This window comes from Gracilinanus agilis, chromosome 1, assembly GCF_016433145.1.
Source record: "Gracilinanus agilis isolate LMUSP501 chromosome 1, AgileGrace, whole genome shotgun sequence".
NCBI classification, from domain to species: Eukaryota; Metazoa; Chordata; class Mammalia; order Didelphimorphia; family Didelphidae; genus Gracilinanus; species Gracilinanus agilis.
Genome location: NC_058130.1, coordinates 219,917,080 through 220,056,347, shown reverse-complemented (window position 1 = coordinate 220,056,347; position 139,268 = coordinate 219,917,080). Strand labels below are relative to the sequence as shown.

Here is a 139,268-nt window from a genome sequence, read left to right as displayed (position 1 = left end):
CTTCCTTCCTTGCTTCCTTGCTTCCTTCCTTCCTTCCTTCCTTCCTTCCTTCCTTCCTTCCTTCCTTCCTTCCTTGCTTCCTTGCTTCCTTCCTTCCTTCCTTCCTTCCTTCCTTCCTTCCTTCCTTCCTTCCTTCCTTGCTTCCTTGCTTCCTTCCTTCCTTCCTTCCTTCCTTCCTTCCTTCCTTCCTTCCTTCCTTCCTTGCTTCCTTGCTTCCTTCCTTCCTTCCTTCCTTCCTTCCTTCCTTCCTTCCTTCCTTCCTTCCTTGCTTCCTTGCTTCCTTCCTTCCTTCCTTCCTTCCTTCCTTCCTTCCTTCCTTCCTTCCTTCCTTGCTTCCTTGCTTCCTTCCTTCCTTCCTTCTTTCCTTCTTTCCTTCCTTCCTGGCATTATGCTAGATTCTGAGATTAAAATAATACAGTCCTTATCCTCAAGGAGTTTATAAAAGATAAAGTATATGTAAAACTAAATATAAGATAGTCCCAACCTCTCTCCTTAGCTGCAGTTCCATATTTCCAGTTGTCTGCTGAATGTTTCCATTTAGATAGGTTATATTAAAAATATATTAAACATCTATAGACAGCCCCCATCCTTAAGGATCTTTCAATTTAATAGTATGCAAAAAGGAACAAAAAGTATAAGGAACAAAATACAAAAAGAACAGTATACAAAAGGAAGCTATAAAGTGAGGTAGGGCAAATGACAGTATTTGGAAGGGATATAGTGATGATGGTGGAATTGAAACCAAGCAAAGCAGCTGGTGACATATGAAGGATTTTTTAGTCCTCTATAAAGGAAAGGTATGGAAGTTTGTTTGTTTTTTTAATTGCTCTCTAGACTCCTAATCATAGGAGCAGAAGCATCAAAGAATACTGATGAAGTGTGAACCCCAAAGCTCAAGCAATCTTCATGATGAATTATGAACTTGTTCTGTCTCTCTGTCTCACTGTCTCTTTCTCTGTCTGTCTCTCTCTCTCTCTCTCTTAGTGGTATAGATCTCTCTCTGTCATATCAAGTACAGACTTGTTCTTCTCTCTTAAAATTTTCTAAATTTTTCATTTATTTTATTTGCCTTAGTATCATTTTTGAGCATATCATTCCTATTATTAGACTCCAGTCTAACAGTATATAATTTTTGTATTGGTAATCCTCAGTGCCTAGCACAGTGCCTTACAGTTTGCTGAACTGTTGAAGTGAAAAAGGAAAGATCCAGACAAAATGCTATGAGAAATTTTTTCATCTAGAGAATCAGGGAAGGCTTCATGGTATAGTATGTGGCATCTAAGTTGGATTGTTAAGGGACAAGAGGCTCTCTGTAAGTAGAAATATGAAGAGATCTGTTTCAGGCATAGAGAATGGCTTTGGAATACAAGAAGGCAAGATGAGAGCTAGACTGGAGGGACATGAATGACTGGAGGAATTTTGTTTTTTATTTGATAGATATTGGGGAACCACATTGGAAGTTTTTGAGCAAAGGGTAAAATGATTATGTATTCATATTAGAAGAATGAAGATTCTGAAGGCAGAGAGGTAAGTTAGGAAGCTCTTTCAAGATTTCAGACAAGAGATAATAAAGACTTGAACTTGGGTGACAGTAATATGAATGAAAAGTCAGAAATGAATTGAAAACACATTAAGGAAATGGGATAGAAAGGACTTCATAATTTATTGACTAATGAGGTGAGCAAATAAGAAGAGTAAAAAAATAATTCTAATGTTTTGAGCCTGGCTGACTGAAGATAGTAGCTGTCAATAAACATAAGAAAATTAAAGCAAAGGGCAAGTTATGGGAGGAATCAGACAATGAGGGTCTAGAGTAACAGAAAGAGAAGATGGATAAGGAAGAGAGTGAGAAATGTTAAGAAGAATGAAAATATGTAAGGAATAAAAATTTAGGTATTATAGATATATATTAAAATATGTGGCCGCCAGGAATCAATAATTTAGGTTGATTCCGTAATTAAATCAGACCCAAGTCAGCATCGGGTTGAAGAGTTTATTTACAATCGGTAGGTAAAAGTAGGAATAAAGAGAAAAGTAGAGGCTAGTCCTGTCTGGACTGAGAGAGAAGAAGGTTATAAAGCTTAATAATGAAGCTGTAAGCCACAGGGCCCAACAGCCAGATAGGCAGAGTTAGAATTGGCCCAGCTAGGCCAAGGAAGTCAGCCTAACTTACCCACGTGACAATATAGAGCGTAATCTGTCTGTGGTCTCAGGAGATGCTTCTTCTTCCAGTTCAAGATGGCAACTGCCCCCACAGGAAGTTCACTAACTTACTTAAAGAGATAGTGTCTTTCATCACTTCCTGTGGTCCACCTCTAGTTCAAATGGACAAATGGCAGTTTCTACATTGATTTGGACTGCCCAAAGGGCAGTCCCTTATTCTTGATTTGTTACTTATTGTCACGTGTGGGTAACTCGTCTCCCCTCCCCACTAAGGGAGGTGAGAGTGACATCATTAGCACGCCTGGGTTGAGTAGATTTTTGACTATTAATGGGATCGAGCTAATTCTATTTACACAAATAGGATTAATTAACACTGGCCATATTCTGTTGGATTATGTTTAAAAATTGTTTTTCATTGTTTTTGTTCATAAGTAATTTCTATGTCTGCTATTTTCTTTTCTCATTTTAATTTTAAGCTCTTATTTAATCAGAGAAACAGTAACTATTAGAAAAAAATCTTGATACACTTCACTGAGTTTCCTATTCCCATTTCCTGTAGATATTAATTGTTGATTTTTTACTTTGAAACCAGTTGCTCATGGCAATTTATTTGTACAGAAAGACTTATTACTCTATGATATTAGCATGACTTTTTGGTAAAGCTATGCTTCAAATAGAAAATTTAGAATGAAAAAATTTGTTGACATTATCACATGTAGGACATTCCAAAATATGGAACTGTAGCTCAAGGACCTGAGTGTGAATATACTAAAAATTTTTCTTAGGGTTACCTCGTATATGGATATTGAAAAAATAAAATATGTGAGTGGCTAAATAAATATTAGTGGGTTGGTAGTATAATGATTAAAAGAAATTAAATGATTTCTAGGTTCTTGATAGTCCTTGGGCCAGTAACTTAAAATCCTATAGATCTAGGAAAGGATTCAGGGAGAGACTGACAAGATAACAGTAAAAGGGTTTATTATAAACTGGGCAGGTAAAGGGAAGGGAATGGAATGATCTGACTGGGGTATAACTAGATTCCTCCCACCAAGGTCCAACATATTTCTACTTTGATCTCTATGTAAATTTATCCAGCTACCTATACTTTATCCTATCCAGAATCCCCCCCTTTGATAGTATTTAAGAGTAAGGGAAAAGCTTTAAGGTAAACAGGTCCACTGGGTTTGTAAGGAGATCTCATGGCTGTTGTCCTTCAGGGTCTGTGAGGAATCCAGTAGGGTCTCAGCAACATACATCCGAAGGGGAAGGGGAGTAAGGTTCTTGACTACACAGTCCACCTGTGTGTCTCACCAAAACTCAATCTCTTCCTGGCCAGTGAAAGCTTTATGGATGATCTACTCAGACAGGTATCCAGAGAGAGAGAGCCAGTACCTCCAGAGTATAAGTAAGTCCAGGGACTAACTGACACCAGAGTCACTGACCCCGGAGTTCTGGAATTTTCTCTCTCTCTCTGACTGTCACTTCCACTTTCCCTGATTTCCCTACAATAATATAGTAAAAAATTTAAATTTAACAATGAAAAATGAATGAGATAGCTCATGTGAATTGGATTCAGGCACTCATATTTGATTTAGGGTTATAAAATATCAACTTTCTTCTCTTGTCTAACAGATGATTATAACAGTTTGCTTGTGGGAGCACCTTGGAGCTCCAATTGAGCCCTGGAGAACTATTTGTTTATCTTCTTGGTCATATCCAACTCTTCATAACGCTATCTGGGGTTTTGGAAAAGATAATGAAGTGGTTTGCCATTTCCTTGACCAGCTCACTTTACAGATGATGAAACTAAGGCAAACAGGGTTAAGTAACTTGCCCAGGATTACATAGCTAATAAGTGTCTGAGCCAGGTTTCAACTTCAGGTCTTCTATCCACTGCACTACCTAGATGCTTTTGGAGGACAATTGTTGTCTATATAATCATACTATTGACCTTGTTTTAGTGTGTGTTGTTAATTCATGACTAACTTTCTTAATCATTTGAGTGCCATACTTTGAAAGTTGTTTTGTTGGTGGGGACAGTCAAGATGGCAGAGTAAGAGTTAGTATTTTTGCCTAGCTTTCCTAACACACTTCTATAATAGCCTACAAAACATTGTAAACAATTATCGATGAGAAAGCCAAGAAAAAAGTCACAGTGAGTCATTTTTCCAGCCCATAGTATCTTAGGAAGACAGAGAGATCTGTGGACCCTTAAGTGAGGGGTAGCTAGGAGCAAAGTGTAGTAATGGTAATGACGGCAGCAGCAGGAAAGGATCAAAAACCAGGAACAAGAATATATGCCATCTGGTAGCTGTATTACCTGTTATCTCATTCCATGTCAAAGATGCAGAATTCAAACACAAATGGGATCCTAGTTGAATACTGAATAAAAACAGTTTCTAGAAACATAGCTGTGTGGCTCTGAGCCCAAGAGTAGAGTGGTAATTAAAATTTTTAAACCCTATCTTTCTGTCCTAGTATCAATTCTAAGAGAAGAGCAGTAAGGGCTAGACAATTGGGGTTAAATTACTTGCCCAAGCTTACATAGAAAGTCTCTGAGGCTAAATTTGAACCCAAGTCCTCCTGACCCCATGCCTGGTGCTCTATCTACTGTGCTGTCTAGCTGTCCTTTGTGATTCAGTTCTAACCTTTAGTGAAGCACATAAGCCCTCAAGTGGACAAGGAACTTTCAACACCCAGGAATGGAAAGGGAAATGAGACAGAGTACCAGGATAGGAAGCCTGTGGCTTCAGAAAAAGCCCCTAGAGGATCCCTGCACTAGAGCTAGGAGCAAGAACAGGTGCCATAGGGCTCACAATGGGCTAACAGTGATGAGTCTAGCAACATTCTACTTACTATAACTCAACTATACACAAATGAACAGATGCAAACGTGGGCCAGGAATTTGTAGAGCTCGAAGCAGGAGGGCAGTGAACAGGCCTCTTCTTGGATCACACTATTTTAAAAGCACTGAAAACTTGCAGGTCCCCAGACTGATCTATAAAAGCACCAGAAGCTCAGATTAGATATCCTCTAAAGAAATGAGCAGAGCCCACACTAACATAAATTCTAAAGTCAAGAAGTAAGCTGAAAAAACAAGCAAACAAAAAATTTGACCATAAAGAGCTCAAGACAGACATAGCAAGAAGATAATAATTTAAAAGCATCTGTAAGCAAAGACTAAAAGGAAAAAATGCAGATTGGATACAAGTCCAGCAATAATTTCTAGAATCAAATCAAGAGTTAAAGAAAAAGATTTTTAAGATCAAAAGAGCACAAAGATTTTTAAAAACCAAATAAGAGTAGTAGAGGAAAAAAGAGGGAAAGTAATGAGAGCTAAAAAAGGAGGCTATGCAAAGGGAATTTGTTATTTGACAAAAGGAGTATAAAACCTTACTGAAGAAATGACTCCTTAAAAATGAGAATTTTCCAAATGAAAGCTATTGATTCCATGAGACATCAAGAAATAATAAAAGACTGAAAAAATAGAAGAAAATATAAAATATCTGAAGACAAATGGCCTGGAAAATAGACTGAGAAATTATAAATTGGAAGGGTGCCCTTCAATTGGGGAATAGCTGAACAAGTTGTGGTATATGATTATGATGAAATACCATTGTGCTATAAGAAATGTTAATTAAGCAGAATGCTTTCAGAAAAACCTGGAAAGACATATGAACTGATGAAAAGTGAAATGATCAGAATCAGAATTTAGTATACAATGAGAGCAATATTATAAGATGATCAATTGTGAATGACTTGGCTGTTCTCAACAATACAGGGTTCTCAGACAATTACAAAGGAAAATTGCCCAGTTATCTAAGAACCAGAGGGAGAAGTAGAAATTGAAGGAATCCCCTGGCCACTTTCTGAAAGAAATTCCAAAATGAAAACTCCCAGGAATATTGTAACCAAAATCCAAAATTCCTAAGTCAAGAAGAAAATATTATAAACAATGAAAAATAAAGATTTCAAGTGCCATGGAACCATAGTCAAAATTACACAAGATTTAGCAGCTACCAAATAAGGAAAGGAGGACTTGGAAGATATTTGGGAGACAAATTACAACTGAGAATAACCAATCCTACAAAATTTAATATAATCCTTCAGAAGAAAAATGGATATTTAATGAAATATCAGACTTTCAAGTATTCCTAATGAAAAGTGTAGAATTGAATAAAAAAGTTGACATTTACATAGAGGACTCAAGAGAAGCATAAAACAGGAGAAATAATAAGGGACAAGGTTATACTGTTTACATTATTGTATGTGGAGATGATACATATAATCCCTCTATTTTATTATCATCAGGCAGTCTAATTCAAAAGCCTGAGTATTTGGATGACCTTGAAAGAAGAATGGAAGGGTGGGGAAGAAAAATGCATTGGGAGAGGGGGGGAATTGAGAAGAGTAGGGAAAGTTATCTCACATAAATGAAGTATATACATAAAAGAGTTTATACAGTGGGTCAGCAGGCAGAGTGGATAACACTGAACTTCACTTTTACATGAATTGTTTCAAGGAGGGAAGAATATACAGATATACACACACAGTAGTTGAGTTCAGAAATTCACCTTACCCAAAGAGAAGTAGGAGGTAAAGGAGTTAAGAGAAGGGTGAGGAGAACATATGGACTGGTAGGCCTGGAGTCAAGAAGATCCAAGTTCAAATCCAGCTTCAGATATTTACTAGCTGTGTGACCTCAGGCAAATAATATAATCCTGTTTGCCTCAGTTTCCTCATCTGCAAAAGGATCTGCAGAAGAAAATGGCAAACTGCTCCATTATCTTTGCCAAGAAAACTCCACTATTAGGTGATTTCCTAAGATGATCAAGGAAAATGGAAGAGAACAATATGTTTTAAAATATTCATAGTAGTTATCTTTTAATTGATGGCAAAGAATTGGAAATTGAAGGGATGTCCATCAATTGAGGAATTGCCACAAGTTTTGGTATATGATTGTGATGGAATACTACTGAGCCTTAAGAAATGACAGATTAATTTTTGAAAAACATGGAAAGACCTACATGAAATTATAGAGTGAAACAAGTTGAAACAAATAGAATCATTGTATACAGCAAAGAATGACTTGTATATATGTCTACTTCCAGAGACAGAACCAGTGAATAAAAATATTAGACATAATTTTGTATATACATGTATCTTTGCCAAATGATGCCTTCTCTAATGGGGGGGAAGAGAGGGAGTTAACTGGGCATTTATTTTCATTTATTTATTTTATTTATTTTTAAATTTTAATAACAAATTTCTACATAAGTTTTCCAAAGTTATATGATCTATAGTATTTTTCTCCTTTTTTTCTCTCCCTACCTCCTGGAGCTGACAAGCAATTCTAACCATGTATTTAAATATAGCAAACAGATTACTTTTTTTAAAGAATAGGTTAAATTATATCATGTGTCAATAATCAACAGTTTTTTAAACCTTTTAAATTGAGTGAGAATCCCAGCTCCCCCACTGACTATCTGTGTAACCTTGGGCAAACTATTTAACTTCTCTGGCCTCATTTTCCACCACTGTAAAATGAGCAAGCTGGACTAAATAGCCTTCCAATTTCATCTTCGTCTATTTTGCTGTGAGTATAATAAAAGCAACAGGTACATAAAAACAAACAAAACAAAAAAACAGAAAACCAGATACAGAACATTCCCCTTGAAGACTTTGGGAATTCCCTTTCCCACAAATACACACATTTGTGGGAAGATTGCTCAAATTTATAAATCAGTGGTCATGAGGCACACAAAGAATACATGTGTAGCTGATGGAACTCAGAATTCCTAGTATTTCAGGGCCTCAGTGTCCTTTTTGGTCTGTGAAGCCCTCCTGAAGTTTCCCCTGAGTTTTCCCCATCTTTTCTCGATGTGTTGTTCAGCTGGATGTCTAGAGTCTGTTCCTTCCTACAACATGGATCTCAGTTACCAGGGCTAGCTCACTCTTGAGTCTGTAGGCTTCTTTTCTCCTAGAGATTCCAATCCTCAAAACTGTCTCTGGCCTAGAACGACTGCATCTCTGTTTCAGAGGCTGGCTAGAGTGTGTCTCTGCTCCCTCAACTATGTTTAGAACTTTCTTGAACTGATTTTCCAAATGGCATATAAGTTATCTCTTTGGGGGCAAATGGCAAGACTATTATATCTCACAGCTGATGCTGTGGGTAGAAGAGAGAAAAATCTTCTCCCTTGTCTTCCAAGAGGTAAAGAACTTCATTCTTCTCTGACTACCAGCTCCTGCTTCCACTGTCTCCAATTCTGGAACTGTATTGACTATCTCCTGAGCTGATCTGTCTAAAGCCCTGAAAGGGCATTGCCAATTCTTGCTTATCTAATAAGCTTGCTCCTTTTAACTCTTATCAGAGGGAGATGATCATACTTTATAAATACTTTGTTACCATATTAACACCTTCTAATTATATCCTGTCACTGTATCAGCTGAACTGGGGAATCAAATCCCCTCTCTTTACTATGATTTTATAGTTTTCAATTCTTAAAATGGTTTTACTTCTCTGCTATTGATGACCTACAATAATTAGGAGTAATTCAGGCATAGCAAAGCCAGAATTATTACCTCATGTACTTTATATGACAAAAAGGTGTGTCCTTTTCTGAGATTGCTTTTTTTTTTTTTTTAATCCTTACCTTCCATCTTGGAGCCAATACTGTGTATTGGCTCCAAGGCAGAAGAGTGGTAAGGGTAGGCAATGGGGGTCAAGTGACTTGCCCAGGGTCACACAGCTGGGAAGTGTCTGAGGCCAGATTTGAACCTAGGACCTCCCGTCTCTAGGCTTGGCTCTTAATCCACTGAGCTACCTAGCTGCCCTCTTGAGATTGCTTTTTAAAATTTGCTAAGGATGGAGATTGTCTTGGAATGACAGTAATATTTGGCTCAACAATTCCTCATTTTCCTGACTCAATTCATTTGGGAAAATTTTTCCTTAGGAGGAGATAGCATTTGAAAAGAGGGAAAGATTTCAGCAGACAGAGTTGGTGGAGAGTAATTTGGCAAGAGAGGTAGTGTTAATCTAGATGCAGGTTTAGGAGAGGTTGAGAGGAGAATGATAGATGGTGAGTAGTCCAACTTGGTTAGCACATTTTACATTTATATAGTACTCTAAAGTTTGCAAAGCACGGTCTTCACGACTCTAAGAGATCACTAATATAGATATAGTTCCCATTTTGCAGATAAAAAAGCTCAGATTTGGGATATTAAATAACTTGCCCATGTTTACATAGTTAATAAGTATCTGAGTTAAGATTCAAATTCAAGTCTCCTGTCTGAGTCAAGCATTATCATTGTACCACCAAGGGTAATTTTGGAAGATAAGAACACCAATCAGTAAACATTTATTAAGCACCTACCAGGGGCCAGGCACTGTGCCAAGCCCTGGGATATAAAAAGAAACTAAAGAATCACTGTCCTCAAGGATCTTAAAATCTAATGGAAACAACATGCAAATAAATATAGAGAGCGCAAGCCATGTGAAGGATAAATAGGAAATAATTAACAGGGAGAAGGCATTGGAATTGAGAGGTTAGGTATATAGAAGGTGGGGTTTTAGTTGGGATTTAAATGAAATCAGGGAGGTCATTAATAAAAACAGAGGAGGGAAATGTTCCAGCCATGGGGACAGCTATAGAAAATGCCCAGAGCTGAGAGATGGAAGTATTTTTTTCATGGAGCAGTTAAGAGACCAGTGTCACTAGACTGAAGAATATATATTGTGGAGTAAGGTGAAAGAAAACTGGAAAAAGCAGGAGGAGGCTAGGTTAGAAAGGACTTTTGAATGCCACATGCAGCATTTTGTTTTGGCTCCTAGAGGCAATAGGAAGACACTGGAATTTATTGACTATGGGGTAACAGGATCATATTTGTATTTTAGGAACACTTTAGTAACTAATGGAGAGAAACTAGAGGCACACAGACCCACCAGTGCAGTAATGGAGGCCTGAGGTTATGAGGGCCTGCATGATGAATGTGGCAGTGTAAAAGGAGAGGAGGTATGCCAGAAGTATTGTGGAGATGAAACCAACAAGCTTTGGCAAGTTTGGATACAGGAGTGGGAATAGTGAGAGATAGTGAAGAATCTAGAATGATTGCTAGATTATAAGCCTAAGGGCTTGGGAAGATGTTGTTGCCCTCTATAATAATAGGGAAAGTAGGAGGCAGAGAGGGTGTGAGGCAGTGTAGAAGATAATGAATTCCATTTTGGGCATATTGAATTTAAGATGTCTACTGGACATTCCAGTTCATAATGTCTGAAAGGCAGTTGGAGATGTGGGTTAAAGGTCAGAGGAGAATTTTGGGCAGGATAAGTAGATACAAGAATCATGGGCATAGAGAGAGTAATTAAATCCATGGAAGCCGAAGAGGGCCCAGGACAGAACCTTGAGGGACACATGCAGTTAGAGCCATGCTCTGGACCCCAATCCAATTCCAGATGAGGGCGGGGGCCTCCCCCAACGTCAACCAACTTCACAGTGGGTAGTCTGGCTCCAAGATGGAGGCAGCCAGACCAAGCTGTGAAGCTTGTGGTATATGACAGTGATGGTATACTATTGTACTATAAGGAATGATGAACAGCTTGATTTCTATATGAACTGGAAAGACTTCCACAAAGTGATACAGAGTGAAAGGAGCAGAACCAGGAGAACATTATACACAGAAAGTGAAACATTGTAGAACAATCAAATGTAATAGACTCTGCTATTAACAGCATTGTAGTGATCAAGAATAATCCCATGGAATTTATGAAAAAAAAATACTATCCACGTCTAGAAAAAGAACTATTGGTGTAGAAATTCAAAAGAAAAACACATGATTTATCACTCAGTTATATGGCTTTATGATTTGGGGTTGTGGTTTTTAAAAGATTATTACCAATATGAATAATACAGAAATAGATTTTGAGTAATAAGATGTGAATAAAACAGTGGAGTTGATTGTCAGCTCCAAGAGTGGTGAGGGAAAGAACATGAATCATGTAACCATGGAAAAATATTCTTAAAAAATAAAAACACTTCAAAAGATACAGAAATCCAAACCCAGCAACAAGACAGAGTCACAGGACTCTCCTGCTGAACACAACTTGAAAGGTAGGCAGAAAGAGTTGATTTCCACAATAAAAGGGAGAGACCCAACACCTCTACCCCACCTACAGCAGTGAGACCTACAATAGGATTTAGGCTGACTGTGGGATTCCAGAATGAAGGCTACAGCCATGACAGTGTACCTCGGTACCACCATGAGAAGTTCAGTGCTGTGATGGTGGCTGGCAGGGAGGAACTGGGGAGGGGGGCCAATTGGTTGGACACTCTCAGCCTCTGCTGGCGAATATTTGACCTCAGGGAAGATTAGCTCAGCAGGTCAGCTCAACTGGTCTAATCTAGTATATCAGCAGAGAGAGAAGACCTAAGATTCCCTTCAGGGCAGAGCAGCTCAAACACCTAGGTCCAGTAAATAGAGGCGTTTGTGTACAGTCTACAAGGAGGGACAAAAATATGAGTAAACAACAGAAGAAAAAGAAAGAAGTTGTGATTGAAAACTTCTATGGGGATAAAGAACAAAGAACAGAACCAACAGAGAAGGACGGGCTCCAAAGAACATCAAGCAAAAGCTCAGAAAATCCAGAAAACTGGACTCAGGGCTCTGGAAAAGCTCAAAAAAGATTTCAAAAATCAAATAAGACAGTTTGAAGAAAATTTGGAAAAGGAGAACAACAGCTTACAAAGCAAAATAGGTCATCTGGAAATAGAGGCACATGAATTAAAACAAGAAAATGGTGTTTTAAAAGCCAGAATTGACCAACTGGAAAAATGAGGCAGAAAAATTAGATGAAAAGAATGACTTGAAAAGAATAATAGGTCAAAAGGAAAAGGAGGATCAAAAGGTCATGGAAGAAATTAAGTCTTTAAAAATTAGAATTGGACAATTAGAAACTAATAACTTCATGAGACATCAAGAAACTATAAAACAAAATCAAAAGAATGAATAAATAGAAGAAAATTTATGAAATATCTTATTGAAAAAACAACTGACATGGAAAATAGATCCAGGAGAGACAATTTAAGAATTAGTGGACTACATGAAAGTCATGACCAAAAAAAAAAAAAAAGCCTAGACATCATACTAAAGGAAATTATCAAAGAAAACTCTTCTGATATCCTTGAACAAGAGGGTAAAATAGAGATTGAAAGAATCCACAGATCACCTCTTGCATGAAATCCCCCCCAAAAAACTCCCAGGAATGCTTTAGCTAAGTTTAAAGAGTTTCCAGGTCAAAGGAGAAAATACTAGAAGCAGCTAGAAAGAAACAATGCAGATATCATGGCTCCAGTCAGGATCCCATAGGACTTAGCAGCCTTCACATTGAAGGACTGGAAGGCTTGGAATATGATATTCCAGAAGACAAGGGAACTGGGTTTACAACCAAGAATCAACTACCTAGCAAAACTGACTGTACTCTTTCAGGGGGAAGTATGGTCATCTAATAAAATAGAAGATTTCCAAGCATTCCTGAAGAAAAGACCAGACTTAAATAGAAAATTTGAGGCCCAAATACAAAATCCAAGAGAAGCATAAAAAGGTAAATAAAAGAAAAAAATTTAAGGGCTTCAAGAAGGTCCAATGGCTTAGATTCCTATATGGAAAGATATCTATAACTCTTAAAAATTATCATTATAATTACAAAACACTCTCCACACAAATAACTCTTAAAAATTATCATTATAATTACAAAACACTCCCCACACAAATAAAACTAGATCTAAACAATTGGAAAAACATTAGTTACTCATGGGTAGGACAAGCTAATATAATAAATATGACAACCTTACCTACATTAATTTACTTACTCAGTGCCATACTTCTTGAACTATTAAAAATTATTTTAGACAATGAGAAAAAACAATAAAATTCCTCTGGAAGAACAACAGATCAAGAATATCAAGAGAACTAATGAAAAAAATGCAAAGGATGGTGGCCTGGCAGTACCAGATCTTAAATTGTACAATAAAATTCCTCTGGAAGAACAACAGATCAAGAATATCAAGAGAACTAATGAAAAAAAATGCAAAGGATGGTGGCCTAGCAGTACCAGATCTTAAATTGTACTATAAAGCAGTAATTATTAAGACAATGTGGTACTGGCTAAGAGATAGAAGGGTGGATCAAAGGAATAGGCTACAGGTAAATAGCCTCAGCAATCTTGTGTTTGATAAACCCAAAGATCCCAGCTTTTGAGACAAGAACCCAGTATTTGACAAAAACTGCTGGGAGAATTGGAAAACTGTTTGGGAAAAATTAGAACAACATCTCACCCCCTATACCAAGATAAATTCAAAATGGGTAAATGATTTAAATATAAAGAGGGAAATTATAAATAAATTAGGTGAACATAGAGAATAGTATAGCTGTCAGATCTATAGGAAAGGAAAGAACTTAAGACTAAACAGGAGATAGAGAACATAACAAGATGTAAAATGAATAATTTTGATTATATTAAATTTTTTTGTACAAACAAAACTCATGTAACTAAAATTAGAAGGAAAGCAACAAACTGGGGAAAACTTTTGTAACAAAATACTCTGACAAAGGTCTAATTTCTCAAATATACAAGGAACTAAATCAAATTTATAAGAAATCAAATCATTCCCCAGTTAACAAATGATCAAGGGATATGAATAGGCAGTTTTCAAATTGATAAATCAAAACTATCAATAATTACATGAAGAAATGTTCTAAATCCCTTTTGATTAGAGAAATGCAAATCAAAACAATTTGGAGGTACCACCATTTATACTTAGCAGAGTGGCCAATATGATAGGAAAGGAAAATAATAAATGTTGGAGGAGATGTAGCAAAGTTGGGACATTTATGCATTGCTGGTGGAGTTGTGAATCCAACCATTCTGGGAAGATCATTTGGAATTATGCCCAAAGGGCTTTAAAAGGATGCATGCTCTTTGAACCAGCAATACCACTACTGGTTTATATCCCAAAGAGATAAAAAACAAAACTGGGCAATAACCTGTTTGGACAAAAATATTTATAGCCATACTCTTTGTGGTAGCAAAAAATTGGAAAATGAGAGGGTGTCCCTCAATTGGAGAATGGCTGAACAAATTATAGAAAATGATGGTGATATGCTAAAAGGAGTGATGAATTGATGGATTGCTATAAGAACTGGAAAGACCTACATGAACTGATGCACAGTGAAATAAGCAGAACCTGGAGAACATTGTACATAGTGTGATACAAAAGATGCAAGAGAGAGGTTTTTGCTTTTGCAGGGGACCAACAGAAAATTTCTGGCAGTTGAGCCTTAGAATTCTGAGAGAAAGTTCAGTTGGTCCCTGAAGCTTGAACAGAGTGGAAGGATCAACCAGAGCTCTATTTTGGCTTTCGGTTTGCTTTGGCCTGTGCCTTGTCTTTGGACAGTTTGTACTTAGCTAATTTCTCTGGACCTCTCCCTGACCTTCTCCATATTATTTCCCTATTTTTCCCTGCCTGTTTTCCCGGAGCACTGGGAGGCAAGGTGGCTTTTGGGTTTTTAGTGAAAAGACTTTGTGGGTTTAGTTTTCCCCAATAGGCAAGTAGGACATCCTTGAATTCAAACTATTCCTTTAGTATATCCCCTACCTTAAAAGCATCCGAATCTTCCCAGGCTGAGAGCACAGGTTCTCTCTCAGTCTAACCCATTCCTGTGACCCTCCCCCGTTTTGAGTTTCTCCCTAGCAGTTGTCAGAAACCCCAATTCCCTCTCTCCTTCCAGACCAACCCTTAAACATTAATAAAGCCCTTGGTTACCTAATCAAACCCTCTGGAGAATCTTTGTGATGAAGAAATTAGGCAAGGGTGAAGGGGAAGGAATAATTCTATTTTATTTCCTGAGGGAAACTGGAGGCATCCATCTTGGGAGGAAGTAGTTGCCCAACGCTTCCTCCTGAAATCCCTTCAATTTCACTGACAGGGAGGAGCCTTGTGATTCCTCCTTTGAGGACTTGAGAAATTGACAAGAAAGCCCTCAAGTCAGATTCAAACCACTTCTGTCTGGCCCTATTCCTTGTGTCTGTAAAAGTACCTTTCCTGCCTGGAAGGGTTCAGCCTATTACCTCAATATCTTCTGTCTCTAGCCTGGGTGTCTAGTCTATGTTAGCTGCCTCTCCTGAATACCTCACCTGTACTCTTATCATCCAAAAACCGCCTTGTCCATTCCTCCCTAAACTCAGCCATCCCTTTCATTCCCCTCCTATCATCTCAATCACCTTTACCCCTCCTTCACTCAGCAAGGGAAGGAGATCACCCCCTAACTTTAATGCACCCCTTTTATCCATAACAATAGTAATTGAAACATTGTGGGATGATCAAATGTAATTGACTTTGCTACTAATAGCAGTGCAATGATCCAGGACATTTCTGTGGAACTTATGAGAAAGAATGTTATTCACATCTAGAGAAAAAACTGCGGTTATAGAAATCCAGAAGAAAACATATGATTTATCACTTGTTTATATGGGCATGTGATTTTGGGGTTTTGATTTTAAAGGACTTAAAGGACTGCTCTTTTACAAAAATGAATAATCCCTCTCCCTCCCACCCCCACCCCTGAGGGATGGCTGCAGCCTTTGGGTGGTCATGGTCACAGGCTTGTTTTCACGCACCTCGGACCTCAGCTCTTGTTTTTTCCCCAGCTGCTCTTCTGACATCTTCCTCTAGCAGTGGCCGCCGCTGTTCCTGCTAGTTATAGAATGGCTGTTCCATCTTGAAATCAATACTATGTATTGGTTCCAAGGCAGAAGAGTGGTACATGCTAGGCAATAGGGGTTAAGTGACTTGCCTAGGGTCACACTGCTAGCGAGTGTCTGAGGCTAGATTTTAACCTAGGACCTCCCATCTCTAGGTCTGACTCTCAATCCACTGAGCCACCCAGCTGCCCCAAAAATTTTTAAAAAGAAAAAAAGAAATTCATTTGGATTAGCAACCTATTTAATATTTCTTTTTCATCTTTTTCTGTTGAATTGACAGTGAATGAAAAAGAAAATATAATTGACATATCAATGGATTTTGAGCTGCAGACATCATTCAGAAATTATGGGCTTATACATTTTTGACTAAAATTTAAAAATGAATTTCCATCTTTCAGTTAGAGAGCTTCTAAAATTCTCCTGTCATTTCCCACCACATATTTGTGTGATCAAGCATTTTTATTTATACTTTACTTCTTTTAATTAAAAAAAAAGAAAGAAATGGAACCAGGTATTAGACTACATTCATCTGGATTGAGCCAATATTGCAGACCTTTGCTCAAATAAAAAAAAATTCAACATAGAAATCAATAGAATATGTCGTTATTATATGTTAAAGATCTTCCAAGTTGTAAATTACATATCATTATAGTTACCAGAAGCACTTAATGAATAAATATAAAAGAACATTATGAGTAGAATATTGTTATCCTTGAGTTTCACAACACATTTTGTTTATTATTGTTGAAAATGGTTTATAAAACAAAAAAATTAGAAAATCATTACCATAAGTCTGATTGTTTCAAGTATGGTGACTCCCTGTGATTTCAAGGATCAAATATAAACTGCTGATATTTAAAGTTCTTCACAACTTGGCCCCTTTTTAACTTTCAGGTCTACTTATATATTATTCTCCTCCATGCACTATGTGGTACAGTGATATATGAGATGAAGAGCTGTAAAATATGGGACAGCTAGTTGACATAGTAGAAGAGTGCCAGCACTGGAGTCAGGAAGACTCATCTTTGTGAGTTTAAATTCAGCCTGAGACACTTACCAGCTGTGTGACCTTGAACAAGTCACTTAACCCTGTTTGCCTCAGTTTCTCATGTGTAGAATGAGCTGGAGAAGGAATTGGCAAACCACTCAAGTGTCTTTGCCAAGAAAACCCCAAATGGGGTCATGAAGAGTTGGACAAGACTAAACAACAACAGCAAACAGTAAAACATAATATAAATGCAGAAAATGGAGAAAACCAGTTGAAGTAAGAGAAACAATTTCTGAAGTACAATAATAAGAGTAGACTGGAGAAGTCAAGAGGGGTATCTCATATTATCCACCTTGGTTCTCAGTTATGTCCAAAACACTTTCTTCCTTTCTCCACAAGAAACTTGGAATTATCCCCTCAGTTCTGACAGGTGGGCAAGACATCATGTCTTGCCCAGGCCTTCATCTCGATTTTTACCTCTCAGCCCTAGTGCTTTCATCTCCCCTTACTCCATCGTCCATCCCCTCATTCTCAAAAGTTTTTACACTCTTACTGTGTATGAAACATTGAACTAAGTCCTAGAGATAAAAACAGAAAATTAAAACAGTCCCTGCTTTCAAAAAACTCACATTCTAACTGGAGAAGACAATTCACAAAGGAGAGTTCATAGTTAATGGAAGGGCCAGGTATTTCATGGGCATGAAAAGTAGCAAAGCCGATGGCAAGGACCCAAGGATCTTGGGGAGTAACAGCAAGGTAGATAATCTTATTCCCAGAGGTAGTGAGGCCAAAGGTTATGCTGAAGTGAGGCTTTGATATTTATCCAACAGAGATAGGAGTGTGGGAAATCAGCATCCAGCTAACTGGGCATCATCTGCCTGGTGGCAACTAGATGATTGGATACAAAGGATTAATTGGTTAAAAGTAAGGCCTGGATCTCCATATCAGGTTGTGATCAGTGGAAATAGTTTGCCCTAAGTCATGGATAGAAGTGAATTTGTTCTTTTTGTCCCTAGAGTGTAATAATATATTAATAATTCTTTATTAATAATAAGTATAATAAGTAGGATTTGTAGAGAAGAAGATTTTTGTTTTATATAAGAAAAAGAAAAAAACCTGAGCAATCAGAACCATTCAAAAGTAGAATGGGTTGGCATGTCCATTTTCATTTAGGATAATTCTTATTTGGGTACCTTTTAAAGTCCATAGTCTCTAAATTTCCTTCCAATTCTGAGATTCTTGGGTATATTTGCTGACAAATCATATTAAATTTTTCTAGACATTAAAAAGTAGATGAGAAATTATGGGTTAGTGTCACCTCTAACATGGTTTTCTAATGTGTATTTTTGTTCTGGTCCAGATATTTTCTCCATCTTTGTTTTTCTTTAGTACTATTTCCATTTCTTTTTATTCAGTCTAGCTGAAAGCAGCCAAGCACTTTGAGGGAAAGAAAGGTAGCAGTGTGTTAGATGGGTTAAACCAGGGCTACCTCCTCCTCACTTTGTGCTGAAAGTTGGTGTGTAGTTTGTAATTTTGGTCTGTTGATTTCAGCTGTGTCCTAGATGATTTTCTGATGTGAAGATTTCCAGAAATATATTTGACATGAGAAATAGAAGGGAAAAAAAATCTTAGTTGCCCTTGCAACCCCTATCTTCTCTAAAGTATTGTGATCACTAATTTGTAAACAGTTTTTGAAACTAAGGGATTGAAATTTTTACTTATGTTTATGATTCTTTTGTATTTAGTGCCTGATGACCTCTCAATAGAAGAGAGAGAAGAACTTTTAAACATTCGTCGAAGGAAAAAAGAACTTATTGATGATATAGAGGTAATTTAATCTTTAAGTTCCTAATTATAAAATCTAGTAATCTTCATTAATGTGTAAAATGTTTGTCTAATGTTTACCCATTATAAATATGCAAAAAGACATGGGAGCAAGTTGCAAAAACATAGAGCCCATATAATTTCAGTGTACAGTTCAGTTTAGTTTAAAAACATCATATTTGGCAATATTGTAAAGAAACTATTGATGACTTAGCAGTGTAAAAGCAGGGTATAAGGAAAGAAATTCTTCTCAGAATGTTGCATGCTGGGAGGATAATCAGCAGCATTGGAAGAAGCAAAGGATTGTGGGAGAGATTCCTGGAGGAGGGGCTTTTGAATTGAGGAGCTCAAGGTGGAAGGGAAGGAGAGGAGCTTTCTTGTGACCATTCAAGAGCCAAACCTGAGGGTTTCCTGGACTCGTGTTATTTCCAAAAGCCTATTAATCCTATCAGCAGCCATTGACATCAATGTGATTGAGATCACTTGATCCTTAGGGAGTCTGACTCAAACTTGAGAGGGGACTCCAAACTTTCAATCCTCACCTTGTCTTACAAAGGGCTTAAAATACCTTAAATATTTTATAATTTAGATAATAGGATAGAAATCAGATAGAAGGGGAAGGGAAGGTGAACCTTTGGGTAGGAGCCAGGGCCTTGGGGCTAGAATCATTAGGAACCTTGTTCCCTCTACCCATCTTCTTCAACTACCTTGATTAACCCATAATAAAATACTTAGCAATCAGATAAAAGTATCCAAGTTTAATTCACAGATGAAGAGGGGAAGAGGGTCTGTGAGCAGTTGCTTAAATGAGATCACAATTGAGCTAGACACCTTGTGGAGTCAACAAGAGGGGGGTGGAGTGGAGGCTTTAGTTCACCCAGGGCCTGTGCCAGTCCGGCCAGGATCTCTACCCACCTCATCAATTAGTATAGTCTTCCCAATGTCCTTCAACACCGACTCCTGCTTCCAACCTGTCAACATTTCAGAGAAATTCCCTCAGTTTGTCAAGTATTAGTGGTGCTTTGAGGGAAGGGTTGATAGATTCAAATTCACTGGCCCATCACTCTTTACCACCTCACCTCTTAAAGACAGATACACCAATAAATTAATACCTTAGGAAACTCATCACCAAAACTAACCAACAAAAATCCCTCCACCAAAGGCATATATAAATTGATGGTAACAAAAGTCTGCCTAGAGGTAGAGTAATCAAAATGTAATTAGACCGGGGCAGCTAGGGAGCTCTGTGGATAGTACAGTAGATCTGGAGTTAGAAGGACTTGGGTTGTTTGGCCTCAGATGTTTCCTAACTGTGTATGACCTGGACAAGTCACTTAACCCTGATTGCCTAGCCCTTGCCACTCTTCTGTTTTATAATTGATTCTAAGACAGAAGGTAAGGGTTTTTTTTAAATGTAATTAGGTTTTCAGGAGAACAATTTATATAGTAAGAACAATATTTTTGCAAAGACAAACAGCTTAAAAGACATAATAACTTTAAGTAATTCAGTGACCAACTGTGATTGCATGATTCCAATTATGACTGATGAAGAGCTATGATAGTTATCTTCTGATGGAGATAGGAGAGATGAATTCAAGTTGCAGCATGAAACTTACATTTTTGGAAATTTGCAGTGTGGAAATTATCCACATTTGTTAAAAGGGTTTTTTTCCTTTTTTTAAACTTGGGAGGTAAGATGATGAAGAAAATGTATTAATTTAAAATATTTTAAATTGGGTTTTGATTATGCAAATGTTTATATTATTATGGGTATTGAGAAGAGATAAGAGACCTTAAGATAAATACTTTGAAATAGTTACTCCTTGAGGGTTGGAAGTCCTAAAATAAGAGATATGGAATCCAAAGTATTACTGTATGGTCTGAAAATCTATGATAAAATAAAATAGCACTTATTTTAAAGAATATGGGTCAAAAAGCATTAGAAAGAATCAGTTTGGTTCATGTAAACCGTGTCTCATGGGGAATTTAAAAGCAAGGAAAAATGTTTGATCTCCTTTGGGCAATGTGCCAGAAAAAAATATCCTTTAGGAGAATTCTTTGGGTGGAATCTCAGGAACCTACAGAGTCAGGAAATACAGAAATTTTAAGGACTGGGTTTTTTCCATGACTATTAGAACTATGAGAAAAAAACTCTTAATTTGTACTGGCTATGGAAAATGTGAAAACAAGATGAATATAAGAGCTTTATATGTGAACTTGTGCAAGTTGAAAGTAACTAATAAGACTATACAGATAGATAAAAGAGAACCATGTCAGTATAGTTTATAATCAGACATCCAAACACTATGTAGTTCTTAGTCCATACTGTACTACAAAAGATGCCAGGTATGAAGGATACCACAGGAAAAGTACAAGGAAGGGCCATGATAAAGTGATACCAAGGGCACAGACACTGGAGAAATCTTGACCAATCAATGGTATTAGTAGAGCAGTCTCAAGCTGGGAATTCCTCTGTTGATGAGCTTTCCTAAGTCAAGTTTTTTCACACTCACTGATCCAGAGAGAAGTCAAAAAGAAACATTATCACTCCTTTCAGAAACCTTTTTGTTCTATATGCCAAGGTAAATCTCAATAGGTTATTCATTCATTAGAGCAGGGGTCAGCAACCTTTTTGGCCGTGAGAGCCATAAATGCCACATTTTTAAAAATGTAATTTCGTGAGAGCCGTACAGTGTTCACAGTGTGCACTCCTGTAACAGTGCGCACTCCTGTAACAGTGTCTGAAAAAAAATTGACTTTATGGCTCCTGCAGAAAGAGCCATATCTGGCCCTCAAAAGAGCCAGATATGGCTCGAGAGCCATACATTGCTGACCCCTGCATTAGAGCATCAAGTATACTCTCAAACAAATAAAAAGCCCCACATTTTACTCTAAGATTTCCATTCTAGGTACTGGTTTTCTTGGCACACAAAGAATCAGAAGCCATAAAAACTGTCTTAATTATGTATAAAAATTGAAATCACATAAGTTGTTTTTCTCATGTTCTTATTTCTCTATTTGTCTATCTGTCTGTCTATCTGTCTGTCTGTCTGTCTCCTTCCTCCTCCTTTCTCTTAGTGAAGAGTCCATTATTTCCATTTCAGGCTTAGCTAAATATTACAGATCAGTTCTAAAATAAACCATTTTACTAGTTCCCACTTTATTTCTTGGTCTTGTGCAAAATGATAGAAATTACCTGAAATTTCATCAATGAAATGGCATGATGGCTGACCTTAGAGACTTTGACCTTCACTTTCTCTCTTATTCTTTCCAAAAACATAGTTGGAAATAAAAGAGTAGAGCAATAACCACATCAAAACAAAGTATTTTAGAATTGGAAGGAACCTTTGAAATATGGTAAACATGCTTAAGTAGCATAAATACCTTAAATAAAGATTTTAATTCCCTCCTTTTGTTGATTTCATCTTTTTATACCCATGACAATCTTCTACAGAGTCTCTTAGTGTATTTTCTCTCCAAATATAGACATTTTTTGACATGTATTAATGAGCCACCAATGAGTCACCACTAATAAACTACTTTAAATGATATCCAATTTTTGGAAAGAAATTTCATCTGGGTTGTGGTGGGACTGGGAATGTTTTTCCTATATTAGAATTATTCTCATAATTCTGTTTTGTTAGAAACTTCAAGGAAATTTGTATCTAGACTGTTCAAATTATTCTGGGCCTGTAAGGGTTAATTCTTCTTTCCCATTAATTCTTTTCCTCTTTTTGGCAGAGGCTAAAATTTGAAATTGCAGAAGTGATGACAGAGATCGATAACCTAACATGTGTTGAGGAGAGGTAAGCTACTTGTGTGCACACATGTAATTTATTCAATTCCCATATAATTCAGCTTAGGAGATGAAGAAAGCCTTTGTAGTTTAATTTAATATTTTTTCTTCTTCCCTCAATACCACCCTTTCTTGTGCTTTCTGGAATATTCAGGGAATCCTTTTATCATGTTGTTCATTATACTGTATTTTTTTTAGTTCACTGTTCATTTCTGTATGTTCAGAACTAAATCAGTTAGGTATTTCAGGATCAACTAACTTTGGTGAGAGTGTGTCTTGTTAAGAAATATGAGATCATGTTTTTTTTCTTTTAACATCATTAAAATTTCCTGTGAAAGTAAACTGAAATTGTCAAATATTAGGAGCAATCCAAAATAGCAAAAATGTCCATTTACAAAGGATCAAATGAAGTATGTTTTTCTTGAGGACATACACTTCTCCCTAAATATAATTATTTTGATATATAAAACATCTTATAAGTTTTTATAATAATGATGAATATACAAACAAGATCTAAACTTACTCTTCTGTGTAAGAACATCTGGTAATAATTTTAAAAAATTATTTCAAATAAATAGCAAAACTACCCAGAGGAATAAGCAGATAGCTATGGGAAGAAAGAAATTCAACATGGATCCTAAAAAGGTAAGAGCATCATTTTGAATTCTTTGGAATCCATATATTTTCTTTCTTTTTTAATAAAGAGTGAGGAGCCAATCAGCATCATTTTTTTAACCCTTATCTTTTGCCTTGGAACCTAGTTCCAAGGCAGAAGGGTGGTAAGGGCTAGGCAGTGGACCGAGTGACTTGCCCAGGGTCACACAGCTAGAATGTGTCTGAGGCCAGATTTGAACTTAGGACCTCCTGTCTCTAGGCTTGGCTCACCAATCAGCATCTTAAAAAATACCAAGAATTTCTATAGAATTAGAATAAATGGTATAGGTTATATGGAAATGAAAGAAAATGCCATAAAAATTTCTCCAAAACTCTAATAATAAAAGACAGATTAAAGCATCTTTGAGCTTAAAAGAGTGCTAGTGTTAAAGAAACTTAGCTCTTACCCCAACCTTACCAAAGTCTCTTAATTTCTCTGGACTTGAGTCTTCATGTATTTAAATAAGGAATTTGGATCAGGGTCTCTGTTAGTTCTAATTCTGTAATCCTGTGTATGACCTATCAAATTGCAAAGATGATAGAAGATATAATCTGAGTTGGAGGAGCTAAAAACTATAATATTGGTGAAGCTGTGAATTGGTCCAGCTGTTTAGGGCAACATTTTGAAATTATATGAGAAAAGTTAACTCACTATTCATCCCTTTTGTTCCAAATATCCCAAGGAAGTCAGTGAAAGAAAGACTCCAAAATATTTATGGCAACATTTATTGTGGCAGTTAAAAAAGGGAAACAAAATAGGTGTCCACTAATTGGAGAATTCAAGCTAAAAAAATTTTGAAATATAAATTTAATGGAAAATTACTATATTGTAATAAAAGACTAAAGAGGAATTCAGAGAAACAGGGGATACTTGTATAAATTGGCACAAAGTAAATAGAACCATGGGAAATATGTATACCACTGCAATAATGTAATTGAAAGTAACACAAAAATACTTGAAAATTCAGATTATGTCAGTCATGAAATGCTATGACCATTCTTCATTCAAGAGAACCAAGAATGAAATATACTCCCTTTGTCTCTGTAGATGCTTTTGGCTTCAACTGTGAAACAAAAACTATTAGATACTACATTGTTTGGTTTTGATTGTTTTTCTTTGTAATAAAAAGGCAGGAGAAAAAGTGGTATAAAAACAAAACGCATTATTAATAAAAACATTTTTTGAGAAGATAAAGGAAACTTTGATCAAAAAGTCTTGTTCAATCTGGAGAATTTAGTCCCTGGATTGCTGAATGAAAAGATTCCAGGTGATGAGTTCAGAGAATGAAATCCACTTATGCTTAAGATCCACCAATTGATGACACACTTTATGGATTTATACCATGTTTCCTTCCCATTTTTAGTAAGCATAGGTTTAAATGTACTGAACTAGGTAAATTTTCTTTTTACCAGATTAAAAAACTCAAAACATTTGCATAAAAAAAATCTTATTTCAAACTCTTCCTCTCCCTCTACTCCCATTCCAAATATCACTATTTTTTAAATCAGAAACAAAGACCCAGAGACAAAAAATGACTTACTCTAAGGTTGTACAGTTAGTAAATGATTGGATGAGGACTCAAGCTAGGATATCTGAGTACAGTTCTTTCCCCACTGGTACCAGTGGTCTGATCTAAAGAAACCCTTCCTTTTGTCAAGGCTAATATTTGGTTGCTATGATTGCCATAGGAATTCAGTAGCATAGTAATGTCTGTCAAGTGTTCTGATTTGTTTACTTCTTTAAAGTTGGGATTTGTTTATGACCTTTACTTTGATGCTGAGAAGAAAACTAATAATGCTCAAGTGGTACCAGGCTTTGTAGATAGATATTTTAATTATTTTCATACTGTTATATGCCTTTTCATATTTGACAGATATTTATTTGTTTATTTGTTTGTTTGTTTATTTTAAACCCTTACCTTCAATACTATATATTGGCTCCAAGGCAGAAGAATGGTAAGGGCTAGGCAATGGGGGTTAAGTGACTTGCCCAGGGTCACACAGCTGGGAAGTGTCTGAGGCCAGATTTGAACCTAGGAGACCTCCCATCTCTAGGCCTGGCTCTCAATCCACTGAGCTACCCAGCTGCCCCCTTGACAGATATTTATAAAGATGTTTATTTTATATTTCTGACCTTTTTCCTTTTAGTGTATCTGAATGAATCAGTTTCATTGTCCTCTATTTTGATGTTAATCTGTGATCATTATTACATACATCAAACCGACATAAGGCAGAAGTCTGAAGATAATTTTTATATAGCTAAAAAATGATGTGATGCACTTGTATTAGATTCCCAAAATTTAGTTTCTGCTTTGGTGCTATATGAATCTTTACTTTCAGTATGTTAATTTAATCATAGCCATCTGTGATCTATTTTACATTTAGGAATAATATCTGATTTCTTTTGTTTTTTTACTCTTTTTTTTTAAATTCCAAACCTTTGAAAAATAATGATTTGTAAGTAATAGAGGTTAAATCCTTACCCACTTTGGTCCCTAGGGAAGAAATTTTATTTGTTAGCATCTCTCTAGTTAGAACAACTATCTGAGTTTAAAATAAGTAGTAATACTTATACTGAGTTTAAAATAAGTAGTAATACTGAGTAGTATTTCTTGGAATTTATATTGTTTACATTTGAAAACTCTGTATTGTCTTGTATAAGAACCCATCTAAAAGGTTTTGACTCACAGTTGCTTGTAATGAAATAAATAATGTTCTTCTTCTGTACTATCTCCTAGCTTGGAACTGCTCCTCTTCACCCAAAGCACAATTAAAATACCAACTGTTTTATGTTCTGGGTTTTATAAATGTAAATTAAGTAATTGATCAATATTAGCTTCTATTAGAATAATATTCAAAATATTTTCCTTAAAAAGACATAAAATTATTCATTAATTTTTAAACATACAAAAATTTTTGAGTTCCAAATTCTCTCCATTCCTGTCACCTTTCCCCCATCCACTGAGAAGGCAAGCAATCCGATATCAGTTATACATGTGAAATCATGCAAAACATATTTCTATTTTAGCTATATGGCAGGAAAGAAAAATAAAGAAAAGTGAAAGATTATTCTTTAGTTTGCACTCAGAGTTCAGCAGTTCTATCTTTGGTGGTGAATACCATTTTTCATTATGAACCCTTTTTGGAATTGTCTGATATTCTTTTTTTGATTGGCGTAGCTAAATCTTTCACAGTTGATCATCATTACAGTATTGCTGTTACTGTGTACAATGATCTTCAAGTCCTACTCACTTCAATTTGCATCAGCTCATATATGTTGTGCCAGTTTTTCTGAAACCATCCCCCTCATCATTTTTATAGCACAATTAGTGCTCCATCACAATAAGATGCCATGTCTTGTTCAGCCATTCCCAAGTGAACATCCCCTCAATTTCCAATTCTTTGCCACCACAAAAAGAACTACTATAAGTATTTTATACATATGGGTTATTTTCCTTTTTCTTTCATCTCTTTGGGATACAGTACTAGTAATGATATTGCTGGGTAAAAGGTTATTATAGTCTTTTGGGCATAGTTCCAAATTGTTCTCCAGAATGATAGGACCAGTTCACAACTTTACCAGTTGTTCATTGGTATACCTATTTTCCTTCAACCCCTCTAGCATTTGTCATTTCTGATAAGTGTTGTTTTAATTTGCATTTCTCTAAATGTAATTTAGAGTATTTTTATATGACTATAGATAGCTTTGATTTCTTCTGAAAACTGCCAGTTCATATCCTTTGATCATTTATCAATTGGTGAATGGCTCTTATTTTTATAAATTTAACTCAATTCCTTACATATTTGAGAGGTGAGGTCTTTATCAGAGAAACTTGCTGCAAAATTTTTTGATATTACTTCGGTGTCTCTGGTGCTTTTTAACAAAACTTAATTTCACTGATTATCTCTTTTAATTAAGTTTATTTTTTGCTTTGTCTAAGATCATGGTTGCTATCACTGGCTTTTTTACTTTATCTGAAGCATAATTAAATTTTGCTCCATTTCCTTATTTTTAGCCCTATAAGTGTATCTTTCTGTTTCATATGTCTCTTTTAAACAACATATTGTTGGATTTTAGTTCCTAATCCATTATACTCTTTGCTTCCATTTTATGAATTAGTTCATCTCATTCATATTCATGCTGTATATTTCCCTCTATTCCATTTGCTTCCATTTATCCTTCTCTCTTTTTATCCTGTTCCTCCTCAAAAATCTGTTTAACTTCTGACAACTGCCTCCCATAATCCCTTCCTTTTATTGTACCCTCCCTCATATCCCCTCCCCCCACCCCACCTCCCATTTCCCTGTTGGGTGAGATAGATTTCTGTACTCAGTTGAGTTTAGACACATTATAAACTCAGATAGACTGAATATAAACTCCACTTTTATATGAGAAAATTTTCCTCATTCTACCTCTTCCTTTCCTCTTTTCCCAGTGCATCCCTATTTTTTACTCCATTGTTTTTAAGTTTTATTAATTTTTAAATAGTTTTCTAAAGTTACATGATTCATTTTCTCTCCTTTCTTTCTTCCCTCCCCACTCCCAGAGTAGACAAGCAATTCCACTGGGTTATACCTGTGCTATCACTTGATACCTATTTCCATATTATTCATTTTTATAATAGAGTAACATTTTAAAAACCAAAACCTCAAATCATATCCCCATATAAACAAGTGATAAATCATTTGTTTTCCTTCTGTGTTTCTATTCCCACAGATCTTTTTCTCAATGTCCATAGCATTCTTTCTCATGAATCCCCCAGGATTGTCCTGGATCATTGCATTGCTATTAGGAGCAAAGTAGATTATATTTGATCATTCCACAATGTTTCCATTTCTGTATACAATGTTCTCCTGGTTCTGCTCATTTTACTCCACATCAGTTTGTGGAGGTCTTTCCAGTTCATATAGAAATCAAGCAGTTTATCATTCCTTGCAGCACAATAGCATTCCGTCACTATCTTATGCCACAATGTGTTCAGCCATTTTCTAATTTTTTGCCACCACAAAGAGTGTAGTTATGAATATTTTTGTACAAACATTTTTCATTATTATCTCTTTGAGGTACAAACCTAGTAGCAGTATTGCTGAATCAAAGGGCATGTAATATTTTAAAGCCCTTTGGGCCTAATTCCAATTTGCCTTCCAGAATGATTGGATCAATTCACAACTCCACCAACAATGTATCAGTGTCCCAATTTTTCCACAACCCCTCCAACATTTATTATTTTCCTTTACTGTCATATTGGCCAATCTGCTAGGTGTGAGGAGGTACCTCAGAGTTGTTTTGATTTGAATTTCTCTTATCAGGAGGAATTTAGGACACTTTCATGTGATTATCGATAGTTTTGATTTCTTCATCTGAAAACTGCCTTTTTGTATCCCTTGACCATTTGTCAATTGGGGAATAATTTGATTTCTTATAAATTGGACTTAGTTCCTTATATATTTGAGGAATTAGACCTTTGTCAGAGAATTTTGTAATAAAAATGTTTTCCTAGTTTGTTGGTTTCCTTCAAATTGTTATTGCACTGGTTTTGTTTGTACAAAAGCCGTTTAATTTAATATAATCAAAGTTATTCATTTTATATCTTATAATGTTCTCTGTCTCTTGCTTGGTCCTATATTCTTCCCTTTCCCATATTTTGGTAGGTATACTATCCCATGTTTACCTAATTTACGTATAATTTCCTTCTTTATATTTAAGTCATTTACCCTTTTTGAATTTATCTTGGTATAGAGTGTGAAATGTTGATCTAAACCTAATTTTTCCCTGTTTTCCAGTTTTCCCCAACAGTTTTTGTCAAATCTTCAAGGAATTCTTGTTGGTTTTGCTTCCAATTAGCAGGTTTTCCCCTTTGATGCTTTACTATTTTCATATTATGTTGCTCTTCTTAGTTTGTCTTTGTCTTCCCTACCACCAGAATCACCTTTTATACTCAAGTTCATTTTTGTTGTTTGCCTATTTTCCCATTCAATTTCTTGACTTCTAACTTTAAGTTAAAATTGGGCTCTGCTTCTCTGGGGGTTGGGGGTACTGACCCAAGCTTCAGACTTTTTTCATGTTGCTGTTTTCAGAGCTAGTTCTGCATGTCTGCAAGTTTTCAGTGCTTCCAAGATATTGCCATCTGGGGAGAGGTGTGGTTACTTCTCTCTTGGTCTGCACACTTGTCTTTACCTGCAGCCACCAAGGCTAGCACTTATCTTAGCCCAGGATCTGTGACCAGGTCCTTGTTCTCCTAAAGCTATAAGTGCTAGTGCTCTTGTCTGTTTTGGAACTGAGAGTAGGGCCCCTACTCCATTTTGACCGATCACAGGTCTCTGCCCTGAAACTGTGACCCATAATTATATATGGTCAGTAGAGTTGCTTATCAATGCTAGCCTCTGTTCCAGCAAAGGGCCTCCTTGCAGTGTCTGTCTGTCTGTCTGTCTGTCTGTCTCTCTCTCTCTCTCTCTTTTAAAAAACCTTTACCTTCCGTCTCCAAGGCAGAAGAGTGGTAAGGGCGAGGCAATGGGGGTTAAGTGACTTGCCCAGGGTCACACAGCTAGAAAGTATCCGAGGCCAGATTTGAACCCAGGGCCTCCCATCTCTGTGCCTAACTCTCAATCCACTGAGGTACCCAGCTGCCCCCCCTGCAGCCTCTTTTTGACCAGTTATTTGGCCCCCTTACCATTTCTGGATTGAGAGCTCTAGAAATTACTGCTGCTGCTATCCCAGCTGCCTCCAAAGCCTATTGCTGATGCTGTCACCATGGGTGTCCTGGGCCAGCTTCCACTCTAGTGTTATAGACCTTTCTTGCCAACATCCTAAGTTGTCTTTAGTTGGAAAGATATTTTGATATTTCTGATATTTTGATATTTTGTTGACCCTGCCACTCCAAAATTTTATTTGAGGCATTATTTTAAAGTTAGAGGAGAATGCTGGGAGAGTTCTGCTGGGTTGTTGCCTCTCCTCCACCATCTTTGCTCCCTTTCCAATATATTTTCAAACAGTTTTCCTAACCTTTGCTCTTTTGGCTATCTTAACAGTGTAACAAGTGGGACTTCTATTGAGGTGAACAGAGTTCCTTATTTCAGGGGCTGAAAGTCATAAAACAAAAAGCCCTTGTTTTTTACAGTTCACAATATTGAACCTAGTTTATTCTGCCTGATGAATTTCAGAGCCTATGCAAAAACTAAAGAATCTCTGGAAGGGTCAGGTTAGTGTTTCAGTTTTCAGTCAAGTTGTTAGTTAGGCTCTCTAGGAAAAGAGAAGAAAAACTCAGTTAAATAATGAAAAATGAAATGTAAAATTTGTTTAACTTTAAAATCTTAGCTGACCTTTACTCTTAACTTGTACTCTGTTGATATAACCTTTGAGAATCCAGGCTTGCTTTCACATTTAAATGAGTGACATGGCAGCTAAACATTTACCAGAAAACATGAACAGTTTTAAGGGAGAAATAAAGAGTTAAACTAAAATAGTTGTTAAGACACTCAATATACTAATTTTAGAACTAGACAAATCTATGTAAGTAAGAATTTAAATACATGAACAGATTTTTAGAAAATTAAATATGATAGGACTCTAGCTATTATTGAAAGCTTTATGCTATTCTTAGTTACTCATGATACATTTACAAAAACTGACTACATATTAAGGCAGCGATTCCCAAAGTGGGCGCTACCGCCCCCCTGATGGGTGCTGCAGCAATCCAGGGGAGCGGTGATGGCCACAGGTGCAATTATCTTTCCTACTAATTGCTACTAAAATTAAAAAAAAATTCATTTCCAGAGGGCTAAGTAATATTTTTTCTGGAAAGGGGGCGGTAGGCCAAAAAAGTTTGGGAGCCACTGTATTAAGGCATAAAAACCGCAAAAATGCAGAAAAGCAGAAATACTAAGCATATCCTTCATTGAACACAATATAATACAAATTGTATTCAATGAAAGACCTTTGAAGAAAGCATTAAAAATTAGAAACTATTTTAATCCTAAAGAATTCATGAATTGGGGGCAACTTGTTGGTTTAGTGAATTGAGAGCCAGGCCTAGAGACTGATGGTCTTGGGTTCAACCTGGCTTCAAAAACTTCTTAGTTGGATGACCCTGGACAAGTCACTTAACTCCTATTGCCTACCCCCTACTGCTCTTCCGCTTTAGAACCAATATACAGTATTGATTCTAAGATGGAAGATAAAAGATTTTTTTTTAAATCAAATTCATAAATCAAAGAACAGAGACAACAGATAATTTGACTAAAGAAAATGGTATCATTAAGACAATGTATCAAAGGTTTTGTTATGTAGTGAAAGCTTAGGAAACAATTTATATAGTCTCTAAAGACTTTTATCAACAAAAGAGAAAAAAACAAATCAATGCATTGGACATAAAAATAAAAAAAAAAACCCAAAAACTTAGAAAAACATAAAACCCAAAATCAAAACTGAATTCCAGAATAGAAACCTGAAAAACAAAGACGAGATTAACCAAACTGAAAGCAAAAACAATAACATTAGCATTTAATTCATAAATAAAACTAAGAATGTGGGTTTTAGAAAACCAGTAAAACTGAAAAAATAAAAAACCCAAATTGTTAGTATCAGAAATTAAAAAGGTTATAGCAAATGAATATGAAATAGAAAAATAAAAGGAATTTATTAGAAATTATGTTGCCCAATTCTATGCCAATAAAACTGACAAAGGAAATAGCTGAATATTTACAAAAATATAAAATGTACAGATTAACAGAACAGGAAATAGATAATTTAAATAATACAATTTCAGAAAAAACTGACCATGGCTTCTCAAACTTTTTTTGGCTATAGACCCTTCTGGCAGTCTGCTAAGGCCTATGGAAACCCCAGAATATTTTTTTAAGTGCATAAAATAAAATATACAAGATTATAAAGAAACCAATTACATTGAAACAAAAAAATGTAACTTTTTCCTTCCAGCTTCATAAATCTGCTGACATATATCCACATGTCCCTTGTTCCTTAGATCTTAGGTTAGTAACTTCTGTTATAAATCAGTTTTTTAAATCAATACCAAAGCAAATTTTTAAAAAATAAAATATTAATAAAGAGACTACAGCAACACATCAGAAAGATTATACCCTGTGATCACATCATGTATGTATCAGGAATGCAGGTTGATTCATTATTAGGAAAACATTATCATATCCTAATAATGATTCATTATTAGGAAAACTAATTCATAATTAGGAAAACATTATTAGGAATACTAAAAACTATTTAGTATAGCCTATAACATAATAGGCTATACTAATAACAAAAACAATCGAAATCTTATGATCTTATTGATAGATGAGAAGTCTTTTTACAAAGATCAATAGCCATTTATATTTAAAACACAAAAAAAACCCAGACATAAGTGGGCTTTTCCTTAATATGCAAATAGCATCTATTTAAAGCTAAGAACCATCTTGACTAAACAGAATTAATATTTGGTGGGGAGGTATGACATAAAGAGAAGTCACTTGGGTAGAAAGAGGACAGATGAATTTCTTATTCTTTTTTTTTATTTTAAAAAATTCCATTTAATTAATTAATTTAGAATATTTTCCCATGGTTACATGGTTCATGTTCTTCCCCTTCCCTTCTCCCTTTCCCCTCCCAGAACTGACAAGCAATTCCATCGGGTTTTACATGTATCATTGTTCAAAACCTATTTCTATATTACTAATATTTGCAATAGAGGGATCATTTAAAGTCAACATCCCCAGTCATGTCCCCATTGAACCATGTGATCAATCATATGATTTTCTTCTGCATTTCTACTCCAACAATTCTTTCTCTGGATATGGATGGCATTCTTTCTCGTAAGTCCCTCAGAATTTTCCTGGATCATTGCACTGCTGCTAGTAGAGAAGACCATTACATTTGATTGTGTACAGTGTCTTTCTCTCTATGATGTTCTCCTGGTTCTGCTCCTTTCACTCTGCATCAATTCCTGGAGGTCGTTCCAGTTCACATGGAATTCCTCCAGTTCATTATTCCTTTCAGCACAATAGTATTCCATCACCACAGATATCACAATTTGTTTAGCCATTCCCCAATTGATGGACACCCCCAGATGAATTTCATAGGGAAGCCAAGCATGTTCTTATTCAACATGGATTTGAGAGTAGAGGAAACTATTAAATATTGGGGATGCACTCAAGAAAATATATATGAAATCATCTACAAAATTCTCTTGGGAAAATAAAGACATACCTAAATAATTAGAGAAACAATTAATTGCCTATCAACAGGTAGAGGTAATATAATAAAAATGACAATACTATATAAATTAATTTACTTATTCAGAGTGATATCAATCAGACTCCAAAAGAAATATTTTGTAGACCTAGAAAAAATAATAAAACTCATATGAAATAAAAATGGTAAAGAATCTCAAAGGTAATATTGAAAAAAGGAATAAGAAGGAAGTCTATCACACCAGACCTCAAACTGTACTACAAAGCAGTAATCTTTAAAATAATTTGGTCCTCCTCATTAAAAAATAGAGAGGTTAATCAGTTGAATGGATTAGAATATGTGACATGTAGAAGCAAACAAACACTTTAGCATGGTATTTGATAAACCCAAAGACCCCAGTTTATAGGTTAAAGGACTTACTATTCAGTAAATATTACTGGGAAAACTGGTCAACAATTTGGCAGAAATTAGGTTTAGACCAACATCTCATATTGTATCCCAAGGTAAGCTCCACACTCAGTACTTTCTCTCTTATGTTTCTCTTCAGGGAATTCAGTTTCTTATAGAAAATGACTTGCTGCAGAGTACCCCAGAAGACATAGCTCAGTTCCTTTATAAAGGAGAAGGCCTAAATAAAACTGTAATTGGGGACTATCTTGGTGAAAGGTAAGAAAAAGAGAAGTCTTTTTTTTTTCCCCAGAAGTATTCCCTACATTGCTTACCTCACCTCAGGTTCTATATAACATAATAAATTCTATCATGGATTCTGGAGTAGATATTGCTTTTCTTTTAAGAGTTATTTTTGTTCTCTTTTGGCATTAAAAAAATTATCAATAGTTCAATCTGGTAAACCTAATGACTCTTAGAATGTACTCCCAGCTATATCCCAGGACCCTGAGTAATCTGGGCAGATTGTTTTTTCTTCCTCATCCTTAGGTGAGTAAGGATATTAGGGATGAACTAAAGGGTGTCCTGGGGCCTAGGAAGAATACCACTAGTGCCCTTTAGAAATTTCTGTGGAAAAGACTTCAGTAAGACAAATGTTGGTGTTCTTTTCTAAGTCTTAGAAAGCTTTATAATCCTGTTTAGTCATTTGTCTAGAAACAGGAATTTGTGATGAATATCGCCAAGATTTTTAGTACTATCCCTTTTCATTGAAGAATCTCCTTGAAAATACTAGGACAGATGTTTTCATGAACATAAGAAAGTAGGTTTAAAAAATAATCCCCCCCCCAAGATTGGCCTGAATATTTCTAGCCTTTTTATTAAAAACACTTTTAGCATAAGTTAAATATGTTTTTATGAAGCTTATAGACCAAACCCTGTATAACATCCTCTCAGTGCTACAGTCGTGGCTATTTCATGTTAATCTTATGACATTTGTCTAACTTTGGAAATTAAATTAATTGTACATAGCAGATGTATCTTTAAAATGATGTTTTTATGCATAATCTCACAGTTCCAAACTAGGAATAAAAACAGGTTTTACGTTCAGGTTCCCTGTATTGACTATTTACTAAAGTAAAACTAAATTGTATTGTACTGTAAAATGAGTTTTCAAAGTAAAAACTCTTTTAGGTCTACAGAATTATCAGGCTCTTTTCTTGAACTGCTAGTTCACTAAGAAGCTCCTCAAAATCCCATAAAAGTTTTTTAGCTTCAGGATAATATCATTCAAAACATAGCATTTCACTAATGTCAGTGGCATAAATATATATTTTTGGCTGAGAAAAGACTTGCCCCTCCATTTTTTTTCCTCTAAGGAGCTTCCTGGAGACCTTCCTATAAATGGTTATAATGAAAACCATTACTACAAAATGAATAAGTAGACTGATTTAAGTACTGAATGGAAATCCAATATGGTTGTGGTTTGGATGCAGCTATGAAGTCAGAAAGGGAGAATCAAGATAAAGAAATCTTCTATCTTAGCTAGAGGAAGAGATAAGAGGTAAAACCGACACCATTTTACTCTCATTACTCCTATTAAATTTTCTAGTTCTTAGTTGCTAATTAGAAGAGGGACAGTATACAAGCCATGTTTTGTTCTACATAGCTAATATATCTTGAATCAAAATTTTTGTTAGCTATGATATGAAAGGAGGTAATAAATGCCCATAGCATCTTAATTTTGGTGCATTTCTTTTAGGACCAAGTGGAATAGGTAGCTTTTAGAGATCGTTGATTTAAGAGAGATCCTACTTAGAGACTACCAATTTTTCTGGAAATGCTTATTCAAGCTTTGTTTGCAGAATTTATCTCTTCATTCCCCATTTATTCAAATTTTCTTCCTTTTAGTCTTGTAGTATATATTCCTGGAAGAGATGCATTAAGCAAAATTAAGCTGGTATCTCTAAAGAAAAAGTAAACTCCTAAAATATGAAATCTTATCCATTTTGTCTTCCTTTTGAGCCTAAGATGCAAAGAGCAGAAATTCTCAGCTAGAAAGTAGAACTGGAAACCCAAGGGCATTTAGGGATATTGGTTATATCCTTAATTTTTGTGGAACTCCTGAGAAACCAACAGGCTAATCTGACTTTTATACTGTAAATTCAGCTCTACAGAGTCATGTGAATCTCTGACACTGTGGCTAAAATCTGGTTTCTGCTACATTTCCTGTAGTATACAGGGAAGGACACTCCATTACTCTTGTTTCTTATATACTACAAAGCACGTTTTGAAGTACTTCTGCCCTTAGAGACATATCAACTGACAGGAGGCCTTTAGATCAGTCATAGGGCTGAGCTTTAAGGGTTTCTGATAGAGAGATTTTTTTTACATTCCCCTTTTACAGAATGACTTCTGAGAAGACTCCTTTGGGACAATGTCTGTCAGGTAAAGCAGAACTCTAAACTACAGAGTTAACAAGCAGGATAGAGCCCCCAAACAATAACTTTAAAATCAACATAAAGCAAAAGTGAAGCCCTGTGCAATGTTACAGTAATTATAACAATAGGAATAGAGACATCAAAATTTCTTTATGAGGCACTAGGGAAAGTCTTATTTAAGTAACATTAGCAGAATTCTAGATACATTTCCCTTGCTCCCTATAAAATTGTTTTAACACTTTTAAGGCATTTTACTTTATTGTTATTCTATATGAGTTAAATCATTATTTTGCACCTTGATATAGTTTGTGTAGAATTTCTATAAAAATATCTTGTGTGTACTCTAATTAGTAAGCACTCTATTTTAAAGTGTTTATGCCTTGTCTGATGTTCTAATGAATGCAACTTACTTGGTTTTCTGCTGTTAAACTATTTGAACTTGAATTTTATAGCTTATATCTCTTCCTTATTGCATCAGACACTGTGTAGCCTTTAATTAAGACCCATTTCTGCTTTGGCATAGAAATAGATCTGCAGCATTTTACTGCTATGATGTATCTGCAACATGCCCTATGACCTTAAATGTAAGGTGCCATCTTTGGCCTCAGGCTACAGTGTTAAGTTGAAAATCTAGTTGAGTCACCTGATTGCTGTTCCACTCATTTATTTTTGTCACATTTGCATAATTCCATAATTATGACCCCATCTTGTTAAAAAATAACTTAATTTTAAGATGTTTCTCTTTTAGAGGTTGATTCATTTCAGAAAACTTTCCTATCAATTAGGAGTTTAGAGGACTTGGGCATTGTCAATGCTTCATGTATACCAACTTCTTATCTGATCAAAGTTCAGTTATTTTTAATGGGAAAATAAGTTGAAAACCACAATATACAGTAAAGCAAAACTTTTGAAAAATATTTGTGAAGGTTTTTGCTTAGTGAATAGAACAAATTTTTTTTCATTTCTTTCCTACTTTAAGACAACAGGAGTATTCTTTCAAAGGGAAAAAGGTGAAAAGTCTTAGAACTATTTTCTCACCATAGGTTTTCTTTCCTAGAGATGAATTTAATATTAAAGTTCTTCAAGCTTTTGTTGAACTCCATGAGTTTGCTGATCTCAACCTTGTACAAGCTTTAAGGTAAATATGTTATTATATCTTTAAATTATTCCAATTGCAATATTATGAATTTTCTCTTTAGGATTTCACTTTATCTTCAGTTTTGAAGTGAACTGTGGAGATTAGTAGTGGGGGGTGGGAATCTTTATATTTCTTTTTTTTTTTTGTTATTGATTGCACATAGCAAGTGTGAAAATAGGTATGGTAACTAGGAAACTTGTATTAGGAAACAACAAATATGAAGTAGTATGCTCAACCAGTGTGTTCTTTTGCACTGTTTCAGTTTATCTTCCCTAAGGATCTAGTTTATTTCCAGGGAGTAGCTCATGTTTCATGAAGACTTAGCTCCATATGACCAAAATTGTGATCTGTGCTAAAAGGGAAATCATCCAAGATCTCTGTCCTGTTTATTTTTAATATTACAAAGGTTTCACTGCTTCATTTTATGCCAACTGCCATTTAACTATCAGATACTAACATCCATTTAACCTCTACTGATATGGTGTCTGGATTCATTTTAGAGATTAAAGTATTTCTGTCACCTAGGCCCTGACCTCTCCACTCTCCCCATCTCAAGCTCCCTAAGCATCAGTCACCTCAATCTTGTAACTTTAGTTGAAAACTCTCTTTTGATTTTGATAAAATTTGACAGTTTTTCATTGTTATCATTTTTCAACCAGTGCTGACTTTCAATTCAATTCAACAAACGTTTATGTACCTCCTTTGTCCCAGGCAAGAGAGGCAAAGTGCTATATGAATAGAGAGCTGGTCTCAATATCTGAAAGACCTGGATTCCAGCCCTCACTCTGACATATACCAGCTATATGACTCTGGGCAAGTTACTTAACTTCTCAGTGCCCAGGAAACTGTCCAAGAATATGAGTTAGTTGTTGATAAGATGTCAATCATTTTGAACTTCCTATATCAGTGAAATAATAGATCCAGTCAGGAAAAAATATATAGGTCCAGCACCATTTTAGAAGTCAGAAATACAAAGACAAAGACAAAACAGTTCTTACCTTCAGAGAGCTTACATTCTACTGGAATACTCTTTCTATACTGGTTTCAGTGCCACCTTGACTTTTGAACTTTAAGGTTGTTAGAAGTACCTCAAGAGCAGAACCATAATAAAGCCACTTTTCAGGAACTGAATGGATTTCTGAAAGCATCAGAGTTTCCTTATCTGGAGAAAATAAAGCATAGATGGGAGAAAATAGAGTGTGAACAGTTGTTCCTATGGCAGAGAACCATTAGTTCTACTAGTTGCCTGCCATAACAAAGGGCATCCAGATCCTAGAGTACTTTTAAATTCAATACTCCTTCCTTTACCCATACTGCCATCTCTAGCACCACTAAAAGCACTGTATATCCTATGTTAAAAAATGCATCACAGCCCCTGGTATGTGCCATGTCATCCACATATTTTTAGCATTCACTGTATTGTCTGGTGGATGCTTTTGTTTTAGGGCAGAAGCACAAACTGAACCCTCCATCAAGGTTTTCTTCCAGGCATCAGAGGTCTTGACAAAGGATCCTGCTGTCAATGGTGGCTCTGCCTCACCACTGATGCTTTGTGTTTCTGTGGAATAGGTACAACCTTCAAGTGGTTCTTGGGCTGCAAAAATTGTAAAACTGATTTATTCTAATATTTTGCTCTCTTTGACCATCTTCCTGTGCCCAGTTTGTTTTTTTCAACATGATCATTCACTGAGCACCACCTTTTCCTTGCTTTAGTCAAAGGTTTGAAATACTGGTGCTCACTTCCTTCTCACACATTTGTACCCTTGTTCTTAAACAGATTGAGCTTGGGGGCTCGACAGTGCCCTGAATTACAGTGGGCATATGTAGATACTTTCCTTATTGAATTGTTATGGAAAAATGCAAATCTTGCAGAGAATGAAATAAATCACTCCTTGTGTTTGAAAACACAAATCCTTGAAAAACATTCCCACTTAATCGCTTACTTTCCAGAATATATTCACTTAGAACCCAATGTCCAACAGCTTATTAGCCTCTTGGACTATTCTTCATTTGTCTTTTGGACAAAAGCCTGGAATCCTTGAACTGTTCGAGCAGAGGTTTTTCCCCTTCTATTTGGTTACATTCTTTTTTTTGTGCTGCCTCTCATTAAAGCTGGTGAAACAGAATAATGGTAAGGTGATTGAACTGTATGTCCTCATTACATTTCCTTGAAAATGAGCATGTTATTTCTTGTGCAGGTTATATTGCTCTCTACTTCTTCCTCTGATGAATCATTGCTAGTGGCATCAGCAGAAAGAACTATCTTTTTTTTAGTTTAATCATTGTTTGCATTACTCTTTCCTCTTTTCTGATCGCCAAAAGGCAGAACTTTATATTTTTATTCTACGATGCAGGCAATACAACCATCTGTGGATTAGGTTGGGAAATGGGTATGAAAAGAGCACTGGTTTTGGAATTTGAGGGCCTAAATTCAAATGCTATCTCTGATACTTACTTACAAATTTTAGCAGGTCAGGTAAACTCTTGGAACGCCAATTTCCTCATCTGGGGTTGTACTTGGTGGCCTCCAAGATCCCTCTCAACTCAAGATACATAGTCCTCTGATTAGCTAGTCGGGGCAGAGTTACTGATAACTCATTCTAATACAAAATCCAAATTGAGCCATTAATTTCAAACTTGAAGGAACATTAATCCTGGGTTAAAGGATTTATGGAAAGGCACAAAAAAGAATCAGAAGGGTTCATAAGGAATCATAAACAGGTTGTGGTCTATACTTCTGGAGTGAGGCTCCCCACATCAATGAAGTCAAGGATACATTGAAGTAAAAGTTTCAGTTCCTTCCCTGACCTTTCTACCAGAGAAGCTATCCAGCTCTATCCCAACCATGTATACCCTCTTTGGGAAATGAGAGGAAAAAAGAGGAAGCATGAGCTCTAGACAAACCATAGACTGAATAATTAATCCCCCTCTCTTTAACTTGGGTTGGGCTACAGAAGTCCCTCATCAGGTTTGTGCTTATGTATTTTTAAGTCTTTTCCCAGGCATGTTTGTGTGTATATTTTTCTAAAAATTTCAACAGGATCATTTACTACTTTGTGTTTTGTGTGTGTGTGTGTGTGTTTTTTTAATCAGGCAGTTCCTGTGGAGTTTCAGGCTTCCAGGGGAGGCTCAGAAAATTGATCGCATGATGGAAGCTTTTGCTTCACGCTACTGTCTCTGCAACCCTGGAGTTTTCCAGTCTACAGGTAGTATTTTTAGACTTTCCTCTCAACTCCCTTATAAAAGTTAATATAGCTCAATCTAGAACAGACTGAGCTAAATTCAATTCAGCAATGCTAACCTGTACCGTATGGCCCATAAGTAAAGCTCAGAACTCCAAATTCAGTTTTGAGGGTCTCTCCCACAAATGTCTTTGACTTGGGTCTTTTTAAAATTAATTTTTATTTTTATTGTTATGCAAAACAAACTTCCATATTGGTCATTGTTGTAAGAGCACACTCATATATAACCAAACCCCTAAAATAAAACCATAAACACACTGATGTGAAAAACAACCTCAACAGTTCTTTCTCTGAAGGTGGATAGCATTCCGCATCATAAGTCTTTCAGGAATGTCCCACTTCACTGAGAGTAGCCAAGTTTTCACAGATAATCATTATCCAATATTGCTGTTATTGTGTACAATGTTCTCCCAGTTCTGTTTATTTCACTCTGTGTCAGTTCTTGCAGATCTTTCCGGCTTTTTCTGAAATCACCTTGCATATTTTTTGTAACACAATGGTATTCCATCACCAATATGTATCACAACTTTGTTCAGCCATTCCCAAATTGATGGACATCCTCTCAATTTCCAGTTCTTTGCCACTACAAAAAGAGCTGTTATAAATATTTTTGTAGAAGTAGTTCCTTTCCCCTTTTTTTATTACCTCTTTGGGATACAGACTCAGTAGTGGTATTACTGAATCAAAGAGTATGCACAGTTTTAGAGCCCTTTGGGTATAGTTCCACATTGTCCTCCAGAATGGTTAGATCAGTTCACAACTCAACCAACAATGCATTAATGTCCCAATTTTGCCATATCTGCTCCAACATTTACCACTTTCTTTTACTCTGCCATCTTGGCCAATTTGATAAGTGTGAAGTGATACCTCAACATTGTTTTCATTTGCATTTCTCTAATTAAGAATGATTTAAAACATTTTTCATATAATTATTGATAATATAGCTTTGATTTCTTCATCTGAAAATTGCTTGTTCATATCCTTTGACCATTTGTTGGAGTTGTGTCTTCACACAGAGTTTCCCTGATCATATCAAAACCAGCTTTTTTTTAGAATGCCATATACAAGAAAAGGGGAAAAATCCTTGACTTCCATCCAGACACTCAGAGAGAAAACATCAACTAAAGGATATATTTTTTCATTCAATAGAAAATTCAAAGGACTTGTATTTAGATCCATTATCAGTAAAGTTGATTCCCCTTCCCCAGTGATGAGCCTCTGCTTTTTGTGGAAGAAAAAGTCAGCACCGTCCCTTTCAGCATGAGCTAAATTACTCTTTCAGAGAAAATATTATTAATTATCTATCTGAGCGGAGTTGGGAGAGAGAGAAAAAAAAGACAGAGAGACAGAGACAGACAGAGAGAGACAGAGACAGAGAGACAGAGACAGAGAGAGAAGGAGAGTGAACACCAAAAGGTGGAATTCCTTTTTCTTTACTGGAATTTGAAAGGTGGTGCAGTAGATAAAGTGCTGGATTTGAAGGAAGGAAGAACCAAATTAAATCCTGCCTCAGACACGTAATAAAATGTCTTAGGCAAAACATCCTTTCTCAGCCTCAGTTTCTTCCATCTGGAAAATTAGGATAACAATAATGCCTACCTTCTAGGATTAAAGGAAAGAATGTATGTAGAGCATATTGAACATTTTAAATTATTTAAATGCTAATTATTATTATTTCTACCTATAATTTGTAGTATTCATAAATGAGGCAGAATTCCAAGTTAAGATTAAACTGGGTACAAGGTTCAGTTTTAGGTTTGGTCTATCAAACATAATTATAGAAATGGTCATGTTGAAAAGTACACCACTGAAGATGATTGAGATTCTTTGAATTCTTTAGTATAGTCAAGGGAAGAGGACTAGAAACTTAACTGGATTAATAAAGAGACTTCTGTTTTTCAGTTGGTCACCCCTCTCATCTGTTTTCAGGATTCCTCCCTAAACTATGACTTAGTTTTTTTCCTTTAGAAACTGGTTAGGCCTTGGATGAGGATCAGAAATCCACCCCACCTCCCCCATGAACTTCCTTCTCCTTGGGGCTTATACAGCCCTCTGGACTGTACTATTGTGGATGAGTACCACCTCCACCCCTCCACCTTCAATCCCTTCTTCTCCCACATTTATAGAGAGAATTACTCAGGGTTGCCAGAGAGTCATGCAACCAACATTTATGGTAAGCCCCACCATTTTTCCCAAGGGTACAAAATTCTAGTGAGAGTTGGAAGGGACCTCAGCAACTCTACAGTCCGAACAGTACACAAAAGGAAACCTTTAATTTTTCCAGGCTAATAGCACTATCCTGAGATTGGAACATATCACACACACACACACACACACACACACACACACACACACACACACCTCCCCATCACCACCACTGAAGCAAGTAAAGTCCTTTATCAAAGTCACTAGAGTCAATCCCAGTTCTGTATACAAGTCACATCACTAATGAAGGACAAAGTCTGGGTTTGCCCCCTGCTTATCATGGTTTTATCTTTGTTGCTCCTAGTTTCTGGTCCCTGCAGTTCCAACTTGAGCCAGGTTCTTGGCCTTAGTTCAAGAACTCCTTGCCAGCCTACTATTGCCTCTATCCACTGACATCCTTGAAGCCATATGGTTCCCTGGATGAGCCATGATTGCATTGGCTTCTCTCCAAGGAATTGAATTCGTGTCTGTGACTCTTCCTCCTCTTTTCTTTCACTAGTTCATTTGAGTGCTTGTGTAACCTGTTAAAATCTGGGTTCTGTATATGTAAAATAGTTATGAATTCAGTCAGTAAAGGCTTCATCAATGGGACTGTGAGAACTTTATCCTAAATTTAAGGACTTTGTACCTTATCAAGGAGTCATAATAGGAAGGAAAATTTACCAAGCCCCTTCTGCCTCTGGCTTGTCTGCTACATACTATGCTAGTCCCAGAATCTATTTCACATGTTTAAAATGATATATCATTGAAAGGAAACCAAAAGTTAGTCATATATACACTGAAAAATAATACTGATTACAGACCATATTCAGGTTTTAGAGAAGCCAGACTTGGCTGGCACTTTGGGGTAGGGCTAATACACTATGCCCACTGTAAGAATGGTCTCTATGGATTCCTTTTTACTTTTGAACCAGGCAGATTGTAGAACCTTGACTTCCAATATTATGTTCCATAAGATATGATAGCGATGGAATGCATCCAGTTGAATCAACCCTTTAGAATTGATTTTTCCCTGAGCTCTCTGCAACATTCTGAGAACTATGTTTTTCTAATGGGCTAGACCTAACAAAGAGAAAAAAGTCCATAGAATCAACCTGTTTGCTGTAACTGGTCACCATCTAACTGGCCAAAAAGAATGCTCTTTCTTGTTTGAAACATAACTAAGACTTGTAAATGATTTGATTTTTCTGGGAACCTAGCTGTCTATGTGGTCATTTAAAGCTGACTGCTAACCCTTCTCCTGCCTTCCATTGTAACTCAATGATCTCTCTGGTTTTCATTGGATTTGTTTTAGATACATGCTATGTGTTGTCTTTCGCAATCATCATGCTAAACACCAGCCTCCACAACCACAATGTGAGAGATAAACCAACAGTGGAGCGATTTATATCTATGAACCGAGGCATTAATGAGGGTGGAGATCTCCCTGAAGAATTATTGAGGGTAAGTTGTATTAGAGTAATAGTTTGTCATGTCCTTTCTATGTGTCTCTCTTACCTTTAGAAAAAAACAATTCAACTGTACCCATTTCTATTGTAATTGTTAATGTTCCATTACTTAAAAAGAAATTTAGCATATAATTACCACAACTGTCCTCAGTTTCTAACTATTCTTTATTTTATATTCAATTTCCCCAAGAGTTGATAAAAAACAAATAGTGTCTTTGATTCTTACTGAATTTGCCATTTTCCCCCCTTACAGAATTTATATGAAAGTATTAAAAATGAGCCATTTAAGATTCCGGAAGATGATGGAAATGACTTGACACACACATTTTTTAATCCAGATAGAGAAGGCTGGCTATTGAAATTAGGTTAGTATGAGAATTGCTCATTCTGCTGTGTTGCTTTTTTGTATTTAATCATAGGTTGCTGCCCCCTTTTAGTCCATTGCTGTAGAACTAATAGGAATTACTGCTAATTTGGTCCTGTTAAATGCCCCTTAATCTAAAGGCAGTACCTTTTTAAAAATTCAATTTAGTCAAAATAATGCTCTTGAGGGTGTACTTCAGAGTTAATAAGCTCTCATTTGAATGGTGGCATGTCAGAATTGAGGCATCAGCAGAAAAGGGCATTTTAATCTCTTAATGTTTCCATGGCAGAGAAATAACATACTAGGTTACATTGATCCATCCCAGAAAACTGTTAAGTAATTTTCTAGACAAAATTTCAACTCAGTTTTCTGTAGAAGAAGCAAATACATTTATCTCCAAATAGTTTTATGTGTGTGTCTTTATTTTCCCATATTATTCGTGACTTTCTCTTGGTTTGGTTTGGCTATGATTTCTTAATGAGTGGTTTAAATGTGCCTTCTTGTTTTCCTTCTGGCCTATGACTATCACCTTTCTGTTCTGTGACTGGCTGTCTCTGCTTATTCTGCATTTAGGAGGTACGTACTCAATGGCTTCCTGCCCTTCTTCAGTTGCTCATTTCTGCCTTGACTTTTCCTTTTTCTTTGTTGGCTTGTGTAAAGCTTGGCTTTTTGGCTGAGTCATTCATCTGATCTGTATTTCCTCTGGACTTGCTGAGTAATCCAGCCTTGGAGATTTCTATGCAAGTGGTCATTGGAGGAAACAAGGTTAAGCAATAGGCTTTCCAGTACAGTAATTCAGGTCTTTTTGAGTCAGGGAACTGAAAGGTAGACCTAGTTTCATCTCAAGGAAGTAAAGGACTTCTGTTCCATGTTATATTACCCTTTACTTTAATGGTGAACTGACTAGTTTGATAATCTTATTTTAATCTGGCACCTATCAGAGTAATTATTTTTAGCTTATAAAATATTTGTGTCCAAAATAATTTTTTTACTTATGATTAGATAAAATGTAGCCATGGTTCAAAAAAGCAAAAACACCCAGGTTAAACTTTCCTTATTATACATAAAATGAAAGATTGAATTTGAAAATCTCTAAGGTCCCTTCCATTTTTTAAAAATTCTAACACATTTGTCAGTTCCCACTCACTTGGTTTTAGCCCTTTTTGTCTGGATTCATGCCTGATTTGTCAGATTGCTTTAATTTGGAGGACTGGGTCTCTCTCTTAAAATCTAGTGTAAGACTGTTGAGACAGAGTACAGGTTCTAATACTCTTCTTCAGTGTCTATTTAATTTCATAGATGGCTGGGAACCAAAGTGGCTAATGCACTTAATGGTGCTTTGTATTTTTAGGACCTTTAAAAAAAAATCCTGACTCTTAAAGTGGCATAGTGGATAGAGTGCCAGACCTGGAATCAGGAAGACCTGAGTTCAAATCCGGTCTCAGATAACTAGCCATGTGACCCTGGGCCAATCACTTAACCCTCTTTGCCTCAGGTTCCTTATCTGTAAAATGAGTTAAAGAAGGAAATGGCAAACCACTTCAGATGGACAAGAAAACCCCAAATCACAAAAAGTCAGACATGCCTGAAAAAGACTAAACAACAACAAAAAATCCTATGGTTCATAGGAAAAGAGGTAACTTAAATATTAAGAATTAATTTGGGACCTACTTAAGGAAATCTATTCATTTTCATGTAATCGGGCATTATCTTCAGGTCAGTGTTATTGTCAGTGATCTCTCTCTAGGGTGTTAGGATGACATGATAATGTCTAATGACATAAAGACAGTTTTTATAACTTGCTGTAAATAATTTGCTGAACTAGGAAAATTAATCTGGAAATTGAAGAACCTCATTCCATGTAGAAGGATGGAGAGGCAACGTGGCCTTGGGAAGGAGGCTAGATTGAGAAAAGGAGGCCTGCAACCTAATGCCAACTTCATTGTTAACTAAATGCATGGCCTCAAATCAACCCATGCAGACAGAGGAACATTATTTTGGCTTCATATTGATTAGACAATTGCTAGTGCTAATGTTAAGCCCTTTATAAAACTGAATGGGAGAAGGTTTTTGTTGTGTGTGTTTGTGTGTTTTCTGACCTAAGGAGCCTGTTACACCAAGGAATCCTGTCCTGTTTTTAGGAATTTAATATGATACCAAAAGATTTGCTTTGTTGCTCTGGATCAACTCAGGTTTTCAGTAGAGTAGTAAAAGGAGACTTAATGGCATTGGCTCCTTACAACCTATTGATCTGGGGGAAATCACTCATCTTTTCTACACCTGGTGTAAAATAAGGGTTGGGCTAGATGGCTTCAAAGGTCCCTTGCAACTTTGGATCCTATGGCTTTTTGGTAGAATGTAGATTTCTTGAGTGCAAAGATTGTTTTTTGTTTTAGCTTTGTATCTTCGGGGCCTAGGACAGTGTCTGGGCACAGAGGTGGCTAATGTGACCTTTCTAGGAAATTATCTTTTCTGGCTCTCCCATTACTGATTGGCAGCAGCCTCTGCTCTTCCAGGGGAATATAGCAGAGCCATCTTTTCCCACAAAGCTCATAATTTTGAGGGGTTTAGTTCCCCAGCCACACCATGAAGTTTGAAGTTGAATTGGTCCATCACTGCATATGTGTTAGACAGGTGCTGTTGGGCAGTAATGTAAGACTGGAATTGAATAGGTAGAGGAGACTAGAATGGATGATATTTGGGATCTACCCAGTGCTTTCAATGATCCTACATTTTTATCTTGAACACTGCCACAAAAGCTTACCTTTGTAATGGCAACATTCTCTTGGTGTATATGGCTATATGGCTATGAATCATGGGATACCTGGGCTCAGAATAACCATAAATGCAGGTGATCCAAAGGGTAATGGAAACGTGTGGTCGTTTTAAGTAGGCCGGGATGATTTGTGCATAAGAAGTGGCATGAGGAGCATTACTAAGGAAATGGTTGACCAGAAAAGGAGTGAGACAGATAATGTAGCAAAAGAATGGAAGCCCCTATACACAAGATAGTAAAAGACTCAAGCAAAGGTATCTAGCACATTGGGTGAACCTTCAGTGGAAGATTTATGGAAAGATATACCTAAGCCCTGCCCAGAATGAGAGGGAGGGGTTGCAATCCACACCAGTGAAGGCAACACCCATACTGGTAAGATCACAGATCCATGCGAGTACTGAAGCAAGCTCCTTCCCATTCCAACTCTTGCTGACTGTCTAGTTTTGATTGCCCGAGGGCTATAGCAACAATGAAAAATATATCAGTGAAAGATGTTTTTTTACTTAAGGGCACCGTGACAAGACAAGTTTTCAGCTGAAAATAGCTGGTGGACTCTTGTTATTTTTAAAAATCTCCATAATAATGGATACTTTAACATACATAGAAAGACATAGTTCTTGCTCTCAGAGTTTCCATTACAAGAAGATAAAAATATGGACGCACATGAAGGCATTTTGCCAAAGGCTTCCAAAGGGATTTGAGAAACTAAAACCAAAAATTTCTCTTTGTAAGCATAGTCAGATGTGCAGGAAATCACTTATTTCACAGATGTTACATTAGTTGATTTCATTTTGATGTCAAAATGAATTATGAAGCAGGTGTCAAAGGTTTTTTGTTTTTGTTTTAAACATGACTGCATTTCAAGGGTATGTGAGAAAATCTGTGGAGAAATTGTCCTTTTGCATCATGTTTAGATAGTCTAAAATCACTATTAAATGAATAATCTATTGTCTAATATTATCTAAGCTTAAGAATTTCATTGTGACCAAAACAGACATATGGAGACTTCTGCTTGTCTGAGTGGAGCTAAAAGGAGTCAAGAAAACAGTGTGGGATGTGGATATGTGATGGGTCATTGTGGAAGGGAAAATTCTAAAAAGAAAATTTGGAATTTGTTTTGTTTTGGTGTTTTGGATTGTCACTGTTTGAAACTAGGTCTCCCTGACTTACTCAGGTTGTAAGTACCACAGCCCCGTCTTGAGCCCAATTCCACTACTGATTGGTGGCTCTGTTTCTGCCTTGGGCTGTTTCACTACTCTTTAGGCAGCCCAGTCATCCCTTGCTCCTAGGGGCTTGCAGTGTGGTGCCAGACAGTGTAGACACCTGATCAGCTTTAGCGCACAGCATCTCAGAATGCCCAAGTTCAAGTTAGCCACCAGCCTCAGCCTCCCCAGCAGCAGGGGACTAGAGGTGGCCACCACCACTCATTTTGTTTATAAAGAAACCAGAGAAGGGCATTAGCAAGCAGAGGTTCTTTGCCTTCTGTTGTGGCTCCAAGGCGATGATGATGATGATGATGATGATGATGATGATGATGAAGAAATAACAATAGCAATAAAAATAAACAGTAATGTTTGGCATTTACATGGCATTTATATGTGCTGGGCACTGTGCTAAGCATTTTATTATTATATCATGTGAGCTTCACAATAGCACTGGCAGGTAGGTGTTAGTATCTCCATTTTACAGGTGAGGAAACAGAGGCAGACTGAGGTTAAGTAACTTTCCCAGGGTTACACAGTGACTTGGTGTCTGAGGCTGCTTTTGAATTCAGGTCTTCCTTATTCCAGGCCCAGCACTCTATCAGCTCCATCCAGCATTCTAGCCACCAGCTGCCTCAAGGAGAACTGAGAATAGGCTCACAAACCACCACTAAATGTGGAGGGTTGGGAGCAGGAGTCACAGTGAGAAGCAAATAAATCCGGAGCCTTTGTAGGTACCGTAACAGTGACATATGGAAATAGCTCCCCTGAAGGCCTGAGGCCCTAGAGGTAATTACCTAGAACTAAACTCATTTGAACATCAGTAGCTTCTCTCCATGAATGTGCTATGGGCAAACCGAGCCTTCCTCCATCCCCCTTTAGTTGGAGAGCACAAGAGTGCTTCTGAAGTGCCACCCAGGCTATCTTCTGCTCCCTTTCCATCTGGGATGAGAGAGGCCAGATTTAAAGAGTTTGTGCTGAGAGCACAAAACTTGGAGTGTGATATTCTAAAGGCCCCAGAATACAACACTGTCATTGCATTTATTCAAGATTTGGCTTTGCAAGGGGCCCTGAGCTCATTAGTCCTTAATGGGAGGCTCCTGGACTCTTATGTCTGAGTTGGGAAAAAAAGGCAGAGGGAGGAGGGCGTTTTCCCAGGCTCCTAATAGGTTGGAGGCTAAGATAGGATTCAGGTCACTAATCCTCCTCCTTCCTTAGACCGCTGCTTTAGGCTAGAGCCCAGGCTCTTATGGCATGAAGCCATAAGACATAAGCTGTCATTGGACCAGAGAATGAAATAGTGACTGGCTGTTGTCTGGACACCAGACCTGCCCAATCAAAGAAGAGGAAGTAATAGATGATTTTTAAGGCAAGGTAGAAAAAATATGACCATCTGGACAGTAAGTACTTAAGGCAGGTTAGAAGTATCAGTGAAAACTTTTCTTTCCCCCTCTGTCGCTGGAGTTGTTGCTCATGTAGGGTTTGTGCAGGCTGAAATGCAAGGAGGGATCACAGGTGATTTTTTCTCATCCAGAACCTTAGACTTTTTTCTTTTTCTCTCTCTTTCCTTCCCAGATGCCTTTTATGTAGTAGAACTGCACAATTAAGCCCACCCAGTTCTGTCTCACTTAATTGACTGTCCTAGCACAGGAGAATAAACTCCATTTTTATGAGGGTGCCAACCTCAAGCCACCAAATCAGCGCTTATGGTGCAGAGACTAAGAGCAGAGCCAGGCCCAGGTCCTCATTTGCCTTCCCACCTCTTTGTCCTTCCTTTCAAGCCTTTTCCCCCAGCCAGCATCTTCTCTTTCATTCCATCTCCCCTGTCTCTGTTTCAACATTGCAACACTTGCTTCTGCTTGCTTCTTGTCCATAAATCTCACCAACTCAGATTCATACATTAAAGCCATAGTCACCATGCAATGATTTGTGGCTTAAGCCACTGAAAGGTTACTGCCGGTTCTAAATAACTATTCCTTCTGTCAAAAAAAAATGCATGTTAGAAGCAGTGGGATGAAAGGTGGGACACCCCTACCCCACTCTTTTGAAGATGTGGGAGGGTGTGGAACTTTGCATATGTTGTCAGAGTTATTTGATGTATTGCTGATTTTTTTCTTTAACAAGTATCATTTGTTATATGGGATGGCTCTCTTAGAGGGAGAAGGAATACTGGGAGAAATAAGGGTGACATAAAAATAAAAGATTGATAAAAATTTATTTCAAAAAAAGAAATGGAACTCATTTGGCCATATTTGCTTAATGTTGAATAAAAGATGTTTTTATTTTTTTTTAAAAGCTGGATAAGCAAAATCAACAGATAAATTGTGTCCAGTTGTAGAAATACTAAGATTTAGAGAAATGATTTACTAGGCCGGATAATTCCAGTTAAGGGGATAATTATTTTTAAAATTTATTCAATTTTATTTTCAGGTCCACATTCTCTCCCCAGCCCTCACTGAGAAAGAAAGAAAAACAAAACCTGTTGCAAACATGTGTAGTCAAAACAAACTGGCCATGTCCAAAAAGGAAGGTCTCAGTCTGCATTTTGAGTTAAGGGGTTAATTGTTAATGAACAATTCCAGTTCTGCTTAGAATATTTAGTAACAACCCTGATATAACAAAAAAATAAAAATAAAAAGGAGCAGTTAGGCGGCTCAGTAGATAGAGCGCCAGGCCTGGAGTCAGGAGGACCTGGATTCAGATGTGGCCTTAGACCTAAGCTGTGCGACTCTGGGCAAGTCACTTAACCCCAAATTACCTAGCCCTTATTGCTGTTCTGTCTTAGAATTGATATAAAACATCAATTCTACTATTAATAAGTTAAAAAATATATCCAAGATGAGCAGGCAGTGACATCCTTCTACAGTCATTTTGGTGTGAGAAAATGAAACCAGATCATGAAGATGGGATTTTTCCAAGGAAAGGATAAAAAGAAATAATTGTAAAGGATTACCCACCCCAAGCCCAAACAGGGCAATGAGGAATGAAAACCAGTGGCTGAGACTTGAGAAGAATCCACATTAGACCATAGTCTCTGAGACAAACTTTTATTTTTAGCATCTTCCTCTTGTTAGGCTGTTCATTGTTCCTGCCCACTAAGATAGGTGAAGGTGATCTCAGGCTGATAGCATTTCTGAAGGTCAGTAACACTTGTGAAAACTCTAAATTCACTTGATGAGGTTCCAGCACTAAACTGGTTTTATAAGCTAATGTTCCACTTGCATGGTGGGTTGGACTTAGCTGATTCTATGTTTTTATAGGTGGGAGAGTGAAAACGTGGAAGAGACGGTGGTTCATTTTGACAGATAATTGCCTCTATTATTTTGAATACACAACAGTGAGTATGGTTTGAAGGCTGTTGAATTCTCTTTCCAACAGTAACAGTAATCCCTTCCATCACACTCCACTTTGAATCTGATAATCACTAGCAATTTCAAATGAGTAAGAAAATGCTCTTATATCTTGTAGGATAAAGAGCCCAGAGGAATTATCCCTTTGGAAAACCTTAGCATCCGAGAAGTAGAAGATCCCCGGAAACCTGTAAGATATCTCTTTTGAGAATTTGACTTTTAGTAATAAACTTTGAAGTAAGTTATCAATGGATTCACTTCCTGTTTTTATGAACACATCTTTCTCTCCTGCTATCTTGTCTTTTTTCCAGAACTGTTTCGAACTTTATAACCCAAGCCATAAAGGACAGGTCATAAAAGCCTGTAAAACAGAGGCTGATGGGAGAGTGGTAGAAGGCAACCATGTTGTATACAGAATATCTGCTCCAACCCCAGAAGAGAAGGAAGAGTGGATCAAATCAATCAAGTGAGTAATGGGCTTAAGATAAAAACCACAGTATTTTCTGAAAATTTTTGTTCCTCCATTTTCAGACATGTATTTTAGCAAGTATGGTCTGGGAAGTAGAGCAATTGTTAGCACGTTCAACACCTAAAATCTAAACTGCATTGATCTGCTTATTCATAGACTTCTTCAGAAGTCTGTTCAAGTTTCTTTTCTGTTCAAGTTCTTAAAAACTTGAGTTTTTCTTCTAGGTCAATCTCCTATTGTAATGGAAAAGTAAATGGACTTTGTTAAACCACCACTGATCTGATAGATTTTTCCTCTTTCCCTTCACCAGAGCAAGTATCAGCAGGGATCCCTTTTATGATATGCTGGCAACAAGGAAGAGAAGAATTGCCAATAAAAAATAACACTTTGCTATTTGAGCAGTGATTCACCCAAATTCCATTTTAAGGGGAGTATGAAATCAAGCATACAAGCAGGTAACATTTTTTTTAAAAAATCTAGGGAAAAAAACTGATCAAAGGGCATTTATTCCCACCTCTGCCGTTGGAGTACAGATGATGCAGAAAACTTCCTGCAAGAGCTTACTAACCAGGAGACAAGTACTTTAAACATAATACTGCAGACGACTTCCCAAGGAGGAATGTATGGGAATTGAATGAACTAACCAGAAGACATGGAAGCCTTATGAATATGCTTTGGATTTTCAATAACCTGGAGAAAATAATCAGGCCAATAGACATGAAATATTTACCCCTTCCTGCTTATTGAGCATATTGCCCAGGGTGGGAAATATTAGGAAATATTGTTCTTATGATTTTTAGCCAGTCTGAATTCTTTGTATAACAAGCCACCAGAACTGGTGTACATACAGTATAATCCAGAACTTGTTTTCTCTAAGTGAAGACCTTCATGCTAACACATATGTACAACACATAACCATTAGCGGCAACGCAAGTCATTCCAAATTCAATTGTTTGATAGAAAAAAAAGCCACCACTTTTTTATTTAGAACTTTTTTTCCTCTGATATATAGGAATATAGCTTTTATATACCTTTTTATATTCTGAAATTATAATGAAATAAACTTTTACTTTCTAACAATAGTATTTTTAGAATGGCAGCTATAAATTTAATTTAACTCCTGGGCACAAGTACAATGTGCACTGAAAATATGCAGCTCCCAAAGGTAAGGGCTTTGGAAAAGAAGGAAAAAACAGAGAAGTGGTAGCTGTAGACAGTGGAGGTGGTGTCAAGGCTATGCTTCCTGCTGCCATAGAATAACAGAATTGGAGGAGGCATAAGGTAAAAGGCAGTATTATCCTTTTATCAAGATACTTAATTGGACAAGGACTAGATTCCTGTGGGGATGGCCGGGCGTATGGAACACAGAAGAGGTATCTAGGAATCTTTTAAAGAATTTTTAGTATTTTATGGGAGAAAAGTCTTCCTTAATAGTCTCTAAATCTCTCAGACCACAAAACAATTATTTGGCTTTAATTTGCCCCAGCTTTAATTAAACATTAAAGCTATTAGTAAACAATGTAGAGGTGAGACAGAAAAGGGAACCTTTCCCTTCTAACCTTAGCTGAGAAGGTGCCTTAAACTTTTATGTGGCATTTTTTGCCCCACAAGTGTTTTCTAAAAAACAGTTTATCAATGGTAAGGACTTATGCCCTGGGGTGTTGCTACTGTAATTGCTGATTCTCAAAAGAGGGAAATCCTCCAAACAGAAACATGTCATACATGTATCTGACTGGCCAGAGGGAACGTGTTCTCTGCTATCTGCACTAGAAAATCTCATGGTGACACAGAGTATTGCTTTTATTCCATGACCTTGCAAGGACATGACCAAATTCCTTACTAGAAGGAACTAGAAATCATTTGTGAGCCCTCTTTCCTCTTACTACACACCTTTAGGCATGTTTTGAGATATTTAATGTCCCATCATAGGTGGGACAAATCAAACTGTGGGGCAAATACATAACTTAAAAGTATGCATACACTTTAGATTTTTCTCAATTGCATGGCACTGAAGTTGGTTTGTTTGTTTTTAAACAGTTCAAAGTACAAATCCATCAGCTACGTTAATGAAACTTTGGAAGTTCCTTAGTATAGAATTTTTTTAGAGAATTTATACTCAACCTCATAAAATAGCACAGATGATGATAATCACAGAAATAAATTAGAGGCAGAGCAGGTATATTTCAGCCTGGAATCACAAAGAAAATCAAAACTACCAAAGCCTAGGAGATACAAAGTTACAAGGCTATAGTGGCTCCACATTTAGAGTTGGTCTGGTTAATAGGTATTTCTTTTCTAATCCAATTTAATCTATTTCAGTGATTTCACATGTTTAGATGCAGGATGGATTATTCTCCATAGAAGTCATAGGAATAGTCCCTCTAGGAATATGAATATGTTGATTTGATTTTCAATGATGACACTGTTCTTGATGTTATTTCCTCTTTCACAAATGAAAATTAGAAACCAGGTTATCTTCTCCAACCAGAAAACTTGCTAAAATTGTCTCACCTGCACAGGGTATATTATATAGGCATAGGATACAGGGCATAGGTAGTTTTTGTTACTTCCTCCTGCAAAGTCTAAGTCAGGGAAAACTTAAATTTCAATTTCACTTTTTTAGGCCTTTATTAAACACAAAATGGTAGAATTAATTGCTTATGTAATTTAGATTATGATGATGCCAGCAAGGCTTGATGATTGTGTGAAGGCACTCATCTAGACCATTAAAAGGTAAAGAGATGATGGCATCCAAAGGTGTCTAAAACCATCGTTGTTATTGTTAGTCAAATCGATGTTTCCAGGTTTGTGGACCTCTTAAATGGTACCATGTCTACAGCAAAACTGAAATTTTCAGAAAGACAAAGTGGTGCCCATCTCAGATCTCCCTCATCGGTGCACATGCGAGAGCCGCATGGAATACACAAAACCAAATATTGCTAATGAAGATTGATTCTAGAAACACTAATCAGCCTAGGATCATCAGTCGATTTAGTGGTTCATTTTCCTGAAAACCATGAGCACTTAATTTTCCATGTTTTCTCTCTTACTTTTAGAACTATTTTTAAAATAAGTCCTTGGCACAGGCATGGGCAGGTATCTTTTCTGGTTTTGACCTCACAACCATGTTGGGAAAAGGGAAGCATGAAGGAAATGCCTTATGAAAGTACATATGTTCTTTTGCCATAGTAGTTTATAAGAGAATTTTACTGATGTGGATGTTTACATGGGAAATTAGAGTAACTTCTATAACTAAAATTATGTTGTGATAGCAAAAAAGTAGCAGACTTCTCTGCACTGAAAAGAACAAGAAATCAACAGTGGTTAGTTAGCTTATTTCTCTCCTTCACCCCACCTGCCTTTCAGAGTGTGGGCCAAAAGATTGTGTTGTACTTGAGTTGTTAATTTGCCACCAAAGGTGCTCTGTTTTAAATGTTGTGACAGTATTAGCAGGAATGGAAATAAGGCCAACATTTCCACTAAGCCATCCATTAAATTAGGCTTCTCAAGGAGCAAGGCACCTCAGTATCTACAGGGGGAAAATGGCTGAAACTCTAGACCAGACAAGGTACTCTTGGCGGGAGGGTGAGGACCCCATCCCTCCCCACCCCTTGGAGCAACTCTTATAGGCTCTGGCTGTAGACCCCTTGAGCCTTTTCCCCTGTGAGGTGGTGTCATGACTAATTTTTTTTTTTAACCTGAGCGCAGGGAAGCAGTGAAGTATTTTCCCCGTTCCCTCCATCCCAAGAATCAATCTTCCTCCTCTCCCAGTTGCTTTCAGGGCTTGCATTCTGCCCCACTCCTGGCCAAAGACTGAAAACTTCCTTCAGGGACAATGAGGGTGGGGTAGTGTGTACACCGCCGGGGACCCCGATGCTAGGTAATAAGCAGCTTCTGTTGCACTTCTCATCCCTGTCCCCATGCCCTTGCCAAGTTTGGCTACGGTTATAAACAGATCTCAACCCAGGGAACAGTAGAGTTTAGAAAGCTTTTCTCTTCAGCTCAGCTGGTCTGATGACAGTGCAAGGTAACCGAGCTCTTAGACAAGTCAGCTCTTCTCAAAGGTCACAAACTTTTTTGAGCAGTTTAAAGTGTGTGGTACCAAACTGGGTCAAAATAGAAGTTATTTATAGATGGAGCAGCATTTCATGCTTCATGTAAAGCAATGCATATTTTAAAAGTTCTAAATGCATATATCTAAATAGATATGCTTGCTGAAGAAGTTAGGTCTGTTGTAGACCAGAAGCTACAGTTATAATTTGTGAATTATCAGTTTCTTATATTTTCTTGGAAAACATTTCTATTTACAATGAAATATAAAGTTGATATGTAAATAATGTACAGATATGTATTGAATTTTGAAGTGTTTGTTACTCGGTGTACAACCACAATCTGCATGAAGAAACATTCTATATCGATTCATAATATTTTGCTGTCAAATGGGTAGGATTGTTGTATGGCTGTAAAAACCTTATATATGTGCCACTTAAAATAAAAGTCAAAAGTATTGTTAAACCCAAGTGTCTTAAGATTTGATTCTTTTGATTGATCGAAAACTTAACAGGTAAGTCCCCTGGAAAGCCCTTTGATCATGATCATTACTTGCTTTTACCTTTGCTATCTCTCTCGGATGGAAGGTCTAGCCCTGATAGAGCAAACTAGCTTAATGTTACTATACATATTTTTTTCTCCCCCCTCTTCCCCTCTTCTCTGAATCCAAGTTGAGTGTATCACAGCCACCTGTTTACTTAAAACTTAATGTGGGGGCAGCTAGGTGGCTCAGTGGATTGAAAGCCAGGCTTAGAGATGAGAGGGAGGTGTTTGACTTCAAATCTGACCTCAGATACTTCCTAGCTGTGTGACTCTGGGCAAGTACCAAACTGATACTTAGAGGGAGGGCAGTGTTTAAAAAAAAAAATGCAGTCTAGGAAAGAGTTAAGAGAAGTTTGCAGAAGCAAAGCTAGCAGAGCTTTAAAAAAAAAAAAAACCACAAACAAGCTGTTTTGACTTTGCTGTATTTTATATACTATATAAATTTTACATGCTATATATTTACAGTGGGGCAAGTGCTTTTATAATCTTTAAAAAAACAAAGATCAAACTTTAGACATCTCTGAACAACACAGACTGTATAAACCATACAGATTATTCAGATATAAACTGTATTAAATACAGTTTTCCCCACTCCATCTCCTGATGCAGGACCAGTGAATTATAAGTATATCACAGTTTGATAGCATTTCCATATTAAAAATAAAATCACAGTATGAATTTGTCTGTAACTAGAAACTTTAAGGGACCAAACTGACAACTCAGACTCCAATATTGTATAGTCAAGACAAGTGACTGTATAAAAAAGTGTTATGTAATAAAAACATACTGTAGGCTTTACAAATAAAGTTTGGGTTATACATTCATAATGTAAATGCTCATCATAACTGGTAAATTGATTGGTGTGTTTCCACAAAGTTCAGAAACAGAACTTGTCTATAAAATACATCTTCAAATCTTGAATACAACTAAAATGTGAAGCAAATTAGTTTCTAGTATCAGACATCACAGAAAACAGAGAGCTCTCTCTCAAAATTCTAGGTAAGAGCTTGTGAATTTTTAAATAAGTCTTTAAATTAAATATACACACAGTTTTTTTCTTCTTTTCTTCCCTTCCCACTTCCCTCCCACCCCCCTCCTTTTTAAATAATTCCATGGTTTCCTGGCTTGGTCTTGCACCAGATGTCTAACTTGGAGTAACATTACATGAAATACAAGTAATCAACCTGAGTCTGTAATTAAGCAGCATTTGAGATGTTCTATTCCAGGGCATTATTTTCAATGTGATTATATACACGGTATTTTACAACGGTCAGCAGTTGTAGAAAGTTTTCATCCATTTGGATTAAGGGTAATTAAGAAAAAGTCTCAAGGTAAAAATTAAAAAAAAGTTCTTCCATGGTAAAATCCTGTACAGTATTTACTGAAGAAGCACCACTTATGGATTTGAACAGTTAATCATTTTCTATATTTATAAATATAATTTAAGCTGTGTTGGGGATGGCTTCAGTTGAACACTCTGAATCTGAAAGACAAGATATACTGTAGATGTTAGTCATTCCAAAGACAGGAAGTTTGAGAAACAAAGAGCTTAGTTGGCTTAGCATCAGCTCTCTCTTCTTAATACTAATGACTTATTCATGTAGTTTTTCATTCAGAAAGATCCCAAAAGACTTGGAGGAAGCTTTCCTCATTCACCCTTCTTAGCCGTGATGACGAAACACAAGCCTACGTTTTAGACAAAGAAAATGGGTGACTTGAATGGCCCTAGGTCCATGCCTCCCTTCTTAATCTCTCTATGGGCAAGTCTCTGCCATCCTTTTCAATAAAGGGATGGGAACATCACCACTTCCCTGTTATACTCGTCCCCCCCCCCCCCCATCACAGACCCAGGAACAGTAAATGTTTTGTTTACCAAGTGATTTATACACAATCTGATTTTATTCATACATTAGCCCTGGGGGAGAAGAAGTGCTACATGTATTTATCATCCCCATTTTATAAACAAGTAAACTTTGAGGCCTCTTTTAGTGTCCCCAGCACTTAGCACAATGCCTGACATTTGGTAGGTAGTTAGCCAATCTTTTTAAAAATTTGCTTTGATGTGATTCAGAGACTTCCCTAAGGTCATATAAGTAAAAGCCAGAAGGGGAACCTAGGCCAAAATGCAGTCTTCTATCTAATATGCTTCTCTGAGTTGTGAAAAATTTTGAGGCATCTTTCAAATGCCTCCAAAGGTAATACATACAGATGAATGTCTATAGATCTTGGCACTTAAAAAAATATCTGAAAAATCTCTCCTGGATCAGTGTTTGAAATTTGATTTCCTAGTTAGGTTTAGATGTTTCTTTTTTTAGTCTAAATGTTAACTGCTAAGTGGGTCACTGTCATGAGTACTGATGAGCTGCCTAGAATTCTAACAGTACTAATGTTTCTTCCGGAAGAAAAAAGGCCCCCAAATATCTCATTTTAACATGTGCTTAAATTCCAAAAGATCTCTTTTCTCTCATCCTAACCATCAGGCAGATTTGGGTAAAATTCCTTTTTTCTCCTTTATATATCATCTCATCTCATTAGCTCATGGTTTAAATTTTGATTTATGAAATCTCTATCATGGGAAATTAAAAGTACCACCACCTTCCCACCCCCTACACTAAAATCAAAATCAGACTTGAGGATCTAAACAAAACTGAGCTCTGCTGCCATCCAGTGCCTTCTAGAAAATCTAACAGCTGTTGGGGGGGAGGAGGCGGGGTTGGTTGGTTGCAACAACTTGGACTCTGGTTGAGAAGTGCTAACCTAGATGCATTAGGCTTTTACAAGGATGCTGCCTGTGTGTCTACTGGGTGATCCACTTCTCTAAGGGACAGTTTTCCACTGTGACTGCCAATGTCCAATTCTTGAAAATTCAGTGGAGAAAAGGAAATGAACTAGTTTCTAGTCATTGCCTTTTTCTGGGTAAAATTCTCTGCCATAGTTATACCTAGTTTAAAAAGCAGCTCCCTCAGACCTCATTTTTTGGCAACCCTTATCATCTGCCTTTTCCTCGGTCATAGTAAGAGTATAAGAGCCCACACAGTGAAATAATGAATAAAATGAATGCCGCCACCTGGGCTACCTATTATCTTCAGTCACAAGAACTGCAGCTACTGCCTTCCTCATTATAGCTCTATTTTTGTTCATTTCAAGACAAATAGCCATATACAAATATGAAAACAGCTTACCGGTAACTAGTGTATTTTTTCTTTTGAGGATGAGTTTTCATTCACCTAGGAAAAAGTAGGGGGTGGGAAACATTTTTATAATTTGGTTTTATGAAGACTTAGTCACCCATGTTACACATTTATGTGCAGTGATAACATTTTTCAATCAATCACCTAGCTTAATGCTAGCTGCAATAACAGACCCTTTAAGACTTTAAACAAGTAGTTACTGACAATTAGTAATCTATTTTATAAAACAATTCATTTATTTCCTCTTTCAAAAAATCCACAAAGGCTAAAAATCAAAACTTTTCTTGATGGTTTAGTGGGTTTGAAACCAAAATTTGATTGCCCCCATGGAAGAAATGAAGGACAGAATATGCATTTCAAATAACAAATTGCAATGAATTGTAATAATACAGATCCCAGGTCAAAAGTCATTCATCACAGAAGCAATTTAACGTCCTCAGAGAAAGATTCAAAGAAGCACAAAAATGGTCCACGTGCCAGGATGAAGGGCTTAAAAAACCTGAAAGGCAGATAGCAAGAAAGAGAAGGTCCGTTCCTCAGCACAAAGAAAAGCCTCTTTGTCACTGCAAGGCCCAAGTTGGCCAGATTCCCTTCCTTAGCCTGGACAGGACCAGAAAAGGCGCACTGGTGTCAGTCTGGGTTTCTACCTAATGTTCTTGGCTACAAACCATATCACCAGTTGTAATTAGATTAAGAATAACATAAGATTAACATCTTACAAGAAATGCAAAATTTTTCCTTTTAAAATGCTCTGATCCATGCTACTCAATAAGAAACAAAAATATTTTTGTTAGTATTTCAACATACTTTCCATCTAGATTCATCTGTACTTGTAGAACTGTCATCCAACTGTTTACTGGAAACCTTCTGACTGTAGTCCTTATGAGAGGGGAGGTCTTTAGCTGAAACATGAACATTTTTACATTGGTGTAGAATTCCTTCAAGTCAGTGACATGATAAGCAGATGAACAAACTCATCTCCCTGTTTCCTGTTTAATAGTGGCATACTAAATCGCAGGCAAGAAAGGAATCAAATGAGTTCCCTGATCACTAACATTTTCCATTTTAATATAAACTCAGCAATTAAGTTTGTTTTTAAAAGAAAAAAAATCTGCTTCAGCCTTCATTTTTCAGCTAGAGATTTTGATCTGCCATATGCTCTCCATAAACATCTCTGCAATAATCCCCTGGAAGCATCTTCCCAGGAGAAGTTACAGTGAATTTTCTGTATATTATGTCCTGGTCCTCTGTAAACTATGTAACGGGTTTGTTTTTTTGTTACTACCCTTTACATTATATTACTCAGTGATCAAATCCTCCTAACTAGACTGTTAGTCATCCTCTTCGAGCACAGAGAAATATGTCTTCTATTGATTTTGTAACAGTCGCCCAGCCCTGATTCCTGGCACACAAAGCACAGAGTACAGTAACAAATCCATCTGTGGCACAGCTGAGAACAGAAAGAAAGCAAAATAGCCTTTGAGCAGCCAAAATAGTTATCACAAAGTTCATGCATCTTGGTCATGGAGAGGTACCTCACGCCCATACTTGAGCCTATTTATTGTCAAATTACATATACTATCATTCTAACAAGCTTCATTATATGGTTTCTAAGCCACCACAGAATAGAAGCAGCAACTTAAAAAAGGATAAAGTGGGTGTTACAGGTAGACATATCGACAATATCGAAAAGTGGAAGCTAATAGCATGGAGAAAAGGAAAAAATATAACAAGCAGATACAGGAAATAAAAAAGCACAGCAATCTGGGTCCATTAATAGAGCAGCAAATAACCCTACCTACCTCAAGAGGCCCTGGTGGCATCACTGGAGTACACACCACACTATAATTAATTGATGTTCCTAATGATAGTTCACTGTCATCACAAAATGGTTTAAACACTGGTAACTATGTTTTGGCAGCACTGATAAGAGAGCAGGTTTTGAAACCAGGAAGATCCAGGTTCAATTTCTGCCTCTAACAGGCCCTGAGCAAATCCCATTAACATCCCAGGGCTCTAGGTGACTGAAAACCGGATGTTGCAGAGAAGGTGCCAACCAGCTTTGGTGGCCTGAGTTTTGACATTGAGAAGTTCTCTGCTCCACTGAATCACAGATCTAATTCCTACTGTTAATTCCAGGCCATTTAAGGTGGCAAGGTAGCATGTAATCAATATATATCAGAAAAGGGGCTCTTCACCTTTTTGTGTATTACGGACACCAAGGCAATCTAATGAGGCCTCCAGTTGCCTTCTTAGAATAATTTTTTAAAACTCATAAATGAAGAAAATGATAAATTTCAGCTAGAGATTAGTGAAAATAAAGATGTATTTTTTTTTCTATCAAAGATTACAGACCCCTGAAATCTACGTATTGACCCTAGGTTAAAACTTCTACTTTAGATGAACCTGCATAAGAGAGCTAAAATTTTGGAAATTTTTGGTATTTTAAAGGGGTTGGCCTTCGGCTTATCTGAAAACATCTTTTATTGACAATTATTCAGTCCCTGAAGGTTTTGTATAGCTGAAGTTTTGCTACACATGAATTTTCAATAAATGCTTGTGGTTTAGGAGTGAAAAGAAACCATATACACAGCAACTATATTATATTGTACAACTCAGCAACAAACAGGTTAAAAATCACAAAAGAAGACTCTCTTCCACAGAAAACAAATCTGGTGTGGCAAAGAGGCCAGTGAGATAAAGTAGGCCATTCTGACAATGGGCACTATCGTGTGGTATAAGACCTGTAAGAGTTTAAGGAACCTGAGGCTATAATTCTTGGTTCAAACCCCCAAAGCAGTGATCTACCAAAGATATAAAATCCAAAGAGTAATAGGTACAATAGTAGTTCCAGTAACCAGGAAGGAAAAAAAAAAAAAACATACAAGAACACTGACCACAGGCTTAAAGCAATTTTTAAAAGGCCAATAGCATTGCCAAATCATTCTGTCTTACCCCTCTCTACCCACTCCCCCCCACCCCAGTGACTTAGTTAAACACACATGCTCACATGACAGCTATACATAGGCACGAATATAATGATGTGCTCCTTTTTACAGCTAAGTTATAATCTAAGGAAATGTTACTTCAAAGAACTGTTTTATTTTGATGGTTATTCATTTATCACTATTGCTATAGCACCAGGAGTTGTTAAAGAAAGCACAGGAACGACTGAAGAAGATGAAGAGCCTTCTACTAGCCCACATTATGAAAAGCAACTATTTCGTTTTTCTAGACCTATTCAATATCGTCATATAGATACCTAACACGAGCACTGCCTAAACAGCTATAGACTTTAATTTAAAATAAAATTCTTCATTCTTAACTCCTAATGTTTCCCCTTACCCTGGCCATACTCAGCTGGGTGACATTTATGATCCTGGCTTTCCATTCTTAAGTGTTTGGTTTTCTCAGGGTGATCATCATCTTCCTCATGAGAAAGTTTATTAGATTTCTGGTAGTCCTCAGATGGCAAGCCATCTTTGATGGGAGATTTGTCCTTTTTCTCCCAAGTTTTGATATCAGTCTCAGAGCAGGAAGTTTTGAGTACATGAAGATCTGAATGTTCAATATAGTCCTCTGATTTTTTTGCATGTTTCTTCTTTTTCTTCTTCTTCTTTTTGTGTTTGCGAAGGTCAGCTTTGGAGTTGGCTACAGAAAGATCCAAATCCTGATGATGCCTGCAGGAATTAAAAGTCAGAGTAAAAAAAAAAAAAAAAAAAACAACCAAAAAACAAACCCCCAGAGGAGCCTGGTGTGTTAACAGTGTTAATAAGTTAACCTTATTGAGGACACTAGCTGAATTCTGTGGTTGCATTAAATGTGCTTTTATAATGATAATTTGAGAGTTAACTGGGATATATAAGGTAGTCGGTCTGCTAGGTACACCAAATGTAACTACCAAAAAAATCTGATTTTCTTCATCATTGGTTACTATGTTCTATGCCTAACAAAATCCATTCTACCAAATATTTCGATGCTTTTTCTTGAAACTAATAGTAACAAGGAAGACAGCACTGAAGGCTGCTTTGCCTAAAGCTTCAGGTATGTCCAAAAGCATTATTTTAATACTACTGCACTCTGCCATCTGCCTGCCATTGTTGTGATTATCTCTTTATAAAATTTCAAGTTTTAAAGTTAATGCTAGGGCAGCTAAGTGGCTCAGGGGATAGAATGCCAGGCCTGGAGTCAGGAGAACCAGGGTTCATATCTGACCTCAGATACTTCTTAGCTATATGACCCTGGGCAAGTTACTTAAACCCAATAGCCTCTACCTTACTATTCCTTTTGCCTAAGGATCAATTCTGAAACAGACAGTTAAGGTTAAAAAAAAAAAAAAAGCAAGGCTAAGTCAAAAACAAAGCAACTTTTTCACTTATGCATTTAGCAAAATGTATGAAAAGGTCACTTTACACTTTACACTTTCAAGAACTGTAGAAAACTGAGCTATTTTTTCAAAAGTTTCACATTCCTCAACTTGAATCTTGAATCAGTCTTGAATCGAGAGAGAAAAAAGGTAAACAAAAAGTCAAAGAAACAAATGACATCTCAGATCATAGCTTTGAACCACTAGACAAATGTCAAAAACACATCATAGTCTTAAAAAAAAAGTATGCATTTGCTAATAAAGTAGGATTCAAGACTTTTCTCCTATGTTACTCAATATATAATTTTGGATAAAAATTTTTTAAAAAAAAACCCACCCTTAGGAAAGAAAATGTTTACTTAACATACCCACAGTGAAGAATAAGGACTTCAAAGCTATCATTCCATTTTCTATAAACAAAAATTCAAATTTTTCAAAGTAACCTGTAGATTTATTTCCAGTGGAGTTGTAGAAAATCAACTAAATTAAAGAGCCTGTGGGATTCTAGAAGGTATTGTAGCTTTCTCTGAAATGAGATGGCAATTTCATTTGAAAAAATAAGGTTACTGGGGACACCTGGGTGGCTCAGGGGACTGAGAGCCAGGCTTGGAGATGGGAAGTCTTAGTTAAATCAGGCCTCAGATACTTCCTGTATCCCTGGGCAAGTTACTTAACCCCATTGCCCAGCCCTTATCACTCTACACAGTACTGATTCTAAGATGGAAGGTAAAGGCTTAAAAAGTAAATAAAAAATAAGTTGTGAAGTTGTATCATCAAATTTGGCTTTGTATAGTTTAAAAGTTGTATTTTGGGGGATTTCATAAAAATATACAAAATTATCAAATTTATTTAAATGTAAGATTCTTTCACTCTTTGTTAAATTAGGTCAAAAGAAGATGACCAGCCACAAATGAATTAATAAACTTTGTTTAAAGAAAACTCATACTTACTTGCAGCTTCTTGCTCTATGTTTGTCTTTGGATTTCTTTTTCTTTTTCGATTTTTTGTGCTTCTTTACTTTCTGCTCTTCTACTGGCTCATTTTGCAAGGGTTTGGGGATTTTCTTTTCTATGTCACTGTCACTATTTTCTATGCTATCATATTTCCTTTTCCTCATTTTCACAATTTCATATTCATGAAATTGACTACAAAGATTTGAACTGTTTTCAAGTGCAATTTTGTCATGAGAATATTTTTCAGGATGTTGAGGAAGAGATGAACAATGGGAAAGGTCTACTTTATTACTGTTCAAGTGATGCCTTTCTTTCTCTTTAGGTGCTGGCTCATGAACCCATTTGCTTTTATAATAGTCCTTGTGTGATCTACTATTGTACTGACTTGCTTTGTCATATTCCCGATCACTGTGAGATGGCTTCCACTCTCTACCCTCCCTTGAAGAATAAGGATAATAATCACTATAATATCTATATTTGTCCCATCTTCTCATTCCATCTGGATAATATTTCTCCCGACTCCAAGATCGTTCACTTTTAGAATGATAATATCTACCCCTTTCCTGATCAGATTTTCCTCTACTTCTGGACCGATAATGGTTATGTTTTCCTAAGGATCTACTGTCAGGGCTACTGTTTTCATTATGAAAAGGTTTATATTTGCTTCCATTACAGTGTTCTGATTTGTGGCGGCCCTTTTTGGTCCTCTCTTTGCTATAGGAGACTCTTTTTTTGTAATAATGGGTCTCTGTTTTGCTCCTGCTTTGCTTTGTTCGTTCTCCACTGGAAGAATGATCTCTTCGGTTATGGTGATGCCCTCTGTCCACTTTTCTTGGGCTATCACCTTTTTCCTTAACTGGAGAATTACTCTGAACTTTTTGTCTAACTTTATTTTCTTCACATCGTTCACTATTACTTTGTTCAGTACTCCCTCTTGAATAATGATTCTCTACAATTTTATCTAACTGAGTGGTAGACAGTTCATTAGCAGACATGTCTATACTTTTAGAAAGGTCCTTTGTTTCTTTGCATTTTTCAGTACTAATAAATACTAAGAGTTTATTACTATCACATTCAGTGTCAAAATTATTTGAGGGAGTTTGGCTCAATTTTTCCACTGTGTCCACTGGTGCAGAGTTCAGTGAATTCTCCTTTAATGTTCCCTTTACTTCTTGGGGTAATAGGAGCTTTTCATCTGTGAAATTCCCAGGATCACACTGTTTGGGAAACTGATCATCTCCAATGGCTTTCTTGTTAGCATTACAATAACTAATGACATTAGGAATAGACTCTTCTGTTTTTGCTATAATACTTTCAGGAATTTCTTCTTTGGTAGCAATGACATTAGGATCTGAGGGTGGAAAGTTATTCTTTATTTTGCAGCTAAGACTTGAAGTAACTTTCTCTAGTTGTTCAAAGGAAGCTGAACTGTTGCTACCAACCACAAGTTCTGTACCATGTTCTTCTTCAGGTGGTTTCTCATTTCCAGGTGAACTACACCAAAATAAAAAGAAAAGAAAGGAGGAGAAGAAGAAAAAATTAGTTTGAAATGAAACATCAAACAAGCTCAAAAAGCTATTGCCATAGAATCGAACAAGAATACACATTTACAAAGAACATGGGCACAATTATATTAGTTTTGAACTAAAAACTTTATGCTCTTAGGGAAAAACTATTTAGAAATATCTATTTATAAAATATACTATGTTACAGGAAAATATGCTTAAACTCAATGTAAGATCTATCATCTTTGGATACCTCAAAATTTTAGTAACAAAATTCTACCTAGGACCATCCAAGTTTGGGCCACAATAAATTACAGAATTCTATTCTTTCCAAATATCCTTTGATTCCTACTCAAATTATTTTCAATTTGTAAATTATGCCTCTCAGAAAGGTCAAGTGAACTGAGGTGCAAATTCTTTTCACTTTCTCTAAAGCTCTAGGTCTCTTGACTTTTACCACAATTTCAGAGATAAAGTTCTCTCCAATAGCAATGACTTATACTTCATTGAGTCTGCAATCTCATTAATGTGGGAACTCCTAACAGGAAATCACTTCTCTTCCTATGTAAGTTCTATCCCTGACCTCTCATAAATTTTTTATGATATACTTAGGACCCTCCTCCAGACTTCCTGACATCATATAAATACAAATGTGTCATATAGATTATTATCTTGCCCATGTGAGTAGTTATCTTTCACATTTTGTTTTATTCTTAAATTTCATTTTATTTTTTCAATTAAGAGAAAGGAGAAAAACAAAAACAAAGCCCTTGTAACAAATATGCATTGTCAAGGAAAACAAATTCATAGCTTGGCCATGCCCCAAAAAGTCTTAATCTGAACACAGAATTTATCATTTTTTCTCTAGGAGATAAAATGTATCCTTTGTCTTATGTCCTCTGGAATTATGGTGGATCATTACACTGATCAGTTCTAAGGTCTTCCAAAGTTGTTTTCCTTTATAATGTCACTGCAGTACATATTGTTCTCTTGGTTTTGCTCACTCAACTCTGCATCAGTGCATCTAATCTTCCTAGCTTCCTCTAAAGCTACTGCTTTTGGAGGCAGCTAGGTGGCTCAGCGGATTCAGAGTCCAGCCTAGATATGGGAGTCCTGGTTTCAAATCTGGCCTCAAACAGACTATGTAACCATGGGCAAGTCACTTAATCCCAATTGCCTAGCCCTTACCAGTACCAATATACAGGTTCTGAGACAGAAAGTAAGGGTTTTTTTTTTTAAATTGCTTTCATGATTTCTTATAGCATAATTGTATTTCATTACATTTATAAGCCATAATTTGTTCAGCCAATCCCTAATTGATAGGTAGTCCCTTAGCTCCTAATTCTTTACCACCAGCAGAACTATGGGTATTTTTAACATATAATAATAGTAATAGCTAACATTTGTATAATTGCTAAGCACTTTACGATTATCTCATTTAAGCCTCACAACTCTGGGAGGTAGGTGCTGTTATTATCCTCATTTTCCAGATAAGGAAGCTGAGGCAAAGGTTAAATGATCTGACCAGGATCACAGAGCTACTAAGTGTTTGAGACTGGATTTGAACTCATCTTCCTGACTTTAAGCCCAGTACTCTGTCCATTGCACTACCTAGCTAGCCATTTCCCTTTTCATCCTTGCCCTTTTTGATCTCTTTGGCCTAGTAGTAGTATTGCTAAGTCAAAGATTATGCACAGTTTACTGACTTTGGAAACAAAGTTTCAAACTGTTTTTCAGAATGACTAGACCACAGCTCCAACAGTAAATTAATGTGTCAGCTTTCTCACAACTTCTACAATGTCACTTATTTTCCTTTTTGTTAACTTTGCCAATCTGAGAAGTGAGAAGAGGAACCTCAGAGCTACTTTAATTTGTATTTCTCTAATTGGTGATTTGGAGCAATTTTTTTTTCATATGCCTAATGACTGCTTTAATTTCATCCTTAGAAATCTACCTGTTTCTATCATCTAACCATGTATCAATTGAGGGAATGGCTCTTCTTATTACACGTTTGATTCAGTTCCTTATTTAGCCCAGAAATGAGATCCTTATAAGAGAAACCTGCTGCAAGGTTTTTACCTCTACTTATCTGTTTCTCTTAATTTTAGTAGCACTGGCCCTATTTGTACAAAAACTTTTAAAATGTTATGTAACCCAAATTGCTCATATTATCTTTCAAGATCTTCCCTATTCCTTCTTTGGTCTTCCTCAATTTCTTCTTTGCCCTTCTGTGTTAATGACACCTTTATATCTAAGCTGTCTATATCCTCTTGTTATATGACTGGCCCCACCTTCTCGGATGACAGCCTATATACCTGTTCTCTTGCACAATTCTTCCCTGATAACAGGTTGGCTATATCCACCAAATGTACCCTCTGTTACCCATTAGATGACATGCAACTTTAATTTTCAGAGGCTGAAATGTTTCTTTTCTAGAAGCCATAGAGTACCACAAAAGTATACTATTGGTTTTTTAAAAGGCTGAAATCTTTATTTCAGGAAAAATCTTGGAGTCACTAAGAGCACTATACCTATTCCAAAGGCAACTTATTTTACTGTTCCACTTGAATTAGACTGTGAGCTCCTTAACAGCATGGAATGTTTGTTGCCTTTTTTGTATCCCTAGAACTTGGCCACAAAATGTACTTAATAAATATTTGATGACTGACTGATGGGGGCAGCCCCAAGCCCCCAATCACAGTGTTATCCAAGAAAACTAGATCTATGGATTGCCCATCCAACTGCATATCATTATCTGGATGGCACATATTCTTCATCCTCTTGGTTTTTTTCAGTGTATATAACCTGAACTCCTTTGAATGAGTATACGCCTCATTTAGAAGGTGACGTAAGAGCATTTCTTACATTCTTCCAGTCAGCACAATGTCATCTGCAAACAAGTGCACTGGGAAGATCTCACTGTCCTGGATATCCTCCATGACAGTGGCAAACTCTTTCAGTAAGCATGTCTCCCTGCCTTGGACCCTATATGATCATTAATAGCCAGCAGAGAGAAGAACAAAATTATCTCTGTTGATACATCTTTCAAGGAATCTTCTATAACTTTGACATGTGCATTGCAGTAATCTTGTTGGTAAAGAGTACTTAAAGCAGCATTTTAATCTTCTAAAACAATAGTCAATAAACAGGCCCAGTATAGGCAAAACAGTGTGGTATAGAGCCAATCTTGGGGCCAAAACCTGTCTCTGACCCATACTGACTATAAGAACTTGGGGCAAGTCTCTTAAATCTCTTGGTGCTCTAGGCCAGAGGAGTCAAATCAGAATAAAAGATAATTTGACATCACTGGTCCAGCCTCTATATTGCAGAGAAGGTGCTGATTGCACTGGTATAAAGAATTTTTTTTCACCCAAAGGTTTTCTATAGCAATATAATCACAGTTTCTTCCCTATTGTGATATTGGAAATTTGGAGGTCCTTGAAAAACCTACACTATCCCTATTGTCAACAATAAATAGTATAGTGGGACTTTTGAGACTGTTAAGATAGAGTCTGCTATAGAATGTCCTTTGCAAAAGTCTGCCTATTCCCCAAGGTTCAGTCTCGGCCCCTCATTTATTATCCTCTACATTCTCCCTTGGTAACCTCATCAGGTGTGATAGATTCAGTTAACCATCTGTATGTAGAGGATTCCCTGCCCCAAGTGCCTACTGAACATTTTATGCTGGATGTCCTGGAGATAGCTCAAACTCAACATGCTCAAAATAGAATTCATTATTTGGTCTCTCACTTCCAAATTTCCTTAATTTTTGTAAGATGAGTGGGGATTGTTTCCTTTTTCTGTAATAGTATCCCCAGCACCTGGCAAAGTTTATAGCCTTGACTCTTCACTCTTTTCAAGCCACATATACAGTCGCCATCTTCTCTTCTTTTCACTCACACAGCTTCTACCCAAGTTCGGGTCCTCATCACCTCTCACCTAGATTATTGCAATGCCTATTAGTCAAATTTTCTTACCTTAAATCTCTCACCATTCCAGTCCATCCTACAGATGCTGCCAAAGTAATTTTTCCTTAAGCCCAGATATGACCACGTGACTTCCCCACTCAATTGATTCTAGTGGTCTCCTAATGCCTTCAAGATAAAATATAAACCCCTCTGTTAAGCTTTCAAAGCTCTACACAACCAGGTCCCAACTTGTTCTTCCAGGCTCATTAGACATTATTCCCCATGTGCACTGGGATCCAGTTAAACTGGCCTTCTCTATGTTCTTCGATTATAGTCCTCCACCTCCTATCTCTCTCTGGGTCTCTGCATGGGCCAGTAATGCCTCATGCCTGTAACATACTCTTCTCACCTCCAACTTAGAGAACACATTTCTTCCACCAAGACACAGCTTACACACCATCTTTTACTTGAAACCCTTTCTGATTCCTCCAACTACTAGTGTCCTCCCATCACAACCACAACAATAAGTAGTCTTTTATACTTATTCCATATACTCTTATACAGGCAGCTAGTTGGTGTAGTAGACGGAGCACTGGGCCTGGAGTCAGAAAGATTCATCTTCCTGAGTTCAAATTCAGTATCAGACACTTACTAGCTGTGTGACTCTGGGCAAGTCAGTGAACCCTGTTTGCCTTAATTTTCTCACCTGTAAAATGAGTTGGAGAAGGAAATGGCAAACCATTCCCATATCTTTGCTGATAAAACCTCAAGACATGACTGAAAAATGACTAAACAACAAAAATACTTATACATGTATTTCTCTCTCCCTGTTCAAGTGGCTCCTTGAGAGCAGGGATTGTTTCATTCTTTGTGTTTGTATCTCTACCATCCAGCACAGTGCTCAGCACATAGTAGGCATTTAATAAAGGCTTGATGATTGTTGTTTATTGATAGTTTTATCAAGGATGCCCTTTATGGATGTTCTTTCTCTTTAAGAAAAAAGGCATCCTGAATATTTTCAGATTATTCACCTTGACAAGATATCCACATTTAATTTCCCTTTACTATAATTTTTCTAAAATTCCTATGCTAATAGTATGCCAAGAAAGTATAAACTTCACACATTTCTTCATGGCATCACATGTAAAATCACATGTACATCTTTTACTATTGAGTTTGCTGCACATTAAGTACAATCAAAGCTCAAGTCAGACTACATTATTTCAATATTTATGAAACTGCCTTGTATGGGAATAGTTTTGTACAATTCATAAAGCATTTATACATACACATTATATCATCTGATTCTCACAAAAATTTGCAAAGCAGGGCAGAAAACGGAAGCTTATGGCTATCAAGCACTTATCTGTGGTCACATGACTGGTAACTAGTATATCTGCAACTAAGCTTTAGACTTTTTAACTCCTCCTTCCATTCCATTCTGCTGCCTAACTATTTTATCTTGAAATTAAGAAAATCAATCACATGAACATTACTGGTCGGCACATTTATCTTACCTAAAAAAGAACTGTGTTCAAAAGGCAGTTATTATGCCCTACTGTAAGCAAGGTATTATATAGAATCTTCGAGCCCTAGGGCTCAAAGGGAAAAATGTCTCCTGCTATAAGATAATTTATATTCTACTCAAGGAGCAAAAAGCATATTCACAGATACTATAACCTAGGGAGTAAAAGACTGCAAAGGGGAGATCATGAATATTTAAGAAGAGAGAACACTGACAATCATGGGAGTAAAGTCAAGAGATGACTATATGATAGAGGCACCCAAGTCCCAAATATTGGTTCCTCAACTTTTTATCCCTCTACATTTGCTGAGAAAACCGAGTTTTTTAAAAAGTTCAAGCTCTAGGATGCTACAGTCTTTGGGCTCTGGATACCTTTCCCATCTCAGAATGGCCCCAAAGCCTCCAATCTCCAGAACTACTCCAGGCCAGTAAACTGATCTTCCATTTCTTTTTAAATTTCTCCTCAATACTCTTCCCCCTCAAAACCCATCAGATGAGGGTTGAACAGAGTTGGGAATAGGCAGTTCTAATAATGAGCAGTTCAATTTTGGAGCCTGTGCTTACACAGTCTCCCATATACCTGTTCAACAGAGAAATTATATTGATTTTCTGACATCCCCATAGATTGGCAGGATGTTATGCTAACTAATGCTTTTTTTTGGTACTTTTTACCATGGGGTCTCTAGACATAGTGTTAGGCTTGAACCTTACATACCTTTACTGTCAGAAATTGGCTCAATAATATCACATAGTACTAGATCTCCATCCTTGCTAGGTCTTAGACTTCAAGCTGTTCTAGAGCAAGGCACCTACTTCTTATCCCAGGAATAGCAAGGATACCACAAAACATCTTGAGCTAGACCTGTGACTTCATTGTTGTAGCAAGCTCTTAATATAGAAACTCTCCATTGATGCAGATTCTTCAACTCCTCAGTAATTTATAGTCTTCGAGAAATGCCTGGCTGTAACTACATATCAGCATTATATATTCACCACAGATGGATCAAAACCCTCCTCTTTTCAAGTCTTAAGTTATTGCATGTACTTCAATACTTTAATCGATCTTCAACCTCAATGATACAGGTGCTCCTTCTAATATTAGACCACAAACTAGACATCTTTTCAAATTGTAACTCCTGTCCATGTCCTCCCCATAAATACTTTATGGAAGGTCCACCCTAAGTGCTGGAAGCTTACTTTAGACCTCCTGATACTATGCCAATGCAGAATGAGGGTTGTTCAAGACTTACCTCTCACTCTTGAGTACCAATCTTCTCTTAAGTTATACATCTCTTCTGATAACCTGTTTACCACTCGGTTCTGCCCAATTCTTTGTTAATAATATATTTCAGCCTACTTGCACCCATCATGCACTTTTTGGATGCTTTCTGAGTAACTCATAACTTTAATTGTTGAAAGACTGTTATTCCAGGACTCAGTCATATTAGCACTACAAAAATATTGGTCATAAGAAATTAGCTTTAGTTTCAGGGGAAAGCTTGGAGTCATGAAAAGACCTGTACAATGTTCCAAAGGCAATCCATCCCATTCACCTCCTCTGGTTTCAATTCTGGGACCAGCTCATTATCCATCCATGGTTCTGAGTTGTCCATTCAATGGTATATCATAGTCCAGGCAATAGACATTCTCTATCCACTTGATTTTTCCTAACTGGATAATGTGAATTCTATTTTGCCTCATGAGTCTTTATCATATGTCAAGGATTGCTACAATGAGTATAATGCAATTCATAAACAAAACAATCAGGAGAAAGATGGGCATAAGTCAATAAATGAATCCATTTTCCAGTCATTTAAAAAAATGATGTGGTCTGTAAAATTTTTAAAGCATTTCTTTTCTTATCTCAGATACCTGGAACAGTAATCCCTTAATTCCTTCAAAACTATATCATCTCCAAAATGTACTTTACTTTATAAACTTGGCTGAGTCCAACTGCACTCTCCATTTTTATTTTCTTTAATGCCATTACAACTTCAAGTGACATATCCAGAATTGTGATGTTAGAGCTAGAAATTCCTGTCACTGATGTAGGAAAATAAGTATATTATTGAAATCTTGACTTATCTTTTCCATTAATTATCTGCTCATTATGCTTCATTTTATTCTTTGTTTTAACCCTTACCCTCTGTCTTAGAATCAATAGAGGGTATTGATTCCAAGACAGAAGAGTGGTAAGGGCTAGGCAATAGGAGTTAAGTGACTTGCCCAGAGTTACATGGCTGGGAAGTGACTGAGACCAGATTTGAACCCAGGACCTCTTGTCTCTGGACCCGACTTTCAATCCATTGAGCCACCCAGCCACCCCTGCTTCATTTTATTCTTAAATATCCTCAGAATTTGGTTAAGTTGGATTTCTAGTTAATCTTTCTGTAAATGTTTTTTCTTCCATTCCTTCTTATTGTCTTATAAGGCATAATCTTCTACTATCCTCCTCACAAATGAGTTTCTCTCCTAGGCTGGTATTGCAGTTGGTTGCCATATCTCTCTACTTGGCAAGGCAATCATATTTGCTGATAGGTTATTTTTTGTTTCTTCTGGTTTCCTTGGTGAGATTAATGATTTTTACATTGGTTAAACTTCCTTAAGGAGTAGAAGAGACTGTGCCAATATCTGTTTTCTTATCCATCTCCCATCTTGGAGCATATCAACAGCTCATCTAAATAGATCAGGCTGGAGTTACATCAATTGTATGCCATGTATTTTAATCTTTATTCTTTCCTATAATTAGTATTGATTTTTGTCTTTGTTCTGGTAAGTTGAAAATGGTTTGTATGTAAAAAGAGCAGATTATAAAATGACTTCTGCATCAGTAACCAATTGTTTGTCAATTCAAATAAATTCCATTTTCTTCTTTTTAGTGATGTTACTTACTGTTTTGCCACATTAAGCACCTTTCAACTCTCTTAAAGAAAGTGTTCACTTTATTCATGAGGCCTCTGTAATATCTACAATTCTCTGGCCTCTGTCATTTCTTACTCTTGAACCATGTTTTTCCATTTTTTTTCTTTGCTGTTCCTTCCTATGTCAGATTTTATTGAAGTCATTAAGCACTAAAGCATGTACTCATTTAAATTAATGAATTATTTTATATAATGTTTCTCTACTTTCTCCCCCCGTGTAAGAGTCACAAGCCCATGAGCTGCAATTGTCTTCAGTGGTCTTTTTGCAAATGCTGATTATGAGGCACTGCTTATCATCGGATGACCCATGAAATGATGTTTCTTGATATCTTAGGATAGTGGATAAAAAACACTCTACCAACTCTTTTGCCTTCCTAAGAAGAACTGATAAGCTATCCTTTATTTAGTTGTGGTTTTTTTTTTTTATTTCTCATTATGATTGAGATGATTTAGTGCACCCCAGTGGTATATTCACTCAATTCTTGGACAAGGATTTCACATTTAATACAACCAATAGAAAAGTTAATGTTTATAGAGGGTTCAAAACCTATAATTCTTAGCAGAGTCCACCACCTTTAACTGCAATTGTCACAATTAAGGCAGAAGCAGGGACTTTTGTATTTTTCCTTTGTTGCATGGATAACAGCCAAAAATTTCATGTTATTCTGAATATTTTTCTTTTCAAAGTGCTTTTTAAATCACTGAGATGAACTATGTGATACTTTTTTCCTCTTGGGAGAAAATGAATATATATCCACAAAACAAAAAAGATAATAGGGGAAGGGAAACAGGGGACACTCAAGACAAAGATCAACCAAGGTAAAGTTTGCAACAATACTTATTCCTAAATAATATGGATAAGATAGTTATTTTAGGGGGCAACTAGGTGGCAGTAGGTAAGAATATTGAACCTAAAATCAGGAAAGCTTCTCTTTCTGTGTTTGAATTTGGCCTCAGACACTTACTAGCTGTATGATCCTGGGCAAGTCACCTAACCCTCTTTGCTCCAAAAAAAATCATTAATTAATTAAAAATTGCTATTACACAAAAAAAAATTGCTATTACAGAAATTCTTTTTGGGACTCTAATTCACATTTTCCTTTTGCTGTTTTGTCTTCATTCTCTTCTGTTTGTATCTTGATATTTTTGTCACCATCGCAGTTTTTACAGGCAGGTTCTTCATTTGTTGTTTGCTTATTTTTCCAGCCTATTTCTTGACTTTTTATTTTATGTTAAAGTTGGGCCCTGCTCCAGGAGTGGAGGGAATACTGTCCAAGCTTCAGGTTTCCAGTGCTGCTATTTTCAAAGCTGGTTCTTGGGGGTTGCAAGTTTTCAGTTCTTCCAAAGTAGTATGGGTCACTAATCTTGTGCTTTGTGCTCTGGTCTGTGAGTGACCCACAAACACTCTTCTACCTTGGAATTATGACCAGGTCCCCTGTTCTCCTGTAACTGCAAGGGCTTTTGCTCCTTATGACCCTGAAACTGTGACTCTGGCTCCTGTTTTCCTGTGGTTGCAATTATCAATGCTCCTTTCTGTCTTAGCCCTGAGACTTAGGGCCTCTGCTTCCCTATCAGTGACCACATAATCTTTTCCACCCTGGAACTGTGACAAGGATTCCTGTTCCTCTGGGGCCACAAGTGCTAGTGCTCCTCCTCACCTTGGGACTGTGACTCACAACTGTGTATGGGCAATGAAACAGGGTCCTTCACCCAGAGCCAGCAAAGAATCTCCTGTAATTTTTTTCTGATTAGTTATCCAACCCCCTACCATCTGTTCATGAAGCTGTCACCTCAACTGATATGGCCACCCATAAAGTCTGTTACTAGCTTTCTGGGGTGCAGCCTCTACTGCACCAGCCTCCAGACCCAACCAAAACTGGTGACAGATCTTTTCTGTTAACCTTCCAAGTTGTCTAGGGATCAAAAACTGTTTTGCCCTGACCTTTTGTTGGTTCTGCCACTCCAGAATTTGATTTGAGGTGTTATTTTAAAGTTGTTTGGAGGAGGATTTGGGAGAGCTCAGGTAAATCCCTACCTTTACTGCACCATCTTCTAAGATTGTTATTCCTGAACCATGTTATATTCTATGATATGCTCTGGGGAAGGAGGCCTGGAGTTGAGTGAAAGGAAAGTCATCATTATGAGTCATGAAACAAGTACTGTTATTTGTACATTTGAGGTACATATGACTACTCTAAAATTTATAATTTGTATTCCATAATCATGATAGCATGGGTGCTGGCCTAAAGTGAAACCCCACAACATTAACTTGGAGCATAAGCTGGAAGGTGTTAGAATCATTTTGCAAAATCAAAAAAATTATTCAAGTGAGAGGAGTAACTTTTAAGTACCTCAGGTGACAAAGGAATTACTGAAGGGATGTACTAGTTAAAGATGGAAAACAATTACAAAACTCACTTTGCAAACAATACAGACTGGAATTAGAATCACAGTTTATCAAAGTAGAGAAGTAGAATAGACCTTAAAAGCCATCTATTCACATCCCTTTTGAATGAATTCCTTATATGGCATCCCCAACAAGTGATCACCCACTTTTCTTAGAACAGTTCCAGAGACTACTTATTACACCTTTCAACACACTTAATTTTAAGTTAGTAAATTCTTTGTTAGAGTAAACTAAAATCTGTTTCCCTATAGTTTCCAGTAGTCCTGAAGAAAGAAAAATTACCTAGAATAAGTCATTTATCTTTTACATGATAGCTTATTAAATTTCTGAAGACATATATCATGACTCCTCTATGTCCTCTCTTTTACAAGTTAACACCCCTAAACTCTTTTGGCCATTCCTTATTATACAATATAGTTTCAAGTCCCATCACCATTCTGTCCAAAAATGAAAATATATTTTGACTTTGCTCTCTGCCAATCTCAATACCCACCCCAAAAAAATCTTAATACCCCAATCAGGTTTCCAAACCCTCTCTCAAAGAAAAAAATCATAATAAAAACTGCTTTTATTTGCAGATACCTTTGGGAAGAATAAACTGTTTTCATTGAGGGATATGATTCGAAACTGACTGGAATAGCATACAAAGAATGTGATGTTGAGATCTCAAAGTTTTCAAATATTAGCTGTTTTCCACTAGAAACTGGTATACAACTTCTTTCTTGATGAAATATTATATTTTACCCAAAAGACATCTGACCTTCTAGCAAGTAAAGCAAACATTTTTGTCTTATTCTGAGATCTTACTAGCTTTATTGGTCATTGCAAATGGACTTTTTAAATTTTTTATTCTCTCTCCCTCTTGGAAACAAAATTTAGTATTTGTCAAAATTCCTGCACGACATTAGGCTCTACAATTTACTTTTGACACTTTTGAATAGTATGTATGCTATTTTCTTCCAAAGTGAAATTAAAAATCATAAAATACAAAGTCTGGAAGTGACCAAAGAACCAATTTTAACCCGTTCTTCTCAATTCTCCTCCAACTTAATGAAAAAGAGGAAAATGAAGCCCAGAAAGGTCAAGTGACTTGCTCAGGGTGACACAGCTAGATAGAACCAAAGTGGGAATCAGAACTCGTCTCCTGTTTGCCATTCCATTGCTTTACCTGAAATGCTACTGCCATGGCAGTGGAAGAAGGCATTAACGACCCTCCCCGGCTTTCTAAAGAAGCCCTAGTGATAAATACTCAACTTGTTATGTTGACTGATTACAATATTTCCTTTTTGAGGTATATAATTTACCAGTCTCTACCCTGAGGAGATCAACTTTGCTCAAGTCTAACTTGTTTTTTTACTTACAACTCAGCCTTTCATGATGTTCTGTTGCCTTAAAGAAGTCTATTCTACCAATATCCTCTTAGAAACTTGGTATGAAATCTTTAGCTTGCCCCAGAACACCAGCTAGCAACATTAAAGTTTGGAGTATCCTTTAGCCTAGTCAGTGGTCCCTCCAATACAACTTTCATTCTGCTAGAATTAAGTTAAATTTATAAGGAAGGTTTTTAAAGGTGAAAAGATGTATTCAGATTTTATTTAATTTCTGGTATAACCATTTTGCAATCCATTACGCTGGATATTTGTGAATCAAATGAAATCATATTTTAAAAGTCCAAGCTGGGGAGATAATCATTATTAAATAATATATTCAAATTAACAATCAAATAAAGTGAAGAGAATATCCTCCAAATAAAGAGACAGTGAGAGGAAAATATATTTGACCAGGAACTAGGAGATTTAGATTCTGTGTTTAGCTACAACATATCTATGTGATCTTGGGTGAGTAACTTAATCTCTTGATCCTCAATTTCTTCATCTCTAAAGTAAATGGGCTGAAGTAGACCATCTTTATAAAGGTCTGAACTTCCTGAGCCAATATTCTTTTATTCTAAATAATGTACCAATTTGAAATAAATCACCACATGGTACCACTGAAAGTGGCAATTCACCCTAAATAGAAGACCCCTTCTGAGAAGTGTTTCATTATTAGTTATAAGACATATGGTATAGATATTTATATTATTATTCAAGTTCTACAACTTCTTCAATATTTTAACTGGTACCACATCAATTAAGAAAAATGTTTGAGGGCAGCTTGATAGAACAGTGGGTAGAGTACAAGATAGGAGGCCCTGGGGTCATATCCGTTGTCAGACACTTCCTAGTTGTGTGATCCTGGGCAAGTCACTTAAACCCCCATTATTGTGTACCTCTTACCACTCTTCTGCCTTGGAACAAATATTCAGTATCAATTCTAAGACAAAAGGTAAGGGTTTTAAAAAAAGGAAAAAAAATGTTTGCCTTACATAATTCTCCCTCCTCTACTTTTTCTTCCTGCTCTGAAACAGGAATTACTACTAGTAACAGAGACTTCTTCAGAGAAGACAGAGTTTGAGGAGAAGCTAACTCCTTCTGTCTGACTAGTGGCTTGGAAGATTGACTTCTCTTTCATGTCTCAACTACTTTCCACCCATCTCCTTCCTAGGGAATAGAGGACTGCCTCCTCTCCAGTAACTCTCTAACACTGGCGAAGACAGTAGAGCAATGAATTAAGAGTAATAGCAGCGCTTGCACCAGTTTTTCCCTGGATCAAAACTGCTTAAGTTTGAAAGCCTACTCTAAAAAAAAAAAAAGTGCCTTTTAATCACCAAGTAGTAAGGAATTACTGAAAAGAAGTGTTAGAATATCTAAGCTTGATAACTTCAAGGATCTATACTTTTGGTCAGTGTGATAAAAGCTCTAGTGATAGATTACACTTCCTCTATGACTAAGATGATCTTTAAGAATTGCTGTGGCCGAAAAATTCATCACCTTGTGGCCAACCTGGTAATGAATATACCAATATTTCTGCCATTGACTGCTGTATAACTCTTTGGCAGTGAAATGGCAGGGAAAATCTCAAAGATTTATGAAGGGTGGTAGGCTGCAGATGCTTCCCCTCACACTCTTGTCCCCACTGTTTAGAGTGAAAATACCTAAGAGAAAATGGGGGAAATTACACAAGTAAATATGTTACTTAAGTAAACAAATGTACTATTATTATTAATGATGTACTATGATGTTATATCCAAAACAAGGACATCAACCACAATTACAATTGAAAAGAGGAGGCTATTTGGGGGAAGAAAACACTAGCCTGAATGAGTCTAATTTAGATGGTGTATCAGACCCATAAATTAAGAAAACTCGAAAATGTGGCACACAAATACTATATCCTTAAAAAATGTTCTAAGTTATTCCATGATTAAAAGATCATTTCAGGAAATCATGTGCAGATCAGTTAAAATGCATGAGAGGCATAGCAATATTAATAAAGTGAAAAAAGGCCGCTAACATTTGTTTAAATACTACAAAGCTTTAGTACCTAATTAGATTCATGATAAAGGACTTTCATTCGGATGGTTTATTCTTATATTACCTTATATCATCAGTCAAGCTTTTTAATTTGTTGCTGAATCTGAAAGACTCTACGATTCTATCTTCTGGAAGTGGAGGCAAGGGAGTAGGCATCAACTAAAATAAAAACAAAGCATCTCTTTAAATACATCAATAATACAATCCTTTTTATCTCTGTTGGTGTCTGAATTACCATTACTGTTAAGTTTAAAACCACCAATTTAAAATGTGTAAACTGATGAGGCATGCTCACCTTTCCATGTAATCCATTTGTCTTGGAAAAGGGATTTTCTGAATGTTTAGCAGGTTTGACTTGGCAAGTGGGATCATCAAATGACAGTCCATTTTCTTTAGGGTCACTATTCTCTATACTATTAGCACCATTTACTGTCACAGTTTCTGGCAGTTCATGATGAGAAGCCTCATCATCTTCAGCATCTTGACAGGAAGAACAAGTGTTTGGGAGCATACCAACTCCATTTCCAGTCAGTAGTCCATTAAGAGGTTTTGCATGGCCATTCTCCTTACCCAGTCCCTTTGACTCCTCATCAGATTCTTCTGAAGACTCTGCACCATAAGGGACCAGCACACTGGAGGTGAGCTTGGACTTGCCATTCATTACTGGCTTGGAACAAGATTCACTAGGTGTGATCTGTTTTGATACTTTAGTAGCAACTGACATTGTCGATGCATTTGAGGTAGATTGTAATGCAGAAGAATTAGTAATGGTAGATGAGGGAATGGACTTGCTGAGGTTTTCTAAAGAACTGTTGTGAAGATTAGGTTGAGACTGACCTTGTCGAACAGGCAACTTGTTATGAATACTGATAGTAATTTTTTGCTTCTTAGGAGGCTCAGGAATAATTGAAGGTCTGTTAACTGTCCAGTTTTGAATAGAAGTTGAAGCAGGAGCAGGACTTGCTCTGTTTAAATTAGAACTACTAGCACTTGCCACAGAACAACTTGGAGTTTCTTTCAATGGTCCAGTCCCATTTAAGTGATTAGAACTCTGTAAACATCAAAAGCAATTGAGTATTTCAAACACACACACACACACACACAGATGCAGACACACATATCTAGGCCCAAAGCTGTATCCATTTACATGAACTTTTGATTTTACATACTTTAAAAAAACTAATGAGAAGCTTAACAGATAAAAGTATCATCTCTTCTCTTTCATCTCTACCCCCTTAATCTCTCTCTCCCTCCATCTAATTTCCCCTTCTTCACTCTTCTTCCATTCAGCACTCTTCCTCTCTACCCCCACATACATCTACCCATGCACACATACTCACAATCACAAAATGTATTTACTTCATTTGGACAAATATATCTTTCAGTAGGGGAGCCAGCTACAGAGGACAGAAAGAATCAAACTTTGTGTGTGTTTTATGTGCGTATGTGTACATATATACACATAATATTATATGTATAGACTATATGTTTAGCCAAGTTTTCAACTGTGACAAGAAGGAAAAAATGCCTCCTGATGCTTGGGCCACAATTATCTTCTTTGGAAGACAGAGGACCCTTTACCGTCTAGAAGCAACTTATTTCCACTCATCTACTTAATCATATCACTAACATATGACACTGGGGAAATGCCACCCAGGTATGAAATAGACAGTTTGTACTTCCTCTCCTCCCCCCCTTTTAATAGCTAAAACCTAACTAATTTAAGAACTCTGCTCATGTACACATTTTTCAGAGTTGAAAGGATCTCATTGGTCAATCAGTTCAGCCTATATATTAACAAATAAACAGCAAGGAGTTTGTACTCTACCTATAAAATGTTACCTTTATCATATGAGGAGGAAGCTGTGGTCCAATAAAGCCTGATACAGTCTGTTTACTACTGACTACCCGTTGATTGATCACTGGTCGAGGAGAAGACTGTCCTGGAGTATGAATGGAATGAGTGTGTTCACCTCCATTTTTCACATCATGGGACCTAGAAATGAAAGAGGGAAACTATTTTTGTTACACTGCAAAGAACAATAGGGCTTCTCCTTTGAAAGAAACTACACATTACTATACAATTTCTATGTAAGAAACCTGGATTAAAGGTGTGGCAATCTTCTAAACTATCCAGCAACTGACTATTCAAGTAGCCTACTAAAAGACAAAAATTTTGATAGCCTTATTTCAGCCTTGGCCCTACTTACCTACCAGTAAGATAATTAAAAAGTCAGTACTTTAAAATCATTAATTTCAGTGGATTGATAAATAGGTATTTTATTTTTAATCACAGTACCTGATATAAAAGAGGACATAAGCCTGCTGATTAAGCACTGATCTGATGTCACTGGTAGAAACAATGGAATCATTCATCTGGTACCACTGTCCATTACTAGCCTGCAAAAGTAAATGAAATGAAATCTTTACAGTGGCTATAGGTAGATAGGAATAAAACACGGAAGATAGGATAATTCACTTTAAAGAAACAGAGCTGAAGGGGAAAAGATCATAAAGTTCCCAAGTAGTTCTTCAATTTTTTAAAATAAACTCAAGTGTTTAAAGACTTACCTTTATGTAACAGTAGTAATGACCAGCATGACAACTAAAACCCGTATGCACTAACACTGCATATAGAACATAAATAATTGGTTCTCCATTAGGTTGAGACATATATGGTCGAATATCAAGATACTCAGGATATTTCACATCCTAAATAAAAGTGGGAAGAGAGAAAAAAGTCATTTCTGAATGCCCATTTTTACTTAATAACTTTAGCACAATTAAGAAAGGATAGCTCTAATAACTCTCTCAATTAAAAGTACAATGAAACCCTTCAACAGTCCTGAAGAAGGGGGTGAAGATTAACACTTCCCTTTTAGGCTGTGTTGTTATATCAAGGGCTTAATAGATATAATTGTGTGATTTGTTATTTGACCTCTGAGTTTATGCAAATCTGTGTTAAAAGTTATAATTCTACTGCATTTATCCCCCCTTTTTCAAAATAAGATTCCATAGAGATTAAATGAATTTTCTGAAGAGCAATGTTATAGTCATGATGAAAACTCCTGTGTTTTAGTCTCCTAAAAAATGAGTGGTCAAAAATTAAGTAACAATGACAATAAATTTTTGATTATTCATAATCTAATCATTTTCCTTCTCCCTCCTGCTGCCTACCTTTTGATCACTTTATTGCTCCTTAGCACGTCCACCAGAGGGGTGGGAAGGAGAAGGGAAAGAAAGTGAAACTTAAATCAGTCAATGTTGCTACTAGTGAGAAACTCAAGTAAAAAAGACTTTGGGAGGGAAGTAGGTTTAATAAAGTATGGGAATTTACTGTGAATTTCACTTATCTAAGCTCTCCTTGTCTTCTCCTTAACTTCTATAATGGAAAGCTAACTATAGGCTAAAATGCAGATGATAGTTATTAGTTCTACCATAAGTAATTATCAAACAATCAAGTTAACCAAGTATGTACTCTCTGAATAAGTAATTATCTAAAGTATACTAAAGGAAAAATAATGAGGTAGCATCATGGGTAAAGCATGGGACCTGGACTCAGAGAGAAATGACCAAGTTCAAATCATGCTTCAATTAGTAGCCATGTGACTAGGAAAGTCATTTAACTTCTCTCAGCCTCAGTTTCCTTATCTGCAAAATGGGGGTATTAACAACATCTATCTCCCTAGGTTGTTGTGAGAATCAAATGAAATAATGCTTATAAAACACTTTGCAAACTTTAAAATTCTATATTATTAACAATTATTGTTATTGTTATTTCTGTAATACTGTTTATTCTCTCTCCCAGTAGGCTGCAATGAATCCCCTACACTATAGGGACAAAGAAAGGACACAGAGATATCAAGAGACAAAACAATTTAGTTACATGTTACTGTTAGTCTAGAGCTGCTTACAGAGTGCTAACACTTAAGATCTGAAAAATTTCAACATAAAGATAGGGGAATATGTCCTACATACCTTGGCAATTTTTCCACCACTGAAATTTGCAAAACGTTTCAAAGATAAGGTAAGAACATTAGATGATCTATGTATAGTAAACCTCTTTGAAGCTGGAACCATCTTTTTACACCTTAAAAGAATCAGAAAGAGTTGGTTACACTTGAGATGAATGTTTTGTTTAGTACTTCATGTTCTTACTTGCTCAAAAGATATGGCTAATATTCTCTTCAAATATTCCAAATTAGTTTCCAAAAGAAGTTTAGAGTTCAGTGTAGTGAGAGACAAAGCTCAGAGTATATGATGAACCCTAAAACAGACAAAATCATAATGAAATTAAACTTAAAACTTTCCAGAATGATTTTCTGACATGAAAAACCTGTAGGTTTTTCTTTAGTACTTCTTGGATCTGTTACCTCCACTGATGTAGACATTACCTGCAGTGATGAAGATCATGATCTATTCCTTCCCTCTCATTTTCTGTAATTCTTGTCCATAAATTTCCCAAAGTTTCTATAAAGAATCCACTAAGCATGCAAGGGGCCTTCCTCTAGATCTAGCATATCTCTGGGGAGGGGGTTAATGATGGGGCTCTCTAGCAATTGTCCTCTGCTCTCACCACAAGACTAGCCTATCTCCTTTTCTAGTCACACATCTTTCTCTGATGACATCCTTTACATTACTTCTTTTTTTTGCCCAATCTTTGTGGGTAATGTGCTGCAACTTACTTATGCCCACCAGGCATCACTTCATTGTCTTTTAGGTAACACACAACTTTAATTCTTCAGAGACTGATGTTCTATGACTTGAAGCCACACAGCATCACCAGAAGAATACTGTTAAAAAGATGGGCCTTTGTTTCAAGGAGATTCTTGGTGGGGGTCTTTAAAAGCACCGCCCAATTTCCCACAGGCAATCCTGTCCACAATTTTCAATTCTGGGCCCAGATCAGCTCTAGGTTTTTAGGAAACTTAAAAAAAATCAAAACATTCCAGATCTTGATCAAACAATATAGATGTTATTGATACAATGGTTTTTTAAATACCTTTCTTAAAGCTAACAGCAAGGAGTGCAATATTTTTTGTAACTTGTAATGAAATAGAAAGTTTAAATTTTTCCATATCCCTATAGTGAGTTATCAAATCAAGGAGGTTAATTACAAAAGAAATGGTCTTCCAAAATATAAATAATATTCTCTGTGTTGCACTGCAGAGAAAAATGGATGTGAAATCAAGAGGCCTACCTGGGTTCAAATTCTAGTTCTGATTCTTATTTAACCATATGATCAGTAGTTCCCGAACTTTTTCAGCCTACTGCCCCCTTTCCAGAAAAAATATTACTTAGCACTCCCTGTCACATACTATCACCACCCCCTTACAGTTATTCACCGCCCCTAAATGCACCTGTGGCCATCATCGCTCCCCCAGATTCCTGCAGCACCCACCAGGGGGCAGTGGCGCCCACGTTTGGAATCACCGCATATGATTATGGTTGTCTAGCCTCTGAGTCTCAGTTTCCTCAGTTGTAATGTGGAGGTAATTAAACTTGGAATGTCAACTTTATGGAATCACTCCCAGTAAATAGTTTTGTTAATACTGAAATACCATATAAATTCGAATTATAACTATCTTCAGCAATACTAAATTTGTTACTATTAACATAAAAGTATTACAGAAGGAAACAAGTAAAATATGGAACTTTTTCATTATTATTATTGTAACCACAATCTCCATTAAAGAAATCATTTTCTTAAATAGTGAATGTGGTATTAGGAAAGAATTAACTCTAAACACGACTGAGACATCAAAAAACACATGCTGTTGGAATATTATTGACTAATAACTAGAATAAAGAAAATGTATCTGGGAGCTACTTATAAGGACAGATTCTTCAGATCCAGACACAAGGGAAAATCCAAAACCCAAAAAATAGAAGGCAAATTAATGAATGAGATTTTGACCAACATTGATTCTGAATGCTAGTATAAAAGTATCTGCTGATCTTAAGAGTGTAATTGAAATAGCCTTGGGAAAATCTACATAATAGCCAACAACAGCAGTGCCAAAATTAAAAATAGAAAAGAAAATAAGACCTCCCTTTCTAATGAAGAAGAAAGGGAAAACAAAAAGTAGCTTCTAATTTTAAACAGATGGAAATCATACAACTGGTTAATCTAAACAGGTTGACTACAATCTTATTTCTCTTTTCTATACCAAACTCAAACTGCTACTACGGTCAAGAAATAGTTTAGTTTCTATAACTGGAAATATGAAACAGAATTTTTAAGCTACAACATGTGTCACAGTGGCACCTACCAACAAAGTATATTTTCTATCCCAGCTCTAAACAGACAATAGAAAGACAGGACTAGAGAAAGAACACAGGTGTTTAAAATGGGCTTTTGCAGCAATGAAAAGCATGGAAATCAATGAAAATTGCTGTGTAATTACTCACACACATAGACTATCTCAACTGGCTTGCAATTCAAAATGTATTTTGTGATCTGGGCAATTCGCATTTTTGATTCACTTTGTTTTTCCAGTGTGAACTGATCTCTTTTGAGTAACTGTGAGTCTCACTGCTTCAACCTATAGTATTTCAAGCTCAATACCAGCACAGTTTAATCAGTGAATAAGCAAATCAAGAAAACCTGGCCAATGATAAGGAATCCTTCTATTTGGACTTTTACACTGGTGAATATCTTTCTCGAACATATATCTTACTATTTTATGCCTTGCGAGATGTGAATATTTGGTGGACTCTTCAAAATTATTTCTAATCAAATTGATTATTGACTATGACTTTAAGAGATATGGAAAAACTCTTTTGGAGGAGAATCTGAAATCTGTTTATTATTTTAAAAAAAGCTTAAAAACAGTGGGATCTTATATTCTCTGCACATCTGTCATCTGTGTGACCAGTAAGATGTGATCCACCATAAGAAAACTGTCTAGGAAAATCTTGGTTATGTTTTCATCAAGATGACTATCCCAAAATGATAATGATGTAAAAATGAAGAAAAGCATCAATAAAACTTATTGGGGGGAAAAAAGATAGTAGGTGTAAGGGTCAAAAATTGCTGTTATCTCCCAGGCTCCCTAGCCACCTCCCTTTTTTTATAAATAGCTGCTTTAGAAAACCAAAATCAGACAATGCTCATCTTACTTGCTACATTTATAGGAATTTTCTCCATCTAATTGCTCAGGCTTCACAAACTGTTCCAAGGCCTTGTTGACACTCTGGGCAGCCTAGAAATCAGAAAGATAGTATAGCATTTTACTATAAATACCACTACAACAATAATTATCATAGCGGTACAGACACCCAACTTTCACCTTAGAATCTATTCTTAATGCCTTGATCTGATAGAAGTGATCTTGGGCTCTCAAAGACTATGCCAGAGCCTTGGTGGGTGCTACCCAAGAGGTAAGGTTGCTCAGTGATGGACTGTATGCCTATTTCCTGACAACTAGCCTTGTTAAGCGATGATAAGAAGCTCATCCTCAGGCTGGCCACAGGGAAACAAGTTTTTCAGTCACAAGTACTCTTGAGAATATCTACTAAAATTTAGAGTTCTGATCTGTGCCAATAAAGGAATTATTCATAATGACAAAAATCACAAATCCTTAAAATATCGCAAAGTATTATAGAGTATTACAGAGACTGAAAAACATGAAAACTTGTGTAAACCACTTGCTATTATCACAAAGTAATCTTTTATACTAAAAAAGAATAGTACTGAGTTTTACCATAGATACTAAAATGTTCAGTTCTGTATATTGCTTATTATTTTATTCCCTTTCTAAAACCAGAGACTGCATAAAGTCTGGGCATTTTCCCCCCACAAGTATAAAATTAAAGTATGGAGTTTAAGGACACTGACAAGCATATATCAGCTTATGATGAGATCTGTTTTAAATCATATGAAAATGCATAGGGCTTTCCCAAACAACACTCAATCCTTTGTTTCAGTAGTTTTAGTTGTTTCAGTGGAATCTATAGGTTATAGTACTTACTGTCTGAATAAGTATAACACTAATCCCAGGGGTAGTTATATAACTTTGGATACCAGAGGACATTAGGCAAAAATAAACATTAAAACTATGAGGATTCAAGAAGTAGATATTTTAAAGTAGTGAAGGCTAGAAAGGGAGGATTCTTTCACAAATAGAACCAATAAAGGACATAAAATAACCAAGGTCATGTGGCAAGGAGCCACAACCTAACACTGATGTGATTCCTTGCTCTTTTGTTGCTCCTAGAGATACCATCTAATATGATAGATTTCCAATGATGCACTGTTGACTATAACTAGAAAGCAGAGGAAAGGTTTTAGTTATTCTATCTATCTATCTATCTATCTATTTATTTATTTTAAACCCTTAACTTCTGCGTATTGACTTATAGGTGGAAGAGTGGTAAGGGTAGGCAATGGGGGTCAAGTGATTTGCCCAGGGTCACACAGCTGGGAAGTGTCCGAGGCTGGATTTGAACCTAGGACCTCCCATCTCTAGGCCTGGCTCTCAATCCACTGAGCTACCCAGCTGCCCCTAGTTATTATATCTAAGTATGATTTTTATTCCTCATTAAGTTATATCTCATCGGATTATCTCTCAATGGGAGATAGTGCTAATGAAATGGCAAATGAATGTATAGGTTTTCAAATGACATTTTCTGCACAGGGAAGACTATCACCTACTACAGTAAATCTGAGCATCTTAAGATTCATAGCTTATATGCAACATGGGTCTAAACCAGTTATGTATTAATTTAATCTAGTTTTTAATGAGTTGTAAAGCCTGGCGAGACACAATGGGCATCACCAAGTTTCTTTATTCTTGACTACTACAACAAAGACACAATTTACCTTTATTTCCAGTGGAATATCAAGGTATGGATCGAAGGTATCAGAAACTCCTTTGCAGTTCATACACTTTACTAAAATCAAAATGAAAAAAGTTTAGCAAAATACAATCATTATGGCAAAGATCAACTATTAAGATGGCTAAACACAAATGTGGTATCATAATTAAACTTTTAACTCCATGAAATATATTAGACTATACCTCGAGATCTCAGGTAGCCTCCAAATATTTGACAAACAAGAGTGGTAGCTTGGGAGTGCCGGTCCAATCTGAAAATAAATTAGGTATACTTAATTTTTTTAATAGCTAGATCACTTTGGATAAGAATATTCTTAGAAGCATGTCTACAACCATCTATCTAAACCAAAGGACAAATTTAAATTCTATAGGAATTCAGAAACGGATATCAGTTATAAAAACAGATGCTCTGAACAATGAAAAATATTTATGTAGCATTACTATCTATTAATAAAACTAATAAAAATACCTTTAACTTTCAAAGCATCTTTGCAAAAATCACCTCATCAGCTCTGTACAATAACCATAATAAAATACAATGATTGTGTTATCCTCACTGTACAGTTAGAAGAAATTGAAATTGGGGTAGTTAGGTGGTTCAATGGACAGACAACCAGGCCTAGAGATGAGAGGTTTGGGGTTCAAATCTGGTCTCACACACTTCATAGTTGTGTGATCCTGGGCAAGTCACTTAACCCCAAATTGCCTAGCTATTGCCATTCTTCTACATTGGAACCAATACTTAGTATTAATCCTAAGACAAAAGCTAAAGGTTTTGTGTGCTTTTTTAAAAGAAGAAATTGAAATTCAGGTTGACTCATCACAGTGCTAACTAACAGCATAAGAACAGAAATCATAGTCTAGTGCTCTTTTCTCTCCAAAACACTGTCATTTCTTGAATGAAAATGTTCAGAACCTAAAAGCCTTTCCCATTACTCAATATTTCTATTATCTGATTCTTACTTTTGACTCACCAACATTCTAACACGATCTCCTCTGTTCATGTTCAAATAGTGAAACTACTAAAATCTTTTATATACAAGGATCTCACTACCTTTCTTGTGTTTGGGTTACTAGAGTTTATATACAAATAGAAAGTGTTTTCATTTTTATTTGAATGGAATAAGCTATTTGGGTCTTGCGTAAGTACTGTATAATATAGACTATAATTCGAAGTTATATTCGGGTTCCTAACTTTCATTTGTAAAGGCGATTTTCTAAAGTGGAGGATGCATTTAGAAGAGAGGTGTGCCACATGCTATTCTAGCAGAGTTGTCAAAGTGCTTACAACTTAGCAGGGGAGACAAAATATAAAATGTGTACATGCTAACCCCTGTGATATTAACTATTAAGTAGGATAAAGTGCTAAGAGATAAAAGAGATCAGGGTGGGCTGAAGCAAATTTAAGAAAGAAGTAATATTTTAATTGGCCCTTAAAGGATCAGTAGAATTTAGGTAGAGGTGGAAATAGAGGACCTTTCAGGAAGAGAAACGAGCAAAGGCCCAGAAACCTGAATGCACATGGCACAAAAGACAGCCAGGCTTGGGAAATAGTAGAAAATGAGGCCAAAGAAGAAGGGTGGGTGGGGCTTATGGGGTGTTTTGAAAGCCAGACAAAGGACTTTGGTCTTTATACCCAGTAGAAAGACAGTGTAGGTTTCTGAACAGGAAGTAATAAGATGAATAAGATTGGCCTGATGAAATTATATATTATAGATTAAAGAGGACAGTATGGACACTAGTTAAAGCTATCAAAGTAACCCAGGTAAGAAGTGATATAGCAACCTGGATTTAGGCAGTGGCAGTGAACATGAAAGAAAAGGGTGAATCACTAATATTTCAAAGAAAGAAATGACAAGAATTGGTCAAGACAAGCATGACAGATTGGATATAAGAGACAAAAGAAAAGCAAGATAATACCAAGGTTTCTAGCCTTGGGAGACTGGAAGAACAGCAAAAATATCTAAAAGGAAAACCAGTTCAATTTTCAAAATTTTAAAATTTGAAGTGATAATTAGATGGTTAGTAAAAGCACTACAGATATCCATTAACTCTAATTTCTGACTATATAGGACATTAAATTATACCAAGGGAAAACATGTCTATTTATGGCCTACTTGAGGGCCTATTCCTTTCCTTAATCATTTTGAAGTTTGAAGGTAATCTCAGCAATCAGCATGGATGTTAAAAAAAATTATTGCTGAAAAGTAAAGCAAACTATTTGCTTTTCAACAAAACCAGGCAAAAAAATTTTAATTACACAGAGATACAAGAAGAAGAAAATATTGTTACAGTGTTTGCACTTACTTAGTGCTGCCATTCAGGCATGCTTTCTGCATTGCATCAACAGTATATCGAAGAAATTCATGGGCATCTTCCTGGTTTCCAAAACGGAAGTGTTTAGCTATACCTATGGAATTAAAATAAAGAAAAAGTTTTTCTAATCACATATTATTTTGTCAAAGATCCTGTGAGAATTCTTTGATTTAATAACATGTGCATAATTCTTTCATGAAGTAATGCCAATAACAAAATCAATGAGCATTTATTAAGCAACTAGTATGTGTCAGGTCTAAGGATATGAAGAAAAAATTTAAACAATCACGGATTTAACATTCTATCAGGAGAAACAACATGTACTTAAATTTAAGTAAATATAAATTAATATGTAATTAAAACAGAGTAATTTTGAGAAGGGAAGGGAGGCAGTAAGAAGCTGGTAGGATCAAGAAAGGCCTCTTTTAAGAAGGCAGCACTTGAGCTTAGCTTCAAATAAAACTAGAGACTTCTAAGAGGTGAAAAGGGAGTACAATCCAAGTATGTGACAGAGGTTACACAAAAACAAAGATTCAAAATAGAATGTTGTTTCCAAGTCATGCAGTTAGACTGGAATGTAGAATATAAGAAGAGAAGAATATGTTTTAAATCAGGAAAAACAGAATAAAGCCAGATTGTAAAAGCCTTAAATGCCAGTGGAATCTGTGTCTTATACTACAGGTAAAGGGGACCCAACCAATGGAACTTTATGAGTAGGACAGTGACACCAATCCATACTTGTGCCCTAAGTATAGAACTTTGGCAGGCATGTGGAGGATGGATTGGAAAGAAAGAGACCTAAGACACATAAAGTATTGAAATAGGAAGTAACATTTCAGTAACATAGGTGAGAGGTTAAAAAGACCTAAACTAGGATGGTGGCTATGTGAGCAGAGAAGGAGTTTTATTATGCCAGATATGTTGTGAAGACAGAAAAGACAAGACTTAGCAAATGACTAGATATAGAAAGTGAATGAAAGTGAAGAGAAAATGATCACTGAATTAGTGAAAGTATAGCTGATGCTCTTAAAGGAAACAGAGAAAAGTCAGGGAGGAGGAGGGGTTAGGGAAGAAAGACAATGAGTTGTTTTGGATAAGGTGAATATAAGATGCCGAAAGGACCTGCTATTCCAATAGGCCATTGGTGAGGAGGACCTGGTGTTTAGAAGAAAAACCAGGGTCATATATATAAATCTGGGAGTTATCTGCAGAGAGTTGACAAATGAACCCAAAACAGTTGATGAGATTACTGAGAAAGATGGCATAATAAAAAAAGATAAATAGGCCTAGGTTGGAGCTTTGTGGTATACTCATAATTAGGGATAAGTTCAGAAGTGAGAACCTGGCAAAGAGGACTGAGAAGGAACACTCAGATATAGGTAGAAGAGTTAGAAGTGTCACCAAAAATCCAGAGAGGAGAGAGTAGTCAAAAGGGTCAAATGCTACGGAGATATTCAAAAGGATGAGGATTGAGAAAAGGTTATAGATGTGGCTATTAAGAGCTCATTAATGAGGCTGGAAGCCAGAATTTAAGGGTATAATAAGAGAAAGGAAGGAATAGACTTAAGAAAATATAGCTAGGTTTCCTAGAAGTCTGTTTGTGTAATTGGCTGAACAATGTTATCAATGATGATAGCTTGAGGTAGGCTCATTTTGAAGGGGTTTCTTAAGAATGGAGGAGATCTGGTTATGTCTTTAAGGCATGTTTTGAGGTATCCAAGGTAGCATCAACATAGGCATACATGGTGAAGCTCCCTAGTAAAAGGCCAGGGAATAGTGTTGAGAAGACTGTGAGCCAGGCATTGGACTCTCTGGCTGGAAAGGAGATAGACGGTAAAGAGAGAATCAAGACCCAAGAAAGGTAATATGCTAGAAGAGCTAGGAGGGCCTAAGCCCAAGTGTGTGTAAGAGGAGAAAGTGGACTTAGCAAGTAAGTGCTACCTCCTCCTCACTGACAAGAATAAAAAAGAAGAGAACGAAGAATACGTCAAGGATTTGATAGATATATAATAGAAGAAATGAGAGCTCTCATAGCTATTTGACTCCATTTTCTCAGTAAAATAGGAGGCCAGGTCTTATGCCAAGAGGAAGAGGGACAAGAATGCCTTAGGATGAGAAGTCGTCATAGAACAACTTTCTTGAGGAAAGAGACAGAGTGACTTATGGAAAAGTAAGTGCCTTACAGCAGGGGTGACCAGGCTGAGATCAGATAACAAGCTTGTAATAGACTCAGTCAGTGTGACTATGACTTCCTCGGTACCATTCAGGAGCACAAGAGAGGAGCCAGATAGTGATAACAGAACCATGTGACAAAGAACTGAGATTGTGTGAAGTTGACCTGGTAATTCCAGAGTCAAGAGAGGAAAAATATAGCTAGAACAGGGATGCTGGCTTAGAAAAACACTAAGAGCAGATCATCTGGAAGTCATCATGAGAACAAAGTGTAGGTTTGGGAGGAGTGAGGGACAAAAAGAGATGAGGGAAAAACAGGTTATGATCAGAAAGGAATTTCATCATTCTTCATTATAAAAGTGGAACATTTGTGATGTTTTGAGATTAACAATGAGACTATTCCTGTGTGTGGTGAAAGTGGAGGTCATGGAAATTAAGGAGGTTAATGAAATGGAAGGCCAGGTATTGGAAGGAGCATCAATATAATAAGGGTGTTGAAGAGGACTATGAGCCAGGTATTGAACTTCTTGAGAAAGGAAGGAAAACGGCCTGGTGGCTGATATATAATTCCTAAGACTGTCACAAACTATTGTGAAGATAAAGATCAACTAGCCAATAAATACCAAAATAACATTTTATGAATAGGCAACTTACGTCGAAGATCATTGATGACTGGCATTGGTTTGATGACATTACCAGGATTATTGAGTGCCTGGGTAATATGGGCCTGCATGGTACACATCATACAGAATCCTTGCTCATGGCCTGAAAGATCATGGAAAAAACACTGAAGTTAGTAAAATTATGATAAATACCATGATGGACTTAGAAAAAAAAACAAAAAACAAAAAAAAAACTAAGAACTTTTGTCCACATTACAATTCATCCTAAATACTAAGAGATACTTATTGGTCTACTTAAGAGAAATAACAAGAGATCTCCCAGGTAGCCAAAAGAGAAAACTATCAAACATGGTGACAAGAATCTAATTAGTTTCATTTGGGACAAAGGGAGATTTTTCATTTATCTGTAATTCCTCCTCAGGCAGTGCAATGTTTTGCAAAAAGAGCACTGGATTTGGAGTCAAAATATTTATGTTTAAAATCTTATGAAAGTCACTTTCCCACGGGGAGGCAGTGAGTGTTTAATAAAGTGGACAAAGTACTGGACTTGGATTCAGATCTCATCTCAGACTCTTATGATCTGTGACCCTGGGCAAGTTAGTTAACACTCTAGGCTTCAACTTCTTTGGTGTAAAATTAGTAGATTGGAATGTGACATTTAAAATGAGGGCTCTGGATGAAATGATCTCTAAGACATGTTCCTTTATAGCTCTTAATACCTATAATCTTATCATTTCTATTGGATAGGTTGTAATGGGAGATTTCCATTCATATGCTGCTTTCAATAAGAATAAAAATTGCAGAGAAAATATCAGTGAGCTCAAACTAGAGGTAAAACATCCATCCAGCTATGCCCCAACCTGAATCCAAAGGGTCATGATCCAAAGGAACCAGAGCAATTGAAAAATGTGTTTATTGATGGCTTGAGCTTTGAACTATGGATGATAGTTTTAATACTTTGAAAAGTGAGGTAGTGTGTGTGTGGTGAGAGACTCCCAAACAAAATATTGTATGATGATGAGAGACTCCCAAACAAAATAATAGAGGCTTTAGATTTGTTACTTATTTTTGTGTAGAAGAGATAGCTGTGGTGATATGTGCTCAGCCACATAAGGTTGATGGGAATGTAGCAGAACAAGAGAAAGCTGTTTTCTTTAAAAAGATCCTGTAAAACCTGGTGCACATCTAACTATGAAGAAAATTTTTGTTGGTGGTATTAAAGATACAGAAGAATATAAGAGCATACTCTGAAAAGTATGGCAAGACCAAAATTATAGAAGTTATGCAAGATTGACAGTGTAAAGAAGAAAGGATTTACTTTTGTAACTTTTTTTTTTAAACCCTTGTACTTTGGTGTATTGTCTCATAGGTGGAAGAGTGATAAGGGTGGGCCAATGGGGGTCAAGTGACTTGCCCAGGGTCACACAGCTGGGAAGTGGCTGAGGCCGGGTTTGAACCTAGGACCTCCTGTCTCTAGGCCTGACTCTCACTCCACTGAGCTACCCAGCTGCCCCCTACTTTTGTAACTTTTAATGATAATGATATAGTTGGCAAAATTGTTGTTCAGAAATACCATTCTATTAATGAGCATAACTGTGAAGTGAAAAGGGTCCTTTTGAAGCAAGAGATACAGTCTGCTGGTTCACAAAGAGGTCATGGAGGTACCTCAGGCAATTTTATGGGTTGAGCAAGAAACTGGAGGTGATGAAAGAAACTTTGGCCATGGTGGAAACTTTGGTGGAAGAGAAAATGGTGGTGGTGGTGGTGGTGGTGGTGGTGGTGGTGGTGGTAGCAGAAAAAGGCAGTTATGGAGGTGGAATTGGTGAATTATGGTAGTCCTGGCTACAGTAGTAAAGAGAGTTATAGTTGTGGTGGTGAACCTGGATATGAAAACCAAGGTAGTGGATATGATGGTTACAATAAAGGAGGAAATTTTGGTGGTGGTTACTATGGTGGCAGTGGAAACTATAATTATAGTGGGCAGCAGCAATCAATTTATGGACTCATGAAAGGAGGTAGTTTGGGAGGAAGAAGCTCAGACAGTCCTTATGATAGTGGCTATGGACCTGGTGGTAGAAGTGTTGCATATGGTAGAAGGTTCTAAAAATTCATCAAATAAGAGCTACAATTCTTAGTAGAAAGAGAGTAAGCATTGTTAGGAAAGCTGAAGGTTACTTTCAGACAGTTGTCCCAAATACATTAGAGGAACTGGAAAAATCTGCCATAAAAGGAACAATGATCCATAGTCGGAATAGTTACTGCAGCTTAAACAGGAAAAGAACCATTCTTGTTCAGCACTGTCATAGCTATAGTTTTTAAAAAGTGCAGCTATTGAGTAATGCAATGTATCAATTAGATTTACATTTCTGAGGTCTTTTATCTGTTGTAGCTTTGTCTTTTCTTTTTCTTTTCAATATATCAGGTATACTGCCCTATAAATTGTTTTAGTGGTTCCAGAATGAAAAAATTAAGAAATTATTAACGTAAAAAGAAAAGTATAAATGAGGAATTATTGCCTTTAGTAGAGAGGATGAAAGCTAAAGAGAGATTTGCTGGTAACTTAGTACCCCTTGGTTAACAGAAAAAGGAATATATATATAGGGGGGAAAAATCATTTTCAAAAAAGTTCTATTCTAGAGAAATATCATGATAACAACATTTTTTGAAAAAACCATAGCAGTAAAATAGAAACATGTTCAACTAGGGAAAAAAGGGGCAGGGAGGAATAGGCTGGTCCCATTGTGAAGGAAGACCAATTAAGACAGCCTAAACAGTATTCTTGAAGTGTCAAGAAGTTGAGAGGAAAGCTCCTAATACATTAGGTGGATTCTCTGTTTTAGATTTATGGGTATTTAGACAAGAGTCACACCTAATGGGAAAGCACAGATGGGCTGTGATCCACACTGTTCACAGAGTATTTACATGGATGGGATCACAGATCATTAGCATATTGGATAGTTAATGTCAAACAATAAAAACCTGAGAATGAGTTTATGCTACATGTTAGATAAAGTTACAGGAACAAAGAACTTTAGAAAGTATGTTTAACAGAGAGAATGACAAAATATAAATATGCTAAAATTTTAGTAATAAGTTCTTTACCTATTGAATATCTATTAATACTACCAAGATAATATAGTTTAGGAGAGGACAAGTTTGTTTCCATTTATATTAATACTGGTTTAGGATACTATATAAACTACTCTTTTTGGTCCCTAGACTATAGATTTACATAAGCCAGGGAGAAGGTAGAGAAGGAAAGAGGTAAAAAGAGAGAAAGGAAGAGAGAGAAGGAGGAAGGTGAATAGAGAAGGAAGGGGAAAGGCAGAGAGAAAAAAAGAAAGAGAAAGAAGGGAAAAGAACGGGAAAGAGAATAGGGAAGATAGAGAGAAGGGGGGAAGAAAGGATAAGGTAGAGAGAAAGGGAAAGGTGAATGTATCCTCCCAACAAAAGAAACGAAGGAAAGCTTTCTCTCCTTTATTGCTTCAAGAGACATAACGATGTAAGAATTTCCCCCCACTCTTCTAATAAGGTTGAGCAGGGTAGATTACCCCCTAGTATAGTGGCAATAGCATTGGTTCTAGAGTTAGACAATATGGATTCAAATCCGGCTTCTGATATTTACTACTGTGTGTACCTTGGACATGTTACCCTTTCCTGTGCCTCAGTTTCCTCATCTGTAAAATGAGGCCCAGATGGCTTCTGAGATCAGTTCTAAAGCCATGATCCCATGTTATTTATGTCATACATTGTTACTTGTTGGCAAGATAAAGAAATGCCAGCTGGAGAACTACCAAATGATTGTTAAAATATTACTTTCAAATATACTTCATTTTGAACTAGATGCAAATTGTTTTTTGAGCTGTTGGTTTTAAATTGTTGTATACCAAAAGCCTTTTCCTTTTCCATCTCAGATTCCTACAAGAATCCAAATCAGACTTCACACTAGTATTTCATTTGGTGTTAATTGTTCATATAGTAAGGGCTTAACAAATCCTTAACTATTCATTTTGACTTTGACAGAAATAAAAGGACATATAAAAACAAAACAAAACAAAAAACAAAATGGCAAAGAAAAACTTACATATTTTGGAGTGTTCATGAGATAACATATAATTGGCAAGAGGTGGCGTATATGTTAAACACTGCAATGCAGCATTGACGAAACACGTATTGCCCAGATTTTGGAGCCCAGCTCCAACTCTGTGAGATTGTTGCCACTTTAGACAAATTTTTTCAGCTGGAAAAAGGACCTTCTGTGGAGGTGCAATGCCATCACCTGTAGCTGATAAAAACAAAATATACCTTATTTCAACATTACCTTTGACAAAGGTTATGACCTTTTAAAAAATAGGCTTTATTAGTTATGCTATTCTGTATTACATTAATTGGCAATCATCTCTTTAATTAAGTTCTCAGATTAACCCAGGCTTTGAAGACATTTTTAAAACTATAGAAAGATCAGTACATTTCTGGAGGTCAAGAATTAAGAGAAAGATAATTATTTAAAAAGAACAAAAAGCCAAGTATAAAGGTTGCTCCATATCCCATATTTAAAGCTCTTACATTAATATGTATACTAAGTCTGAAGATTTTTGTTTTTGGAGTTTTTTTTTTTTTTTTGAGAGGCAGCATCTCATATAATAGATAGCTTTGAAGCAACCTGGGTATGACTCTAGGTAGGTCACCTTTCATAACTCTTGACAACTCTCTAAGACTATAAGCTGCAGAGAAGGTGCTAGCCTGCCCTGGTAGAGGGAACTTCCTTGCCTTGGAGTTCCCTATGCCAAAGCAAGTCCCTATTCTTATCATTGGACCAGGAAGGGGCAAGGGATTGTTTGTTTTGTTTTAAATGTGAAACTGATTTAAATAAGGTTGTTATTCTGCCTAAAGGAAGGTTCCATACCACAGAAAGGCAACAGTGTTGGATAGAGGGAATTACTTTTAGGTTGGGTAGGTAGCAAAGTAGATGGAGACCTGGGCCTAAAATCAGAAAGACCCGAGTTTAAAAATCTGGCCTTAGGGGGCAGCTGGGTAGCTCAGTGGATTGAGAGCCAGGCCTAGAGATGGGAGGTCCTAGGTTCAAATCTGCCCTCAGACACTTCCCAGCTGTGTGACCCTGGACAAATCACTTGACCCCCATTGCCTACCCTTACCACTGTTCTGCATTGGCTCCAAGACAGAAGGTAAGGGTTAAAAAAAAAAAAATCTGGCCTTGGATGCTTATTTTGCAATGACCTTGAACAAGTCATTAATCCCTGCCAGTTTTCTCAACTGTAAAACAGGGATAATAATAGCACCCACCTTTTAGGATTGCTATAAGGCTCAAATGAGATAATATTTATAAATAGTGCTTACATGGAGCCTGGCATATAGTAGGTATTTAATAAATGTTTGTTTCATACCTGTCTAAAAGATCTTAGAAGATTTAAGAAGAAAAATAAGAAATAGACAATTTACTGTCTGTGGATTTCAGAAAGGGGGAAGCATCTGCTAGGAACTTGGCATCAGAATCTTTGGAACAGTAGGGAGTAAGGAGAAGGGTCTTTGAAAAGATGAATGATTAAAGTGAGTGAATGGGGATCCTGGTTAAAATCATTACAACTGTGGAAGAACAGGCATAAAAGATATTTAGGAGAATGGCTCCAATAGGTACTAACTTGTAAAAAGGAAAAGGTTATATTTTGCCCCTTATCACAGAAACCATGACTAGACAGTTTGGGTCTTTTGTTGTATTTTGCCATTGTTGTTTAGAAAGAGATGGGAGCAAACTATTGACAGCCATCTTAATTGGCTGGTTTCTCTAGACATTAACAAAATGGACATTTATTTGTTAGATTCAGAAGGATTTCATTATACTTATTCTCAATAGGACTAATGAATGAAACTTAAGTTGCCTATAAACAGGGACTGTAGTAAATACAATGATCTTTAATATTTGTTTTAAATCTCTCTGGTTTGTTACAGCCATTAACAGTAAGATATAATTACTTCAATTTCACAACTGTATTGTATATGAACTGTATCTCCAGAGTGTCTTATTAGGGAGCCCACCTTTAGTGAAAAGTTTTATGAAATGCCAGTCCTTAGGGAATCTCAGGGTCATACTTAAAGTTAATGAAGTGTTTCATGGAAGAACTACAAATAGGACTCTGGTGTATTTTGTAATGATTTTCAGTATTTAAGAGAGTAATCTAAGTTGTTCTTTGAGTGGCCTGTGCTTCAAGGATAAAGATCTAAAAATAATAATTAGTACATCAAGTGTCCTGTTTGTGCATTTATCAAATCTAAAAAGATGTAATATCTAATAGGGAGGCAGTGTAGCATAATGGATAAAGAATCATTCTCAGAGCCAGGAATACATGGATGTAAGCCCTACCTCTAATACATATTAGCTGTAAAATGCTTGGCACCTCCCTTAACCTCTCAATGCTGCTCTAAGCAGCTAACAGGGGTTCTTAATCTGAGGTCCATTAACTTTATTTTTTAATATTTAATGTGATTTTATATTTTTAAGAAAATTTACATGTGGCAATATATATTGGCTATTTATATTATGGCAATAATTAATATTTGTAATCAAAGCACAGAAGGTCTTACTCAAATAAAGAACATGCTACAATAATTAATGAAACTGTTCTTTTCTCATCTCCTATAATGGGTATTTGCAGAAACAATCACTCTTGTGAATGGCTAAAAAAGTCCTGGCCCATCAGGGTTGACTTAGAGCTGAAAATATTAACCTTTTTTCTGTCTTGGACTCTTCTGGGATTCTGATGAAACCTACAGGCCCCTTCTCCAAAGAGTGTTTTCAAATGCTTAAATTACACAGTATTATACTGAAATACAGTTGCCAAAATATTTTTTGTGAAAAGTTCAAGGACCTCATGTTAAGAACCCTTGTTGAAGAGCCATTAAAAACCAACCAGAGTTCAAATATATTTTGAAATAAGTATATTGGAAGTGATACAAATAGTAAGTTATCTACAAAGATGTTTCCAAGTAGAAATTGTTGTCTTTCTCTTCATTTCAAAGTCATCTGAGCAAAGTTATCAAAACCTGCATTAGACTTATCTTCTAAAAGTCTGATGTTTTGTTTAGGCTGCTTTAGTTCAACTCAACTTGATGTTTGCATTGCTATCAAGTCTCTTTCAAAGTATTTTAACTTCATGCTAGGTTAAGTGATTCTCTGAACTTTGCCAAGACTCATCTGGCTACTGGAAGGCAGGCATGACAGAGAAACAAAGACAAAGAGAGAAAGAGAAATGAACATTTAGAATTAAGAAAGCAACTATCAAGTTTGTTGAATGTGACAAGTATTACTAGTTTCATTAAAATTCTCATTAGGAAAAAGTTTATTCTTCTAAGAATTAAGGATAAAACTACAAAAAGTCACATTATCTAAAAACATTTTATAATACAAAATGTTTATTGATCAATTGATGTTTACATACACCACAAAAAAAAGGAGACTTGGTGAATTTATAATACAAAAGCAAAAGCAATATATCAGACAGGATTTTTCTTGTTGCATTTTTCTTTTCAAAAAAGAAAAAGAAATACTCACATTGATCTTTCTGTGCTGATGGCTTTGGTTTGTCAGATATAGATGAATTAGAATATATTGCAGCACCAGGTACTGGTCCTAAAGAAATTTTATGTTTGGGGATGTCTGTCAAAGAAGATACAGCTCCCCAACTTGCAGAGCCTGAGTCCATGTCTCCAAGTGAAGGTGCCACTGAGCTGCCAGGTTGATTCTGACAAGCTGATGGGTTGGAAGATTCAGATACTTTGTCAACTATAGTCATTGTTCACCTCTGGAAAAATATAAAGTTGGAAATGCTATTCATAAGTAGATAGAAAGGGCAAAGAGTTATTTTTCTATCAGTGAACTAGCCTGGTTTTCTAAATTTTCCTATCCATTTGTAAACAAGCATTTTCAAATTAATCATTAAAATTTCAAAGCATGTTAAATACTATTTCACAGCAGTAATACTTTCCCTGTGATACTAACTTTAAAAAATGCCACACTTCAGAAAATGTCAATTAATTCTCAAACATTAGTAATATGCAATATTCCAAATTGGACTCCAACACTTACTCTATAGACTCTCCCATTACCACCAAATCAGAATTTTACATTTAATAAGCATTTCAAATTGGTACCCTTTTTTGTCAAAGTGCAATTGTGGCATTGAAGTACTACAAGTAAAATGAAATTGTGAATCAAATCTAACTTCTTACGTGTGTACTCCCTCTGACAAGAAAGATGGCAACTTACCTACCCTATCATTCTGTGCAGCTCTTGTCCAAGTCATCCCTTAGTATTACCTGGGGACCAGTTCAGCACCCAGAGACTGTTCAGATATTATGTCCTTCACTCTTACTATACAAGCAGCCCATCTATATTTTTCCATCATACATAGTTTTGGTGGTATGTTTAATGTACAATTTGTTGCTGGTATATGCTATAGCACACTATATGTCTTCTTTCCATTGTCCTTTGGATGATTTGAAATTTTGATTCTTTAAATGATTGTGGCATTCCATTAATTTACACCCATATGTAATCACTGGAATAATACCAGTGTTTAAAAGATGTTTTTGTTTCAAGGGAGAAGTGTGAGGTCACGAAAAGCATTACAGATTAGTCACTGCAATCTAGTCCATTTTCTTTCTCCTATCCAGTATTAGATTCAGATCACTGTTCACTTGCAGTGTCTGTCTCAGATATGTGTACTGATGGACCACTTCAATTGGCAATCTATCTAACTGCATTTCATAGTGAGGACATCAGGCATTCTACATCCATTCTAGTTTTCCAGTGTCAATTCTTAGGCCAAACTTTTTGAATGATTGTGAATATAATTCAAGAGGCTCTTTATTGTTTTAGAATACCAATCAGCTTGTTGTCATCTATAAACATGCACATTTAGAGGACCTCACTATCTATAGTAAATGCATTTTCCATTTGGACTTTTCAGGACATTCTCCATAACAGCAGAAAACACCTTCAGTGAACATGTCTCTCCTTGTTTTGTGCCTTACTGGCTATCAATAGTTAGGACTGACAGAACAAAATTGTCTCTGTTTTTGCATCTGTCAAGGAATCTTGTAGGATTGTACAAGGGTATGGAAGATATCTTATCCGAAGAGAGTCCCTAAAAATTACATTTTATTCTACCAAGACAAATGCTCTTTCATTGTCAACAAACAATAAGCACAGTAGGATTATTTTCTGTACCTTCTACGGAACTGTGTACCTATAAAGATGTGGTCTGTTGTCCAATATTATTTATGAAAACTTGCCTATTCTCATATTTTCATCAAGGATATGCTCAACATATGTGTAATTACGCTCATACAGACTTTGTAGTTGAAAATGAAGGCAGATGGGTAAGTAGTTATCAATGTCCTATTGATGGTCTTTCCCAACTCTTAATCTTTTCACCTTCAGGTATCCTGAGCATTGATTCTTCAACATCCTCAAAGCCATGTCTCTTTTATCAGGGATTTCTCAGCATATTTGGTCTGCTATAGCCAACCTTTATGTTTTCTTGTTTTTAGTAGCAGATTTTTTTTGGTCTGGTAAGAATCTGCTTCATGGTTTTAATTTTGACCTCAATGGAAAGGCCATATAGTACATTGGTGCATAAGCACACTGAGACAACGTTTCACACACAAAAAAATCAAAACTTTATGAATTGGCTCATGTAGAAGAGGCAACTTTACAAAATATAACATTTTAGATGGAGAGCATGATACAAGGAAAAGTGTACTGCATTTGAATCCAGAAGACCAGGATTCAAAACATATCACTGTCACTTATTAGTTGTGCAATGTTGTACAAGTTAGTTCCTTAACCTTTGTATACATCAGTTTCCTCATCTGTAAAGTATGGGGTTCAGTCTAGATAACTTCTAAGGCCCCTTCCAGCTCTAAGTCTGTGATCAGGGCAAAAGTATCAAAATTGAATCAAATGGAAATATTTTGAGTAAATTATCATTATAACAATTTTCTATTGGAATCCCAGAATTTTGGAATTTGAAGAGGTTTAAAAAGTTTTTCTAGTCAATGTGCTCCTTTTCTACAAAGCTTCCTCAGTGAAATACTCAATACAAAAGATAACCATTCAGATTGAGAAAAAACAAGGGGGATGAATATTATAGTTCAGAGGTTTCAGAAAGAAGCATGGGCTCATGGCCACATAGCTAGTTAGTAGCAAAGACTAAAACTCAAGTTTTCCAATTTCCACTATACCAAGTGAACTGTTGGAAAAAAAATCATAAAGCATTTTCCGAATTATCATGAAAGTACTTTAATAAATACAAGTTTTTCATTTCATGGAAGAAAAAATGTCCTCGCTCATCTAGATATGGCAATTTCATCTATTTGGATAACCAGAAAATCTAAAAAATCAGAGCCCCAACCCTATACATTCACTTATATGAAAGCATATTTTCTCACTTAAGGGCTATCTTTTCTTAGTTTGCAAATAAGTGTAACAAACTTGGATAACCTGGTTTTGAAGCCTATTCCAAGAAGATTAAAAGCATCAAGTTAAAATAGAAAGCTGACAGAGAAAAAGCACATAAACAGCAAAAAGTAATATTGGGCAGACTCATAACAATGGGAATAGAGAAAAAAGGTATAAAAAGCAGATGCAAAAACTCAAATTGGAAACAAGACAATTTTAGAAGTACTCAGGATTATCAAATTCTCCCAAAAAGAAAATGGGAAAAAATCAACACTGCACTTTTACCCCAAAAAATGACACAAAAGACAACTATCAACTCAAAACCAGATGTTTCAACTCTCTAAGCCTTTTGAAAAAGGCCTGTGAATGTCCAGAAAGCATTCCCAACAAAAACTTGAAAAGGAACATGCAGGCTTTTATAGGCTATTATTTTTCACACCAGACCATCACACGATTGATCGCAAAAGCTGTAGAAAATAAAAACATGTCAATGTATTTATTTTTGGAAAGAATTAATTCAGTAGAGAGAAGCATCATCTTGAAGGCTCTTTTCAGTCTTGCTATTTCTTAATTCACGTGTCCACATTATATGCAACTTCATGAAAGTAAACACCTCAAAGGATTACTTTGTTCAAAATTTCACTATTAATATCGAGTGACGTATTGTACAGGAAGGTACAGTATGTTCAATAGTGTTCTTAAATACTACGAAAGATGCTCTGTGCAAGATCCGAAATGATTTCCTAATGTAATATTAGGTTATCCATTCACAGATGTAATTGGTATGATGTCATCAAACATTATGTATAACTTAAAGTTTCCTCAGTAAAATCTCCAGGAATACAAAAGAGCTTGGGTAACTATTCACACTGGAAAAAGTGAAAAAAAAAACATTCATTATCCAGATTAAGGACATGCAACTGGACAAATAGCCCATAACCTTTTCACTATGCTGCAGTGTCAAATTTCTGGGCTGGGTTGACCAGATGTGTGTAGGGAAATAGCACTGAGATAAAAACTAGAAAACTCAACTCCAGTGCAGACTCTGCTTCCCAGGAACTTCAAGACCAATCATTCTCAAGAACTTTCTACAGCAGTATAGAGCAGTGGAGACAGTTGTTTTATGTCCCAGGTGTGACCCGTCATGGCCTGCTCACCTTCCCCTCTGTACACATCTGAATGGGGGCCGTCACTGGACTATATGAAGGCAGTTTTCTCTTGCTCAACAACTGGAGAGTTCAGGAATGCCCTCATTTTGAAAATGTAAATTATGTGCACAACTAAGAACAGTGCAAAAACATATTATTGATGAAATCACTTGAACATCTCAAAAGTCTGGTCAGTATTTTCTTGAGCCCCAAAGAACCTGGGCTTCTTTTTACTTAACCCATCTGTAGTAAGTGGTCTTGGGTTTCCTTTACCTACAAGGAGAATGTCTGCACAGTTTTCTTTTCTGACATTGAGGCTGATACTGGTATTACTTAATGGTAACTGAGCAACCAAAAGTAATTTCTATTCAAAGGCCTCAGAGGAATGATTCCAGAACTGGATCACTAACCCAGAGGTACTGCCCCTTCTGGATCCCTCCTTATATCACAATCTATGATCTCATTGATGTGGCTATTTCCTTCAGCAAAGAAGACTTATTCATTCTTCCCTTTGAAAAAGAATCCCATAACTAGCTATTTCACACTCTAAGGGCAATTTCCCCACAATCTTTACCTACTTAGGTTTTCTGGCCTACTTGTGCCTTTACCCCACTGGATGGGGCTAAATTTTTTCCTTTGCTTGTCTTCCTTTTCTGGCTATAGTGCTTCCCTCTCCATTCCTCCTTTCCTTTTCTAAATAAAATTTTGAACATCAAAATTCAAACAAAAAAGAAGTATGTTAAACTGTGAAATTTGGTTTATGTTTAATTTTTTTCAATATTACATATTAAAGACAAGCCTATACTAATATCTTTCAATGTGTGTGTCTTGAGTGACTGATGCAATTGAACAGTGATCTGGGCTGAGAACTGAAATAAAAGATCAAACTGATCATATTTAGAAAACAGTGCAATGCTTTCAAACACAAGTGAAAACTGCTCAGCACTACATAATCTTAAGTTTTAACACAAATCTTCTAGTAATGCTATATGGCTATGAACAATAGAATTTCATTATCTTAGAAAAATTTAAATTACAACTAGCCTAAAAATCAGTAGAAAGATGCATACTGGGAAAAGTAGGTGCAGCATGTTACAAATGAGGAGCTGCATTCAAGAGATGCTGTAAAAGACATTACTAGAAATATGTTCAAGGGAAAGAATGTGGGTCATGTAGCAAAGATGAAAGACAAGTGGATAACCCAAATACATCAGTACCCTATGAAAATATTAAGGGTAATACCTAGAGTTAAGTATAACAGACAAAAATCACAAAGATATGGAGTTACAGGCTATAGGAGTAAAGGGAATTTCCTACACTCAAGTGAAAACATGAATCTATCAAAATAAGAACTCAAAAATACAGGAGTTTAGGGCCATTTCACAAAGTACTTCATAGCAGAGCCAGGAGTAGGAGTAGGCAAAGTGGATAGCCTCCAAAGGTGCAATGCAAAGGGAAGGAGACTAAAGGAGGGACACTTTTTAGTATTATTCTTAATATATGTACTTTTCATAACTTTTTATATATGTAGTTTCTATGCCCAAAAAAGTCTACTTGCAATGACATATAGGTATTTATTTTGTGATAAGTAAATTTACATGAGTTACAGTGAAGGTTCAAAGTCTCTGGTGATCAGTAACAGATAGGGATAATATTTCTAAACTCTGCTCAAAATTCCTGTGAACATCAGTATTCAGAACACCGTATGACTTGTAGTCATAATGGTCATAGGGACCTAGTCTATGAAATTGTCAGTATAGAGAGCCTCCAGATAAGGGAAATCCTTTTACCAGTTAAGATTAGAAAAGAGCTTCCTAGGGCACTGAGAAGAATACTGACTTGCCCAGGGTCATATAGACAATATATGTCAGCAGCAGGACTTGAACCAGGTTTTCCTGGACCTGAGAGGAGCTCTCTGTTCATTATATCAAACTATACCTCACAGGTGTAAAAAGGCACAATATAACTTTGGGGTGGAAAAAGGCTTTTAGGAAATATATAACCCAAACCCTTCATTTTACAGATAAAGAAACTAAGGCTCTGGGAATTTAAGTGATAACTCACAGTTCATCCAGAAAATATTTTATTATTTTCATTATAGTATGTCTTAAAACACACACATACATACATACATATGTACACACACACTGAAGACATTACATCAAATATCTAGTAAAGGTCTGATATTCAAAATATAAAAGAACAAGATTCATTCCTAATAGATAAATGGTCAAAAGATATGAATAAGCAATTTTCAAAGGAGGAGATTCAAACTACTAAAAACTAGATGAAATACTGATCCAATAAGTAATAAAAGAAGCACAAATTAAAATTAATATCTCACATCCATTAGACTGACAAAGCATAAAAGAAGAAACCATCAAAGTTGGAGGAGCTTTCGGTTGACAGGCACACACAGTGTTGGTGGTACTGTGAAATGATCCAACCATTTGGAACCATATTAGAAAAAGGAGTTCCTTAATAGCAATAAAATCACAGATCCAATAGCCAAAAATACCCATTTAAAAAGTTACTAAATCCTTTTACTCCATAATCCCATTAATAGGGACATATACCAAGAAGATCAAAGACAGGGGGAATCTGGCCACAAATACCCACTAGCTGTGTGACTCTGGGCAGGTCACTCAATTTGTCTGCCTCAGTTTCCTCATCTGTAAAATGAAGGCAATAATAACTCCTACCTACCAGAGTTGTTATGAGGATCAAATGAGAATTTTTGTAAAGCACTTAGCTCAGAGCCTGGCACATAGTAGGAGCTATTTAAATGTGAGCTATTAACATTATTATATATACAAAATATTCATAATTGTTCTTTACATGGTAGTAAAAGACTGGAAACAAAAAGACTGCCCACCAACTGGAAAATGCCTGAACAAATTGTGATGTATTTAAAAGTAAGGGAATATTTGTATTACATTTTAAGAAACAAAAATTCAGGGAACCTTGGAAAAACATTTCTACTCTGATCAATGAAATGACCAATCTTGATTACAAAGGCCTTACATTTAAGCACAACTCTCTTCCTTTGGCTGAGAGATGGTCCTGGACTTTAGTTACAAAGTGAAACAAAGAGTCAGAATTGTCAAGATGTTGGTTTGTTCTGTTTAATTATACTTCTCATTTATAGACAAAGATTCTATTATTAGTGGTAATAGGTTATTATAAAGTGGCAGTAATGTTAATAAAAAAAATTTTTTAAGCAAGGAAGGAGATGATGACACATATAAGAATTGCTATCGAAAGTATTTAAAAAAATTTTTTTTTAAGTTTTGGTACATAACAGGGCAAAGCACCAACTATTAGGAAAACTTACTGATCTAGAACTAGATCACTCATTCCCAAAGAGCCCCCGATATCAATTTTTACCAAATTTAACTGAAATTACAGAGAAACTACTCCCAAAGTGTACATACATACATACTTAAATAAAGACGGATATTTAAGTGCTCATTTGGAATCTTCTCCTTTGGGGGAAAAAGAGAAAAGAAGCATAAGTTATCTTAACTGATTGATTAGAGAAAGAATTGAGATTTAAAACTCATTCACTTTCTATAACCAATAATTTGCCAAGTTCTATTGATTCTATCCCCAAAATTTCTATCACATCTATCCCCTTGTCAACTCCCACTATAAGTAACCTGATTTAAGCTTTCATTTTGGTCTCACTGAAGCTATTTTAATAGCTACCTAAATTGTCACTCCTTGCCTCCAGACCACTGTCAAAGAAGCACTCTTCTACTTAAAAACCTTACCAGACGCCCAATTTCTGGTCCTCCACAATCTGGCTCCCAACTTGGAAAATAGTGTGGGTAATGACATTTGCTTGAAATGTTCCTTTCCTCATTTAGGAAGGAAGGAAGGAAGGAAGGAAGGAAGGAAGGAAGGAAGGAAGGAAGGAAGGGAGGGAGGGAGGGAGGGAGGGAGGGANAAGAAAGAAAGAAAGAAAGAAAGAAAGAAAGAAAGAAAGAAAGAAAGAAAGAAAGAAAGAAAGAAAGAAAGAAAGAAAGAAAGAAAGAAAGAAAGAAAGAAAGAAAGAAAGAAAGAAAGAAAGAAAGAAAGAAAGAAAGAAAGAAAGAAAGAAAGAAAGAAAGAAAGAAAGAAAGAAAGAAAGAAAGAAAGAAAGAAAGAAAGAAAGAAAGAAAGAAAGAAAGAAAGAAAGAAAGAAAAGAAAGAAAAGCATCTAGTAGTTAGATGCACATCAGTTTGGGTAGAGGGCTAAGGAAAAAGTACAACAATATGAAAAAAAAGATTTCTGATTTTATAAAAAAAATGAAATAGCAAGAACTTTTTAATTTCTCCTAAATAAACTTCAGTTATAGGCAAATCATTAACAAATTAATGATCAAAAGAATCTACTTCGGGGTAGCTGGGTAGCTCAGTGGATTGAGAGTAGGGCCTAGAGACAGGAGGTCCTAGGTTTAAATCCAGCTTCAGATACTTCCCAGCTGTGTGACCCTGGGCAAGTCACTTGATCTCTATTACCCACCCTTACCACTCTTCCACCTAGGAGCCAATACACAGAAGTTAAGGGTTTAAAAATGTTTTAAAAAAAAAAAGGATCTACTTCACTAGGTTCATTTATGGTGGTTGTTTTTTAATCCAAAGGAGTAAAGAAAATATTATTCAGCTGACAGTATTCTCATCAGTTTCATATTTGGGGAAGAAAACCTAAGTAATATAAAATTTCCTTTTCTTTTTCTTCTATATAAGTATATTCAGTTAGTAAATGCTTGAATTCCTAAAACTACTATGGTAAACTAGATCTACATGACATAAGTTCCTAACAGAAGCAACTATATATTAAATTTATAATGACTCAGGATAATAGTTGAACCTTCCTTAACTGATTGAACATTTTATCACTTATCACCACTAGTACTTATAAGCCACTACTTCAAAAAGTTACTTTTTTTCTGTAAATATCTACTTCTGACATAAAGCATGTAACAAAGTAAAACAAAGCCATTGATCTTACTATATGCTGTACCCACCCCCAAAAAAGGTCAGATACAAGAAAGGGAGCATAAAACTGAAGTCAACTTTAAACATATTTTCCTTAGAGAGAAAGCATTTTAATTGTTGGTGGGTTTGAAAAAGTATTAGAATACATCATACTTTTTCATGTTCAAAAAGAATTATTAAACATTGTGGCAATCCACACTACAGGTGAAGAAAAGAAACAGTTACATGTCATTGTTTTTTATAAACAATGTAATTTCATGATGTATCAATTTTCTTTTTAAAAACAAAAAGCCTGAAAAAAAGACAGTTCAGGCCCCAAACTGGAGTTTTACTGGATTACATTTTTTAAAAATTACTATAATTCAACAAACAAACTGCTTGATTTGGGGCAGTTTATAATCCACACATATTTGAATAAGCAATTACAAAAAGAAAGTGAAAGTGACCTTAAGTGAAATTAATTAATCTATTTTTCTATGAGCACTCAATAAATAAAATAGTAAAAGGACATGACTAATTTTCATCTTTCAGATAATTAAAAGTTCAGTTTTGAAGAAAATTAAGATGGAATTTCTAATTTGAAAATCCTTGACATACAAAACACCACAAAACTTAACTATATCATATCTTTCTCTGGAACAATAGGCCTAAATCTAAAGAGTGACCGATACAACACTTGTATAAGTGGTTGACTTTAAAATAACTACATTGCAATAACATTCCTATAGTAGTTACCACGCTTTCCCATAAACAAGCAAACACTGAATGTCAACATCAGAACTCGAAAATAAACAAGAGCTGTTTAGCAAAAGCAAGAGCTGAAATTCTAATTGCTCTAACCTTATGGAAACTTGTTAAATTAAAATACGAGGATCCAAATTACATGATTTCTATCCTAAAAAGTCTCCATCTCAAATCTTTTATTACATAGTGTTCCCCCCACCTTTTTCAGAAGAAAAATAAAATTTTTCTACTTCTCCTCGACATGACTTTAAATAATAAAGAAGACGACAGATAGTAGAGGCGATGCACGTTTTTTTAAAAAGGCACGACTAAACAAGGTGTGTGGCGGTGGTGTTCCTAAACACGCGCTTTACACTCACCCGTATTACATTGCTTTCCTTCCTTTTCTCCATCTCTTCTTTTCTGCTGCCGTTAGAAAATTATATACACAAAACCAGGAGCAATATAAGCAGGGGCTCCATAGTTCACACAAGGGCAAACTAGCTTTATAAATAGGGGAGGACCAAGTGATAAGGATGGGGATTTTTTCCCCCCTACAAAAAATGAAGAGGGAGGTGGAGCAGAAGAGAATAGAGCTGAGAAGAGGGGGCACGTTGGGTCCGGGGAGCACACGCTTAAAAGGAGGATGGCGGTAAAATTGGGGGTGGGGTGGGGTAAAGGATAGGAATAAGAGACACTGGGGAGAACGTGAGGGGAGGCACCAAACCGAGGAGAGGAAGGAGGCGGAGCGGACCTAGCGGGGTGCAGGGAGATGATGCCCCCTCCTTCCTCCCAGCTGCTGCCGAAGCTACTCCAGCACACGCCCACCCTGGGGAAAGATACCGGCTCTGGGGCCTAGCAGCAACCGCCCTGCCGGTGAACCTAGCCAGCCAGGGGGCGGGCTCAACCTCCTCCTAACCATCCCAGGGCCCGGACCCCAGGTCACCCAACCCCCTCACCCTCTCTCGGCACCCCCAGGAAAGATGAGTGTGGAGATGAAGCGGGACAGAGGGGGTGGGGAGGGGGGCAACCATTAAGGAACAGTGTCCATGGCAACGGAGGGGGAGGAAAAGGGGACGGGGGGGGGTAGATTTCACCCTTTTCCCCCACTCTAGTCTTTCCTTGAAACGCCCACCCGAGTGATGGGAGGGGGGAAGTCCCCTTCCCCCTCCCGGTACCAGGGAGAGGGGGCGGAGGCCGGGCTTCGGTCGGGAGCCGGGCTGAGGCACCCCCTCCCCGCCCCACACCTGGGCGGGGAAAGGCCGCGGCTGCCCCAACCACCACCATCTCCCCGCGCCTGACGGGGAAACGGCGGGACCTCGGCCTGAGCCCGACTGGCTAGACTGGAGCCGGGATGGAGGTGGAGGCTGAGGCGGACAGAGTGTCCCCCACACACACACCACCCCGCGCCCCAACCCTGCTCCCCGGGGAGTCCCCTTCGGCGGGGAAGGACAAATCGTCTAAAAGCCGAGAGAGAAAGCGGCTACGACTACCTGGCTCTGCTCCTCACTCCCTCCATCCCCGTCCGGCCGTCGCCGCCGCCGCCTCCTCCGCTGCTGCTGCTGCTGCTGCTGCTGCTGCTGCTGCTGCTGCTGCTGCCGCTGCCGCTGCTGCCGCCGCCGCTGCCGCCGCCGCCGCACACAGCCTGAACCGCCCGGCGGGGGACAATGACGTGCCTCCATCCGGGCACCGCCGCTGCCGCCGCCGACGCCTCCTCCGGGTCAGGAGCCGGCGCCGCCGACAGTGCTCGACTCTCGCCACCAGGGGGCACCGTGACACACCAACTCTGTGCTCCAGTCTGGCACGCCGCCAGCCCCGCGGCTAAGAGGCTATCGTCCAGGTGGCGCTTCTAGTAACTAACGGGCCGGCGGTTCCCCACTCTACCTACCCCGCCCCACTCCCTCCCCTTTCCAAGGCTGGGGGAGGTCGCCAAAGAGCCCGGAGTCCTCGGGAGGAGGAGATCGAGGAGATGCTGTGAAACTTGGTGTAGGCGCCCTCCGCCTGGGGCGGCAGCGGCGACGGCTGTGGAGGATGAAGCGGAAAGCGTGAAGCAGTTTCCTAGGTGTCTGGCCAACACTGAAAGCATTCCAAAGCGGCGGCCGTCCCTTTCCGACAGCGTGCAAAGATCGCTCCCTTCCACGGGTCGCTCCTGCCCCCGAGTGTGTGTGTGTGTGTGTGTGTTTTCACTTTTTAGAGTTGTACTTTAAAGAGCAGCTGTTGCCGCTTTTCTCTCGACCTTTGGTCCTGGTCCCGGGGCGCTGCACCGAGAGCGCCCTTCTTGATTTCCCCGCTGCCTTCGGTTATCCGCCCACAGAAGTTTCCACGGGTTTCGCGCACACAGGCGGGCTGCCTTTCGTCTCCGGACCCAACCTAGAAACTCCCTTTGCCCCCCACCCCGCGTTGTTTCTCACGGGGATCCCACCCACCTTTTCCAAAGTGGTTCCAAGCAGAGTATCCCAAGAAACAAAAGGTGGGGCGTTGGGGGGGTTATCTCAGCGCCCCCAAGCGAGATGTCAAATAAACTCACCTTTCCCCGAAACTACCCTGACCTCATCCTCCCAAGGTGGGCTCCTGCTATAGAACGCGCGAATATAGCGGCTAGATCAGAAAGAATTGACCAAGTGCTGACCATTTTTGCTAAAGACGTCTTTGAATATTCACTTAATGATAGATTTTGTTTGCAATATTTCATACATACTCACCTATATGTATGCGTGTATAAAATTTTGTTGGGAATGTGTGTGTGTGTGTGTGTGTGTGTGTGTGTGTGTGTGTGGCACAGACCCATAAAATATTTGGGAATCAGGAGATTCTCTCTCTGGAAATGGTCGAGTTAAAAGGTTCTTAAGATTTTTGTGTTCAAAGACCAGTCTGGCAAAAACCTATGGTCACCTTCTCACAAATAATTGGAAGAAATGCTAAATTTCACTTTGAGGTTAATGAAAATAAAGATGTAGGATGCCTACCCCCTCCCCCATCCAAATTCAGAGACCAAGTTAAAAACTCATGGTATATGTAATCAGGTGCCTTCATTTTACACCAGTCCAAACTTCCCGAGTAAGACCTAGCTGTTTGCCAAGTGTTCATCCGTTGGAAAAATTCCTTAAAGTCATAAAGAATTTGGGAAATGGAAGCTTTTAAAAATAAATTTCAAAGACTAGCAGATTCATTGGCATTATCATGAAATCAATACACACGGAATATGGAAATAGTAAGAACTTTGTATTTATCTCATGTGGTTTAGATAAATTACAGGAAATCTCATGTTATCCACAATAATCATTCATATGTCCTTGGTGTTTTAATTTTAAGGTTTGCAACTCTTTGAAATACGTATAATAAAAATATTATTTGCATTACTAACATTAAGTAATGATGATAATATTAATTATATAAATATTGAAAGCCATGAAATTGAAAGACACTTGCTCTTTGGAAGGAAAGCTATGGCAGGTCCAGATCACATACTAAAAAGCAGAAGATATCACCTTGCTGACAAGGTCTATATAGTCAAAGCTTTAGTTTTCCAATAGTAATGTGAAGCTGTGAGAGTTGGAAAATTAAGCTTTTGTATTCTGATGCCAGAAAAGACTTTTGAGAGTCTCTTAGACAACAAGGAGATAAAATAAGTCAATGCTTAAAGAAATTGAGAGAATTCACTGGAAGGTCAAATATTGAAGCCAAAACTTAAATACTTTGGCTACATCATGAGAAAACAGGACTCACTGGAAAGATGCTGATGTTGGAGAAAAAATGAAAGCAAAAGCAAAAGTGGCGGAGAATGAGATGGATAAAAAAACAAACATGAGTTTGACCAGGCTTCAGAAGATAGTGAAAGAGCCTGGCAAGCTTTGGTCCATGGGAGTCAGGAACAGTGTCTGAACAACAAAATTCTCATATTAAAGATTAGGATATTGAAGCTTAGAGGTTAGGTGACATGCCCAGGATCAACATCAAATGAATAAAGGAGCCAGTTCCCCTGATTCCAATATAGTCCTTTCTGCTATAGAGTCTGCCTCTTCCAGGTAGAGCAAAGAACATCAATGTTGCACAGTAGATATAATCAAGTTGCATGTTCAGGAGGATGGATGCCCCAACTATTAGCATTTAGATTTTAGAACAAAGATTATCTGTCTTCTTTTCCCAGGAACTTACCATGGTGCTTAGCACCTAGTAGGTACTTAATAAATACTAATTGCCTTGATTTTGTCTAGGGCGGTATCAAGTACCTTCTAAGTTAAATCAGTATTTTAAGAAATGGTAGGAGAGAAAGATGAAGAAAAACCTCTCTGAAATTGCACTGACCCTCCATTTTGTGTATTGTTTGAATTATCCCTTAATGGACTCCTTCCAAACCTGTTTATTGTTAGAGGGGGTACTTTTCTTCCAATTTCTCACAGGTTCATAACCTTCATCTTCAACTGGATTCACTCTTACCAGTTCCCTACATACAAACATTTACTTCTATCTCTACAACTCTGCCTTCTCACTACTTACACATCTCTCATCTTACTTCAGTCCTCATCAGATCTCACCTGGATAATTTGTTGAAACAACCTGTTTATTCTCTCCCCTGCCCTACTCACTCTCCTATACAGCCAATAGTGCTATTTATGTGCTGCTTTCCTGCTCAAAGCCTTTGAATGTTTCCTATCATTCCTCACACCAGGATTCTCAACCCAATAGTCTGTGGATGGGTTTTAGGGGGATCCATGAACTTAGATGGGGAAACAATTGCATTTTTTCACTAACCTTTGACTAAAATTTAAACTTTAATTATAAAATTTTTTAAAAAGAAAAACATTCTAAGAGATCTATAGGTTTCACCAGACCACCAAAGGGGTCTGCCTATACACACACTCACACACACACACACAAAGATTTAAGAAATCTTGTACCTAAGACTCTCCAAGATCTTACTCTCCCCTTCAGCCTTTTTTTACATTAAACTCCTTCAAAGACACAACCTACATTCTACCCAAGCTGTATCACTATCTATTCTTCAAACTTAACATGTCCTTTTCTGCCTCTATACAGCATGTAGGCCAGAGGTTATCAAACTCATGGCTGAGGAGACCAGCTAAACTCCACGGTGTGTGTACTGAACCAGATTAAAATTCAAGTGGAAAATATTGTATTTAACAAAATATACAAGAATATGATAAAATGTAGATAATGGTAATTCGTGGTTTTCTAAATCAATATGTAGCCTGCTGGGATTTAGCTCTCCCTTTTCTATTTGAGTTTAACACTTCTGGTAAAGACAGCCTACCCCACCATTGCCAGGTTTGCAGTACCCTCTCTCCTCCAGCTCTCTTACCTCTCAGAATCTATTTCCTTCCAAGGTTAGCTTGAGTGCCTCCTTTTAAGTCCCTCAATTGTCAGTGCTCTCTCCTACCTCAGATCAATCACTCTGAATTACTCTTATCTGTGTTGAATCCTTCCCAGTGGAATGTCAGCTCCTTAAGGGCAGAGAAGGTTTCATTTTGTCCTTTGTTTCCTCTAGGCCTACTTCTGTGAATAGTCAAGACTTAAATGTTAACAAACTTGGAACAAACTGCAAAATCTAGGTCTTTTGAGAGTTTAGTCTAGTGCTATTTTTATTTCAGTTCCAGTAGAAATGCTAAGTTCCCAAAAATGTAACAAAGAGAAGTGTCCCAACGTGGAATAGGATACTTTGGGGAATTAGGGGTACTCTCCCCTGCCCTCCATTCTGGAGGTCTTCTAACAGTGCCCAAATGACAGCTTAATCAGGAGGAATTATTATTCCGAGTTGGGCTAGATGGCCTTTAAGGCCTTTCCAACTTTGAGACTGTGATTCTGAATTGAATTTTACTATAAAGGGAACCAAAGTGTAAATCGAAGATGGGTTGTAAAACTAGTTCAACAATATGAATCAACTAAAATCCCCATTCCCACACTTCACCAAAGCCTACATTTCTTGAATAAAATGGTACCAATTATAATTTTTTCCATTTTAAAAATTGTTACATTAAAATTTTCAAATACTTCCCACACATCCTCCCCTGGCCTCAGAAGGCATCATTTAACAAAAAGATATATGTTTATATAAAACTTGTCTTACTTATTTCTATTTATCAGTTCTTTGGGGGCGGATATATACAAGTCATTCTTTAAACATTATTTCTCTTGCTATAAATAATGTTCTCTTGGTTCTGCTTATTTCACTCTTCATAATTTCATGTGGGTCTTTTCAGGTTTTTCCAAAATTAACCTACTCATCATTTCTTATGGCGCAGCAGTATTCTATCACAATCATATGCCACAACTTGGCTAGCCATATGTAACATAATGGTTTTTCCTTTATTTTTAAAACTTGGCTTGAGGACGTAGCCACACATTCTTAATAGTACTTTCCAATGAGCACAGACATTTCATTAATATGAAGCCACCTTTACTTGTCTACAAGACAAGATAGAATGTAGGAATCAAAAGCTACTCATCACATTTGTTAAACTGAGGTAGGATATTCTTGTAAATCCTGTAATCCATAAAAGTGTGAGTACTGTTAAAAATTAGAATTGAATAAGTCACAATAAATTCTTATTGATTGTTTGATTCAGTATATTATAGAAAAATGCCAAGAGAAGTTTGTTTCTTATCCAAGTTAGTAACTGGTTCTAAAAAACAGGTATTTTCTGCCCTCATTGCATTGTACCACATTGCCATCAATGCCTTTTACTAAATAAATATTTGTTATTTGTATTTTTCATTTATCCATAATATTGTCCATGCCCTCCCCTGGAACCTAAAAAGAATGAAATGCAAAGAGCCTACTTTAAAGAAACTAATGCCAGGTGCCAGGGATAAAGAATTGAAAAACAACAGAGACCTGGTCCTACAGCTGCTTACAATGTAACCTAGGCTATAAGACATGCGCAAATATATAGTATTAAGGCAAGCTATGATAAATGCAAAGGAGAGTTTTAGAAAAGTGATTTAAGAAATTTGTGGAGAGCAAAGCTCCATTTCAACTGGGAAGATAAGAAGACTTTGGGAAGGAAATGGTACCCAAGCTGGGCCCTGATCAAGGAGAAGAATCTCAACCCAAAGAGAAGAGGAAGGGAGTGCTCCAGGCCTACATTCAAGAATGCTCAGAAAAAGAGAAAGATGGTATCAGGAATAGCTAGAACATTTGGCCTGGAATGTGTATTTTTTAAGCTAGTATTAAGCATATCTAATGTGTGCAATGTACTACTATTAAGGGTGCTAATAACACATGCAGTCTCTTTCCTTCAAGAAACTTAAAATACAATGAGTAGATGAAGGTTAGGGTTAAGACTGTCCTGGTCTCAAACAAGGAATACAACAGAAAATCCTCAACTGTAAAATATTTTAAATGTTGCCCACCACAAAGTTCTTAGAGCTGGAAAAGCTATGGTATCCCCCACCTTGGGTCAACTCCATTAATTAACTTAATGAACATTTATTAAATACTAACTTAATAGTGCCCCCTGGCATTAAGCTAGATTGGGGGAGAAATACAGAGACAAAAACAAAATAGTCTCTGCCTTCAAGGAGGTTACTTTCTATTAAGGAGAAGCAACAAGAACACAGAAAAGCAAACTCAAAATATATGCTAAGTAGATATGAAATGGTGGCCCAGAGGACAGAATGCTTGACCCTGAAGGCAAGAAGACCTGAGGTCAAATCTTGTCTAAGACACATTAGCTTTGTGATTCTGGGCAGGTCACTTCTATTTGCCACAGTTTCCTCATCTATAAAATGAGCTGTGGAAGAAAATGGCAAACCACTCCAGTATCTTTGCCAAGAAAACCCTGAAAGGTGTGATGAAGAACTAGACATGACTGAAAAGGACTAAAATACAACCACAAATGCATGCAATACATTTCTGGGTGCTACCAACTGCTAGAATCAGGACAGGGTTGGTCCTTGGGTTGAATTCTGAAGGAAGCTACAGATTCTACAAGGCAAAGGTGGATAGGTGGGAAATAAATTCCAAGCACCAGAGACAATTTGTGAAGAGGCCTAGAGATGGGAGATTGAATGTTTTGTATGAGGGAAAAAAATAGGTCAGAAGGAAAAGTAGGTGAAGCTTAGTAATAGCCAATAAGCCTAGAAAGGTAGGCTGGAGCCATGTTATAAAGGCTGTTAAAATTCAAACAAAAGAGTTTATATTTTATCCTTGAAGCTCTAGGGAGCCATTGAAACTTCCTAAGCAAAAGAATGACATGTTCTAACCTGTTCTTTGGGAATCTTAATCTGGGAGCAAAAAAAATGAAAAGATTTTTAAAAATACACAGAACAAAAGAAAATCCAGAAGGGAACACAAACAAGCGGGGCAGTATTAGAACTAATGTGTTAAATCTAACATGTTAAATTTAATATATGCTTTTAAAAAATAACTGCATGCAAGTATTTTATAGAGCTAGAAAAAATAAAATTCATCTGGAAGAACAAAAGGTCAAGAATATCAAAGGAATCAATTTTTAAAAAATGTGAATGAAGGTAGCTTAGGAGTACCAGATCTCAAACTAGATTACAAAGCAATAATCATCAAAACAGTCTTGTACTATCTTAAGAAACAGGTGTGGTAGTTCAGTGGAATAAATTAGGTAAACGAAAACCTAGTAATAAATGACCATAGTAATTTAGTGTTTGATAAATCAAAATATCTAAGCTTTTGGGACAAGAATTCAATATTTGACAAAAACTATTGGGAAAACTGGAAAATGTTATGGCAAAGCCTGGGGATAGACCAACATCTTATAACAAGCTAGAGGCAAGTTCAACATGGGCACATGGTCTAAACATAAAGTGCGATAACATAAGCAAATTAGGGGAGCATGCAATAGTTTACCTATCAACTCTATGGATAGGAGAAGAATTTAGGACCAAACAGAGCATTATAAAATACAAACTTTTTATTATAATAAATTAAAATGTTATGCAATGCAACCATGATTCCAAGGAAAGAAGAAAGCTTGGGGAGGGGGATTTACAAATATCTCTGATAGAGGTCTAATTCCTCAAATATATCAAAAATAAAGTCAAATTTATAAAAATAAGTCTCCCAATTGATAGTCAAAAGATAAAAACAGGTAGTTTTTGGATGAAGATATCAAAGCCATTTATTGTCATATGAAAAAATCCTCAAAATTACTCTTGATAGAGAAATGCAAATTAAAACACTTCTGAGATACCACCTCACACCTATCAGATTGGCCAATATGACCTATTTGTACATAAATATTTATTATAGTTCTTTTTGTTGTAATGATTAGAAATTATGGGGTTGTCCATCAATTGGGGGATGGCTGAGTAAGTTGTGGTATAAGAGTGTGATGAAATACTATTGTGGTTTAAGAAATGACAAGCAGAATGATTTCAGGAAAATCTGGAAAGACTCATATGAACTGATGCAAAATGAAGTGAGCAGAACCAGAAGAACATCATATCAGTTACACATGATAGCAATATTTTTGATGAACAATTGCAAAACCCAGTTATTTTTAGCAATGTGGTGATTCAAAACAATCCCAGAAATTCATCATGAAAAATGCCATCTGCACTCCAAAAAGGAACTGATAGAGTCTGAATGCACATTGAAATATACTTTATTTCACTTAATTTCTTCTTTTTTTATCTGAGATCTTTTCCACAAGACCACCAATATGGAAAAATGTTTTATGTGAATGCACATGTAAAATCTATATCACATTGTTTACCATCTTAGGGAAGGGAAGAGGAGGAGAGAAAGGGAGTGAAGTGGGTAGGGTAGGAAGGCGGAAGAGAATTTGGAATTCAAAAAAAATTTTTAATGAATATTTAAGAAATGAAATAGCCTCATTCAATAGAGATTTATTGCTTCATAAACAATCCAATTTTTTGTTCTTTGCATATGAAAATGTTAATTTTTGTCAAGTTCATAGTAACAAACATATTTTAAAGGAATATCAATTTTGATCTAAGATAATTCTGAAGAATTCATGATGAAAAATGCTGTCCACCTCCAGAAAGATAACTGATAAATTCAGAGTACAAGTAGAAGTATAATTTTCTCACTTTCTTAATTTTCCTTACTTTTTGGTGACATGGATAACATGGAAATGTGTTTTGCATGCTCTCACATGTATAATTGAGATATTGCTTACCTTCTCAGAAGGTTGGGGAGGAGCTGGAGGGAGAGAGAATTTGGAACTCAATTTTTTAAAGATTGCTAAAAATAAATAACAAATTAAAAAATAAAATAAAGGAACATTGATTTAGTAGCTGTGGAAGATTGAGTGCAGAGGGCAGGGAAAGGATGCAGGAAGATCAATTAGGTTATTTTAGTAGTACAGGTGATAGGAGATGAAGGCTTGAAATAGGCTGAATGGAGAAAAGGCAATATTGTGTTAAGTGATTGAATATGAGAGGTAAGGAATAGGGAAGAGTTGAGGATGCTTCAGTTCTCCACAGAAATGGGGAAGTTAGGGACAGAAGAGGATTTGGGGAAAAGAAAAAGGGCTTTGAATTAAGCTGCCTTTCTCAATGAATTCTTATATCACTAACTTAACTTTTTTCCTGGGAAATCTCCAAAAGCCCAGGTCTTTAAAAACCAAACCTTCAAAAAGCAGCCAGTTTTAGAAATCTGGAGAGTTTAAAGTTATATATTATATGGCACTTTAAGGTTCATAAAAGCACTTTCTTCACATTGACTAGGAGATAGGTAGTACAAGTATTGTTATTATTCCTTTAACAAATAATGAAACTGTATCTCAGAAAAGTTAAGTAATTTGTCCAAGGTCACAAAGCTACTAAGTTGCAGAGCTAGTAAGTACTAGGACTAAGGTCCTACAACGCCAGTACTCATTCCTGAATCCTCTCCTAGTAGCTACAAAGTCAGAGTTGACTTTTCTGATAAGAAAAGGTGAGGAATTGTTTTCTTTCACTTTCAACAACAACCTCAGTGATGTATATACAATTTACAAATAGGTAATTGATGGGAGATCTTTTCTTCTGGATTCAGGAATCCATAAAACCCCCTATAAATCCAACAAATTTCTTCAAGAATTTGTCTCAGTACTCTCCATTCAACAGTCTTTCAGAAAAGTTAGAAGAAGCAATTCCTGGATAGTATCTTGGAGGAATTAAAGATACTCTGAACAGCTGAACTCTCTCAAGTTCATTCATTCATCCATCCATTACTTATTTATTTATTTGTTCATTCGTTTGCTTGTTTGTTTTTGTGCTTTAACTAAAGAACTAGGGAGATTTGCCTCTGCAGAAATGTTTCTGAACTCGTGTAATACAGCTACAGATTTAGCAAGGCAAAATGAAGACTGACTTCACATCTAGCCAAGACCCGTACTGTGCTGTGTATGTGCTTGAAGTTTTAGGGAGGCCATGCTTTTTACTGGGTTTCAAAGGCCCTCTAGTGGCCTACTTAGAGTTCTGCATTGAAGCACTTGAAAAAACATAAGGGATCCCACAGAGGGGCATTTACCCCAATTTGATCCCCCCACCTTTGAGGCCAACACCATAACCTCCTCCTCTTCCCTGGTAAGAAACTGACATTTTAAAGTTTTCCTTTATATACTATCAACCATTATTTTCATTGACTTCTAGGAGTGCTATATGTGCAGAACAGCTATGGGATTAGGGACTCCACAAAATGTCATTTGCCTTTTATGAATGGCTTCCTCAGATGATTAAATGCAGAATGGAAAGGGTATTACAAAGCCAAACCAAACAGGCAACCTGAAAAGTGCCTGCTGTTGCATCTGAGCAGTACAAAGAATCCTCCCATTTTTCAAGCTTCCTCTTTCAACCTTTTAATATTCATCTGAGGTTTGTACAGCTTGCCAATGTTTCTCAATTGAATTTACACTATTTTGATTCTAATTTTACATTCCATTTCACTTTCCATAGACAGCTTCCCTCTGTAGCAACCAGACTGAACCTCATTAGAGTGCTCGAATAGTTTATGTGGTAACAGCACTCTTAGGATGTCACAGAAGAGTGAAGAGAGTGTTTTCTTGTCGTGTTTATTAAGGGGTAATGGGAGAAAGTCGGTCTTTTTTGTGAATGTGATGTGGATGCCTGTTTCCCCTATTTGTTCTCTGTATGACAGAGATGAAAGATAAAGTAGTAGAATGGAGAGAGCACTAGCCTTAAAGATAACAAGACCTGCGTTCAAATCCAACTTTTGTTATATGCTGGCTGTATCAGTCATTTTACTTTTTGATCCTCTAAAAAATTCACTAAGAGGACAGAGTTTAGAGAAAGTGCCTCCCAAATTCTATTGGCATTGGGGAAGAAGCTCTCTTTCCACAAGGCCGTGGTCTGGCAAATCTTTCAATACACTCCAGACTGGGTGCTTTGAAAGAAATTATCTCATATGAATACCCAGGTGTCCATATGCTGATCTTTGGCTACAGTTTGTTACTCTACTTCATTTCTCTCCCAGCTATAGTTAGGTGTTAACAGAAGAAAACAATGTATTTTACTTTTCAGAGTAAACTCAATAATTGATTTTTTTTGAGCCACACATTGTTTTCTCTGCTCTTCCTATATCCATCAGATTAGGTGATCTGTTAGGGCCATTCAGTTGATTCATGTTCCTCTTGGTGTGTTAATAATATAGTAGGCAGATGAATTTTTTCATTAGGCATTCAGACTCATTCTATGATGGTTCACAAATGCCCCCAACGTATACTCTGCATATTGATTTAAGGAAATAAAGGGAAGGGGGAAGAGTTTACTTTCCTCCAAAATTCTATGATTTTCATATTCAAGATAATTCTGGCATAATATTTCTCCAGAGGCTGTGTTCTAAGTTAATATCAGCTATGAAAAGGAAAAACTACATTTAAAAATGATTCTTGTTTCTCAATAGAGAACAGCAAAAGAAAGTTATTTAGTTCATTAGCTATATACAAAGCTCAGATTTCTGCAAGGGTGAAGGCCTTCATCTACATGCTATGTTGTGCTAATGTGCAAGATAGCACAATTTAAAATCTCTAGGGGATTAAAGCAAACTTGAAATACATGAAATCAGGCTTTAGCCTTGGAACTTATTCACAGTCCACTAGATTTTATGAGGCAAACAAAAATGGATTGATGTGATGGCAAAGGACAGAGTCTTTGTAAGGTGAAAGAAATGTGAAAATGCATATAACAATCAAAATATAAAAAACAAGATTCAAAGTAAATTAAAATGACATCAATGATATATCTGTTTTTTCATGTGACAGATGCTAGCAAACATAGACCAGTTTCAGAAAATTAAAAAAACTTGCCCCCATGCATTTACAATAGTCATTCCTTGATTAGTTAAGAACAACAGAGAACTCTCTACCTAAACCTGCCTCAGAGGGAACATTTGATCTAGGATCTTTTTAATTGATTCTAAGCTCTCTCCTTTCTCTCTCTTTTTTTTTAAACTAGCATTTACAGTAAAATAACTAGCAAAATTGAACATTCTGCAGGACCTTAGGGAGTGGGATGTTCATGACTAAAGGTGAAGAGGAAATCTCAGAATAGGAATACCGGCATTCCAGTGGAGTCAACAGTAGATATCCTGAAGGGAAGGACTTCATTCCAGGATTATCTACAATATTGCTACAAGGCATACATTCTGAAATATTTCGAGCCAAGCAGGGAAATCACCTTAAAACCTAAACTAAACCCTCTGGGCAAACCACAGGATGATTTAGAAAAAAAAAATGTTTGATAGGAAAACTTCCTTCAGCACAATCAAATCTTGGATATAGGTATTTTGAAAGAAATGATCTCTTTAAATATTGCATAGAGAGCACCTGGGATTGGGACACTGAAGTTAATGACTCCTATAGCTACAAAGAACAGTTGATTCTATTACCATATCTTTATTGTTTTCCCTGTCATGTAGACATGGTTACTATCCCAGAAATGTCCACCACTAAGTGTTTGCTTTTGCATTTCTGATTTTTTTTTTCTGAAAGAACCCTAAAGTCTAGTAATTCTTTTTTACAAGTTAATTTTCTTCATTATAATAGAAACGGGGTGGGGTGGGGGGGGAATTCTTTGCTCTATTCTTCTTGGTAGAATTGCAAATGCTTTATGGCACCATAGAAGCCAGGAAACTAAGGCCACTTAAGATATGTTTTTTGGATGAATTATTGAATAATATGGAACATCAATAGAGGGCAATCTGTATCCTTTGCTATCAGCTACCACCATCTGTAAGTGTGGCTAAAGCTGCCTCTTATTTCAAACTCTGATTAACAGAATCAGGCATTCCTGGATTATCTGTATCTAAGGCTAGCAAAAAAAAAAAAAAGGCTCAAAGTGGGTAATTTACTATTTTTGCCACATTGTGTGCATTTAGGTACATATTGTCTATAACCAATTCAAACTACCTCCTATTGATTAAAGAAACCAACGTAAAGGAAGAAATAAATCAATCAACAGATATTTATTAAGTGTTAACTAGATGGCAGATACTTACCTCGCCCATGCCTTCCCATTCTCTCAATTCAACCCTCTCCAGTTTCTATTTCCTTGTCCTCACTTGCCACAATATTTCCCCTCAGTAGGCACCCTTGATTCCCCTACCCCTCTATGTGCTGTCTTCCTCCATTAGAATGTAAACTCTTTGAGGGCAGGGGACTATTTTGTTTACCTTTTTTTTAAAAATGTCTCTTGTTTCTATTCTTTCTCTGGAAGTGGACATTCACAAGTTATTCTTCAAACATTAATTTTGTAGCTGTATAAAATGTTCTCTTGGATCTACTCATTTCCCTTTTCACAATTTCAAGGTTTTTAAAAAAATTAACTTGATCACCATTTCTTACAGCGAAGTAATATTCCACCATGAACATATACCACTATTTGTTTATCCATTCCCCAAATGATAAGCATCCCTTCAATTTCCAGTTCTTTGCCTCCACAAAAAGAACTGCTACAATATTTTAGAATAGATGGATTCTGTTCCTTTTTTTCCTGATCACCTGGGTCTAACGGTATATACAGTTTTATAATTCTCTGGGCATAATTCCATAATTGCTCTCTAAGGCAAATTGTTTAAGGAGCAACTTTGCATTTAATCTTCAAAAACCAAGGGAAAAAATACATTTTCGCATTACTTATTGAAATTTCATCTCAAGGAATTCCAGAAAAAATGAAGTTGTTTTAAAAGCAATTGATTATTTTAATGCAAATTATGCCACAGTAAACGGAGAAAATAAAACTCTTCTGTCCTTATAAAAAGTGCAACTTCTGTTTGCCCCAAGTCCAAAGGGTCTTAGATCTAAATTACCAGAACTGCTCTTTAATTAAATACCCCCAGAGCAAAATATTACCAGAATTTATTATAATATATTTTAGTTTCTTTTTAAAGTGTTTGACTACAATCTTTTGCAAATCTTGTGTTTTTCTCAGATTCAAAGATGAAAAATCTTGCCTCTGGCTAGGAAATAGCTAACATTGATCTAGGACTTTGCTTGGTAAAGTGAGGAGCATGGAAATTGATTTTGAAGGGGAAATGGTAAAACAGTCAAAAGAATGTTGAATTTGGAACTAGAGAAACTGGATTTGAATCCCCCCACTCTGCTGGTTGATACAAGTCACTCTTTTCTCAGGAGCCTGAGTTTCCCACAAAAAAGAGAGTTCAATCAGATGACTTTTGAGAGTCTTTCCAGCTTTAGATTTTAATGCCTACTGAAATGGAAAAATATCTCCCTTAACATATACTGCTATTAAAGATTACTAATTCCAACCCATCTCTAAAACTCCTGATTTGAGTTTTAAAATATCATAATTCTTCTGTTGCCTTATTCCTAGAAGTTCTGGTAAAACAAAGGGCCACTATAGCTCTAACTGCCTCTAAAGTCACAACTAGCTCGAAGGCTAAACATGAATTATTTAAGTCTCCCCTGTGTGCAAGGGTCCCAGATAGGTTCTGGACTTAAAGATAAAAACAAACAATCAGATCAGAAATTGGTCAGCGAAATATCCAGTTTATTTCAACAATATCACAGAGTTTGGGACAGGTAACTCTAGCAAGACACTGTTTAGTGATTTTTTCCGTTATATCTGAGTGTTTGTGACTCCATTTTGGGGTTTATTTGGCAAAGATCCTGGAATGGTTTGCCATTTCCTTTTCCAACTCATTTTATAGATGAGAAAACTGAGGCAAAGAGGGTTATGTTAACTTGTCCAAGACCACACAACTAGTATCTGAGGCCAGTTTTGAACAGGAAGAGTTTTTCTGTCTTCAGGTCCAGTGCTTTATCCACTGTACCACCTAACTGCCCCATTATATTACATGTATCTTGGCATTACAATACATCTATCTTTTATTCCCCATAACCAACTTATCACTGATGAACTCTAGAAGAAGTCACAATTGTCTCAGAATGGTATGTTGGCTTAGGGTTGTAGAACCAAAGGAAACTTTAAGGGAAGATAAATTCACTGAAGGTTAAGGGCACTTCACACAGCAGTAGCTGCTGAAAATCAATTCTAGAAGCAAAGGTAAAGCCATGAGAATAATTAGCCAGATTTTATTTATACACTCAGCAATTATCCCCATTTAATAAGTTTAAACTCCAGGTTTAAGTCAAAGCAGTCAAAGGACTTTAAGGGGGACAGAAATGTTAGAGAAAGAAAATCCAAACCCATGAACTCACAGGTCTGAACAAAAAAATGAATGAATAATTTAAAATAATTAAATCATATTGTAATAGCAGTTAAAGGAGAGAAATAAAAGAGTGAAGAAGAGATAGACAACCAAACAGAAAAATATACACAAAAACAGAAAAATACAAGGAAAAATAAAAGACAAGATAAAAAAAGAAAGTCAAGGACACAAGCAGATAGAAGATAAACCCACAGAAAATTATGTAGACAAGAGAGACAGTGATACTCAAAAAACCTGTATAGATGATTACTTGACATAGACATAAATGGTGACATCATAAGCAAATTAAAGAAGCATGGAAGAAATTACCTTCCAGAGAAGGGAAGCATTCATGACTAAACCAGTGAGAGAGAGGTAAACAGAAAATGAAACTGATAATTTGGATTACGAACATTTGAAAAGGTTTTACACAAATAAATCCAATACAATTAAATTTGAAGAGAAACAGGTAACTGAGCAGAAAATCTTTACAGAAAAATTTTCTAAGTTTCTTTTATATCTAAGATATATATGTAACTAATTCAAATGTCCAGGACTAAGTGACACTTCCCAATATATGAATAGACAAAAGATATGAACTGGCAGTTTTCAAAGGAAGAAATAAAAGCTATCGACAACCACATGAAAAAAATGGTCCAGATAATTAATAATTAGAGAAATGCAAATTATAACAACTCTGGGGTTTTATTTACACCATAATAATTGGCAAATATTAAAAAAAAAAAAAAGGAAAATAGCAAATACCTGGGGCTGTGGGAAAACAGGCCCATTTATATAATATTGGTTGAGCTGTGAACTGGCCTAGCCATTCTGGAAAGCAGTTTGTAGCTATGCTTTCCTCTTCCCCTGTGTGTGTGTGTGGGGGGGGCATGGTACATAGTCTCTAAAAGGCCATACATTATCTCACTCCAACCTACCTTTCCCACCTTATTTATTCAGTAATTCATTCAACAAATGTTATTAAGTATCCACTATCTATAGATCCCTGGGTTACTGGTTTTGGAAAAGAGTTAGATAACTTTAAATGTTGTGATCATCCATTAGGGTAATAAAATAGAAATAATATCTTTAATATACATATTACCAAGAAAGGTTCATTAGAGTTCTGAAACAAAAACATTTTTAAGAAAAAACCCTTTACCTTCTATCTTAGAATTGATACTAAGTATCAATTCCAAGGTGGAACAGCTCTAAGCCTAGGCAATTGAGTTTAAGAGACTTGCCCAAGGTCACATAGCTAGGAAGTATCTGAGGTCAAATTAGAACTCAGGATTTCACTTCTTGAGGCCTGACTCTATACCCACTGAGCCAGCTGGCTGTCCCAAATACATCTTCTTAATATACAATTCTGCCCCCTCCTCCTTTTTTTCTATTCTGTTCTTTAAAAAAAAAAAAGTATAGGCTTCTAAAATTATTTTTTTAGTTATAGACCTTGTTATTGGATCAATATCTTTGACTTTGTGATTAAATAAAAAATGGCTCCTCACTTCCATACTGCCCCATAGGAAAAGGTGACAAAGCTAGTACTTCATTGGAGCTGACAAGCTACACCTTGTGGCAACATTACAATGTCTTTGGTCAGTGTTGACTAGGGGCTTCCTCTGGTCATCTGAGGGCATAAAAAGTCCCACTATGTGGGCAGGGTCAAGCCTTTTTTCCCTACTGACCAGAGGACACCTATATAAGCTCAGGGTCACTATATCTTTCTTGCATATCTTTATTATGTTATGGATAAGTAAATATCCTTTTGGAATCAGTTTAATGACTGACAGGTACCTCGTTGAACTAACAGGGTAAGGGCATCATGTCTTCTACCTCTAAAGGACTTCCATCTTTTAGGATCATAGATTTAGAGCTGGAAGGGATCAATTCATCCAACTCTCTTGTTTTACAAAGTCTTAGAGAGGTAAGATGATTTGCCCAAAGTTGAACATAAGTAAGTAGTAACTTCAAGTATCCTTTCCAGGTCACGACTTTCCCTATCACGATTTCAATAAGTTGTGGGTTGGCATAAGCAATTGAATGTCAGTTTTTTGTGAGTTTTGCAGAAGCTGGAAAAAACATGCAAAAGCCAGCAGATGACACTGAAAAGGTTTAGAAACTCAGAAATGAATAAAATAGATGTATAATATTGTATAATATCAACATTTTATCTTTTAATACCTTATTTCTTTTTAAATTTAAATTTTAAAATTTAATAAATTTTAAAATTTCTTTTTAAAGTTAAAATAAATAAAAAGTTAAAGTTAGCAAAAAGAATGTGAGGGGCAGCTGGGTAGCTCAGTGGAGTGAGAGTCAGGCCTAGAGACAGGAGGTCCTAGGTTCAAACCCGGCCTCAGCCACTTCCCAGCTGTGTGACCCTGGGCAAGTCACTTGACCCCCATTGCCCACCCTTACCAATCTTCCGCCTATGAGACAATACACCGAAGTACAAGGGTTTAAAAAAAAACAAAAAAACAAACAAAAAAAAAGAATGTGAAATCCAACAATCATACAAAGGCTAGAAATGTAGTGATATCTTTAAAAGTTTGGTAACTCATAAATGTATATAAGGTACTCTAAATACTCCATAAAAGTAAAAGAAAAAATTCAGACTTCTCTGGTATAAAGGGAGAACCAAAAAATTTTATGTAGTTTTTCTAGATCAGAGGGGCACCACATTCCTAATTCCCCAAATTCAGAAGGGATACCTGTATTTACTTATATAATTGTACTTTCATATAGGAATAGCAATCAGAATAAGTAATAATAGTACTTACATGTAGTAGAAAGCATAACTGAGATTTGAACCCAAGTCTGACTCCAAATTCTTCCCCTTATACCACACTGCCTCTTTTGTTTTGACAACTAAATTTTCTGCTTCTTGAGTATAAGCATTATGCTTTGTGCTTTTTTTTTTGTATCTCTCATAAAAACCTTAACACAGTGCTAAGCCCAAAGCAATAATAACTGGCATTTGTATAGTGGAGTTTTGTAAAAAAAATCCTTAACTTTCTTAGAATCGATACCAAGTATAGGTTCTAAGGTAGAAGAGCAGTAAAGGCTAGGCAGTGCGAGTTAAGTGATTTGCCTTGGGTCACACAGCTAGGAAGTATCTGAGGTCAAATTTGAACCGAGGACCTTCTGCCTCTAGGCCTACCTCTCTATCCACTGTGCTACTTAGATGCCACTTGTACAGTATTTTAAACTTTGTGAACTGTTTTATGTATCTCATTTGGACATTTTGAGGCAAATCTTACAAATATTAATGCTATTTTACAGAAGACCAAGGCTTAAGAGATTAAGTGAATGACTCATCATCACTCAACTAGTGTCAGAAGCAACACTTGAACCCAGAGCTCTCTGATTTAAAACCTAAACACTTTATCCAGTACAGTAGGCCACACTGCCTCTTGAGTATATAGTTACTCAACAAATATTTGTTGAGCATAATTTCATATTCCCAAGTAGAGGAGACTCCCCTGGGAGAGAAAGCAGTTTGCCTTCCTTGGGTAACCTTTTTCTGTTTTTTTCTGTCTTTCTGGAGAAATCTATTGAATGAATATCTATTGAATGCAGGCAGTGTCTTCAATTGGTCATATAGCAGAAACTATATGCTGGGGCAGTTAGGTGGGCCAGTGGATAGAGTGCCAGAGCAGGAGAAGGGAGGTCCTCAGTCCAAATCTGGCCTCAGACACTTCTAAGCTGTGTGAACCTGGGCAACTCACTTTGCCTCAATTGTCTAGCCCTTACCAGTCTTCTGCCTTCGAATCAATATGTACCAATTCAAAGACAGAAGGTAAGGTGTTTTTTTTAAAAAGCAGCTAGATGCCAGCTTACCTTACACAGTCCTTCTTGCAAGAGACCCCTCCACAGGCAATTCCCAACTTGTCGCACTCTTAAATTCCTGAAATTCACCCAAGGTTTAGCCATTGAGAGCTTTAAAGGAGCTTGGCCAATTCATTTGCTCAGCTAATTCACCTCTGACATTTGCTCTTCACAAAGGGATGAGGGAGTAAAAGGGCCTTTTACAGTTTAACACCTTATTAACATCTTGTGATTATATTCTGGGCCTGAAGATGGCAACTGAAGTGAGGAGGTGGGATCCTTCCTTTACACAAATAAATCATCACAAACATTCTCAATATGTGAATCTTTATTTGCACCAAAGGTCTTTAAATCAAGGGATAATTCCCTATATTTTTTGTACCATCAACATCAGCTAGTTCTTGAAAAACATAACTCCTCTGTTAAGAAAAAGGTCATGTTAAGCATACCACTGCCCAACATAGTTAACATTGTGTTTTGTATTCATATGGCACATATAATGGAACATTTGTGTGGATGGGCTTTCAGGGGCTATCCCACAGAGGGTGGGCTGTGTTGTCCTAGCCACTTCTAGAGAAACATTAGGTTTCAAACGTACTCACCTTTGAAGAACTTGGAACTCTGGGAATAACACAACTAACTCTTGGTTGCCCATCGTCTAGTTTAGGGTTAGTATTGTCACTAAGCTAAAAGTGGTGCATTCATTGGACCTTAAAAAGGGAGTAACTCCTCCCACTGTCACTCTCTAACTCTCTTGGAAACATCATGTAACTAATTATAAGACTTCCTGTGAAGAGTTGGGGACAAATGGCTTCCACTCCAGCAGCTCCTATGCGGTAGCTAGATTAAGGGCTGGGCCTCAGGGCTCCTGTCTACCTTTTTTTATTTTGTGTTTTCTTACTCCAAGCAAAAGTAACAGAATAGCAGTCCTTTTATGGATATATCAAGCTTTGAAGGCAGTCTTGTGAGTATGAATGGTTGAGAGATCCTAGGTCCCAGAGAGAAGTCCACAGCCAAAACTTTCCTTTCCATACTAGCTACACAGATATTACAAGATGACTGAAGTACTTTTAAAATATTATCTGATTCAACCACAAGAAATTCAGAGAATTAGCTACTGTAAAAATGACTTTCATTTTTATATGGCTACATTAAAAAACATTGGACAAATGTACATGTCCATTGTTATTTAGGCAATTACAAGAAAAACACTTTAAAATATAAGAAAACTATGCAAATTGGAGCCTATTCTGGCTGATTTTACTGAATAACTTGGTTCTTTAATCTTAGATATAGAGATTTTAAAGGAAGAAAATAAATGTGTATTAAGTAAGGGCCAAGCACTTTTGCAAATCTTACCTCCTTTGATTCTCAGAACAATCCTGTAAGGCAGACTTTATTATTCTCCCCATTTCACAGTTCAAAAAATTGAGGCAGACAGATATTAATTGATTTACCCAGAGTCACATAGCTAGTAAGTGTCTGGGTCTAAATCTGAACTCAGGTCTTACTGACTTCCTTGATTATGAATCTTGACTGTACCACATAGTTGCCTCTTTAAAAAAAAAATGGCCCAAAGTGGAATAAGAACTATTTTCTAGTGTCTTCCCATTACCCTAGTCTTGTTTAAAGTGTATATGCCTTCTGGGAGCCCCTGAAAGTGTTCTAGCCTCTCAAGTAGATGCAAGAGCAAAATTATTCCAGGCAAATGGAAAGCATCCTATTGTAGGTCAATACAGCTTAGTCATAGATGGTAATCAGAGAGCCTGGTCAGTTCAATGAAGTTAAAGGATAGGGCCTTTCATTTTGGACTTTGATTATGTCTTCCATATAGAGAAAACATACCCACTAATACTTGAGAATACTCTTAGCCTTGGGGTAAGGGGGAGTAACTTTGTCCTGTGTACTTGTTGACCCATTCAGTCTCATTGAGGATAATTAATAGAATACTAGCTCCTAGGAAGGGCAACTAGGTGAAGTAATGGATACAGTACTGAGCCTGGAGTCAAGGAGCCTCTTACTAGCTATGTGATCCTGGGCAGGTCACTTAACCCTGTTTGCCTTCGTTTCCTCATCTTCAAATGAGCTAGAAAAGAAAATGGGAAACCACTCCAGTATTTTTGTTAAGAAAGCCCCAAATAGGGTCATGAAGAGACAGACACAGCTAAAATGACTAAACAACAATAGCAATAGCCCCTGTTGATCTGAGTAAGGCTACTATAGATTTGAGCCTAAAAAGGTCTCTTCTAGTCAGTCAGAGATTCAGTAAGAGCATATTAGATCTAGAGTAGATTTTTATCATGAAATCACAGGTCCAATGCCTATCAAATAATTAACTTTGGTCCTGGGCAAGGATAGAGTTGACAGAAATATCAGCCATGGAGATATAGCACCAGTGGAATGCCAAGAGTTCTTGGACCTAGTCATAGAGACAAAAAAATAAGAAGCTCTTAGCCCCAGAGACAGCAGCCATGGAGAGAAGAAGAAACACATGGCCAGAAGAGTGACAGCAGCTGGGGTACTGTAGTTTAATGGAAATGATTCTGGAAAGAACATCCTGGAAAAATGTAGGGGAAATACTGACTAACCCAAAGGTCCTGGAACCAGTTTCCTGAGGAGAAAAGATGTAACCATGGAGTTACTATAATGTGCATTTTCAAAGAATGAGAGTATGCCATTGAGTATATGCCAGATATTTTCTCTTCAAATCATAGGGTGGAGTTATGAGTTGAATACTACATAGGTCCCTGAATTATAGCAAGAATCACAAGAGAGGAAAGAATAATGGTTTTAAAAAATTATAAATGGGTTATGGTGAGTCCATAAAGTTGTTTTTCCTTCTCTCTGTAAAGTGAAATAAAGGCTGATACTTATCTGAAAAATACTGTGAGCAGAGTTCTTATTGAAGAACTGAAGGATCTTTTGTTATTGTTGTTTAATCATGTCTGATTCTTTGTGACCCCATTTTGGGTTTTCTTTTCAAAAATACTGGAGTGGTTTGAAATCTCCTCCTCTAACTCATTTTATATATGAGAAACTGAGGCAACTAGAGTTAATTGACTTGCCCAGGGCCAAATATATTTGAAGAGGAGTTGTCTTGACTCCAGACCCAGCACCTTATTCACTGTGCTACCTAGCTGCCACACAATTTGTTGTGTTTTTTCCCCAAAATCTATTGAACTATCATTCTTTATCTATAAAAGCTATATTCTGATATGCCTAGGGAAAATTCTGGGTGGGAAAATGAGTCAAAAGAGATAAAAACTTTTGAGAAAAGCCCCAAAGTGAACCCAGTCCAAATAAAATTAAGGATTAGGATTTTAGGATATAGGTTACAGAGGGATAGTCAGTCATAGGATTTAAAGTTGGAAGAGATCTTAAAGAGAATCTAGTTCCCTACCCTGCCCATTTTTTAGGCCAGGAAAATGAGGCCTAAAGAAGTTAAATGATTTGCAAAGATGACACAACTACTGATAGTGCCAGAAATCCAGTCCTCTTATTTCGGGTCCATTGCTATACCATAACAACTCCATATAGACCTCTAGGTGTGGCAGAGTTGAACCAAGAAGAGTCTTATCTATAGATATAGGGACCCTACAGCCCAGATTTTTGAAAATAATTACAGTTTCAAGAATGGAGTGTATTTTTAATAAGGCTTAATAAGAAGAATATCCTTGTTAAAACATGTGTCCTAATTTTTGCTTAAAAAAAAAAACCCAACATGATCACAGGAGTAGCTAGGTGGCTCAGTGAATAGGGAGACAAGCCCTTACCATTCTTCTGCTATGGAATCAATATTAAGTATCAATTTTGAGGGGGAATAAGGGGATGAGAGAGAAAAGAGATTTTTTTTATTCATTGAAAAATTAATTAAATTAAAAAGTAACAAAGAGAAGATGACCAAAAATTTACATAAGAGCTAGTGTATGAAGAGATTTAAATGCCAAACAGAGGAGTTTGTATCCTGGACTATATAATATCAAATCAGGAGAGCTGTTTTGTAAGCTATGTGGAGAATGAATTGGAGTGGTGAGAGACTTAAAGTGAAGAAGGCCTAAAGTAGAAATTTGGCAACTGAAATGCATATATGGAGTGAGTAAGAGTAAGGAGCTGGAAATGACAATGAGGTTACGAATTTGATGAGCTAGGTAATAGTATCCTTGGCAGTAAGAGGCAAATTCAGAAAAGGAAGGGTTTGTGGGGAGAGATAATGAGTTCTGCTTGGGACCTGTTGAGCTGAGATGCCTACAAAACATCCAGTTCAAAATATATAATAGGCAGTTGGTGATGCAGAACTGGAGCTCAAGACAAAGACTAGGGTCATAGATGTATAAATCTGGGAATCAGTTGCAAAGAGAGGTTAATTGAATCCATGACAGTTGATGAAATCACTAATTAAGAGAACAGAGAAAGAAAAATGAAGAGGGCCAAGGACAGATCCTTGGGGTGCACTCACAGTTATTGGTTGTAACATAGATGAAGACTCAGTAAATGATACTAAAGAGTGGTCAAACAGGTAGGAAGAGAATCAAGAGAAGAAAGAGTTGTCAAAACTCAAGGGAAATAATTTCCAGCAAATAGTCAAAAATGCCAAAAGTTTAAGAGAAGTTAAGAAGGGTGAAGATTTAGAAAAGATAATTAGTTTTGGCAATTGAAACTTTGAAAAAAAGCAATGTCAGTTCTATCATGAGACAGCCAAAGGTTTAGAAGAGAATGAAGAGAAGACATGGAGGCACTAAGTATAGATGGCTTTTTCAGGATGTTTAGCCAAGAAGTAGAGGAGAGAGATATAACAACAGGTAGTGGGTATATTTTCAAAGGATGACAAACTTGAACTTGTTTGTAAGCAGCAAAGGAAGAACTAATAGACTGGAAAATATTGAAGTGGAAAGGCATATAAATATTTATATGGTGCCTACTATGTTCTAGTAGCTAGGTGGAACAATGGATAGAGTGCTGAGTCCACAGTTAGAAAGACTCATCTTCTTGAGTTCAAATCTGGCTTCAGACATTTACTAGCTATGTGATCCTAGCCAAGTCTTGTAACTCTTGTCTCAGTTTTCTCATCTGTAAAATGAGCTGGATAAGGAAACAGAAAATCACTTCGGTATCTTTGCTGATCAAAGATCATGAAATGTCAGACATAGCTGAAAAATGACTGAAGAACATCTGCTAGGTACTCTGCTATGCACTTTACAAATATTTTTTTGATTTGATCTTCACAACAACCCTAATACAGTTGAAAATAAGAAAACTACTGAACTAGCAGCAAATAAGACAAGGAGTTGATTTTTTTGAAAAAATAAATAAAATAGACAAACCATTGGTTAAATTGATTTAAAAAAAGAAAACAAAACTATCAATATCAAAAATGAAAAAGGCAAAATCACAACCAATGAAGAAGAAATTAAAGCAATTATTGAAAATTATTTTGCCCAACAATATGCCAATAAATCTGACAATCTAAGTGAAATAGATGAATATTCGTGAAAATATAAACTACTCAAATTAACAAAAGAGGAAATAGAATATTTAACTTCATTACAAGAAAAGAAATTGAACAAACCATCAAAAAACTTCCTAAGAAAAAAGTTCCAGGACCAGATGGAATCACAAGTAAATTCTACCAAACATTCCAAGAACAACTAACTCTAATACTACATAAACTATCTAGAAAAAAAGGGAAGAGAATCTTTTCAAACTCTTTTTATGACAGAAATATAGTACTGATGTCTAAACCAGGAAGAACTAAAACAGAAAAAGAAAACTACAAACCAATCTCCCTAATGAACATTGATGCAAAAATTTTAAATAAAATACAAGCAAGGAGATTACAGCATAAAATCACAAGATCATACACCATGATCAGGTAGGTTTTGTATACCAGGAATGCAAGGATGGTTCAATATTAGTAAAAGCGTCTGCATAATTGATCATATAAATAACAAAACCACCAGAAACTACATGATTATTTCAATAAATGCAGAAAAGGCATTTGAAAAATATATTCCTTATAAAATTGAAAAATCCATTCCTTACAAAAAATTAGAAAACATTGTAATAAATGGAACTTTCCATAAAGTGATAATATGACATCTATCAAAAACCATCATCTAACATTATCTGTAATGGGGATAAGCTAAAACCCTTCCCAATAAGATCTAGGTAAAGCAAGGATTCCCATTATCACTACTATTATTTAATATTGTACTTTAAATGCCAGCTATAGCAATAATAGCAGCAAAAGAAATTGAAGGAAATAGAATAGTCAATAAGGAAACAAAGTTATCACTCTTTGCAAAGTATATGATGCTATACCTAGAGATTCAAACAAAAAACTAATAG

At 36.6% G+C, this 139,268-nt stretch overlaps 2 protein-coding genes and 1 pseudogene across 3 annotated transcripts; 2 read left to right on the top strand and 1 right to left on the bottom strand.

Annotated features, from left to right (window-relative positions):
* Positions 1–17,603: 17,603 nt before the first annotated feature.
* CYTH3 (cytohesin 3) lies at positions 17,604–53,367 on the top strand. The gene is made up of 13 exons (XM_044657446.1): positions 17,604–17,631; positions 18,656–18,738; positions 22,476–22,540; positions 23,109–23,175; positions 33,933–34,051; positions 37,268–37,348; positions 40,442–40,554; positions 44,090–44,238; positions 44,497–44,608; positions 51,846–51,922; positions 52,054–52,125; positions 52,247–52,401; positions 52,715–53,367. The coding sequence occupies exons 1-13, from the start codon at positions 17,604–17,606 to the stop codon at positions 52,785–52,787; spliced, it is 1,194 nt and encodes a 397-aa protein (XP_044513381.1). The 3' UTR covers positions 52,788–53,367.
* A 4,038-nt stretch (positions 53,368–57,405) lies between these two features.
* On the bottom strand, positions 57,406–102,945 carry USP42 (ubiquitin specific peptidase 42). Of its 2 annotated transcripts, XM_044660188.1 has the most exons (18): positions 102,705–102,945; positions 99,222–99,422; positions 95,169–95,279; positions 92,334–92,436; positions 90,210–90,277; positions 90,011–90,081; positions 88,309–88,391; positions 85,165–85,276; positions 83,758–83,898; positions 83,486–83,586; positions 83,029–83,182; positions 81,482–82,237; positions 81,251–81,345; positions 65,505–67,001; positions 63,534–63,868; positions 60,996–61,090; positions 60,180–60,224; positions 57,406–58,480 (listed from the first exon to the last, which is right to left on the bottom strand). In XM_044660188.1, exons 1-17 carry the CDS (start codon positions 102,943–102,945, stop codon positions 60,186–60,188), a joined length of 4,203 nt encoding a protein of 1,400 aa, XP_044516123.1. In that variant the 3' UTR covers positions 57,406–58,480; positions 60,180–60,185. The 2 variants fall into 2 exon arrangements, with proteins under 2 accessions (XP_044516123.1, XP_044516129.1); XM_044660194.1 differs by lacking the exons at positions 60,180–60,224; positions 60,996–61,090.
* Positions 96,013–97,241, top strand: LOC123234281 (annotated as a pseudogene).
* Positions 102,946–139,268: the final 36,323 nt, after the last annotated feature.

Coding starts and splice junctions, on each gene's coding strand:
- CYTH3 (XM_044657446.1), top strand. CDS start 17,604: ATGGGCATGAAAAGTAGCAAAGCCGATG. Junction 40,555..44,089: donor TGGAGTTTTCCAGTCTACAG/GTAGTATTTTTA, acceptor GATTTGTTTTAG/ATACATGCTATGTGTTGTCT. Junction 51,923..52,053: donor ATTATTTTGAATACACAACA/GTGAGTATGGTT, acceptor TATATCTTGTAG/GATAAAGAGCCCAGAGGAAT.
- USP42 (XM_044660188.1), bottom strand. CDS start 102,945: ATGACTATAGTTGACAAAGTATCTGAATCTTCCAACCCATCAGCTTGT. Junction 83,183..83,485: donor TATGTCCTCTTTTATATCAG/GTACTGTGATTA, acceptor TTTCATTTCTAG/GTCCCATGATGTGAAAAATG. Junction 82,238..83,028: donor TTCCTCCTCATATGATAAAG/GTAACATTTTAT, acceptor TGATGTTTACAG/AGTTCTAATCACTTAAATGG.